We start from the raw sequence: 144179 nt of genomic DNA on the forward strand, positions 1-144179 counted from the left end.
ATCACACGGCAGAGAATTAGATACACGGCTCAGCAGACAGTATCACACAGGAGAGGATTAGATACACGGCTCAGCAGTCAGGGTCACACAGGATAGGAATAGATACACGGCTCAGCAGACAGTATCACACAGGAGAGGATTAGATACACGGCTCAGCAGACAGTATCACACAGGAGAGGATTAGATACACGGTTCAGCAGTCAGTATCACACAGGAGAGGATTAGATACACGGCTCAGCAGTCAGTATCACACAGGAGAGGATTAGATACACGGCTCAGCAGACAGTATCACACAGGAGAGGATTAGATACACGGTTCAGCAGTCAGTATCACACAGGATAGGATTACATACACGGCTCAGCAGACAGTATCACACAGGAGAGGATTAGATACACGGTTCAGCAGTCAGTATCACACAGGAGAGGATTAGATACACGGCTCAGCAGGCAGTATCACACAGGAGAGGATTAGATACACGGCTCAGCAGACAGTATCACACAGGAGAGGATTAGATACACGGTTCAGCAGTCAGTATCACACAGGAGAGGATTAGATACACGGCTCAGCAGGCAGTATCACAGGAGACAGTATTACAGATATGCCCACACTGGTGAAACTTCCAGCCCCCCCCCCAATTATACACTAGACTATGGGCTGTATATGTCACTGTCCTCCTCAGACAGCCATAAAAGCAAAGGTGTCAGATTACCGGAGATCACTGGGGCTGTGTGTGAGTGAGGAGGCGGAGACAGAGCAGGAGGACAGTGGAGCTGGAAGCACAGTGCAGAAAGTGGAGCTCAGCAGATAGCACTGGGCTACAGTAAAATGGCGCCCAGCCACACCTACAGCAGTGAATGGTGCAGCCCACAGGAGCGTGCCCAGTTCACTGCTAATGAGGCTGCATGGTGGGGTCGCGAGCCGACCGCAGTCTCCTATGTCCAGGGACGGCCATATTTGCAAACAAACCATAAATCCTAGTTAGTACAACGTTTGCTGAAACAACATGTTTTGTTACTTACTCTTTTTTTGCAAATTATATAAAATTGCAGCACCTTCCCTTTAACATCAGCTTACTGCTATAGAAACTGCTTAGTCATGGGGACGGGGAGATAGGAACCCAGGAGGGGAATTCCCAGTGAGAGAGGGGATAAATAGGACTGGTTGGGGTTCCAGAGGTTAGTCCCGGGAGGAGCTCAGCAGAGGAAGACTCAGGATAGAAGATGGAGAACGGTGAAGAGCTCGACCAGGGGACTGACAGAAGACAGTCAGGAGGGTGGCCCTGACACGACGTACTGCAGGACAGACGAGGCCCAGGGGGTACCAGTTGAACGACGACCTCGGCCAGGTGAAGCGCTGGCGGTAGATTGGTCTAGGACAGTCCCAACGAAAGATCCGCGAGGGACGTCATCACGACTAAAGGAAAGGTGAAAGGTACCCGGGCCTGGAAAGGGAGAGCTGTAAAGGAACTGCGGTGCATGGCTAAGGTCGTCAGGAGGACGGCCAATAAACCCAGATCTGTTACAACTGAATTCTGTCTCCGTCTCGTCTTTGCATCGTCCGGTCGTGGTAAGCAGTAGACCACGCCCCAGTCAGGCCCCTACCACAATAATGTCACGGGCGTGAAAGTCCGATCTCTCAAAACATTATTATTTTTTTTTTTTAGAACCCATAAGGTCAAAAAAAAAAAAACAATCAAAACACTGTATGGACTGCAAACGGGCTCCACTGATGGAAAAGTTACGGGACTCAGAAGACGGCGGCACAAGCCAAATGGATTTCTTTTTTTAAATAAAGTTTTTAATTATTATTTTTTTGTAGCCAATAAAATAATAATGAAAAAAAAAAGCCTGGCATCTTCATAATCGGACTGACTGAGGAAAAAATAGGGTGACAAAACGCCATAAACCAGACCATTAAAAACAATGGCGATATTGCAGTTTTTAGTTACTTTCATTGTTTTTTCCTGTTTTTTTTTTTTTTTCAGTAAAACGAACGTGTCTAAAATTACAAAAATAAGCCTCTATGTGGAATGTAAAAAGGAAAAAGTTATGGCTCTTGAATGGGGAGGAAACAAAAAATGGCGGAAAGAGGCAAAGTGGTCGTAGCACGATGGCAGCCTAGTATAAGGGGTACTTGGGACTATAGTGGCACCTCAGCTAGCTTTATCTATGGGGGGCTCTACTAGAGGGGCATTTGTGAGTGGCACCAGAGAGGACACCTAACGCTGTATACTGCAGGTACATAACCACTACAGCCTGCCCTGTTTATAGCTGCACCGAGCTCTGTCCTCTGCCATATTCCTGCCAGCTCTTCCCCGGAAAAAGGGCGCCGCCATCTTGGTTGCTATGGTGACCCCTGCCGCAGAAAACGAAAGTAATAGTAAAACCTCCTGCAAAGCTTCCGGTGTCGCCTCTCTAGGACGACAGAGGACGAAACCTGCGCACCATGAGGGTCTCTGTCCTGTCAGGTAATTATTATATCACCTATATACCCCCGTATAACCACCGCAGCTGTGTGCGGCCATGATGAGGGTGATAGTTGCAGGACACTCCATATGGGCGGCGGCCGAGGCCTCTACACATGGCTGCCACTACCCAGCTCTCCTCTACTTGCAGAAGTCATTTAACTAATAAAAAGAAACCAAAAAGCAATCTAGGGAGCACATACAACCCCCAGCAAGTCCTGTACGCTGGGATGTAGTCTGACCACAATAATGGACTACTCCTGCTGCTCCCAACAGCGATTGGCGGAAATATCGACTCTCATGCAATATATATATATATTTATTTATTATATTTTCTTTATGCATTTTAATGATATATTATTGCTTCATTTTATATTGTATATATTATAATTGTATTCAATTTATCACCGTATGGTTAATGTATTTAATATTTAATTTATTTATGTAATTGTATTCCATTTATATATTTTTTATTTAGTATTTTGTTTATAAAATATTTTGTATTTAATTTATATATTAAATTAGTATTTTATTTATATAACTTATTAATGTAATTTAATGTATTTAATTTATACATATATAATACATTTAATTTAGTATTTAATTGTTTATATAATGTAGTTAATATTTCATTCATATATTGTAATTTAATTTATATATTTAATGCATTTAATTTAGTATTTTATTTATTTTGTTTAATTTTCTGTATTTTTTTCACTGCCCGGCTTTCGAGAGCCATTATTTTCTTTTCTGTCAATGTCATTTTTTTGGTGCCATTTTTAGGTTTCTGAGGTGTTTTTTTTTTTTTTTTTTTTTAAATCACGTTTTATTACCGTACATATTTTAAAGTTCATGTCACACTAAGAGATATCGCTAGCAATATCGCTATAACTTGTGACATTATAGCGATATTGCTAGCGATATCGCTGTGTCTGATACTTACCTACGACCGGCTCCCCCGCTGGTTATTGCTGATCGCGCGAGAACGTTCAGGACCGTTTCTGCTGTGAGGACGAGTGACGAGCGTGGAGTCGGGCGGGAGGACGCATGATCGCCTGGTGTGACAGGTAAGTAGCGATCCCCGTCCCCAGCGATGTTGCTAGTGAGATCTGCCTGTGTGGCAGCTCACTAGCGACCACTTAGCGATGTACCAGCGATCCTGACCGCGTCATATCGCTGGTCGGGATCGCTGGTGCATCACTAAGTGTGACAGTACCTTAAGAGTTGAGCCAAAAATCAGTGTTCAAGGGGTTTTCCATTTTCAGAAACACCTTTCTTCCGGTTGTAATCACCTGACGTAATCTGTTCTTGTAATGCGAACCCTATGAGTCATTTATAACCACAGTTAAAGGGATTTACCATTTTGGGAAACCCAATCTCTGATGCAGTTTGTTTTAAACACAAACATACCGTTCTTTCCTCACCCTTCCGGGTCCAGCGCGGAGTCTCCGCCACTGCTCACAGTGTCTATTATTGTCTGCAGCGCTGATGTCACCTTGACAGCACTGCAGGCAATCAGTGAGCTCAAACAGCTCTACCCAAGTAGCACAATCTACATAAAGCCGCTGAACTCACTGATTGGCTGCAGTGCAACTCTGCTGACAATAACGGACATCGGGAGACTCGGCAATGGACTCGGGGAGGAGGAGTAAATCAGGTTGTTTTTGTTTTTTTTATCGAAACTTTAATAGGTGTGTGTGCTATATAAAATAATAAAATCTACTTTACTCATCCTCCCTGGATCCAGTGATGTCTCTCTGCAGCTACAAAATACAGCACAACTGACCACTCCAGCCAATCACCGGACTCTGCTGAAGAAGAACCTGCTTTGCCAAAAATGTATACCGTATTTTGCAGATTATAAGACGCGTCGGTTTATAAGACACCTCAAATTTTTGGAAGGAAAATAGGAAAACATTCTTTTTAATAAAATGGTGGTGCTTTTTATAATCCACTTTTACGGCAGCCTACCTGGGGGGCAGCGGCGGTGGAGTGGGGTCCCAGGTGGCAGGGTCACTGCTGCAGTAAACTGGCGGAGGCAGGAGATCCTGCGGGCTACAGGCTGGTAAGATGGGGTATTTGGCAGCAGCAGGAGTGGGGTGATGCTGCGGGCCCCCAAGCTGGTAGGATGGGGTTTTTGCCAGTGCAGGGGCTTGAACGACATTTTGTGAAAGCCCAGAGCCCCACAACTTCCATACTTTCTTCTGCGGTGGACTCCAGGAGAATGGGCGCCAAAGGTGACGCATGCTCTATTGAGTTCTTGGGAGACGAGATTACGGTGCCGAGATCTCAATCTGTGCATGCGCAGCCTTTGGTGGCCATTTTCCCGGGGTCCACCACATTGAAGAGTATGGAACGTGTGGGACTCCAGGATTTTCGGTGGAGCCCTCCCCACACCAAACACCCTGTTTTACCAGCCTGAGGCCTACAGCATCGCCCCACTCTTGCCTCCGCCGCTTCCAGAAGCTTCCGGCAGCAGCGACCCTGGGACCCGTTCTTCAGCTGCAATTCAGATTATAAGTCCTACCCCCATTTTCCCCCATAAGCGCGTCTTATAATACGGTATATTTATTTTTACTTAACTGCAGGCATTTCGAGATAAAAATATTTTTTTTGCAATTGAGTTTCATTAAAAGTTTTGCATCGTTAGGCCATTACTGGCACGTTCAACGTATAGGCATCTAATTCTCTGTACAGTACTGCTCTGTTGTACTGGCAATGTAGTGATATTGGGATAACTATTTGAGTCAGTAGCATTATATGGTGAAAATAGAAGACCTTGATGCTTTGCAGTTGGACACAGCACTCAAAAGGGAACTTGACCTCAATCGGTATACATGAAAGCAACGGTAGGAGTGCCGATAATTTATTAAGGTATTTGTGGACTAACCGAAAATATAAAAATTATCCCTTCCAGAGATATGCAAATACTCTACACAGAGTCAATGGTGCTATGTAAATAAGTAATAATATCGCCCCTTCAACGAGCCTTGTCACACGACTTAGGATAAAAGCCAAACCATAAACTCTGTTTGCAGACACGTGTTTTGGTGTGTGTGCCCTTCATCAGTGCAAAGCAGGAATTCTGATTTGGCTGGATGAGAGGTCTCTGACCGGTGGTCTATGGGGTAAAGTTGGAGAGCAAGCTCCTCGTGGAAATTTATATAGACGAGAATCTAGTACTACAGTAATGCTCTCTGCAAGCTGTGGGTAGAGCGAGATCGCATGGTTTGGTTATGATTAAGTCCTTCTCACACCCTGTAATTACTCGAGGCTCTTCTGGTATTTTGATAGATTGACTCCACCTCATTCTTTAATCTGTACCAGTAGAAGTCAGCTGTCCATCCAGTGGGAGATGAAATCTACAACCTCCTGTGGTCTCCCGGATTAGTGCCCAGATTAATTGTGACTGTTTTAGCACCTTGACATTATGCGAGAAAGCCAGCAACGCCTTTTACTAAATTTAATAATGAAGTCCCTCTCTAAACGAGAACAAGAATGGACCAGAGTCTGTATGTTTTGGGTGCATGCCCTGCACTTAATATTACGTTTCACAATAGGTAACTTGAGAAACCTTTCCAGGAAAAATAAGTCATTGTGGTTAATAAAAAGAAACAAAGACAGTCTGTTAGTGATGGCAAACCAAAGAGTTACCATACCTTGTCTATATACATTGCTCACAAAATGTTAGGGATATTTGGCTTTTGGGCAAAATTTATAGAAAACGTCACCATGATATTTTATCAGGAAAATAGGACTTTTAAGTAGAAGCATGCAATGGTGATTTCCTCAGCAAAATATATTGAAACAAAAAGCCAAGAACAGTGGTGCGTATACCCTCAAAAATGTCAATGTCTCAATAACTTGTGGCCTTGAGCATCATTTACAGCTTGTCAACGACGTCTCATGGTGTTCACAAGATGAGTTATTGTCTGCTGAGACACGGCGTCCCATTCTTCTTGAAGGGCGGCCACCAGGTCATTGAAGTTCTGGGGTATTATTTACTTTTAGAGCACCATTGATTCCATGGTGCGGTACATGAGAGAGGACTACATGCAAAACACACGTCACAATGAACAAATTAATAGTGACAGACTGGTACAGAGGGGTGAGGACTCTACCCTTGGGGGCTTACATTTTACAGGATACTGAGGAAGGAGACCGTAGATTCAAGGGTTGCAGCAGCTCTGGTGTTGGTGAGGTGGCAGCAAGGTCATTCCAGGCTGTAAGCTATTCCAAAGAGATGGGTTTTCATGTTCCACTTGAAATTTGCGAATGTAGAGGATAATTGGATGTGTTGTGTTGTGCCACAGAATTCTACAAGTTGGGGGATACTCAGAAGAAGTCTTGCTGGCGATTGGATGAGGAACATATGAGTGTGGAGGGGAGAAGGTGGCCTTGGGAGGACAGGAGTTTAGTAGTGGGAGATAACAGGAGATTAGTTCAGAGATATATGGGGCAGACAAATTATGGACAGCTTTGTAGGTCAGTGTTAAGCCCCCGTTACACACTGCGATATCGCTAGCAATATCGCTGTAAAGTCACCGATTTTGTGACGTTACAGCGATATTGCTACATGTGATACTTACCTCCGACCGGCTCCCCCGCTGGTTATCGCTGATTGCGCGAGAAGCTGCTGGATCATTTCTCGTTGCTCACTTCCTGCGGCGCTTCCTGCTGTGCCGACGAGCGACGCGTGGATGCGGGCGGGAGGACGCAGGATCGCCGCGTCTGACAGGTAAGTAGCGACCCCCGTCCCCTGCGATGTCGCTGGTGAGATCTGCCTCAGCGATCCTGACCGCGTCATATCGCTTGTCGGGATCGCTGGTGAGTCGCTAGGTGTAACGGTACCCTTAGTAGATTTAAGTGGATATGTTGGAAAATTAGGAGTCAATGAAGGGATTTGCAGAGGAGAGAAGTGGATTAGTAGGGCAGCAGAGTAGGGTATGTGCACACAGTACGGATTCTGCTGCGGATCCGCAGTGGATTTGGCCCTGCCGATCTGCAACAGAACTGCAAGTGATGTACAGTACCATTAAAGGCAGTGTAAATCAAAATCGGCAGAGCACATGCTGCGGATTTTTCTGCGCAGATGGGCTGCGGATTGAAAACTGCAGTATGTCACTTCTTTTGTGCGGATTTGCTGCAGTTTTCCTCCTGCTCCATTCTAGAAATCTGCAGGTGGAAACCTGCAGGGGAAAACCGCACAAAAACTGCAGTAAATCCGCAGGTAAAACGCAGGTCATTTTACCTGCGGATTTAGCAAAAACTGCAGGGAAAATTCCTCAGCAGATTCAACACCTTGTGCACATACCCTTAACCCCTTCTCTCCTGGAGCTTTTTTCTATTTTTTGTTTTTTGCTCCCCTTCTTTCCAGAGCCATAACTTTTTTATTTTTCCATCAATATGGCCATGTGAGGGCTTATTTTTTGCGGGATGAGTTGTACTTTTAAACGACACCATTGGTTTTACCATGTCGTGTACTTGAAAATGGGAAAAAAATTCCAAGTGTGGTGAAATTGCAAAAAAGTGCAATCCCACACTTGTTTTTGCTTGGCTTTTTTGCTAGGATCACTAGATGCTAAATCTAACCAGCCACTATGATTCTCCAGGTCATTACGAGTTCATAGACACCAAATATTTATATGTTCTCCTTTATCTAAGTGGTGAAAAAAATTTTCAAAGTTTGCTTAAAAAAAAAATAAAAAATTGCGCAATTTTCTGAGACCCGTAGCGTCTCCATTTTTTGCGATCTGGGGTCGGGTTAGGGATTATTTTTTGCATGCCGGGCTGACGTTTACCACTTTTGTGCAAATCCGTTCTTTTGATTGCCCGTTATTGCATTTTAATGCAATGTCGAGGCGACCAAAGAAACGTAATTCTGGTGTTTTGATTTGAATTTTTTTCTCGCTGCGCCGTTTAGCGATTGGGTTAATGCTTTTTTTTTTAATTGATAGGGCGATTCTGAACGTGGCGATACCTAATATGTGTATGTGGGATTTTTTTTGTTGTTTTATTTTGATTGGGGCGAAAGGGGGGTGATTTGAACTTTTAGGGTTTTTTTTATTTTTAAACATTTTTTTTTAACTTTTGGCATGCTTCAATAGCCTCCATAGGAGGCTAGAAGCATGCACAACCCGATCCGCTCTGCCACGTATGGGCGATGAGCAGATCGCCCATATGTAGCAGATTTACTGCTGTGCTTTGAGCGCCGACCACCTTTGACAGCGGGATTTAACTAGTTAATAGGCGCGGGCGGACGGCAATTCCGTTCGCACCTATTGCGGGCACATGTCAGCTGTTCATAACAGCTGACATGTCGCGGCTTTGAGGTGGGCTCACTGCCAGAACCCACCTCAAAGCGGAGATCTTTACGGTTGACGTACTATTCCGTCATCGGTAAGGAAGGGGATAAGGTTCGACTGGAGAGGTGCGAGAGTGTTTAGCAGGTAGGCCACAGAGGAGGATATTGAAGTAGTCGAGACTGGAGATTATGAGGGCATGCACTATTATTTTAGTAGATTGAGGGTTGAGGAAAGGACGAATTCTGGAAATATTTTTGTGTTGGAGGTGGCAAGAGATTGGCTGTGAGGTTTGAATGACAGGGCAGAGTCGAGGGTTACTTCGAGGCTGCATATTTCTGGTACAGGGGAAACCTTGATGTCATTTATTGTGATGGATCAGGTAGGGAGGGTGCGTGAGATGGAGGAATGATGATGAGTTCAGTTTTATCTACATTTTATTATTATTATTTATTGTTATAGCGCCATTTATTCCGTGGCGCTTTACATGTAAGGAGGGGTATACATAATAAAAACAAGTACAATAATGTTAAACAATAGAAGTCATAACTGGTACAGGAGGAGAGAGGACCCTGCCCGCGAAGGCTCACAATCTACCAGGGATGGGTGAGAATACAGTAGGCGAGGGTAGAGCTGGTCATGCAGCGGTTTGGTTGATCGGTGGTTACTGCAGATTATAGGCTTGTCGGAAGAGGTGGGTCTTCAGGCTCTTTTTGAAGGTTTCGATGGTAGGTGAGAGTCTGATATGTTGTGGTAGAGAGTTCCAGAGTAGGGGTGATGCGCGAGAGAAATCTTGAATGCGATTGTGGGAAGAGGAGATAAGAGGGGAGTAGAGAAGGAGATCTTGTGAGGATCGGAGGTTGCGTGTAGGAAAGTACGGGGAGACGAGGTCACAGATGTATGGAGGAGACAGGTTGTGGATGGCTTTGTATGTCATGGTTAGGGTTTTGTACTGAAGTCTCTGGGCAATGGGGAGCCAGTGAACGGATTGACAGAGGGGAGAATCATAGAATCGTAGAGTTGGAAGGGACCTCCTGGGCCATCTGGTCCATCCCCCTGCTCAAAGCAGGATTCGCTAAATCATCCCAGTCAGATGTCTGTCCAGCCTCTGTTTGAAGACATCCATTGAAGGAGAACTTACCACTTCTCGTGGCAGCTTGTTCCACTCATTGATCATTCTAACTGTCAAAAAGTTTTTTCTAATATCTAATCTGTGTCTCCTCCCATTCAGTTTCATCCCATTGCTTCTAGTCTTTCCTTGTGCAAATGAGAATAAAGTTGATCCTTCTACAATGTGACAGCCCTTTAGATATTTGTAGACAGCTATTAAGTCTCCTCTCAGTCTTCTCTTTTGCAAGCTAAATATTTCCAAATCCTGCAACCTTTCCTCATAAGACAGGGTTTGCAGACCGGTCACCATTCTGGTCGCTCTTTTCTGAACTTGCTCAGGTTGTTGATGTCTTTTTTAAAATGTGGTGCCCAAAACTGGACACAATATTCCAGATGAGGTCTGACCAAAGAGGAGTAGAGGGAAATAATGACTTCACGTGATCTAGACTGTATGCTTCTGTTAATACATCCTAGAATTGCATTTGCATTTTTTGCTGCTGCATCACACTGTTGACTCATATTCAGTCTGTGATCTATTAGTATACCCAAGTCTTTTTCACATGTGCTGTTGCTTAGCCCTATTCCTCCCATTCTGTATATGCTTTTTTCATTTTTATTGCCCAGATGTAGTACTTTGCATTTTTCCCTGTTAAAAACCATTCTGTTAGTTGCTGCCCACTTCTCCAGTTTATTTATATCTTTTTGAATCCTCTCTCTCTTCTCTAGTATTAGCTATCCCTCCTAGCTTTGTGTCATCAGCAAATTTAATCAGTTTACCCTCAATTCCTTCATCTAAATCGTTGATAAAGATGTTGAACAATACAGGGCCCAGGACAGAGCCCTGTGGTACCCCACTTGAGACATTCTTCCAACTGGATGTGCAGCCATTTACGACCACTCTTTGGGTCCGATCACTAAGCCAGTTATGAATCCACCTAACAGTTGCCTTGTCCATTCCATACTTAGTCATTTTTTCAATAAGGATTGCATGAGATACTTTGTCAAATGCTTTGCTGAAGTCAAGATATACTATATCTACAGCATTTCCTTGATCCACCCAATCAGTGATTCCGTCATAGAAGTAAATTAAGTTAGTCTGACATGACTTATTAGTTACAAACCCATGCTGACTCTGTTTAATCACTTCATTCTTATCCAGGTACTGACATACATGTTGCTTAATAATTTGCTCAAAGATCTTTCCTGGTATAGAAGTCAGACTCACCGGCCTATAGTTGCCTGGGTCCACCTTCTTCCCCTTTTTGAAGATAGGAACAACATTCGCTCTTCTCCAGTCTTCTGGGACTTCTCCTGTTCTCCAAAAATTTCTTCTGCTATCTCCTTCAGTACTCTGGGGTGTAATTCATCTGGACCTGGAGACTTGAATTCATTTAGGTTAGCTAAGTGTTTCCTCACTTTATTTCTGTTTATAGATATCCTGGATTCTTCTATTCCCTTAATAGGACAGAGAAGAACAGTTGATGTTACATTTCCTTTCTGAGAGAAGACAGATGCAAAATAGGAATTTAAAAGTTCGGCCTTCTCAACATCCTGTCTTACCATTTCATCATTTTCATCCTGTAAAAATCCTATAGCATCTTTGACTTTTCTTTTACTTTTGACATATCCCCAAAATCCTTTATTATTGCTTTTGACATCTCTTGCAAGCCTCAATTCATTGTCAGCTTTAGATAATCTGATTTGTGCCCTGCAGGTTCTGCAGACAGCATTATATTCTTCTTTAGATATGCCTCCCTCTTTCCATTTTATAAACATTTTTTTCTTCCTTTTTAGCATGTGCTTAAGTTCTGTGTTCATCCATCCTGGCTTCCTTAAATGCTTCCTATTCTTCCCTCTTTTCGGAATTGTTAACAGTTGTGCTTTGAGAATTTCATTTTTCAAGATTTCCCATCCTTCCTGGATATTTTTTTCTTTAAGGATATCCAGCCATTGGATCCCTCCAATTCTCTTTCTGAATCCCTTAAAATCTGCCATTCTGAAATCTAACCTTGACGTCTGAGTCTTCACAGGTCTTTCTCCTCTAGTTATCCAAAATTCTAAAATAGCATGGTCGCTACCTCCTAGGGTACCAGACACTTTTACCTCCTCAACCATTTCCTCCCTGTTTATAAGGATTAGATCCAAGGTAGCAGTTCCCCTTGTTTTCTCCCTTACCTTTTGGAAGATAAAGTTGTCAGCAAGAGAGGATAAGAATTTCCTTGACCTGTTAGTTTTGCCTGAGAGAGATTCCCAACAAATGTCTGGATAGTTGAAATCTCCCATGACAACTATGTCATATTTTTTGGAGAACTTGGCCATTTGATGCATAAAGAGTTCATCAATATCTTCAGCTTGCACAGGCGGCCTGTAGTAAATGCCTACAATGGTGTCCTTTCCATTGTTCTGTCCTTGTATTCTTACCCAAACAGTTTCCACAGAACTCCCGGTCTCTGAAGCTTCAATCTCTGTGCAGATATACGCGCTTCTAACATACAATGCGACACCTCCTCCTCGTTTATCAAGTCTGTTTCTTGCAAATAAGTTGTTTTCAAATAATTTTATTGGTTTTTTAGAAATAAACAGGGTAGGGAAAGGAAGGGAGTGGGGAATAAACAACCTTGTACAGGTACGGAAAAAAAATTTAAAAACTAGAGAACCCACAAATAGGCATAGAATAACATATATCGAATAACAACATAAAAGGAAAATAAAATCGACAATCCTTATTATGGGGTAACATTCTTGGAAGGAGATACAGCATCCCAGTACTAAAGTGCCCAGGTTTAAACTTCAAAATATAGTGCCTCTTGTTAAGTCTATTTGATATGAAATTTGTTGTTCCAGGTCTTCCATTTTTTTGAGTATTTGTGAATGTGATTGTTGTTAATCGCAAATCTGCGTTCTAAATCGCTGTGTTGGCCTATCTTGTCAAGTATGTCTGAAAACTTGGGAACCTCTGCTTTCTTCCACCATTGTGCTAACATGGTCTTGGTCACTAAGGGGATGTGTATGATAATGTTTCTTACCGAATCATCAAATTGTTCCATGTCTAATGAAAGAAGTTGTCACGCCTCCTGCCTGCCATACCTACCAGCGCGGTCCCGCTGCTCTTCTGCGCGCCTCCCGGCGCGCTCCTGCTCCATGTCGCGTCCCCGCTCCAGACATCCGGGCTCCCCGTCGTTGTTCCTGCGCCTGTCTATCCCCTTGGCGCTCGGACCTCTGGGAGCAGTGACGCAGTGGCTCCGCCCCCAACATGGCGGCGCCCACCGGCTATTTCAGCAAGGCGTCTTGTCAGGTAAGACGCCTGTTTATCTTCTGCGGTGACGCTGTTCCTGCTCTAGCGTTTCCGCCACCCTCAGGTCCCTGTGTCCTCTGTGCTATCCTTCCGCCCTGTCTGCGCTGCCTCCGGTAGCTCCTCTGCTCCGTGTCCTCCTGCCTAGCCCGGTGTCTCTGCCTTGTCCTTTGTGCCTCTCTGGTCTGTTACCCTTTGCTATCTGTCCGACCGCTCTGTGTGTTGTCCGTACCATGCCCACCTTCCTCTCTCGCCCGCAGTCAACAGTCTCCGTCTGCCTCTAGTGCCCCCGGTCCGGCTAGCCTCTATTTCCCTTAGTTCCTACTGTCCCTCCGTACATCTGGGCTCTGTATCTCCTCGCCACTGACTCTCTTATTCCTAGCCCTGGTCGTCCCTTTGGCTCCGGCTGTTACGGTTCCATCCCTCGTGGGCCTGCTCCTAACGCTCCCTGTATAGGGGGTGGTTCCACCTGGTCAGCTCGCCCCCGGGGGCTCTGGAGCCGTGACCCAGAGGGTCCACTTCCAGGTTCCTCCATCTTTTCCCACACCGTAACAGAAGTGCTCTTTCAGGTGTAATTGTGAAGTCCTTAGCAATGAGGTTAATGTGCTGTGTGACTTGAAGCCAGAGGTTTTTGATTTTTGAACAACCCCAGAAAATATGGTAGAGGTTCCCTTGGTGTCCACAATCTCTCCAGCACAAGGTAGATAGCTCTGTGTTAAAATGCGATAACCTCGTCGGGGTATAGTACCACCTATTTAACAATTTGAAATAACTCTCATGAAGACCCATTGATATGTTGGAATTGTAAGTGTTTTTGATGGCATCGTTCCAGTTCTCGAGACGGATATCAGCACCAAAATCGGACTCCCATCTCTTCATGTATATGTTTTTGTGGCTCGTTAGGTCTTTGACGACAGATCTATACAAATTACGCAGACTCCAGAGGTTTTTATTTTTAAGGTTGCACAACAGTGAAGTTAGCATTTCATAATTCAAAGTCTTCCCTTTTATGAATTTCCAAATTCTGTCTTTCAACATGGTGTAAAAGACTAGCTCAGATGACGGTATATTATATTTAACCCTGATCTCACTGAATTTCAGGAACTCCACTCCACTAAAAACATCCCCCACCCTTTTAATTCCAGATTTCCCCCAAACCTCCGGTATCGGGAGATCATCCATCAGTGTCAATGAAGAAAGAGGCAACTTTAAGATTTGCTCTGCTTTTTTGATATTTTTAGTCGGCTTAATGAGATCCCTCCAGGCTGAGATTATCGGCCGGAATATAGGATGAGATGAGTTCGCACTGGGCTTTTGCAGAAGGAAGTGAAAGAAAAGCTTTTGCAATGAACCTCTGTCAATAGCATCTCTCTCCAAGCCATACCAAGCTGGATGCGTCATGTTTTCAGTAAACCAGTGCCAGCTCTGTTTAATGAGCAAGGCCTGATAATAAGCGTATATGTTGGGCAGTCCTGCGCCCCCATGTTTTTTTTTTTTTTTGTACATCAAGTCTGCAGATATTCTTGCTTTTTTACCTTTCCAAATAAATAGTCGGATGAGCTCTTGAGCTTTATCAATGGTTTGGCACGGAAAGCTAACTGGTAAAGTCCTAAATATGTATAAAATTTTGGGAAGGATAAAAGTTTTGACTGCCAGAATCTTCCCAAAGATGGAAATCTCTAGCTGAGCCAAAAAGAATAGATCGCCTGTAATAGTCTTTATAATGCTGTCTAAATTGGCCCTAACTGTGGCCAATGGATTGATCCAGCTATCCTAGATAGACAATCTCTTTCTCCTCCCAAATGAACTGGGTTTGGGCCTTTACTTTGTTAATTTCAGATTGTTTCATGTTTAGAGTTATAAATTTTGATTTGTTTGGGTTTATCTTAAAATAAGATGCTCTAGAGAATTTTTCTAGTTCAACTGAAAGGGCTTTAATGGAGTTTGCAGGATCCAGTAGCGTGAGGAATAGATCATCTGCGAATAATCCAATTTTAAAATTTCGTGATGGCAGTTCAAAGCCTTTAATATCATTGTTTATTCTTATTTTTTCGGCTAGGGGCTCTATGGCAAGCACAAATAGAAGGGGGGACAGGGGGCACCCCTGTCTCGTGCCATTGGTAATGTCGAACGGGTCGGAGAGGAAATTGTTTGCATAAATCCTGGCACTGGGTCCCGAGTACAAGGCGAAGACTGTTGATAGAAACTTCTCGTCAAAGCCAAATCTAGCGAGAGTTGCTTTTAAGTAAAGCCAGTTTAGCCTATCAAACGCCTTCTCGGCGTCCAGTGCCAGAAAAGCAGTTTGGGTTCTCAGGTTGTTCGCTAAATTTATCAGATTCAACACCCTTCTAGTTCCGTCTGAGGCCTGGCGGCCCTCTGTAAAGCCTATTTGATCATCCGCCAACAGACCTGGAAGGATGTTTTTTAATCGGTTTGCAATGATCTTTGAGTAGATTTTAATATCGCTATTTATGAGCGATATTGGCCTATAGCTCTGTATCCTCTCGGGGTCCCCCCCCTCCTTTGGAATCATGATAATTGTTGCCTCTAACATCTCTTGCAAATAAGTTGTAACCTTCTAGTCTTGTATTCCAATCATGTGTATTGTCCCACCAAGTTTCAGTGATTCCAATGACATCATATTTCTTTTCCTGTGTTAGTAGTTCCAATTCTCCTTGTTTGTTGCCCATGCTTTGTGCATTAGTATAGAAACATTTTAGTTTGTGATTGGTTTCTCTTTCTCCAATATTTGTATTAATTAGATTCTTTTGTCTTTGTTCTTCCTTTCCACTTCTAATAGCAGAGTTCTCATTAGCATTTGTCAGGTGAAGCTGGGGAATAGCAGGGGGACAGGTGGATTAGTCGGGCAGCAGAGATTTATGCAGCGAAATGAAGAAGTAGGACATGACTGATAGACACTTTGGGATTCTGGAGAGCAGATAGGTGATGTCTGGGCCAGAGAGGTAGATCTGAGTGTCATCATCATATAGATGGTACTTAAAGCCCTGGGACTTGCAGTTGTTCCAGGCCAGTGTATATACGGAGTTGGGATCCCAAGACAGAGCCTTGAGGGATTCCCAACAGAGAGAGGATGGGTGAAGAGGTAGTGTGTGAATGGTAGATGCTAAATGTGCAGTTAGAGAGGTATGAGGAGATCCAGGAGAGTGCTGATGTATAACACTCTCCTTGACACCTCCAACATCGTTGGTGGCCATCGTTTCTACTCAGCATGAGTCATCAGTGAACAGCGCTGAGGCCTACTGGTCCTCTGTCCAGCGTAGATGTTATGTTCCCGTTATGACAGCTGTGCCTGGTGGTGTGTCACGTACTGGATCCTGTATCACTGCTGCATCCCTGGCCGAGTGCCGATGAAGCCAGAGTACGTATACCCGGCTCACTGCGCATTATTGGGGAGGCAGAAACTTGCAAAAAGTCAGTGATAACTCCGCTCTTGCAAATTATGGTAGTCATTCCTACACAGAGTAGGTAAGACTATCACTCACTAATTAGCTGTTATAAAATTATTTTGTCAAGTGCAGTAATAAATAAGATGGGTTTAATAGAAAGGGTAAAGAGATAACAATAAATCCATGGTGGCGGCTTGGGGGGCCTGGTTCCATTTAAAAGCCTGTTTTTCCCCAGAAGCTTCGTCCAGATGAGTAGACAGAATAGACATCAGTGTAACATGAGGACAGCTCGAGTCTGATTCTAGTAGGTTAAGTGACCCCATTGAATCAGAACTGGATAAATACGAGGAGCTGGTGTGCCTAGAAAGTTTTTTTTGGCACCAGACCTTTTTTTTGGTCTTGTATTGATGTGGTTCTAGTTGACAGACTCCTGGAGCTTCGCAGCATGCTGCAAGCTACATAAATATGTCCACTGCCATGTTAGGGTACAAAATAGGACATCAAACTTTGGCATCCAGACGCAGTGTAGTAGTCTTGTCCTAGTGCAAAGTCGTTTGGTCCAATCCATGAAGTCCCATTAGCGGAGCTGCTTTACGCTCGCTTTTTGTGGTGCTTGTGCCCGTACATCCCTATAAACCCTTGTAAGGTTAGATTGTTTTTATGTTTCAGTTCCAACTAGAAATTATCTTGCAATTCAGATACTTGGATCAGCCTCCACAGAAGGCAAGTTATTACAAGCAGCAGATAATTTTGCATTATTTCCTGTTTTTTTTTTTTTTCGTAGTCGCAAATCTCGCAAACAAGCCTTGTTCTCTATTCTGTATCATTGGAGATTTGTACAGAAATAGCTTTCTGTTCAACTGATATAAAGCTACATGCCAGAAAGAGAGATGATTAGCTAAATAAAAGTGTGAACATTGCACATTCTGCCTCCAAGTCTGAGTCTTCAGACTTTCTGATTTTCAGCTTTGACTCTGACTTAGCTGCATTGTCTCATAGAGTCTAGGGTAGTCTAAATCAACTTGCATGCTGCTGTTCTGTCATTTTGCAATGCTGTACACCACAGTTGTGTGGCTGCTCCATATTATTTTTTTTCTAAAAGCACTACAGGCTAGTTCTGACTGGTGCAGCAGCTCAGTTTCGCACCCTGCAGCTCTTCATCCCCTTTTTTATATTTATCTGGTGTTCCAACGGGTCGGACGACCATAATAAATCAGTTACAGGAATAGGGCCTCAGTCTATCCTCCTGGTTAAGAACTTACAGGCAGGTAGTTGCTAAATGTCAACAGAGCAGCTCCTTCTTTTCCACTCTGCTCTGTTGACGGGGCGCCACTGCCGATGTCATGCTGATTGTCAGTCGGCATGACGTCTGCAGTGACGCCTTGTCAGTAGAACAGAGCGCAAGAGAAGAAGCTGTTCTGTTGACAACCGGTGAGATGAAGCAGAGGAATCTTTGGCATAGGTCGTCCCCGTTCAGAAAGTTCTTAGCCCTATCCACAAAAATAGTAAATGTTCTGGATAATCCCTTTAATGGGGCATGTCTAAGCACTGTCTATGGTCTTCTGCCCAACTGTGGGCAAAGCATATAATTGGTACTGCGCCTTTTCAATGCTCAAGTGTGAAAAAACTACGGCACCTGAGATATTCACAGATGAAGATTACGTTCAGCAAGCAGAGGTGGGGGGGAAGAAGGTGAATAAGCCCCGCCCATCAGACCGGACCACAGTGATTTCCATACATCTCTACGAAGATAAAAAAGGTATTTAGGCATCAAAGGTGCGGGATTGGGGGGAATCAAAAGTCCTAATAGAATCCTTATGGGACGCACAATTGGGTGATATCTTTACATGATATCACAAAAATGGGTGACAGATTCCCTTTAAGACAGAAAGTTAAGACACACTGAAGAAACCATATATGGAGTGGAGTTGGCATTGACCTATCATAGACTGACACTGGCTATTCAGAAGATTGTGTGACACCCTTTTCCTGTGTGTTACAAGATTCTTTGTTTTAAGAATAAAGTCCAGTTGTGGGTCAACCTCTGATGAGAAAGGAGTATACATATCTGACTCTGTGTTCGGTGTGTCTCTTTTAAGGGCCTGTCACACTAAGCGATATCGCTAGCAATATCGCTATAACGTCACTGATTTTTGTGACGTAGCAGCGATATTGCTATCGATATCGCTATGTGTGATACTTACCTCCGACCGGCTCCCCCCGCTGATTATCGCAGATCGCGCGAGAACATCCTGGGCCGTTTCTCGTCGTCAGCTTCCTGTTGCACCGACGAGCGACGTGTGGACGCGGGCGGGAGGACATCAGGATCGCCTTGTCTGACAAGTAAGTAACGACCCCCGACTGCTGCTATGTCGCTGGTGAGATCTGCCTGTGTGGCAGCTCACTAGCGACCACTTAGCGATGCACCAGCGATCCTGACCGCGTCGTATCGCTGGTCGGGATCGCTGGTGCATCGCTAAGTGTGACAGTACCTTTATGCATGCACTCGGCTCATATTTATTTGGTCAGGGACAGGCAATCACTAAGATCTCACTTTAAGAGATCACCCCCACACTCCAAGTAGATAATTCTCAGCTGCATTCATGATATGATGATTGATTTCCCCTTCAGTCTTTTCACTGCAGGGCCAGCCTCAGTTGAAAAGACTTAGCTTGTGCTGTCAGGTAGTCAGTGGAACTGACTTTGCTCATTTGGGAGAACCATTGGCCACACTTTAATGCCTTGTTAAGGATAGGTCATCAATGTTATTTGTAAAAAATCTTCTGTAAAAGGGTTGCCTTCTGTGTACCACTCATTCAAAAAAAAATGGTCCATCTGCTGAATCCAGGGAAAGGTGGTGCTGTTTGCAGGAGGCTACACCTCTGACCTCCAAAGTGAAGGCTGTGGCTAACACTTGTACTATACTGTGCAAAAGATTCAGGCAAGTGTCTTAAAAAGTTCTGCAAAGAATGACTTCAAAAATAGTTACTAGTTTATTATCATCAATTAAAAAAATGCAAAGTGAACAAACAAAAGAGAAATATAAATCTAATCAATATTTGGCAACCGCCCTTTGCCTTCACCAGTTATTTTAGGTACTTGTCCTTGCACACAGTGTGAAGAGGTCAGCTTACGCTGAGTCTTCTTTTCTTTAGAGTGGACCCTCTGGGTCGTGGCACCCACCAACCTAGGGCGAGCTGACCTTGTGAGGAACCACCCCCTATACAGGGCGTGTCAGGGGCAAGACCAAGGGGGTGAGCCACCACGACTGCTGGCACCAGATGGCCGGCTCAAGTATACACTAGGTACGAGTGTCTGACGACAAGGACGAGCAGAAAGCTAGACAAGACAATACGTAAGTTCAAGGTATCTTCATTAAGACAACTTCAGGATAACATTCAGTGCAAAAACGTGAGAACAAGCAAACACGGCAAGGTGCGTGCGTGGGCACACCAAAGTCCGTAGCATGGTACGTACCAGGTGGCACGCCTGGGTACAAGCAAAGGCACAATGGCATCAGACTCCGGACAGCTAGCAACGATCGACATGATCAGGGCATTAGGCTGCGGACATCAGCTCTGGACATCAGGCCGCAGTCATCAGGCTTACTATCTCTGGCAGCGATCGGCAGGTTCCAGGCATCCGGCAGGCAAACCAGGGTTCATGCAAGGAGGCACGACAGATCTCCAGGCATGGTGCATGTTAGGGAACACGCCGAGGTCCAAGGCAGAATTCCAGGCAGAGTGCGTTCTAGGGTCACACCAGGGTCCAGGGCAAGGTGCAAGGCAGGTTGCGTGTGTAGGGGACACGCCAGGGTACAAAGCAAGGTGCAAGGCAAGGTGCGTGTGTAAGGGACACGCCAGGGTTCAAAGTTCAACAAACAAGACAGGGTGCGAGTGAAGAGACGCCAAGGCACAAGGTACAAGGCAGAGTCCTGCGCGTGCAGAGAGACACGCCAGGGTCAGGGTTCAAGGCAGAGTCCTGCGCGTGCAGAGAGACACGCCAGGGTCAGGGTTCAAGGCAGAGTCCTGCGCGTGCAGAGAGACACGTCAGGGTTCAAGGCAGAGTCCTGCGTGTGCAGAGAGACACGCCAGGGTTCAAGGCAGAGTCCTGCGCGTGCAGAGAGACACGCCAGGGTTCAAGGCAGAGTCCTGCGCGTGCAGAGAGACACGCCAGGGTCAGGGTTCAAGGCAGAGTCCTGCGCGTGCAGAGAGACACGCCAGGGTCAGGGTTCAAGGCAGAGTCCTGCGCGTGCAGAGAGACACGCCAGGGTCAGGGTTCAAGGCAGAGTCCTGCGCGTGCAGAGAGACACGCCAGGGTCAGGGTTCAAGGCAGAGTCCTGCGCGTGCAGAGAGACACGCCAGGGTCAGGGTTCAAGGCAGAGTCCTGCGCGTGCAGAGAGACACGCCAGGGTCAGGGTTCAAGGCAGAGTCCTGCGCGTGCAGAGAGACACGCCAGGGTCAGGGTTCAAGGCAGAGTCCTGCGAGTGCAGAGAGACACGCCAGGGTTCAAGGCAGAGTCCTGCGTGTGCAGAGGACACGCCAGGGACAGTACAGGCAAGGACCTGTACGTGCAAGAGGGCACGACAGGGTACATGGCAAGACCTGCGCGTACTTTTACAGAAGCACGGGGAGGTATGCCACTGGGCAGGCGAGGGCCTGCACGTGCTAAGAGAGGAGCAGGCAAACACAGTGCAGAGACAGCGTCAGTGCAAGGAAGCACAGAGAGCACGGCTGGGGCACTGGCTAGCTGGACGGGCTCCAGTACAAACAGGCGGGCAAGACTCCAGCGAACCCGACTGGGGCATAGCAGGTGACACAGCTGTCACTGACCGACGAGCACGGCTGAGGCACAAGCAGGCGGGCACGACTAGGGCGGGCACGGCTGAGGCGCAAGCAGGAGGCTAGGAAGGCCAGGCGCATGCAAAGGGCACACAAAGAAGCAAGGCAAAGCAAGAAACAATGCAAGGCTAGGCGAGAAACAAGGCAAGACAAGGTACGGAACACGGAGCGGAACATAGGCAGAAACACAGAGCCAAGTCGGAGCGAGAACAAAGCTAGCAGCGGAGCGTAGGCTGAAGCCCAGGGCCGGGTCAAGGGAGAACCTTGAGACTAGCGTGGAAATGTGCAAGAGAGCATGATAGGGCAGAGTCTAGCAGCGGAGCATAGGCCGAAGCCCAGAGCTGGGTCAAGGCAGAGCCTTGAGACTAGACATGGAAATGTGCAAGAGAGCACCAAAGGGCAGAGTACGGAAAACCAGGCAGAGACAAGAAACATGAGAAGCACTACAAGGCTCAGAATAGCAAAGACCAGACATGGCGAAACAGGCAAAGGCAGAGAACAGCGGAAGTACTATAAGGCAAAGCAAGGCAAGGACAAACATGGCACGAGAAAAGAGGCAGAGTACAAGCACAGAGCGTGCGCAGAGACGCACGACAGGGCAGAGTGCAGGGGCACAGAATACAGGGAGCGACTGAGCAGACCAAGCAGCCATGCAGGGAAGCAACACGATACTCAGGCCCCGACCATAGGAAGGGGCGGTGTGATATATCACCATAGCACCTGCAGTTCCGGGTCAGGATCAGAGAAGGACTTCCGGTTCAGAGCCTCCAGGATCATAGAGAGCGTTGCTAGATCAGACTGGGCTGAACCATAGAGAAGGTCACATGATCAGGGGTTCCAGGAATACATAGAGGATTGCAGAATCAGACAGTGCTGGAACATAGGAAAGGTCACATGATCAGGGGTTCCAGGAATACAGAGGATTGTAGAATCAGACAGTGCTGGAACATAGGAAAGGTCACATGATCAAGGGTTCCAGGAATACAGAGGATTGCAGAATCAGAGCAGAGACGGATGGTTACCTAGCAACGGCGTGCAGCCCGGAGGTAAGGCGTGCGTGCACACCGCTCCCGGCATCTTGCAGCATGAGACATAACGGGCATAAGATTTCAGTGCACACCGCTCCAGGAGTCATGCGGCACAGCAGACAAGGCGGACATGACAGGCATAACGGACAAGGCGGACATGACACACAGTTTTTGAAATTACTTGTTCGGGAAGTTGTTCCAAATGGCTTGGAAAACTTATCATAGATCTACTGTGTATGAGACTTGTGCAGATCTTTCTGTCTCTTGTGATCCCAGAGAGACTAGATGATACTGAAATCAGAGCACTGTGGGGCCTGATCATAATTTCCAGGGCACCTTTTTCTTCATTATGCCGAAGATCATTCTTAATTATATTGGTTTATTGCTTAGATGTTTTAGATAATTTTCTGTCTGCAGAATAAATTTAGAGCCAAACGGACACCTCCCTGATGAATTTACAAGATGAATGAAGTATCTGCCTGTATTTCTCAGCATTGAGGGTACCAAGAAATGGGCAACCTTTAGGACTGTAGATGCCGTGGTCTGCCAAGGAAACTTGGTGCAACAGATGGAACACACTTTGATTACTTGCCTTCAAATTAGGAACATGTCCAACAGTGCCATCAGCTCAGAACTGGCAGCAACTGGCAGGACCAACTCCACCAATCTACTGTTTGGAGTAGCCTGATAGAGGTGTTCTTCATGGAAAAGTTGTGGTCAAACCTTTGATATGGAAACAAGTCCAAGTGACTCAGCTATGCACGAAAACAGGAGCTTTGGTAGAGAAAAATGAAACCAGGAGCTCTGGACTGATAGCTGGAATGTGAAATATTTGGCTGTAACAGAAAGAAGTTTGTTGCTGAAGGACTAATGAGGATCTGCAGGAACAGTGAAGCACAGTGGAGGGTCCTTCAAGTCTGTGACTACATTTCAGCAAATGGAGTTGGGAAATTGGTCAAGATTAGTGGTGTCCTCAATGCTGAGAAATACAGTTAGATACTTATTCATCATGTAATACCATCAGATAGGCTCCAAATTTATTTTGAATTTGGTCAACAACCCTAAACATCCAGCAAATGTAATTAAGAGTGATATTCAGAGTAAATAAGAACAAGGGGCCTTAGAAGTGATGATACGGCCCAGAATAACACTGATCTCCGCATTACCTAGTCTTTCTGGGATTAAATGAAGAGACAGAAGGATCTGCACAAGCCTCATACACAGAAGATCTGGGATCAGTTCTCCAAGATGTTTGGCGCACCCTCCTTCCGAGTTCCTTCAAAAACTGTACAAGTACATAGAAGTATTGATGAAGGCAAAGGGCGGTCACCAAATATTGCCGGGATTTAGATTTCTCTTTTATTCGTTCACTTTGCATCTTGTTAATTGATAATCCGGCATGAATGAGTCAAACGCCATATGTTATAATTACTGTAAACTTTTAAGCTGGTTATATACTTTATAGCGGTCAGCAGCACACTTTTATTTTTTTGTCCGGCAGTCATGTCTACCAACTCCCACGTCTATTTTTACATATTGCTGTACTTAATGGGTATGTGTTCTGGATACAGAGAGACCATTTATCTTCCCTCGGAGCAAAAAGATCAGGAATGTAGAAATCCAAATACCCAACTTTTTTCTCCCTTGACACCCTGTATTGTCAACTTGACTTTTTCGTGTTTTTTTTTTTTTTTTTTGACAGCTTGTCAAAAAATCACGTACAGACAATGTTTTTTACGGAAACATTGGAAAATCATGATAAACCTTTGATTACATCAGTGATGCTACGTATCTACAGCTCATACAGTCAAATAATCTGTATACGTTCTTCAGCTTCAAAGAAAATCATTGATACCCTTATTTTTAGATGACAAAAAAGTGCCCCATTTGTACAGACTGTCCTGGAATATCTGGATGGTTGTCAACCCAGCTTGGGTGCCCCTGACATTGGTGATTTGTCTAATGTGTATGGCCAGCTTTGGATTGTAGATGGCAGACCTGTTGTCAATCTTGTCCCCTATTTTTTTCTTTGTATTTTGCAGTGTTTGTGGCAACATGGATGCATTCAATCTTTGGAATTAAAATAGACGTTTATCCATCGTCGCCTCTTGTAAACGATACAGTTATCCTGAAAGTGACCGAAATAAGTGACACATTCCTGTTATTAAGTTGGTACAAAGGGCAGAACACAAATTCGGACCAACAGATCATATGGCTCAATACAAATAAGGAGAGAAGAAACGGAAGCCAGATCTTTAAGGAAGCCGACATTTTTCCTAATGGCTCATTGCAGATCAAAAATGCACAGAAAGACCATAGTGGTTTTTACACAGTGAGCGTGCAAACAACCACTGGTCTGTCAGATAAGACCACGTCCTTGACGATAAATGGTAAGTGGACTTTATCGTGTATCCAAACTTGATGTGTAATGCAGATCCACAGCACTCTGGTGGACAGTCCTTGATGCTTAGAGGGAATGTGTCACACATTTTTATTTATTTTTAATGTTTTGAATTTCTGTTGAAAAGTTTATTTCTAAGTGTAAAAATTCAAAGAGTGTAAATTTCTTTAATATATATTTTTTTTACCAACTAAGAGAACGACACTTACTGCAAATATGGCAGCCCCAGGACATAGGAGACTAGGGTCGGACACCGACCGCAATCTCCTATTCTGCGGCCGCATGAGAAGGGTACTGGGCACGCACCCTGGGCTTCTACTTGGAGCTAAGTGCCATTTTATTGTAGCCATGCACAGATGACTGAGCTATAATTTCCCTCTTCCACCTATACTCACTGTGATCTGAGCGGTGCCGTCATGTCATTGTGGCCCACAGTAATTACCGGAACGCACTGTTTGTCTGCGGCGGCGATGTCCTCTAGTGACGTGTGCTCGCCGCTGGATGAAGTTTTCACTGCAGCACTTGTACCTAAACTTGTGTTGACTGGTATTTACTGTGATCTGAGCGCAGCAGCTACAATGTTATGACTGCTCCGCTGCTCTATTTTTCATATTTTAGGCTGGTTTCACACTTGCGTTTTTTAGCGCTGCGCTATCGTGCGCATGCGCATTGCTCTCCTATCTTTAACATGGTGGGCGCATGGTATAGCACTTGTACGCGTTCATGTGCTGCATTTTTTCGAGGTGTGCGCCCAGGCGAGCCAGACGTAACATGTTGCGCCCAACTGCTGCCAAAAAATGCATGCGCACGTTAGCGCACGGAATGAGCAAAAAAGCAACATTACAGTCTATGGCATCGCACGCGTGTGCTAGGACATGCGCACGCATGCGTTTAAAATCGCATGCGTTTTTAGAGTTAACATGGCGACAAACTGGTTAAATTGCATGTGCAAAAAAACAGCAAACGCATGCAAAGCGCTTAATGCGTTTTTTGCATGCGTTTGGAATGCGCACGAGGCGCAGTGCAAAAAACGCTAGTGTGAAAGTAGCCTTATACCATTAAAAATGCTGAAAATATTTTTGGGATGATGATACATTCCCTTTCAAATATGTATAATATGATCAGAGGCTTATATTGTCAATTTCTCCCAACATTTCAATCCATATAAAGATCTTTCAAATAAAGTAAAAGTAGAATAAGTGACCTAAAAGGCGTTCTAGAAGCAATTTCTAAAGAAATCAGATCAAGTCCATGTCCTTATTAAAGCTAACAGGTGTACCGTTGCTGTCATGAAATTATATGGTGGAAGAAAAGATGCCAATGTACTTGGTGCATCCTCTACAATGAGGAACTTTACCCCATAAGCCTTATATAATTGTTGACTAAACACACACACATACACAAAGTTCGAGATGACCAAACGTTAATGTGTTCTCTATGAGGACACAACATGGTGACCTGCTCTACCCTCTCCTACTGTATCCTCACCCATCCCTGTAGACTGTGAGCCCTCGCGGGCAGGGTCCCCTCTCCTTACGTACTTGTGTGTCCCTTGTCTTATACATGTTTATTATACTTGTCTATATTTCCCCTTTTCACATGTAAAGCGCCATGGAATAAATGGCGCTATATAAATGCATAATAATAATAATAATGAGGAGAGCGGCATCTCTGCTTGATTGAATTCCAACCCTTGATCCTTTGTTTTTCACTTGACATCATTTTTCTAGAAAGAGTGAGGAGGAGCCCCCATGTGCGTTACATACAGGTCCCACCAATAGCTCCCATCCCACATCTATCCCGAAAGCGGGAAACCATTTATTGCTGCTGTTATCATTGGAGATTATGTGATTTTCTTAACCATTTAACCTGTTATCCCAGTTTTCCACACCCTGCCAACCTCTCCATCAGACCATCAGCCACCCAGTTGTCTTATTGTGACCTCCACAGGTTGTATTCTTTTTCCTGTGGCCATTTTCGTAAGAAACATTCTCGTACCACTCGCAAAGAATCAAATCCTTTCTTATAACATCTGACTGACTTTCTCTGCTGCCCACCTTGCACACGAGTATAACCATTTATAGCATCTTTTAGACAGCCTTGACTCCTCACATATAGAAAAAAGTATAAATCTCCTTACACTGAACCTCGCAATGAATCCTTTATCTTTTTTTGAGCACCAATTCTGTAAAGGGCTCAAATACTGCGCCTCTAGAGATGATCAAAAAGATCAGCAGGACCCTGATCCAACGACCACTTCAATAGTCTATGGCCACTAACCAGAGCCCAGCGAAGCTTCTCATCCTAGCTGCTGGTCACACATCTGATTTGTAGGTCCGGTGTGACAACTTTGTATCAGCAGGATGCACACATGGCTCCGCACCGGACCTAAAATTAGTAGAGATGCCAGCAGGTGGAGGAGGAAGTTCGCAGGGTTTTGGTTGGCGACTATGAGGGTTCTACAAATATTTGCTCAACATTGGGCGCCATTTATATACTAGCTTATTATTGCCACATAGAAAAAAAATGTGTAGACCCGCTTTCCACCACAATACCTAACAAACTTTTGGATAAATTGGTTGCGGAAAGGGTTAGGAAAGAATCTAACTTGGGGCTAAGCCATGATGAGAATCGTTAGGGATTATGCATACTTCACACTTTGCCCTTTCAAGTATTTATGGACTTTCCCAGCCGCTTCCCTAGTAGTATTCCTCAGCAATGGCCGATACTCAAACAAGCTGGAGTTTTCGAATAGTGTCATGGTACAGTCCTGAGCAAAGATCAGGTGGAGGTCAGTAAGCAGGGTTCAGATGTAGATCAAGATGGGAAGGAGAACAAAAGCCGGGAAATCAAGCCTTGCAAAACTAGTGAGCAGAAACAAACACACCATAGAAGATTATGAACCAAATAGAACTTTTTTCTCAGACCTTAAATGGTTGTGAAGTGAAGTAAAGCACAAGATGAATGAAGATAGGCTAGAGTTAGACCCTTATCTTACACCGGCCCTCTGAACATGCGTGTGACATGCAGCCAGAGCCAGGAGAGAGCAGCAGCTAAAAGAAGAACTTCCGTTACGCTTCACGCAAGCGAAATATTTTGTTTTACAATTCCAGTTTGTTTTCTTGAACACTTTACCATTCCTTGCATGAGTGGCAATTTGGTACAAAACTCCCAAAAGGATGTCATACCGGATCGTTGCCCTACAGAATACGGCACTCTCGGCATTAAAAAGCGAATGTGAAATATTCTGTTGCTAACATTTTATAGAGTTTTTTTGCAAGCTTTGTGTAGTCTGTGTGATACTTTTACTAATGTGTTTATTCACATCTTTTTACAGAGAAAGTAGAAACTACTCCGGGTGAGTGTCTTTCCACTTACGGGGTAATCACAGACCATATAGGTGTCTGTCTAGATCCATACTTTAGTTGCTCATGTTTTTTGCATTTGCACATCTTTATTTGCTTGTGCCATATAGTATCACATCATTTAGAGCACCCACGCTATTAACACTTTTCATGGCTCTCACAGGGGTGTACCGATCCCTTTGCAAAGATCTAGTGGGTACGGGAAGCCACACTAAATGCTTTTTGGCACAGTGTGTTTTCCCCAGAAGGAACAAAACTGCCTTTCTGGTGCCCCTATAGGTATCCACCCTGTAAGTGAACATTGAACATATTAAAGAGCCTTGAAAAATGCTATATCAACTGGAACAGATATATACACCCTTCAGTGGGCTAGAAAAATACAACCTCTTTTTCACTTGTGTGGTTTGTACAAGATGCTCTTATAGGGCCCATTCATCATAAAGTTTTGAAAAACTGGCTTTGATGCTCAATAGGAGCTCAGCTTTCATTTTATTGGATGAAACAAATGCTTCCCTGCCAGTTGGGCGGCAGACTTTGTGGAGGGCACCAGTGTTGAATGATTGTAGCTAACATGCCGTAATACACCCAAGCTCTGTTCCTCTGGTTTACTTCTGGACCCTCTCATTCCAGCAAGAAGCATGCATTGTGTGGTTTGGAAGTGATGTAATATGGATAATGCAAAAAAAAAAAAATATAGACCACCAAATCTTTGGACACCAATTGTGATTGCAAACGTCCAGGAGGCGATTATGAAAAGTTGGAGAAAATCAACGTGACGATTATCCCAGCAGACAGGTCAGCGGAACAATGTGTTGCATTGTACTTATGTTAGGCGTCGGATTCCTGTAGCTACACAACAGGAGTCCAGAGCCTCACATACTGCTTTGCAGCAAGTCACTCCTGAGGCAAAGTCCCGCTGCCACTCCACTGAGCATGCTCATGAGGCGATCTCCCATTGGAGCTCGGGAGTCACGTGCTCAGGTCCTTCCCCTGATCTGGTTGGTCCATGTCAGAGATCTGGAAGGTCCCGGCAGCGCACGGCTATAAAAGGACCGCATGGCCGTTCGGCCATGCGCTAGTATAGACATTACTTGCTAGATGTGTGAATGGTGATGGATGTATGATTCTGGTGACTGACTCATTTAAGACACCTTCCCTCTGAGATTACGCATGTGGATAGGGAATTAGTTCAGCAGTCAGCGCTAGTCAGTGGCAAGCCTTAGGGCACTGTGCACACCGCGCCTCTACACTAGCGTCCGATTGTGCTACTCCTCAGGGCACTATCGTCTCGCGGCAGTGCCCTACGCCACGCTGCAGTTGCAGCTCTCTTTGGCGCCCGCAGTAGCGACGCTGCACACACAGTAGGTCTAGATGGACGCAGTTCCTTCTGCCTTTGGTCCTGCACCTGTGACCTGATACCGTGTGTGCATTTATCTGAGCCCTGTAACGCTAACAGGCTCAGCCTGGCATCTCTGTGATTAAACAGTGATTGCTCTGCGCACCTGGGTGACGTTTAACCCCATGCGCATTATACCGCCATATAGCACGTCTGCCATTACTCAGCAGCAGTTATAACACCCTCTGCACGGTGGACCCCGAGTGGCGAACGCACTTTATTATTTATTTTATTTAGTGCGTTCCTCCGTTCCTAACAACTTAAGTCTTGACACCTGAAGCCACCGATTCTCATTTGTGCAAGAGTTAAAAAAGTGAGATAAACTGACGCATTGGCTACATTTACTGGATTTAGAGAGTCATGTGGTCCTGTTCCAATGCATCATGTCAATTTAAGCAAGGCTGCATGTAAGCGGATCGTTGGAATTTGCTTGCACACAGAATAATCCCACGCATGGCACCAACATTCATCTCATGATTTAAAAAAAAAATAGGATTTGATGCATGGATTATGACTCCATATGGGAATTTTTCTAGCAAGATAACCAGTCACATACTTGAATATTGTTTCTATCAGCATAGATTCTCACTATAGCCAACACCCACCTATCCCAGGATGTCATGTGCACACCCTTCTATAAATTCTAAAAACCTTCTACCAGCCCCAGTCATCTTAATGTGGCCTCCATATTCTCTGGTTTCTCCAATGTCGCAATTTTCCTAATGCAAGTTCTCCTATGCAACATCAAATTCTTTCTAGGTCCCTCTCACTTTCTGTCCTTTTAGACTTGATTCCAGTTAGAATACAAGTATTCACGTTATCTTGGATAAAGTAGAGCATATTTTTTCAATATTTGGTTCGGATTACGATCGCCGGCGAATATTGCTTTTGCAATATTCAACGAACATAGCTGAACTCCATTGGAGTCAATGGGAATACAAATGAGCAAATACGTTTGGAAACGATCGTCAAACGTAAACTTGGCACGTATAGGGTACCAGTATGGCATGAATATGGCAAATTCGGATTCGGCGATTGTTTCCGAACATATTCGCTCATCTCTAATCTTGAACAATTGCTGTTTATACACACAGCTTAACCCAAGACACTAAAACAGGAATCCAATAATGTGTAGATTTTCTTAAACCGATGCTCCCAATATGGTAGACCAATTCTACTTCTAGCTGAGTGGTACTGCAATGGGATCAAATGTTACCCCATACGATGCTAGCCCACTATGGCTGCAAAGGAAACATGTATACCATTGACTAGAGTTGAGCAGCGAATATGTTCAGAAACAATTGCCAAATCTAAATTTGCCATCTTCATTCCATATCGGTACCCTATTTGTGCCGAATTTATGTTTGCTGATCGGTTCTGAACATATTCGGTCATTTTCTACTCCCATTGACTCCAGTGATGTTTAGCTGTGTTCGACACATATTGCAGAAACAGTATTCACCGCCGATCGTAATCCGAACCGAATTTTGAAAAATTCACTTACCGTATATACTCGTGTATAAGTTGAACCATGTATAAGCCGACCCCCTTAATTTTGCCACAAAAAACTGGGAAAACTTATTGACTCGCGTATAAGCCTAGGGTGGAAAATGCAGCAGCTACTGGTAAATTTCAAAAATAAAAATAGATACCAATAAAAGTAAAATTAATTGAGATATCAGTAGGTTAAATGTTTTTGGATATCCATATTGAATCAGGAGCCCCATATAATGCTCCATACAGTTCATGATGGGCCCCATAAGATACTCCATACAAAATACACCCCATATAATGCTGCACAAAGGTTAATAATGCCCCCATAAGATGCTCCATAGAATAATATGCCCCATATAATGCTCCATAAAGGTTATGGCCCCATAATATGCTCCATAGATTATGCCCCCATAAGATGCTCCATAAATTATGCCCCAATAAGATGCTCCATAGATTATGCCCTCATATGCTGCTCCATAGAATATGCCCCCATATGCTGCTCCATAGATTATGCCCCCATATGCTGCTCCATAGATTATGCCCCCATATGCTGCCCCATAGAATATGCCGACATATGCTGCCCCATAGATTATGCCCCCATATGCTGCCCCATAGATTATGCCCCCATATGCTGCCCCATACAATATGCCCCCATATGCTGCCCCATAGAATATGCCCCCATATTCTGCTCCATATAATATGCCCCCATATTCTGCTCCATAGAATATGCCCCCATATGCTGCCCCATAGAATATGCCCCCATATTCTGCTCCATATATATGCCCCCCATATTCTGCTCCATAGAATTTGCCCCCCATATGTTTCTCCATAGAATATCCCCCGTATGCTGCCCCATAGGATATGCCCCCATATGCTGCTCCGTAGAAGTAGAATATGCCCCCATATGCTGCTCCATAGAATATGCCCCCATATGCTGCCTCTTAGAATATGCCCCCATATGCTGACCCATAGAATATGCCCCCATATGCTGCTCCATAGAATATGCCCCCATTTGCTGCTCCATAGAATGTCCCCATATGCTGCTCCATAGACTGTGCCCCCATATGCTGCTCCATAGAATATGCCCCCATATGCCACTGCTGAAAAAAAAAAAAAATGCCATACTCGCCTCTCCTGCTCAGGACCAGTCACCTGAGATATTCACCTGTCCAGGGTCCATCGCTGCTCACCGCTGTCTGCAGCTTCCTGTGTCAGTGACTGTTCAGCCAGCAGAGGGCGCAGCGCGCACTAACCACGTCACCGCACCCACTGCTGCCTAAACGTCACTTACACAGGACGCAGCAGACAGCGGTGAGCAGTGATGGACCCCGGACAGGTGAATATCGCTATACTTACCCCCTGGCGCAGTCTCTGCAGCTCCGCTTCTCCACGGTCTCCCTTCCTGCCTTCAGCGGTCATGTGATACCGCTCATTGCACCCCGCTCCCCCTCCCCCGCCGACCCCCAGGTATATGACTCGTGTATAAGCTGAGAGGGGGACTTCCAGCCCAAAAAAATGGGCTGAAAATCTCGGCTTGTACACGAGTATATACGGTAACTTTACCCATGACCTCTTTCAATAGCGTATTCTTATGTGGAAGAGATTACCGTAAATGAGGACATTTTCTGCATCTCTGATGGCCCCTCAGAGACTCCTATGCCATATTTTAGACAACCTTAACTGTATCTCTAATCTTCCTTCCACTTTGAGGCTCAGTCAATCTCAAGTTGGCTTTCTAGAGATATCTGTCATCAAAGATCCAAATGGAAATTTTAGGTAAAATTCTCCGACCGCAATAACATGTTTATATCAATTGTAAATTGGAGTCGTGAATCTGAGGCTTAATCAGGAACTGAGTTTCCTGACCCTGAATGAGTTTGCATTAGCAATGGATGACATGCAAAAAATCCAGGCCTGTGCTTATCAACAGTGTAACATATCAACGTTCCATGTCCTAGCTGTGCAAATGATAAGTGAAGTAGAGAAGGGTGTAGTATCGTATTGTAATTAGCTACTGGATATGATCATTAGACTCAATACAATACACCATGGACGGTTGAACTCCATTCCATATAACTTGATGTGTTTCCTTACAAATCAGTAGTGCTGACATAACGTTGACACCAGTTACACGAACAACCACTACATGATCAGTACATGGATTTTTGTAGGAATAGAAATACTAGAGGCACTGTGTAAACTGTTAAAGCGGTTGTCTAGTACTTTTATATTGATTGCCTATTCTTAGGATTGGTCGTCAATATCAGATTGGTGGAGGAGCTACACACTGCTCCCCATGATAAGCTGGTGTCATTGGTGACCAGATGTTGTCAGATGAAGAGCTGCACAGCACATCTCCGTCAACTGTAAAATTTCTTCCAAATTGTGTTGATTCTGCTGAAAGCTTGACTTTGCAACGTGGACATCTTCCTGCACAGTTAACTGATCACGAGCTTGGGAATTCCTAGGGTGACTTGTCCTACATTGATTGTCATTTTCACTGAAAACCATATGTTGAGCAAGAGGTTATGACCGACCGTCAACAGACCTATCCGTGTTGATCCTTTATCTGTGGCGTTATCTGATCTGTAGAAGCAAGAAAACTAATCCCCAGAAAATGTCCAAAACTGAAATAACAAAATAAAATTCATGCCCAGAATATTGAACCTGTAGTGTTGCAGACGATATTCCTAAACATAAGATGGCCACAACATTGCATAATCGCTGGCAAAGTTATTATTGTGTGCAAACCACAGAAGGGAAACGTTTCTGTTTTTCATGGCCTACCTTAAATAAAAAAGTGTAGAAATTTAGAGATTGCATCTAGCTTGTCTAATGATCAGCTTCTCTACTTTGACATTATTTTTTTAGATACTTCTGAGAAAGATCCAGGTCAAAAGGGTGAGACAAACTGACGTTATCAGTCCGTGATGACTTCTTAAGCGATCACTGTTTTTTTAACAAACCTTGCTTATTAGAATATCAATTTAGCTGCTATGAAAATTATAATGCACTTTTTTCAACCAAAATTATTATTTTTTTTTTGCTGAATACTGCTTTAAAATTTAGGCTGCTTGCTGTCTACCTTCCTTGCAACTTTATGTCCACTGCCTGTTATCAAGTCTAATCCATCTGAAGTTACAGACAAGCAAGATGGCTTACAGGAAGAGAGGGCATGTCATTTACAAGCCTGTTCTCTCTGCCATCTCTTACATGGTGTTTAATGCCTTTCAAATGCCTGAGCTTCAGGACTCTCCAGCATTTTCTTATTTTCATTTGCCTGCCCACTTATAAAATAATATCAGCTTGTGTCCCCTTCGCTACTCAACCTTTTTTTGCAATGCCTGCTAGCTCACTCTCTTCATCCTAGGCTTGTCTGCAAGATTTGCTATCTCTCTCCTCTTGCCTCCTAGTTTCTTAATAGCGCAAAAGCAGAAAATAACAGTGCATTGTAGGAACTAAGGAAAGTGACGTTAGAGCACATGCTGGCAAGTCCTAGTAGATCTGGCATAAAATAGCAAGATGGCACTTGCCTCCTTGTTTGTCATAGAACATTAGCAGTGAAAATTTAAGCAGTGCATTGTGGGAAACACATGAAAGGAAGGTAATACACACACACAAACCATCACCTCTAGTAGATCCAGCGGCTGAGAAAAGCATGAAAGAGGTCTCCTTGTTTATTATAGCACATTAGCAGTGAAAATTTAATCTGTGCTTTGTGGGAACTAAGGGTACCGTTACACTTATAGATGCACCAGCGATCCCAACAACGATACGACCTTGTCAGGATCGCTGGTGGGCTGCCAAACAGGCAGCTTCACCAGCGATCAGCACCATCGAGGACGCTGGTATCTAAGGTAAATATCGGGTTACTAAGCAGCGCGCGTCAGTTACCCGACGTGTAGCTTAGAAACCTGCGTGCTGGCGCCGGGAGCTGTGAGCACGCAGGTTTCTAAGGTGCACATCGGGTAACTTAGTGACACGCGCCGCTTAGTAACACGATATTTACCTTAGATACCAGCTCCTAGTGCCTGCTTAGAGCGCTGAGAGCGTCGCTGATCGTTGGCTCCCGCTGCCATATGCAGCAATGCTTGCAGGCCAGAGGGAGAGCAACGATCAAAAAGTGGCCCAGGACTATCCTGAACGATCAGCGATACCCGGCAGGGGACCCGGTCGCTGATGTGTGTCACACACAGCGATATCGCTGGTGAGATCGCTGTGGCATCACTAAATCAGCTATCTCGCTGTGTGTGACGGGACCTTAAAGCAAGGAAAGTCAACGCTAGGTTCCTCTATTCATTTACACACTCAACGCTCCATGATGGAAACGTACGTCTTGGTGCATGTCAAGGTGTGTGAAATGGGCTCAGAAGCTGAGCCTTTTAGAAACTGCAAATTCAGGCTGTGTTACGGCTTGTGCACACGTTGGAGATTTGGTGCGTTTTTGCCATACAAATTTGCTAGCAAAACCTAAAGCAATCCTGAATTAGAAAGCTGAAGTGTCATGCACACCATAGAATCATAGAATCGTAGAGTTGAAAGGGACCTCCTGGGCCATCTGGTCCAACCCCCTGCTCAAAGCAGGATTCGCTAAATCATCCCAGTCAGATGTCTGTCCAGCCTCTGTTTGAAGACTTCCATTGAAGGAGAACTCACCACTTCTCGTGGCAGCCTGTTCCACTCATTGATCACTCTAACTGTCAAAAAGTTTTTTCTAATATCCATAAGGATATGTGCCCACGTTGCGGATTTGCCTGGGGAAATTTCTGCGCAGATTCTGCATCTCTATGCAGAAAACGCATTTTTTGTGCGGATTTGATGCAGATTGACATGCGGATTTGTCTGCGGATTTGTTAGCTCAATAAAGATGTACTACTGTAAAAAAAAAATAATAATTGCATTTTTCATGTCCTACCTGATGTGTTTCAGTCAAGATTGGCTCTATTTTTGATTCTCCACCCACACACTCTTCCTCCTTCTGATTTATTAGCATTTTAAAAATCTGCATTTTTTCAGCCGAAGCCGCATGAAATCCGCTTCAAATCCTCAGACATTTTTACACCTGCGGGTTTGTTGCGGATTTAAGTACCTCAGTGGAAGTCAAGCCTCAGTGGAAGTCAATGGGGAAAAACGCTGCAGATCCGCAAAAAGAATTGACATGCTGCGGAAAATAAAAATCGGGACGGAATTTTCCGCAGCCTGTGCACTCCAATTCTGGATTCGCATTGATTAATCTTGCTTGAGCAATCATTTGCGGATTTGGTGCAATTCCACGCAGAAAAACCGCTGCGGATCCCCAACAAATCTGCAACGTGTGCACATAGCCTGTTTTTGACTTGCAGATTTGGTGCAGCAAATAATCTGATCCATGTCAGTTCTCTGTTAGTTTTTGCCATCATTTTTCACCATCGACCTCACTCAAATCAGTCAAAAAACGCATCAGAAAGGCTGGTTTCACACTTGCGTTTTTTTGCGCTGAGTTTTTGCACACACATGCGCATGCGTTTTTTTCCCCTATACTTAACATGGGTGCGCATAGTCATGCGTTTGTGCGTTTGTATGCGCATGCGTTTTTTTGTAGTGTGCGCCCGGGCGCACAAAATGCATCCTGTTGCATTTTTTGTGCGTCCGACCTGTCTCAAAAAAAGCATGCACACGCAATGCACACGAAATTCACCCAAAACCTATTAAAGTCTATGTGAGCGATGACGTGCGCATGGTCATGCGCACGTCAGCGCAAAAAAAAGCATGCGGTTTTTTTGCAAAAACCATGCGCAGAAAAACAAGAAAACGCATTACAAAATGCATGATGCGTTTTTATGCGCGTTTGCACTGCGCACGCAGCGCAATAAAAAGCAAGTGTGAAAGTAGCCAAACTCGCGTTTTTGCAGCTACTTCTTTCCTGCCAAGAGATGCAGAAATTTCTGCATCCATTTACTCAACGTGTGCACACAGCCTTATCCAGCTGGTAACAGCCTCTAACACCTGAGATCGGAGCTGGCGTCCTGCATTCCTAATAACCCCATGAAATGCCACTGTCAGTTACTATTTAAGCTGCTAGATCCCCACTTGGGCATCTGTAAAGGGCACACCCTGCAATTGTGCAATAGTTTTTTTGTGTTTTGCTTTTAAGGATTTCATTGGGCAGTATAATTATTCCGCTCATTACGATCATGGCAATATCAAACATAGTTTAGTTTTTTTTTTTTTTTTTTACTTGAAAAGAAAATTTGAAAATATTTTGTATAAAAAAAAGAATTTGGTTTGTGTCGCCATTTTCAGAGATGCTTAACTTTTTTTTACTTTTCTGTAAATAGTGTTGTGTGAGGCCTTTTTTAATGCTTGGCAAGCTGATGTTTTTAGTGATTCCATTTTGGGGTATATACTACGTTTTCGTTGCCTTTTATTGCAGATTTTAAGGGGGCAGCGACGACCAACAGAAAACAAAAAAAAATTCTGGACTTTTATGGACGCCCTAATGCCAAGTATAGTAGATGGTGACTGTGTAAACAGCCAGCATATGCCTGGCATGATGCGAGCTTAGCTACTGAGCCCACATGGACCAGACATAGTATAAGTCTGAAAGGGGTTACACATTAATTGGCTAGTTTAGAAAAGCTGTCTAAGTTTTGGACAGCGTGTACCAAATTTATCAGTGTGTCATACTGCTCAAGTAAATTTGGCCTAAATTTGTACTGGTTAGGCCTGTTTCAAACTTCAGTTTTTTTACGTCAGTCAAAATCCGTCGTTTTGCAAAAAAAAACAGATCCGCCATTTTTTTTTTTTTGGCGGATCCGTTTTTTTTCCCATTGACTTGCATTGTGGCAGATTTTGATGGATGGTCATCCGTTGCATCCGTTTTTTAACGGATCCGTCAAAATTTTGACGTCCGCTGTCTTGAGTGGACGGACAATGAAACGTTTTTTGTGTGCATCAAAAAAGAGGATAGCAGTGGATCCGTCGCTGTCCACCATGCGTTATAATGGACGCCTATGGGCAACCGTTAATTGACGGGATCCGCCAATGGATCCGCCTTTTTATACTGAGCATGCCCAAAACAATTTCCTGAATTTTAACCCCGAATTCCGTTCTGGCAGGGAAAAAACTCTCTCTCTCTGTCTCTCTCTTTCCTCCTTTTTCCAGAGTCATGTCACTTTAAATTTCAAGAAAAATCTGCTAACAGCGGATCCGTCAAAAAACGGATCCTGTGTCATCCGTTTGTGGCAAAACAGAAACGGATCCGTTTTTTCACACTCTGGCGGATTTGGACTACCATCGAAAAACTGAAATGTGAAACAGGCCTTAGTCATACGTTTATATCATTTGTTAGTTGACTTACTTTGGTACTCAAAGATACATGAAAATTGTGGTGTTACTTTAGTGCACAAGACTATGGTTTAGAGCATACCGTTTTCTCCATTCTCTTATTAGAATATGCCCTTTTCTCCACTTACTTCCTGCTAGACCCTGCCCATTTCTCCTCTCACTTACTACTAGACCCTGTCCTTCTCTGCACTCATTTCCTTTAAGACCCTGCCCTTTATTCCACTTGCTTTCCACTAGAACCTTCGCTCTTCTCCCCTCACATCCTGATAGATTTTGCCCTTTTCTCTACTCGCGTCCCACTCGACCCTTCACTTTCTTTCCGCTAGACCTTGCCCTTTCTCCACTTTCTTCCCGCAAGACCCTGCCCTTTTTCCCCTCTCGCTTCCCACTAGACTCTGCCCTTGTCTCCACTTACTTCCCGCTAGACTGTACCCTTTTCTCCACTTGCTTTCCACTAGACGTTGGCCCTTTCTCCACTTGTTTCCCGTTAGGACATTCTTCTTGTGGAACATGTTAAAAAAGGGGTCTTAAAACACCTATAGATGGTGCAAGGCATGAAAGGCAGTTTAGCTAGATTTCTGGGTTTTTAAATCAAACCCAGTGTTTTAGAAATGACTTTGTTCATTTGGCCCTAAATCCAAACTTCTTATCGCAAAAGGCATAAAGACAATTTTTGCACTATTTTATATTGCCTTTTTTGTAAGTTTAATTTGATCCAGCTCTTCTTTCTCCTCTTAGATCCTAACGAAGGATTGACTGCCGGTCAAATAGTAGGCATAGTCATCGGTTCGATAGCAGGCGCAGTTTTGGTTTTGGGTGGAGGAGTATATTTATACAAGAAGCACAGCAACTCAGGTAAGTAGAAGAACTGTGAGTAAAGTTAAAATACGAGCAAGGGAAATTCATTATTAGTCCCACTGGAAAATGCATAAAGTGTGACAAGTCTTTGGCCGAGCAGAAAAACCACATTCTCTACAGACCTATATGGAGAACTAAGAGGACCTCTTGAATAGGGTATATCGATGTGACTGAGGAAGGTGCAACCACTTGAGACCTTGCATTACATGGTCCACTATTGAATTTGACCAACATTAATTAATACTGCCTGTTCAGTGGGTCTGATCCAGGTAAAGGGAGTAGCCTTTTACTGGGGTTTCCACTGCTAGACCAAGGATGATCTAGCTAGCTCGTTATTGGTTGGTCTGCATCCTGATTAATGTGATTGCGAATGTATCTTTGGTCTAAAAGGGAACTTGTCACTCATTTCATTCTGCCAATTCCAGAGCCTGGTGGCACAACTGTAGCCAGTTATTTCTCTGTCTGAAACACTCCAACACTCGCGTATCTTCCCTACCCAATCTATCTATTATTGTAAACGGCATCACGCTCTCTTCCGCACCTGAAATCCGCTGCCTCGGAGAAACTCTCGACTCTGCCTTGACCTTCAAGCCACACGTCCAATCTCTTGCCACCTCCTGTCGCCTCCAAATCAAAAATATTTCCAGAATCCGTCCCTTCCTCAGCCCTCAATCTACTAAAACTCTTGTGCATGCCCTCATCATCTCCCGCCTTGATTACTGCAACACCCTCTGTGGCCTCCCCGTCAACTCTCTTGCACCACTCCAATCTGTCCTCAACTCTGCTGCACGACTAATCCACGTCTCTCCTCACTACTCCCGTTTCTCCCCTCTGCAAATCCCTCCACTGGCTCTCAATTCCCCAACGAGTCCAGTTCAAACTACTAACACTGACCTACAAAGGCATCCACAACCTGTCACCTCCCTATATCTCTGAACTAATCTCCCAATATCTTCCCTCACGTATTCTTCGATCCTTCCAAGACCTCCTGCTCTCCTCCATACTTATTCGTTCCTCACACAACTGCCTCCAAGATTTCTCCAGAATATCCCACATCCTCTGAAATTCCATGCCACAACATGTTCGATTATCCACCACCCTCGGATCCTTCAGACGGAACCTGAAAACCCATCTCTTCAGGAAAGCTTACAGCCTGTAATAACCATTCTGCCGACTCACCACCACCAGAGCTGCTGCACCCCCTTCTGTCTCTTCTCCATTATCCTGTAGAATGTAATTCCGCAAGGACAGGGTCCTCTCCCCTTTGTACCAGTCGGTCATCGTAAATTTGTTTACTGTAAATGATATATATATAACTCTGCAACCCCTTCTCATGTACAGCACCATGGAATTAATGGCGCCATATAAATAGATAATAATAATAACAACATTATAGAGAAAACATAGCCTGAGGAGCCGTCCTGGAACGATGGGTAAAGCTCTGGCCAGTCTGGGGCCGCACTGGCTTGTTTCTCCCTGCTCTGCTCTGGTTGATTGACAGGTGTCACCCTTAAACACAAATGTGAGAGATCTGCCAATAAACTGGAGGGGAGCTGGGAGAATCTGGCCGGGTGGCGGCATCAGAGTAGTCACGTCTACTCTTATGGTTTCCAGGCCGGCTCTTCAAACTGTTTTCTCTGAGACGCCAGAAGGTTTCAGCTAAAAACATACCCAACTGCATTTGTGCCACCAGGTTCCGTTGCATGTGGAATGGCAAGCATGAATTGAATTATTGGTTCCCTTTTGGTGCACATAGCCAAAACTCTGCCTTACCCACTGCTGGACAAACTAATACCCCTATTAAGAGGGCGATCGGAATTTAGACTTGCACCTACCCAATCTGGCTGGCCTTTATGGTTCTTTTAAAGAGATAATTTTGTTAATGCATTGAAATCAAAGATGTCATGCATGTACATGATAGCAACTATAACCCTACACAAAAAATCTCTGTGCTGAGATTGCGATTTTGCTATAGTGCCTCTCATTGAGAAAGGGCTCTTGCCATCTTCAAGATCCTATCCCAATATGTAATAGGTGTAATAATTTTATTATTATTATCAAATACCTTCAATTGGAAATGTAGTATAGTTTTTCTGATTAGCTATCTCGCTTAACAATTGTGCAGGTAGTAAGAGTTATATTTTATTGGTTTCAAGACTCCAATTAATTATTGATCAATCTCTATACAGTCATGTTAAAGATTGGGCACCCCTATTAATGTTAACCTTTTTTCTTTATAACAATTTTGGTTTTTGCAACAGCTATTTCAGTTTCATATATCTAATAACTGATGGACTCAGTTATATTTCTGGATTCAAATGAGGTTTATTGTACTAACAGAAAATGTGCAATCTGCATTTAAACAAAATTTGACCAGTGCAAAAGTATGGGCACCTCAGCATAAAAGTGACATTAATATTTCGTAGATCCTCCTTTTGCAAAAATAACAGCCTTTAGTCGCTTCCTGTAGCTATTAATGAGTTCCTGGATCCTGGATGAAGGTATTTGTGACCATTCCTGTTTACAAAACAATTCCAGTTCAGTTAAATTTGATGGTCGCCGAGCATGGACAGCCCGCTTCAAATCACCCCACAGATATTCAATGATATTCAGGTCTGGGGACTGGGATGGCCATTCCAGAACATTGTAATTGTTCCTCTGCATGAATGCCTGAGTAGATTTGGAGCGGTGTTTTGGATCATTGTCTTGCTGAAATATCCATCCCCTGCGTAACTTCAACTTCGTCACTGATTCTTGCACATTATTGTCAAGAATCTGCTGATACTGAGTTGAATCCATGCGACCCTCAACTTTAACAAGATTCCCGGTGCCGGCATTGGCCACACAGCCCCAAAGCATGATGGAACCTCCACCAAATTTTACTGTGGGTAGCAAGTGTTTTTCTTGGAATGCTGTGTTTTTTAGCCTCCATGCATAACGCATTTTTGTATGACCAAACAACTCAATCTTTGTTTCATCAGTCCACAGGACCTTCTTCCAAAATGTAACTGGCTTGTCAAAATGTGCTTTTGCATACCTCAGGCGACTCTGTTTGTGGCGTGCTTGCAGAAACGGCTTCTTTCGCATCACTCTCCCATACAGCTTCTCCTTGTGCAAAGTGCACTGTATTGTTGACCGATGCACAGTGACACCATCTGCAGCAAGATGATGCTGCAGGTCTTTGGAGGTGGTCTGTGGATTGTCCTTGACTGTTCTCACCATTCTTCTTCTCCGCCTTTCTGATATTTTTCTTGGCCTGCCACTTCTGGGCTTAACAAGAACTGTACCTGTGTTCTTCCATTTCCTTACTATGTTCCTCACAGTGGAAACTGACAGGTTAAATCTCTGAGACAACTTTTTGTATCCTTCCCCTGAAAAGCTATGTTGAATAATCTTTATTTTCACATCATTTGAGAGTTGTTTTGAGGAGCCCATGATGCCACTCTTCATAGGAGAATCAAATAGGAGAACTACTTGCAAGTGGCCACTTTAAATACCTCTTCTCATGATTTGATACACCTGGCTATGAAGTTCAAAGCTCAATGAGGTTACAAAACCAATTTAGTGCTTCAGGAAGTCAGTAAAAAGTAGTTAGGAGTGTTCAAATCAAGAAAATGATAAGGGTGCCCTGTCAAATTTTGTTTAAATGCAGATTGCACATTTTCTGTTAGTACAATAAACCTCATTTGAATCCAGAAATATAACTGAGTCCATCAGTTATTAGATATATGAAACTGAAATAGCTGTTGCAAAAACCAAAATTGTTAGAAAGAAAAAAGGTTAACATTAATAGGGGTGCCCAAACTTTATCATATGACTGTATATAAAACTGAATGTATGTGTGTTTCACCAACCAATCAAGAAGCATCTTTCATTACACCAGAGCTGTGTAAAAGAAGATGAGCTGTGATTGGTTGCTATGAGCAACAGTTTACCTTGCAACCAATCACTAAGCAACTTTCATTTCACCAGAGCTGTTTAAAAGAAGCTGATCTGTGATTGGTTGCTATGAGCAACAGTTTTCCCTCTCCAGAAAACACCTCAGCAGACACTGACATGGTGGGAGAAAGCTAGCATTCCCGGAAATATAAGTTCCCAGCCATTGTCTGCCCCCCCCAGAAAGGAGCAGAGAGCACATGACATTTATGAATCACCCCTTCCGTGCCCATATACACATCACACATCCTCCAACCTATAGGCACATCTTCCCTCTTAAAGGGATCATTGGTATGGAAGTCAGGGCAAATCCATCCAGCGCTCTGATACTGACTCCAGGCCTCTCTTAGGCTGTGTGCCCACGATGCGATTTTTAAGCGTTTTTGCTGCGATTTTTGGCGCAAAAACGTTTAAAAAACTCGTACAGAACGCCCCCCATGCATTCCTATGGCATTCCACACATGCTGTGCTAATGCTGCGCTTTTTTCCTCGGCGGAATCGCATCGCGGAAAAAAATGCAGCATGCTCATTCTTTTTGCGGAATTGCCGCGATTCCGCACCCATAGGAATACATGAGAATCGCTTACTTGCCGCATGTCGCTATGCACACCATGCGCAAAGTTAAGCGTGTCATGTTCGGATGGTACCCACGGTGTGGAGGAGAGGAGACTGTCCTCCAGTCCCTGGGTACCATATCCCTGTAAAAAAAAGAATAAAAAATCGGGGTATATTTACCTTCCGGCGTCACGCGCAGCCTTCCCGGGCCTCAGCGTTCCCAGTAATGCCTTGCGGCAAGGACCTGTGATGACGTAGTCTCGCGTTACTCTAACGGTCTCGTGAGATCACTATAGCAACGCGAGACCAACGTCATCACGGGTCTCGCAAGGCATCGCTGGGAACGGGAGCGTCGCTGAGGCTGCGCGGGATGTCGGAAGGTAATATACCCCGATTTTTTTAATTTTTTTATCATTTTTAACATTCTATCTTTTACTATTGATGCCGCATAGGCAGCCTCAATAGTAAAAAGCTGGTCACACTTGCCAAACACTATGTTTGACGAGTGTGACCAACCTGTCAATCACTTTCCAAGCGATGCTTCAAATCACTTGGAAAGTGCTTGAATTTCGCACGCGAAAATTGCGGCAAAAACGCGAACATAATCGCGGAATAAAACGCACGTTTTCTGGGAAGGAGTCCGGTTTTGAGTGTCCGGTTTAAAACGCTACGTGGGCACATAGCCTTAAAGAAATCTCCGGTATGGAAGTTAAGGCAAATCCCTCAGCACTCTGATTCTGACCCCAGGCTTCTATTAAAGGGATCATTGGTATGGAATTTAGGGTAATTTCACTCAGCGTTCTGGTTCTGACCCCAAGCTCTCTTAAAAGGATCCCCGGTATGGAAGTCAGGGCATTTGCCTTCAAGTGCTCTGGTACTGACCACAGGCTCTCTTAAAGGGATCTCCTGTATGGAAGTTAGGGCAAATCTCTCAGCGCTCTGAATCTGACCCCAGGATTCTACTAAAGGGATCATTGGTATGCAAGTCAGGGCAAATCCACTCAGCCTCTCTTAAAGGGATCCCCCGTATGGAAGTTAGGGCAATTCCATTCAGAACTCTGGTTCTGACCCCAGGCCCCTCTTAAAGGGATCCTCCTCAGTATGGAAGTGAGGGAAAATCCACTCTGCGCTTTGATACTGACCCCAATCCTCTCTTAGGCCGGTTTCACATTAGCGCTTTTTCAGCGCGCGCACGGCCGGGGGTAGCTCCGCCCCCGAGCCGGCTCTCTGCCCGGCGTGCCCGCCCCTTCCTTGTAGCTCCGCCTCCTAGCGGACAGCGGCGCCTGCGATCGGCGCACCCTATCTTTAGCATAGGGTGCGCCGATCGTGCGCAGGCCGTGCGCTAGTTGCGCTTTGACCTGCGCTGCGCAATTTTGACGGTGCGCCGTGCGCGCCAAAATCGAACTTTTCGGATTTTGGCGCGCACGGCGCACCGTCAAAATTGCGCAGCGCAGGTCAAAGCGCAACTAGCGCACGATCTGCGCACCCTATGCTAAAGATAGGGTGCGCCGATCGCAGGCGCCGCTGTCCGCTAGGAGGCGGCGCTACAGGCAAGGGGCGGGCACGCCGGGCAGAGAGCCGGATCGGGGGCGGAGCTACCCCCGGCCGTGCGCGCGCTGAAAATGCGCTAATGTGAAACCAGCCTTAAAGGGATCTCCGGTATGGAAGTTAGGGTAAATCCCTCAGCGCTCTGATTCTCACCCCAGGCTTCTATTAAAGGGATCATTAGTATGGAAGTTAAGGCAATTCCACTCAGCACTCTGGTTCTGACCCCAGGCTGATGGGATGATGTGGGATATTAGGGGTAGTAGTCCAGTGGCTCTGGCTGACGGGACGATGTGGAATATTAGAGGTAGTAGTCCGGTGGTTCTGGCTGACGGGATGATGTGGGATATTAGGGGTAGTAGTCCAGTAGCTCTGGCTGATGGAATAATGTGGGATATCATAGTGAATGTGGCTATGTGGAGTGGGCGGGGCTCTACACTCAGCTTTATATATATATACACTCACTGGCCACTTTATTAGGTACACCTGTCCAACTGTGTGTTAAGACTTAATTTCTAATCAGCCAATCACATGGCGGCAACTCAGTGCATTTAGGCATGTAGACATGGTCAAGACAATCTCCTGCAGTTCAAACCGAGCATCAGTATGGGGAAGAAAGGTGATTTGAGTGCCTTTGAACGTGGCATGATTGTTGGTGCCAGAAGGGCTGGTCTGAGTATTTCAGAAACTGCTGATCTACTGGGATTTTCACGCACAACCATCTCTAGGGTTTACAGAGAATGGTCCGAAAAAGAAAAAAAATCCAGTGAGCGGCAGTTCTGTGGCCGGAAATGCCTTGTTGATGCCAGAGGTCAGAGGAGAATGGGCATACTGGTTCGAGCTGATAGAAAGGCAACAGTGACTCAAATTGCCACCCGTTACAACCAAGGTAGGCAGAAGAGCATCTCTGAACGCACAGTGCGTCGAACTTTGAGGCAGATGGGCTACAGCAGCAGAAGACCACACTGGGTACCACTCCTCTCAGCTAAGAACAGGCATCTGATGGCTACTTTCAGCAGGATAATGCGCCATGTCATAAAGCTCGAATCATCTCAGATTGGTTTCTTGAACATGACAATGAGTTCACTGTACTCAAATGGCCTCCTCAGTCACCAGATCTCAATCCAATAGAGCATCTTTGGGATGTGGTGGAACGGGAGATTCGCATCAGGGATGTGCAGCCGACAAATCTGCGCCAACTGTGTGATGCCATCATGTCAATATGGTCCAAAATCTCTGAGGAATGCTTCCAGCACCTTGTTGAATCTCTGCCACGAAGAATTGAGGCAGTTCTGAAGGCAAAAGGGGGTCCAACCCGTTACTAGCATGGTGTACCTAATAAAGTGGCCAGTGAGTGTATATATACAGTGCCTACAAGTAGTATTCAACCCCCTGCAGATTTAGCAGGTTTGATAAGATGCAAATAAGTTAGAGCCTTCAAACTTCACACAAGAACTGGATTTATTAACAGATGAATAAATCTTACAAACCAAAAAGTTATGTTGCTCAGTTAAATTTTAATACATTTTAAACATACAAGTGTGGGTCAATTATTATTCAACCCCTAGGTTTAATATTTTGTGGAATAACCCTTGTTTGCAATTACAGCTAATAATCGTCTTTTATAAGACCTGATCAGGCCGGCACAGGTCTCTGGAGTTATCTTGGCCCACTCCTCCATGCAGATACTCTCCAAGTTATCTAGGTTCTTTGGGTGTCTCATGTGGACTTTAATCTTGAGCGCCTTCCACAAGTTTTCAATTGGGTTAAGGTCAGGAGACTGACTAGGCCACTCCAACACCTTGATTTTTTGCCTCTTGAACCAGGCCTTGGTTTTCTTGGCTGTGTGCTTTGGGTCGTTGTCTTGTTGGAAGATGAAATGACGACCCATCTTAAGATCCTTGATGGAGGAGCGGAGGTTCTTGGCCAAAATCTCCAGGTAGGCCGTGCTATCCATCTTCCCATGGATGCGGGCCAGATGGCCAGGCCCCTTGGCTGAGAAACAGCCCCACAGCATGATGCTGCCACCACCATGCTTGACTGTAGGGATGGTATTCTTGGGGTCGTATGCAGTGCCATGCAGTCTCCAAACGTCACGTGTGTGGTTGGCACCAAAGATCTCGATCTTGGTCTCATCAGACCAGAGAACCTTGAACCAGTCTGTCTGAGAGTCCTCCAAGTGATCATGAGCAAACTGTAGACGAGCCTTGACATGACGCTTTGAAAGTAAAGGTACCTTACGGGCTCGTCTGGAACGGAGACCATTGCGGTGGAGTACGTTACTTATGGTATTGACTGAAACCAATGTCCCCACTGCCATGAGATCTTCCCGGAGCTCCTTCCTTGTTGTCCTTGGGTTAGCCTTGACTCTTCGGACAAGCCTGGCCTCGGCACGGGAGGAAACTTTCAAAGGCTGTCCAGGCCGTGGAAGGCTAACAGTAGTTCCATAAGCCTTCCACTTCCGGATGATGCTCCCAACAGTGGAGACAGGTAGGCCCAACTCCTTGGAAAGGGTTTTGTACCCCTTGCCAGCCTTGTGACCCTCCACGATCTTGTCTCTGATGGCCTTGGAATGCTCCTTTGTCTTTCCCATGTTGACCATGTATGAGTGCTGTTCACAAGTTTGGGGAGGGTCTTAAATAGTCAGAAAAGGCTGGAAAAAGAGATAATTAATCCAAACATGTGAAGCTCATTGTTCTTTGTGCCTGAAATACTTCTTAATACTTTAGGGGAACCAAACAGAATTCTGGTGGTTTGAGGGGTTGAATAATAAATGACCCTCTGAATAAACTTTTCACAATTTAAAAAAAAATTAAACAAAGAAATAACATTCTTTTTTGCTGCAGTGCATTTCACACTTTCAGGCTGATCTACAGTCCAAATGTCACAATGCCAAGTTAATTCCGAATGTGTAAACCTGCTAAATCTGCAGGGGGTTGAATACTACTTGTAGGCACTGTATATATATATATATATATATATATATATATATATATTCATTATAATTTGTTATAACTAACCATAGTTAGTTACTATGCCCAGGCAGCGCCAAGCTCTTCAGCTAGTCAGTTATAAATATAAACAGTGTCTTGTGAAAGTATTCGGCTCCCTGGAACTTTTCAACCTTTTCCCACATATGCTTGACACATATGTAAATTTTTGGTGAAGAATCAACAAGTGGAACACAATTGTGAAGTTGAACGAAATTTATTGGTTATTTTAAATTTTTGTGGAACGGCAAAAGATGAAAAGTGGGGCGTGCAATATTATTCAGCCCCTTTACTTTCAGTGCAGCAAACTCACTCCAGAAGTTCATTGTGGATCTCTGAATGATCCAGTGTGGTCCTAAATGACTAATGATGATAAATATAATCCACCTGTGTGTAATCAAGTCTCCGTATAAATGCACCTGCTCTGTGATAGTCTCAGGGTTCTGTTTGAAGCACAGAGAGCATCATGAAGACCAAGGAACACAACAGGCAGGTCCGTGATACTGTTGTGGAGAAGTTTAAAGCCGGATTTGGATACAAAATCATTTCCAAAACTTTAAACATCCCAAGGAGCACTGTGCAAGCAATCATATTGAAATGGAAGGAGTATCAAACCACTGCAAATCTACGAAGACCCGGTCGTCCCTCTAAACTTTCATCTCAAACAAGGAGAAGACTGATCAGAGATGCAGCCAAGAGGCCCATGATCACTCTGGATGAACTGCAGCGATCTACAGCTGAGGTGGGACAGTCTGTCCATAGGACAACAATCAGTCGTACACTGCACAAATCTGGCCTTTATGGAAGAGTGGCAAGAAGAAAGCCATTTCTCAAAGATATCCATAAAAAGTGTTGTTTAAAGTTTGCAACAAGCCACCTGGGAGACACGCCAAATATGTGGAAGAAGGTGCTCTGGTCAGATGAAACCAAAATCGAACTTTTTGGCAACAATGCCAAACCATATGTTTGGTGTAAAGGCAACACAGCTCATCATCCTGAACACACCATCCCCACTGTCAAACATGGTGGTGGCAGCATCATGGTTTGGGCCTGCTTCAGCAGGGACAGGGAAGATGGTTAAAATTGATGGGATGATGGATGGAGCCAAATACAGGACCATTCTTGAAGAAAACTTGTTGGAGCCTGCAATGGTTCACAAATAAACATATCCAGGTGTTAAAATGGCCAAGTCAAAGTCCAGACCTGAATTCAATCGAGAATCTGTGGAAAGAGCTGAAAACTGCTGTTCACAAACGGTCTCCAGCCAACCTCACTGAGCTCGAGCTGATTGCCAAGGAAGAATGGGCAAGACTTTCAGTCTATCGATGTACAAAACTGATAGAGACATACCCCAAGCGACTTGCAGCTGTAATCGCAGCAAAAGGTGGTGTAACAAAGTATTAAGATAAAGGGGCCGAATAATATTGCACGCCACACTTTTCAGTTTTTGAATTTCCACAAAAATTTAAAATAACCAATAAATTTTGTTCAACTTCACAATTGTGTCCCACTTGTTCTTGATTCTTCACCAAAAATTTACATTTGGTGTATTTATGTTTGAAGTATGATATGTGGGAAAAGGTTGAAAAGTTCCAGGGAGCCAAATACTTTCGCAAGGCACTGTATATCATTACTTCCATGGAGTTCGCAGAAGGTCATTGAAGTTTAAATGTCCAAACAGGTAACCCACCTAACAAAGGAATGTAACTGACCAGTGATTTATTAGTAAAGGTCATTTGTTGTTAGTAATTGACCAGTTTAAGGAGGTTTCTCCCTGCAACTCCAATGAAAATCAAACTTTTTAATTGAGATACATTGAATGCTACAGGATATGAAAGATGACCAAACTCTTGGGAGTGAGTGACATACAGGACACACAGAGATTGGAGTTGTGACCTACAGAGATGCAGAGTTTGATAGATTTCTACCTTAATAATGGAATGTATGTAATGCTTGTTTTTAATTCGCATGTATTTTTTGTTTATACTGTTTATTTAATATAATTTATTAAGTACCGTATATACACATGTATAAGCCGACCCGTATATAAGCCGACCCCCCTAATTTTGCCACAAAAAGCTGGGAAAGCTTATTGACTCGAGTATAAGCCTAGGGTGGAAAATGCAGCAGCTACTGGTAAATTTCAAAAATAAAAATAGATACTAATAAAAGTAAAATTAATTGAGACATCAGTAGGCTAAATGTTTTTGAATATCCATATTGAATCAGGAGCCCTATATAATGCTCCATTCAGTTCATCATGGGCCCCATAAGATGCTCCATACAAAATACACCCCATATAATGCTGCACAAAGGTTAATAATGGCCCCATAAGATGCTCCATACAAAATACACCCCATATAATGCTGAACACAAAGGTTATTGATGGCCCCATAATATGCTCCATACAAAATACACCCCATATCATGCTGAACAAAGGTTAATGATGGCCCCATAAGATGCTATATATATATATATATATAGACTGTAAGCTTGCGAACAGGGCCCTCTTTCCTCTTGCTATTTGTTATAATCTACTGTATGTGATTATTGTTATGCTGTAATGTCTATTGTCTGTACAAATCCCCTCTGAAATGTAAAGTGCTACGGAATACAGATTCTGGACCGTGAAGAAGGCGGGTTCTACCGCTGAAACGCGTAGTCCTATCTGCACGACTTTCCTGTGTTATTGCTGTTTTGAACTGCTTGGACCATTGCAGTTTAATGGATTTATGAATAAAAAGAAAAAAATTTTTAACAGCATCCTGGATTGCTCACGTTATTGCTGGACTTTGCTTTGTCGTTGTTCATATATATATATATATATATATATATATATTGTAGGGATTCGACTCGCTTAGGTGCAGCGGGAGACAAATATGCGACAGGTTCTTCCCAAAGTTCATGAGGTTTATTTGCATCATAAACCCACAAGGCAGCACATTACCAAAATAGCCTCTAGTTTAGGCCAAAGAACACAAATGTCCGTGGTTGGAGACTCGGACCGAGAGTCTCAGCACATGTTGGGAGGTGTAGTCCTCCCCATATACAACTTTCTGTAGTGTCCCACCTGAACACATGGAAGTCTGTCCACACTCAGACAGACTCTCTCACACTCCCTCACATGTGCCAAACACCTCAATTACATAGCCCTGTAACCACACCCACAGGTGATCACATGGCTATGACATCACACACACAGGCTTCCCTGACACAGTGTAACAGAAATATCAGCAGTACCTCTGCTGATCAATACACCCTGGAGCCTGCATCCCAAGGCCACCCACCTTGAGACCCATAATGGCCATTTAGGACCCTGCTCCTGTTACCACACTGAATGTGCCTGTACACCCGTCCTGGGTCACCCACACAGCGCCCCCTAGCTGACATAGTGGTCACTACACCACATACCTCCCCCCTCTGTTCAAACTTGTGGGGTTGAACACATGACATCACCCAGGGATCTTGAGACCTGCCACCCATGTCACCTTGCCCTATAAGTCGAGAGGACCATCTCCGTCTGTTTCGGTAGTCATACTGCCTCATGTTTACGTTAGGCCTCCCCCGCCCCCAGCGGTCAGTATCTCGGCCTTGGGCTTTGGCCTTCCCATCAACGTCCATCAGTGTGACCAGATACTCTTTAGTCTCCACCTGTCTGCAGTGCGCTCCGTCAACCGACCTTTCTCTCACTGGCCGGCTCTCCCAGTTCGCACGGTCATGAGTCCCACGTCCAGCTGGGCCAACTGGCTGGTCTGAGTCTGACCCTCTGTCGCTATGTCCACCACCGAGTCTCGTGCCTATGTTACTAAGATTAGAACGGCCACTTGCGGACTCTCGACGTTCTTGCCTTCGACTACCTGTCCTTTCATTCCTTGGAGGATCCCTTCAGGTCCTTACACCTTGGGTTGGAGGTGGACGCCACCTGACGTTCTCTATCTGCTCATTCATCTGCAGTCGATCCTGTCTTAGCTGCTCAATCTCCTTCAGGTACGCTACCCGATATTCCAGGAGCATGCGAAGCTTCCCAATGCTTTCCACCGAACCAACCACAATGACAGGAACCATGTCATCTTCAACAGCGACTTGGATTTCACCAGTAGGTGGGATCCTCACTCTCTTCACACTGGATCGATTCACCATCTCCTGCATCACCTTTCCAAGTCTGCCAACCACTTTCCCTACCAGATTTCTGGGTACCGGAATTATGTCTTCCACAAAGCCCAGCCGACTTTGAGCTTCCCTTGCAAGCTCCAGACGTCGTGCGGCTTTCCTATTACTCTCCACGAGCATCTGTTTCGTGTGGAGACATTGTAGGTGCATCTCCTTCAGGACAGCCACCCTTCTCTCTGTGTCTTCCGTTTCTGCCAGTATCACCAACTGGTCTGTTTCTGGTGCCCAGCTCACACTATAGGCCTTTACTGCCTTTTTAAAGGTCTCATGCACACCTTCGCTGGCACACGCTTCTCGCACGTCTTCGGGTACCTCCATCACGCACTTGAAGGCCATGGACTTGCTCTCATCCTGGACAGATGGCTCTGGGTTCCCCACAGACACTTCCCTCAAGGTATCTGCCAAGACCGGGTGACTGTCTTGTGCAGCTCTTGGCTCACCATCTTCCTGAGATTTACAGTCCTCAGGACCCTTTTCCGAGATGGGCTTTGGCAGTTCTGCCTTGCTATCAGTCGGGCTCGGCTGCTGTACGTCTTCACCCATCCACTTCTTCTCACGTAGAAGACCTTTTACTACTCCACTGAGTTCTTGCAGAACTTTATCTCGCTCCTCTGCCAGGTAGCGACGCTCATCCTCTCTCCGGAGAATCTCCTGTTGATGCTTCTCTTGGGCCTCTCTGAGCACCTCCATATCCTTCACTATAGCTTTGTTCATAGTTTGACACGCTGACAGGTGCCCTCTGAGCTCAGAGACTTCCTTCTCCAGCTCATCCACTCTGTGCTCAGCTGCTTGCCTTAGGACTCTATCCCGTTCGACATGTTCTGTTACAGTCTCCTTTATCAGCTGTATCTCACGATCCTGCTCTCTTTTGTCCATCACGTGTCTCACCACTACCTCTTTAATTATATCGTTAAAGGGTACCACTGGGTCAGTCACCCCAGTCGAGTGAACCCTCCAGTTACCGTCCAGCACCAATGTGTCTAGTCCAGTCGTCTCATCTCCCAGCCCACCATCTGTCTTATCATGAGACGTCAGGTCCGTCAGTTGGGCAGATGTACTTCTTCCTCTGGTCAGTTCTACCTCTGACCTGTCCATGTCAGGAGCCGTCACTGTCTCAGTGTCTGCTTGCCGCACAGTCGAAGAATCTCCATCGTCTGACCAAACGTCATCAAACAAAACAAAGTCCCGGCGCCTCTCAAAGGTATGCACTAAGTTTGGTGGCATACTACCACCTTGGCACTCCCCCTTTGTCATCTCAATCAGGACTCTGTCCACTTTATAATTCACAACGACCCCGTGGACGCAGCGAACTCTGACGTTTTTCTCGGTCAGAGCTAAAACGAGTGGAGTTCCTGTCAGAGTCACCTGACTCTTTGAGTCCAGCCGACCAGGGACTCCTTCCTGATGCAGCATCACGGTACACACCTGCGGCCCATCGTCACTATCCGGAAAGGATATCCCACATTCTGACCAAGTCATACACACACACTGCGGTACTCCAGACATACCCACTGAGTCATCTAGTGCTGTCATTTCTTCAAACTTGGCCCTTTTCTGGACCACTACCCCACTTTGGGTTGCCGCCCCCTCCAGGGACTCCACCCCTTTTTGGGTTACCGTGCCAATTTGGGACTCCACCCCCTTTTGTGCTACTACCCCGATTTGGGTCACCGCCCCCTTTTGGGACTCCACCCCCTTTCGGGCTACCACCCCGATTTGGGCCACCGCCCCCTTTTGGGACTCCACCCCTTTTCGGGATCTCCCCATGTCTGTCCTGCAGAACTTCTTAGGCCACAGTTCACACAGTACAGTTTATGCCTTTTTCTGGTACTGGCCCTTTAAGCACGACACCACACCACTTCCTTCTGGCACTGCCTCAGCTCCTGCCGTCGCTCACAAGCAGCTGCTGGTGTCTCTGCAGCTCCTGCTGCGCCGTCTTCGTGGATGCGCCGATCCACCGGAAGCCGCTTGTAACCTTCAAAAATAAAAAAAACACAAAAGCGCGCCCATAGGGCCTTACCAGTGCAGGTATAATGGGTATAACGACATAATACAGGGTACTCACCCTTAATAGTTGTGTAAAGCCACAACTACTGTGTCCGCTTAGACATATGTAATAAAGCTGCAGCAGGATGGTGTAGACAGACAGCGTCTGCTACCAATGCTCAAAGAGGAAAAACACCAGGTCCCAGCGCTGCGAGACCTTCGTGACCGCTCTGAGCCACAGCAATCTGCCTTGCAAAAAAACCTTCGTGACTGCTCTGAGCCACAGCAATCTGCCTTCAGGTTTTGCAGAGGAAAAGAAAAAAAAAACACATGCACAGTCTCTCACATGTCCTGTCCGTGTGCTGTTCAGGACGTACCGTCTCCGCCTGAGACCGTCCAACACACAGGCGCACACCGGGTGCTATTCAGGGAGCAGCCCTCCTCCCAGGGTTTCCCAACACACCGGTCTCACCAGGTCCAGGGGCTCAGCGGGTGCTCTTCAGGACATCCGTCTCCGCCTGAGACTGCCCAACACACGCCTCACCAGGTCCAAGGTCATATCACGTGTTCCAGGGATCCGATTCCTCTCCCAGAACCTCCCAACACTGACCCTCCAGGACCTTGCTCACTGACCCCTCCAGGAACACAGTCTCTCACTGACCCTGGTCAGTGCAACACAGACTCCTGTCTGTTACCTGTGTCGGCCACACAGGTTCTCGGATACCTCTTCTCCTCAGAGGTATCCCACAAATATTAACACAGTCACTTTCTCTGACCTCGGTCAGTATTACTCACGGTTGTCAGACAGTCTGCTCTCCTGGCCCAGAATCGCCAGCACTGCCACACGTGCTTCTGGGAATCGGTGCCCGCATTCTCCACCAATTGTAGGGATTCGACTCGCTTAGGTGCAGCGGGAGACAAATATGCGACAGGTTTTTCCCAAAGTTCATGAGGTTTATTTGCATCATAAACCCACAAGGCAGCACATTACCAAAATAGCCTCTAGCTTTGGCCAAGAACACAAATGTCAGTGGTTGGAGACTCGGACCGAGAGTCTCAGCACATGCTGGGAGGTGTAGTCCTCCCCATATACAACTTTCTGTAGTGTCCCACCTGAACACATGGAAGTCTGTCCACACTCAGACAGACTCTCTCACACTCCCTCACATGTGCCAAACACCTCAATTACATAGCCCTGTAACCACACCCACAGGTGATCACCACACACACAGGCTTCCCTGACACAGTGTAACAGAAATATCAGCAGTACCTCTGCTGATCAATACACCCTGGTGCCTGCATCCCAAGGCCACCCACCTTGAGACCCATAATAGGCCATTTAGGACCCTGTTCCTGTTACCACACTGAAGGTGCCTGTACACCCGTCCTGGGACACCCGCACAGCGCCCCCTAGCTGACATAGTGGTCACTACACCACTATATATGTATGTGTATATATATATATATATATATATATATATATATATATAAATAATCATCTTATCATGTCTGTCTGTAACCGAAATTGCGGGTCGTGACCAAACGGCGGCAGGCACAGCTTACCGTTACAAACAGCTGCGCCTGTCGCTGATTGGTTGCGGCCTAGCGGCCGTGACCAATCAGCGACAGGCGCAGTCGAGCGCAGCGCTCAATCGGGCGCAGGCCTTAATCTGTAAAAAATAGAATTAAAATGAAAAAAGGTTATTCTCGCCTTCCGACGGCCTCTGATCTTTCCATGCGCCCGGCCTCGCGGTCCCAGTAATGCCTTGCACTTAAGACCGGAGATGACGTCACTCTCGCGAGAGCGTGACGACATCAGCTGTGTTACGCACAATGCATTACTGGGATCGCGAGGCCGGGCGCATGGAGTGGAGATCGCGGGCCGTCGGAAGGTGAGTATTTAACTATTTTTTTTGTTAACAGACCACGCATACCAGGAAAGGGGGATGAGGGAGACCACGCATACCAGAAATGGGGGGGGGGGGAGACCACGCATACAAGCAATGGGGGGGAGAGAGACCATGCATACCAGCAATGGGGGGGAGGGAGACCATGCATACAGCAATGGGGGGAGGGGGACTATGCATACCAGCAATGGGGGGGAGGGGGACCATGCATACCAGCAATGGGGGGAGGGGGACCATGCATACCAGCAATAGGGGGAGGGAAGACCATGCATACCAGCAATGGGGGGGGACCATGTATACCACGAAAGGGGGGTGAGGGGACCATGCTTACCAGGATTGGGGGTGAGGGGACCATGCATATCAGGATTGGGGGGTGAGAGGACCATGTGTGGCGCCCCTGAGGCTCAGTCGCCACAGAGGTACTGCACCTTCTCCTAAGGTGTGGGCCCCACCGTCTGGGTAAGTTGGGAACTCCTTACCACACTCCAACACTCGCACCCCACACAACAGGGTAGTTCTGCACAACCACATTGCGGCTCAGTGCTTAGAGAGTAGCAGAGCACCTCTGGTGGTTCCCTGCTTGGAACACTGGATGTGTTGGGAGGTGGGTGGAGTTTAGATCCATATAAAAGGTTGGGAAGGTTTAGAATTACAAGTCAGTCTCAGATCAGTCTGAGAGAGTTGAGGTCAGTCTGACGGGAGGTCAGTCGGGAGTAGGGCAGTCAGTCAGGAGAGCCTGAGGACGGGTCTGAGGAGGAGCTCCCTGGGAAAGGGAAGCGAAGGAGAAAGACGTAGAACTGTAACCTAAGCATCCATAGGAAGGAGAGACAAGTACGGAACGAAGGAGTAGAGAACAGAGAGGAGATGTGGGTTGGAAGAGGAACCCTGCCTATAGATTCTCAGCGCAAGGCCGGGGCCCGGTCCCCGAGGTTGTATGGACACTTATGGTTCTGCAGCAGACACCGGTGGAGTAGTTGGCTGTAAATGCATTACGCCCATCTAAGACTTGAGGCACAACAGCAACACAGATAGAGAGCCGGGAGTGAGACGTCCCCAAAGCAGGCTACAGCTGTCTGCCGTGCAAGTAGAGTTCTAGGAACATCTCTTAGGAGGCATTCCAGGGTTACTAAGTACTGGAGTGCTTCACACCACAAGGCGCATTGGCGGAGTCGTTCAGGAAGGTACATGTTGGCGGAGTGTTGGAGAGGAGAGCCCCGACTTGCCCGGGAGGTTGATTGAGTCTTTGCCCCGGAGGACATGGCACGGAGGCAGGCACCAGTGTGTACCACGAACTGTGAGTAAAGCTTTGAAACTGCAAGCTCTGGTGTCCTCCATTCATTTGTGCGCTAACACCTTCAGCACCGCTACATCTGGGTACTAGCACCCATACCATCCTGCGCCTCTCCTCATCCATAGCACCTACACTGCCCTGGGACTACAGCTCCACCTGTGGGGAGCTACGCCATCTTTGCTGCACCACACCATCAGTCCCAGCGGATCTGCATGCAGCGTCGGCTTAACACCTCCCTTGCCGAACACCACAGGTAGCGTCACGAACTATTCCATTAACTACAAAAACAACATTGATTGGGGCGCCCAGGGCCACGGACCGGGTCACCGCCGCTGTGACGCGTCCCCCTGACACCGGCCCGGCACCGAGTACCCCACGGCCCTGGGAGGGCGACCCACATGCATATCAGGATTGGGGGGTGCATTATTGCATTATTATTAAAACTTCATAAACTACATACATATTCTAGAATACCCGATGCATTAGAATCGGGCCACCATCTAGTATAGAATAATATGCCCCATATGCTGCTCCATAAAGGTTATGGCCCCATAAGATATTCCATAGATTATGCCCCATATGCAGCCCCCATAAGATGCTCCATAGATTATGCTCCATAAAATGCCCCATAGATTATGCCCCCATAAGATGCTCCATAGACTATGCCCCTATAAGATGCTCCATAAGTGCTTCATAGTTTATGCCCCCATAAGATGCTCCATAGATTTTGCCCCCATATGCAGCCCCCGTAAGATGCTCCAGAAGATGCTTCATAGTTTATGCCCCCATAAGATGCTCCATAGATTTTGCCCCCATATGCAGCCCCCATAAGGTGCTCCATATGCTGCCCCCATAAGTTGCTCCATAGATTATGCCCCCATATGCAGCCCCCATAAGATGCTCCATATGCTGCCCCCATAAGATGCTCCATAGATTATGCCCCCATATGCTGCCCCCATAAGGTGCTCCATAGAATGTGACCCCATAAGATGCTCCGTAGATTTTGCCCCCATATGCAGCCCCCATAAGGTGCTCCATAAGATGCTCCATAGATTTTGCCCACATATGCAACCCCCATAAGATGCTCCATAGATTATGCCCCCATATGCTGCCCCTATAAGATGCAACATAGATTATGCCCCATATGCTGCCGCCACTTCTGCTGCTGCAAAAAATTACATACCTCTCGTCGCTGGGGGCCAGGTGCTGGGTCCTGAGCAGGCAGAGACACCGGCGCTATGGGGGACAGGTGCCGGTGTTGCGATGGCTCAGAACCCGGCACCTGAGATATTCACCTGTCCCCAGGCCATCGCTGCTGTCTGCTGCGTCATCTGTCTGTGACGTTCAGGAAGCAGAGGGCGCGGCGCACGCTAACCACGTCACCGCGTCCTCTGCTGGCTAAATGTCACTGACACAGGACGCAGCAGACAGTAGCAAGCAGCGTTGTAATGGGGACAGGTGAATATTGGATATACTTACCCCCGTCCTGGCGCGGTCTCTGCAGCCCGGCTTCTCCCACGGTCTCCCTTCCTTCAGCGGTCACGTGGTACTGCTCATTAAACTCATGAATATGCGCATATTCATGAGTTTAATGAGCGGTACCACGTGACCGCTGAAGGAAGGAAGGGAGACCGTGGGAGAAGCGAGGGGGCTGCAGAGACTGCGCCAGAAGGTGGTAAGTATGATCTCTGACATCGCCCTCCCCTTCCGACCCCAGGTATGTGACTAGTGTATAAGCCGAGAGGGGGACTTTCAGCCCAAAAAAATGGGCTGAAAATCTCGGCTTATACATGAGTATATACGGTAAATCCAATTTAGTTTATTCAATTCTCGTGTGAGCATTTTCTAATTCATTACAATCCTTTGAATCCGTTACAATACAGCATTGCAGTAGCTTAGATATTCTTGATTACAACCACGCATAGTGACAATTAGTTGTTAGTCTTAGTAACCATGGATACCTAAGCTACTGCAATGCCCTGCACATGGAATAAGCAACATAGCTAATCTGAAGAACTATACTACAGTTATTTTCCCAGAGGAGCATTGCACGGCGAATAAGTCTCCTTACCTTGACAAGCCACAGCTGGCATGTCACTCTCCGCAAGGAGAAACCTTACTTCTTAGACCCTAGTCCAGAGCCTCTCACCTTGCCAAATCAGATCTCATACTTTGCACTGACGAGAGCCAACAGCTCGAAACACCGTGTCTGCAAATTGAGATTCTGATTTGGCTTGTATCCTAAGTCATACTACAAGACTCGTTAAAGGGTTGATTGTGACTTGTAGGATCGCTACTACCAATAGGTGGCGCTGTAGAGTAAAAGTCCTCTTTCTTTCTGAAGAGGCAATTTGCATATACTACAGTTCTAATTCAAGGTATTTGCTAATATTATTATGATTACACATTATAAGGGTACAAAAGAGGTTTAAACAGCTTCATGCTTTTATCTTACTTTTATACTGTGATGACTTTTATCCTATTGTTTTTATTATTATTTTTTGTATCCACAGTCTCTCATGAGCCTTAAAAGCCTTGCTTTCTATTTTATTACCAGGAAAATGATTGGGTTACTTTTGAGAGTCAGAGGTGGAAATCCTACCCAGAGGATTAATATCAAAGAAGCTTATTGGATCTTTCAGCTCTACAAGACCTAAATCAAGGTCACGCTGCATCAAAAACTCCACTATGTTTGCATGATTCACCTCTGACTGGCAGATTTACTAATGCTCAGGGCGCTTCTTGGGGGGGATTGTAGGCTTGTCTGCACAGCCTGAACCATAATTGCATGCACTATTATGAAGACCATAATGTTACACTTTGGACCATTGTCTCCATATATTACGGGGATTTATTTTAATTTTTTTTTTTTACAAATTGTCTGCTTTTCTCTCTACTTTCTTTCACCTGCTCGGGTGAATGTATGCATGAAATTTTGGAATAATTTCAAATTGCAAAGTTCAGGGACCTATAGAGTAAACATCACTGGCATGGTATCTGATCAGCCTCACTACCGGAGATTCCTATGTAATGGGTCACAAGGTGATCACTTTAAAATAAATAAATAAAAGGGTTGAAAGGACCAATATAACAGAACTTCCGCGCCCAACGTGCCAAAAAAATAAGACTTCGCATAAGATCTGTTTACTTCAGGTGGGGCCCAAAAACATGGGTAGTCCACCAAGTAGTTAAAAAGGTGGCCGTCTTTTAAAATTATGACCCATAGCTAAAATGTCAGTGCTTTAGTTATGATTGATGCAGGTCGCTCACCGATCCTGTGCCAAACCTTGCACTCGCTGTGCAGTGCAATGTTGGCTGCGGTTGCCTTCAGGCTCCTTCATTTTTGGATCATTGACCGTCCCAGAGGTTGGATCTCTGTCAATCTTAAAATGATTTCACATCATGGTCAAATCGTAACTTATTTTTTCTTTTTTACAAGATGGGAATACCTTCATTAGTAAAGCAATAAAGAGGTAGTGTAATTGTTTATTTTGAGCGGAGAACCCCTAACCCCTTTAAGTGCCACAGTGCTGTATGTTGGTCCACAACCAGTGGAAGGAATCAATAAGGTGTGAGCTGTTATTACTTTTTCAGTATCTTTTTCTACTGATAGAACTATTCTAAGGCCTCATTCAGATGGCTACAACGTGGCTGTATTTTTTGGTCATATTATGTCAGCATGACTTGGAGACCCCCGAAGTGCAAGTGAGCCAAACTTTGATCACCATGACACTTTATGAAAGAAAACATTTGGACGCATTTCCGCCATCTGAATGAGGCCTTACTTGAGTAAGTCATCCAAATTGAGAGGTGCAATGACCACATATGCAGGTTAAGTCGAGTTTGGCGTCCAAAATTCACAGTCCTAGTTGTATCAGGGGAGGGGTTTGACCTGAACTTACCTGCATTATTTTTGACTATGATGCAGTAGATTTTGGGTCAGGAGATTTGCCGCTGGTCCAGTTATCGCGGCAAGTAGTCGGACCTTGAATTTTGGACGACCGAATCTTTCCCTAGGCTGGGTTCACATTTTCTCGTTTTCACAAGATTCCAAAAAAGACCTCAGAGATGTGTAAAGCTGTCATAATCTTTCCCCCCATGTAGGATATGTTCTTGTTTTTTAAAACCTTACTTAAAATATATCTTCTTAGAAGTGGCTCCGAAGACTAACAGAAAAAAAAAATTACATTAAAATGTCAAATTAGCTGTTTAGTGGCAGTTCTAGCATTATTAAAAAAAATAAAAATATTCTAACCGGGCAAGTTATCGCCTATGCGTACGATGGGTGATAACATGCTGATCAGTAGGATTCCAACCTCACTGATCTTAAGAAGAGGCTTAGAACTACCTGATTAGGACTGAGTGGAGTTCGCGCATTTGCACCACTGCTTTCCTCATTGTCTATGGGAGTACAGAAAATAGCTAAGTACAAGGTGACCACCTCTCACTTTCAACAGGACATTAGGTAGCCAGGTTCCTGAAATCGGTGAAAGTCCCAGCGGTAGACTGCTCATGACTTAGACCGGTTCTTGGAATAGGGGAAAGTCCTAGCGGTAGACTGCTCATGACTTAGACCGGTTCTTGGAATAGGGGAAAGTCCTAGCGGTAGACTGCTCATGACTTAGACCGGTTCTTGGAATAGGGGAAAGTCCTAGCGGTAGACTGCTCATGACTTAGACCGGTTCTTGGAATAGGGGAAAGTCCTAGCGGTAGACTGCTCATGACTTAGACCGGTTCTTGGAATAGGGGAAAGTCCTAGCGGTAGACTGCTCATGACTTAGACCGGTTCTTGCAATAGGGGAAAGTCCCAGCGGTAGACTGCTCATAACCTAGACCGGTTCTTGGAATAGGGGAAAGTCCCAGCGATAGACTGCTCATGACCTAGACCGGTTCTTGCAATAGGGGAAATTCGTAGCGGTAGACTGCTATTGATTTACATAGCCTGGTTCTTGAAATTGGTGAAAGTCCCAGCGGTAGACTGACATTGATCATTACGTAGCTCTGTTCTTGGAATAGGTGAAAGCCCCAGTGGTAGACTATCTTTCATGACCTAGACCGGTTCTTGGAATAGGGGAAAGTTATCACCTATTGCCCATTTGCACAAACTACACTGTTAATCAAATATTTTATATATATTTTTTCTAATTTCAATTATTCTTAGTGTAAAAAAAAGGCTTAATGCACACGAGTATATTATTTATCCAATTTGAACCCATGCATGCATTATATGACACGAAGATACAGATTTTTTAGATCTAAAGGAAAAATAATGATGCCATGTTTTGGACATGATATAGAGAATAAGTATATTTTTGGAGGCATCCTAGGGGTGGCACATGAAAGGGGTTATCCGGTGAAACTTGATGGGTGACAACTTGTTGCTTATTGGTTGTCTGACAGCTGGGATCTGCAGCAATCAGAAGACGGGGCACTTTTATCCCTTTTTAGAATGGTGCACATGTGCGGCCTGCTCTCTATTTATTCCTTATAGAGCTGCTGAGCGCTGCACTCGCCTTTTTTCCAGCAGTCCCATATAGAACAAAAGGAGCGTAATGGGGATAAAAATGATCTGTTCTGCTGATATATGTAGGTCCCAGCACTCGGACCCCCACTTAAAAGAAAGTTATCACCTTTTTTTTTTTTTTGAATAATGTGGACCCAGCCTTACTGCCAATAGCCTGGGAAGGCGAGAGCGGTCAGGGACCTGACAATTTGGATGTTGGTAACTGCATAATCTCTTACTTGGATCTTTCATCTTTGTGGTGATGGACTACTGATATCTATCCAATGTTCACGCTGTGCACCTTAGTAAATCTGCCTGAAGCATAATCATTTCATATTATAATATGACTAAGAAGCCAAGGTTGTTCCATATAACTATGCCAATAACACAGCGGAGAATGATTCTACCATGTGTGTATTATATATATCTATAGCTTATATTTTGCTGCACTTTTTTTATAATGTTGTAATTTATTTTAGTAATTTTGCAATCATTTTATACCATAAGCTTTACATGCATGATCTGTTAAGGATATTTATACCTTTAGGGACTTTTTTTCTAACATAAAAGCATGTATTTTGCGTTTAAAGTCATTTTTACAATGTGGTTCTATAAAAAAGAAAAATATTTATTTACAGGTTTTTATTTGTTTCCCTGGACATGGCATGAGTTAACCCAAGAATATGTCAGTGAGCTTGTTCTGAGTTTGTAACTTATTTATCTATCTTTCTTTTTATTTTTTACCTTCCCTCAGTTGATTTTGTTCAACTGGTATCATCCAAGAAGAGCCCAGAACTTGACCAATAAATGAGGTTTAAATCTCTGGTTAGAACAAGCTCACTGACTGATTCTTAGTTAACTCATGCAGTAGTGAAAAACATGGCTATAGAAGGCAAATGATGCAACATTTTTAATGAAACCTAATTGTAAAAATGCTGTTCACCCCCAAATACATGGTATAGATGAAGTGAAATAATCACCACTTCTCCGTCTGTGACCATGTATATGTATTTATGTTCTAGCCCGTGACCCGGTGATATGAACCTCTGGTTAAAAAAACAGTAAGTAGTGATTTGTATATGACTATTTAGAGTTCAGTACCGTTACATATACCGCTGCTGTTATGGGCGACGGTGTAAAGTTACAAGAATATGAATGTCTCTCAAAGGGGATATCCGGGACTTTTCTGAAATAGAAAAAGTGTACTTAAGCACTAACAGGCAGGTAGTTGTAAGTTACCTGCCTGTTGTGCACAGTGCCGTTCTTCCCCTAAACAGAGCGGTCACGTACCGCTCCTGCCAGCGATTCTTCTGACGGCACGTCGATAGAGCGGTGTCTTCTTTTCTGTCCAACTCTTTTGACATAATGCGACTTCTGATCTCCTTCTGATTGACAGCTGGCTCCCCCAGTTAGGCAGCGGGAATCTGTCAATCAGAATGATGTTGGAAGCCCTGCCCTGTCAATTGAGCGGAGCCGGAAATAATTCACTGCTCTGTCGACGTGATGTCAGCAAAAGCAGCTGAATCGCCGGTCTGTGACTATTCTGTGCTGGGGAAGAATGGCACCAAGCACAACAGGCAGGTAAGTAGTAACATTTTCTGTTTTTCAGAAAGTCTCCGTTTTCCCCTTTTAACAATGGACGTAGAAAAAAAAACCTATAATTCTGCCTCCTTTGGAATCAACTAGGGACCCAAGTGTCGGACCCTAACAAATCCAGTCTATATTTTTTTAAGGATTCAGTCTGTTACCAGATTTTACAATATAAACTCCATATGTTATTTAATGGGGTTCTTAAACTTCATGAAGCTGGTGTACTTGCTTCGAAAACCCATCAGAAAATGCCTCAATAATATGGTTATTAATATAATCTATGAGTCCAGCTATAGAGTGAGAGCGCTCATGAGTCCAAGTGTATACAATCTCTGACCACCCAGCCTTTCTTACAGCTGCAGATTGTAGTGATCAGAGTGAGATTGCAGCAGCAGCTGAGAGGAGGGAACGTTGAGGAGCTTTCAATAAGGAGGTGGGTGGCTCCACAAAGTATTGTACAGCCATTCTAGATTTCAAAATAGGTACACCAGCCTCATCAGGACTAAGAGATCTATTTTAATGTATAGAGTTTGTATTGTGTAATTTGGTGAATGATCCGCTATAATATTCACCCATCAGCCATTACATTAGAATCACATGGCGATTCTGTGCTGGATGGCTGCACAGCCCCAAACTCAACTAGCCGCAATCCTTTGTGGCTCCGGACATCGTTCATCATGGCCATCAATTACTTTTTCTGCAATTAGTAACCGTTCTTTGAGATCGGACCAGATGGCTAATCTTCAATTCCCACAAGCATCAGAGAGCCTTGGACCCATGAGACCCTGCTTGCTGTTCTCTCATTCAGCTGTTTTGGACCACTTTTTGGGTGGTTCTACATACCAGAAACCTCTTACTTGCCGTAAACAAGTCACATCCCACAAGATGTGCTGTATACCGCTAACACTCCACAAGATGTGCCATATTCCGAGAACACCCTACAAGAGCTATCATATCCTGAGAACATTCCACAAGAGCTGTCATATCCTGGGAACCCTGCGCAAGATGTGCCATATGCCAGGAACACACCACAACATGTGCCGTATCCTAGGAACACCCCACAAGATAAGCCGTATCCTGACATGCACCCCACAAGATGGGCCATATCCCGATACGCACCCCACAAGATGGGCCGTATCCCGACACGCACCCCACAAGATGGGCTGTATCCCCACACGCACCCCACAAGATGGGCCGTATCCCCACACGCACCTCACAAGATGGGCCGTATCCCCACACGCACCCCACAAGATGGGCCGTATCCCCACACGCACCCCACAAGATGGACCGTATCCCCACACACACCCCACAAGATGGGCCGTATCCCCACACGCACCCCACAAGATGGGCCGTATCCCGACACGCACCCCACAAGATGGGCCGTATCCCGGGAACACGCCAAAAGAGCTGCCATTTTGTTGGTGCTCTAACATTGTCATATATCCTGTCAACTTAGTTGTTTGGGTCATGACACTTAAAGGGAATCTGTCACCCGTTTTTTGGACTACGAGCTGCTGGCCTTGACATCAGGGGCTTGTCTACAGCATTCTGTAATGCTGTAGATAAGCCCCCGATGTAACCTGAAAGATAAGAAAAACACGTTAGATTATACTCACCGGAAGGGGCGGTCCGGTTCGATGGGTGTCACGGTCCGGTGCCACCCATCTTCATACGATGCCGTCCTCTTCTTCCCTTCCTGTAGTGGCTCCGGCGCACTGCTCTGCCCTGTTGAGGGCAGAGCAGAATACTGCAGTGCGCAGGCGCCAGACCTCTCCCAATGCCTGCGCACTGCAGGACTCTCCTCTGCCCTCAACAGGGCAGAGCAGTTCGCCTGCGCAAGAGCCACGACAGGAAGGGAAGAAGAGGAAGGCATCGTATGAAGATGCGAGGCACCGGACTATGACACCCATCGGACCGGACCGTCCCCTCCGGTGAGTATAATCTAACGTGTTTTTCTTATCTTTCAGGTTACATCGGGGGCTTATCTACAGCATTACAGAATGCTATAGATAAGCCCCTGATGCCAATGCCAGCAGGTCATAGCCCAAAAAAGGGTGACAGATTCCCTCTAACTATTTTTCATGCGTTCCAAACGTGGACTCCAAGAACTGACTGCTCACTTACTGCCTGATACATCCCACTGCTTTACAATTGCCATTGTTACGAGAAAATGAGCGCTGTTCACTTCTTCTGTCTTTCAATGTTATGATTTCTTATGTTTCCATTTTTTTATTATCTTAGTAACGAGGTGTAGATTTATTGTCTCCCATACATTGGTTTCCAGAATTCCCCTGGCATAGTGGCAGATAACCTCCGTGCTTCCCAATACAAGGGTTGATTCCTGTGTTAGATTTGTTATAGAAACCTGGTGATCATTTGTCATTCACATAAATCATGCTCACATTATAGGATTAAGGTAAGCTGGAAGCAAATAGGACTGCAATTTAATGAATATATTAGCTAACAACCAGTATGGCTCGCTTGCAATATAGGGAATTTTTCATGCTGCTTTTTTACATTTCCTCCTAAGGATAAATCCAGAAGGCATTCCACTAAATTTGCACCAAATCAAGTGAAAGTTGTGGCAGAAATGCTCTGAATTTACTACAAGTGTCATCCATTGCATTTCAAAGGGTAAAATTTGCAGCATCCTTCAAATTTCAAGGCAGATTTTATAACATCTCTGTAGTCCTGTGCGCACATACCCTAATTATTACCATACTGATGCTGCATTAAGGAGCAGCACAATTAATAGCCATATTTTGGGAATTTCTTTGTAATAAAATGGCCTAAATCTACACTTTCAAAGAATTTTACAGCATTTTATTAAATGATTTTAATCATTAAACATTTGTTTTGGAAATTGCAGGAACTAGGAAGATCACGTGAAGACATATGGATATCCAGTTACCTGTGCAGTACCCTTGTTAGAAACCATGTTCAACCATATATCCTCAACTTTCACATGTCCTATTGTACAGATCAGCATGTTTCATTTTATCCTTGTGTTTTTTTTATATTGCTTTTCTAATTGAAAAAAAAAAAAATAAATCAAGCAATGTAACAGTGTTGGCATGTTCTTACACATGCATGTCCCCTCATTCAACGTTACCCTTCACTTTTGTGGACGACTGCCTTCATGCAGCAAAGGCATGGTGTGATGGGGTGTATTTTACCAAGCTGCGACATCATGGTGTGTTGTTATATGGAGAGGCGCTGTATTATTTCCATAAAATGTTATTCTACAGGTTGTATAATCAATCATTTTCTTAACATTTTTAAAGGGCTCTCAGTAACTGTGTTTAAAGTAATATTGTTTCTAGCTTCGAAAACAGCCCTTATCATTTATAGGTTTCATGTGTTCCCTTTTGCAGCGCTAGAAGCAGGTCCATGATAATGAAAATCAGTCTCCTTCCCCCTCTGGCACCTCTCATAACAGTCCCTTGCTTCCCTGTAGAAGTCTGCTTAGTTAAACCTCAACACCGTTACAGGCGCTCATCTCCATTCATGGCAAGCAGGCAGAATTTGTTCTGTTAACTGCTTTGCGACAGACCGAGAATCATTATACAGTGACTGAGCTGTGGGTAGCGGGACTGAGCATGTGTGACCAGTAGTGTTCAGCTCATTAGGTTCCTTCACTTTGAACACGGTGCCATATTATGTAATTAAATGTAACTAGAGATGGAAGAATTGATTCACAGGACTCTGGTCAGTCGGTCAGATCAGTAATCTGTGACCATTGGATAAAAGCCCAGAGAATCTCCTTACTTCTCCATTCCCGAATCGTCTTTAGATAAGTTGGGGCTGACACAATACCATCATTGCCGCTTGGACCCCAGTGATTAGACCTCTACCTCTCAAACGTTTTTCTATCAGAAGGCTTTTATCCAATTTTCAAACTTCATTGTAATCCTCTTAAAAACGCAGTAAAAAATATGGAATTGCTTTTTTTATTATTTTGTTTAGTTTTCCACCACTTCATTTTTTTTAAAGTTATTTTTTATGTGCATCAAAATAGCCCTTCTGAACAATACAAATCATTTCACGAATCGCAAGCCTTTATAGAACTACGTCAGGGTGCAACAAAAAACTTTTTAGCTCTCAGAATGCAGAAATTTAGAAAAAAAGCTCTAGTTTGGCAAAGGCCAAGGGACTTCCAGCTGAAGGAATTTGAGTTCACCTGCCAATTTATAGAAATGTTTATAAGCACCGCCTTGTCTTTTTCAAGCCATTTTAGTGTGGGGATTTTCTTGCTAGCTTTTGTTTTTAGGTTGTTTACACTATGTCTGATTCATGTGTCTTTTTCTTCCTTATTTCACTCCTGCAATAGAAAATGAGAAGGAAAAATTGAACCCTGTGACATTACAAGAAAACACTTGTTAAACTTGTTTTATTTTCAATCACTCATGACTGCATTACAATGAGAATGGATCCGCTCTTCAAGGACAGGAAACCTACAGGATAAAAAGGCGGCATCTCTCCCATGCATCAGTTGGTTTCCTGTCCTTGATGAGAGAACCTTTCGACGGGATCAGCAGTGCCTGAAGAAAAGACGTTTCTAGGCATGGTTGGTCAGCTCAGGCAGTAGTCCCTGCTCTGTTTTGACTGGTGCAGGTGTCCTGGAAGTGCCACGGTGGGTTCAAGGAGCCTTTACCTGTGCACGGGCACAAGCTGCAGCACCACGCTGTGTGGTCGGCAAACTTTTGCACATATGCGGCGCAGGGAACCCACCAGGTGGCACACCCTGATGACATACGCATCGGAGACACTTGTAATCCTTGACATTTAGGGATTGGGCCGGAAAAGGCACCTGGATGGGCGGGCTGTATTTGGCAGGTCTCGCATTTAAATGCGGTTAAACCTCCTGTAGAGTGGATCTCTTTGTTTTGGCTGTCCCTCCAGGGAAGCGGCAACAGAACTCCAGGAGCAGGTGGAAAATCAGCAACATAGTGGGCAGCGATGGTCACTCTAAAGGAAAGCGTTGTACTACAAGCGACAGCAGAATCAGTCAACAAAGCTGTGGCTTCAGTAAGGTGGATGAATCCTTAGCCTCCATAGGGGATTAATCAGCTGATATGATTCCTCCTCCAAATATAGTACCCTTGATTGCTTTCAAGCGGTAAGTGGTCTTCGTGAAAGTTAATTTTTTAATGGGGTTCCTTTCTTATCATTTTATTATCAGGTTAAGAAATGTGCCACAAAATTTAAACACAGGTAATGTTCACTATTTAAAGTAGGGTTGCCAAATTCCTAGCAGAAAAGGCTTTGTGTGACGTATCCCCCTAACTTTGCCTCTGAGTTAAGGTCTGTCATTAGGGCAGAAGTCAAATGTTCCGGAAATCATTGTCCCAAGGGAAAGAAGGGAAAATTAGGAGGAGAAAGAGGTCTCGGAATTTATACCCTGAGTTGGACTCTTCCGGCAAATCAGAAGATGTTTTCAGGATCCTCCTCTTTTCGTCATTGGATGATGGTAAAGGGGGCGTCGCAGTTTTCCTTTAGAGGATACCGACAAGTTAGTGAAGGTGGTTAGACTCACTATGGGTATGGTTGACCCAAAACCCACAAAATTAGTGCAAGATATCATGTTTCGTGGCCTAGAACAAAGGAAGCGTCAATCTTTTTTTATGTACAAAAGGATTCAAGCACTTGTCAAGAAAGAATGGAGGAAACCAGAAAAGAGAGGTTCCTTTCCCTCTTCATGATTCTAGATTATGATCTAGATGATTTGGAGAGCAGTCACTGTTTTCAAAGACAGCTTGCTACACACTGACGCAGGAAGTAATTGCTCCTGCAGTGAAAGTTCGCACCACTGCTGCGTGAGAAAGTTCACCGGAGTTCATAAGCTGATCAGCTCCGGTGATCTCACATAATGTGTTTCTTATTTTTATTTGAATATGTATTTAATTATTTTACATGTTTTTTGCACAGGTGCCAGCTGCCGAGAGACTACTTCTCCCATCAGCGGCTACTGCTATCACTTTTACCTGTGACAGCAGATGTAGCCTGATGGGAGGAGTAGTCTCTCATCAGCTGCCACTTGCTGATCTGCGGTAAGTTTACTGTGGGTCACAGTATCTTTGCTGGGTCACACCGACATCTGTTAGCGTGACGCCATAGCTCTCTAACGGTGGTAACAATCTACTGGCGGTAACATTACCGCTGATCAGAACCACCGCACTTGTGTTTCCCATGCTGTCACACTGCATGGGAAACACCGGCGTTTGTGCTGTGTATGCGTTTGTTTTTGCCTCCCATTGACTTCAATGGCGTTCGGCTATATTCAGCGAATAAATTGGCGAATATTGCAAATTCGGCGTTCGTGATCCGAATCGAATATTGAAATATTTGCTCATCTCTAATAGCGACTCCCCATCCGCTGTTACTACCCTCATATCGTTGTCAAGATGAAGATCTGTCATTTTTCTTAGGACATACAATTGCTATTTCATTGGCCGCAACTATATATATAGAATCCAGGATTACACTGCTCTTCATCACTTCCCCTTAGAGAACGCGGAGGTGAAATGCACGTTGGACGTGGAAGCAACAGGTTTTTAGTTGGTTTCCCCCCCCTCTTTATTGTTAGCTGTTATGATTTTTGTTTGATATATCATCAGCATGTATCAGTTCTCTAATTAGTGTGAGAACCTGCTTCCTTTTTATATATGCTTTTATCTTTTTCTGCTTACTGCAGTGTTATTACTGATCATGAGTCATAAATATTGAGGCTGGTACCTTTTTAGAGGTACATGATGATTTTGGGAGGGACCAAACCCACTCCAGACCCTCCTATGCATCATTGATGAAGTTCACATCTTTTTTAGTAATTTCTTATCCCTTTTTCTAAATGTTTGTAATTATGATTGTCATTGAATAAATTATATGTATATTAAAATTTACGAAATTGTGTCTCCTTCCTTAATGCTATAAAGGGTCATTAATGTAATGAAAACTTGTATCCCGATATTATTGTACCCCAATATGCTGCCTTTCTAAATTATATTTAGCAAAAAAAACCTAGACCTCATATAGCTACATCATTGGACTAATAAAAACGTTCTTCAAAGGGGGAATACAAAAATGGATGGATTTTGGAAGGTGGGGAGAAAACAAAATAATTGAATCATAGAAGGTGGGGATAAAAAAATGGATGAATTTTGGAAGTTTGCGACATAGAACAATAAATGGATCTTTAAGATAAAGGATAAAGAATGGATTGTTCTCGGAAGGCGGAGATGAAGAAATAAGTGGATCTTAGGGATAAAAAGTAGATGGTTCTTGGAGTATAGGGATATAAAAAAAGGTAATGTTCTTTGAAGGATGCAAAAAATCGGGTAAGGTGGGTGTGAAAAAACAAAAATAGCCGCATCGTAAAGCTGTCACCCAAATTCAAGAGACCCTTCTCTGGGCACTACAGCACCTGCTGCCTTAAGTTTTCAGGGCATCTAGAATTCACCTTTATCTAAAGAGAGTTTAACATTGTCTTATATCAGTCTAATAACTTTCAATCTGCTTGACCTGAAGTTTCCTGACTAGTGTGCGCCCATTACAGGGTGCACCTTTCACACTATTTCAATATAATTGAACTGCAGTTAATTGTTATAGGACATAAACATATTACTACACCAACATTTCTCAATCCATTATCAGAACAATTGAAAAGAAGCATGAAACCACCAAAGAACACTTAAGGATATGAAACTTCTCTATAAAGGGATAAAAAAAAACCCCCATCTTATTGTAAATTATTAAAAAGACAGATATAAAACCAGTATCATAATAGATTAGCAAGAATGGCGAAAAACCAATAAAAGAAACAAAGGGGTGGGTACATTTGGGTAGTATAGCGTATTATACATTGTACAGTCCATTTGAAATCAGTTAAATGGAAATAAGCACTGTGCCAGAAAAAAAACGTGTCCATATGGCAAATCAGAAATGGTGGTAAGTAAAGTGTGAATAAGTCACAGTGACAATCCTGTATAGCACAAACCCATCTAGCAACAAATCGATCACAAATATAGGACTAAAAGTAAAGGTAACATTACATGCATCGTTTGAAACCAAGGACCCACCACCCCCGACGCGTGTTTTGCAATGAAATGCTTCGTCCAAGTGTAATGGGTAGCTGGGAAGGTATTTAAGATGTCAGTGGCCAATGACAGATGAATAATAGGTAATAATTAAAGATTCACCAGTGTGTAGCATGGGAGTTGTTTCCGGGTGTCATGGTGTCCATGACACCATCACATGATGTGATCACATGGACCAATAGTATTAGGGGGCGATTACAAATCTCATAGTGTGCGTGATAATAATATCACATAAGGTCAAATGAGCTGGTAATGCTATGGGGCAGCAACCTATCCTCCATTTTATAATAGGCGGTCACTTAAATCAATAGTATTATGGGACAGTCCATACAAATTATCAGATTATCATCAGATTGCTGTACAAATTGCTTTATTTTCTTCTAAAATGTTATCTATATAGTATTGAAATATGTGGGAAAATAATGCGTTGTTGATCCATATTCATTCATCACTGAAAACGCTCATTAGGGATGGAAGAACGGATGTGATTATGGAGTATGAACAGCAGATACCCCCTACCCTCAAGTAGACAGAGCAGAGAATTATTGCGAAAAGCAGCTCCGACTTTGGAGAGTCCATGGTTCCTCATTGATAAAAATGTCTGCCACAGTCTTCTAAATTCCTGTAGGAACTGGAAGGTCTTCAAATTAGCATTTTGCGTGCATACTAAGGTATCTATTATGTGTGAGTTGACTTAAGAATACTTCATTGTATAAATCCTCTGAAAAATGAAGAGGACATATCGGAGACTGTCCGTTTTGCAAAAAAAAGAGTATATCCTTAAGTCTCCCGATACCTTGTAATTCTGTAAATATGATGTACAGAGGGGAAAAAAAAAGTATTTAATCAGCCACCAATTGTGCTAGTTCCCCACTTAAAAAGATGAGCGAGGCCTGTAATTGACATCATAGGTAGACCACAACTATGAGAGTGAAAATGAGAAAACAAATCCAGAAAATCTCCTTGTCTGATTTGGCAAGATTTATTTTGCAAATTATGGTGGAAAATAAGTATTTGGTCATTAACAAAAGATCATCTCAATATTTTGTTATATATCCTTTGTTGGCAATGACAGGTCAAACGTTTTTTGTAAGTCTTCACAAGGTTGGCACACACTGTTGGTGGTATGTTGGCCCATTCCTCCATGCAAATTTCCTCTAGAGCAGTCATGTTTTGGGCCTGTCACTGGGCAACAAGGAATTTCAAATCTCTCCAAAAGTTTTCAATGGGGTTGAGTTCTAGAGACTGGCTAGGCCACTCCAGGACCTTCATACGCTTCATACGAAGCCACTCCTTCATTGCCCTGGCGGTGTGCTTGGGATCATTATGCTGAAAGACCCATCCACGCTTCATCTTTAATGCCCTTGCTGATGGAAGGAGGTTTGCACTCAAAATCTCACGATACATGGCTCCATTCCTTCTTTCATGTACATGGATCAGTTGTCCTGGTCCCTTTGCAGAGAAACAGCCTCAAAGCATGCTGTTGCAACCCCCATGCTTCACAGTAGGTATGATGTTCTTTGGCTGCAAATCTGCATTCTGTCTCCTCCAAACATGGCAAGTTTTTTTTCTACCAAACAGTTCTACTTTGGTTTCATCAGACCATATGACATTCTACCAATACTCTTCTGGATAATTCAAATGCTCTCTAGCAAACTTCAGACAGGCCCAGACATGTACTGGCTTAAGCAGGGGGACACATCTGGCACTGCAGGATATGAATCCCTGGAGGCAAAGTGTGTTACTGATGGTATCCTTTGTTACGGTTGTCCTAGCTCTATGCAGGTCATTCACTAGGTCCCCTTTGTGGTTCTGGGATTTTTGCTCACCATTCTTGTGATCATTTTGACCCCATGGGGTGCCATTACTACAGGTAATGAGTGGAGGACTGAGGAGCCTCTTAACGAAGAAGTTACAGGTCTGTGAGAGCCAGAAATCTTGCATGTTTTAGGTGACCAAATACTTATTTCCACCATAATTTGCAAAATAGATCTTGCCAAATCAGACAAGGTGATTTTCTGCATTTGTTTTCTCTTTTTGACTCTCATAGTTGTGGTCTACTTATGATTTCAATTACAGGTCTCTCTTATCTTTTTAAGTGGGAGAACTTGCACAATTGGTGGCTGACTACTTTTTTACACACTGTAAATCTGAAAAATAAATCACTTCATAACTTGACCCCCATAATTTTCTTTTAATTCTTCAAAATAGCCATAGGAGGGCTTTTTTGTGAAACGCCACCATTTTGGGCTTGATATAGAAGGATTAATGTTTTTTTACCTCTTTGTTCTAGAATTTGTTCTTATATTGTTGTAGCCTTATAGTCTCGGATTCAAGGATTTTATACTTATTTCATATGCAGTGTCATCAAGAGTCTGCAGGAACATGTTTTGTGTATATGGTAAATAAAGGTCATCATAACCTGGGTAACAGGGGAGGCTACATGAGTTACATTGCTGAAATTGTATAAAATTCTGCCTCTTGTGTCAATAAACTAGAAAAGTGACTTGCTCACAACCCGTGTGCATTCTTTTCTCCGAGCGCTTGTGATTTGAGGGTGTAATCTCATGGGTGATCCGACATATCTGACTTTGAGTCAGAATGAAAACAGCTACAACAGGCATCATAGAATGTATTGAATAACTTTCTTTATAAAGAGGTCATCTGATCTTATTAAATGGGTAAAATTGCAAAGTACTTGTTACAGGGACACTTTATTATTTGCTAAATGGACAAGGGGTCAAATACGGACTTCTCCCTTTGATTCATTGTCTATTGCACTGTTGGATATGGCCGAGCATTGTCCCACAGAGAATGAGTAGAGAAAAAATATGCATGCTTGACCTCCGCTGCATTCATATCTCCAGAGCCTTGTTTTCAAGATCAGTGCGGATACCAGCAAACAGATTCCGTGATCAATAAGTGATCTACCTTATTGATAGACGGTAACTTACATCCATATTAAATGTGAGACCGGTCCCTTAACCCCTTTCTGAAATCTGGCGTGCTATCCTGTCCATGTGCCCTGGGCCTGTATGCCCATGGACAGGATAGTACGTCGTTGCGATAATCCGCTCTCACGAAGGGAGCACAGCTGATCACGGCTGGATGTCAGCTGATTCTCACAGCCGACACCCGGCACTAAGTGCCAGGAGCGATCATGATTTAACCCCCGGCACACTGCGATCAATCATCACAGCGTTCCTGGAGCAGGCAGAGGGACTGTCAGCTATCACAGCTCTGCCTTTGGAATGGAGACCCCGTTGCATGACGCGGAGTCCCGATCACTCCCATGGTAACCCGATGTCGTCATGACGACATCCGGGTTATCAGAGCAGAGAGACTTCCTGTCATGCACCGTGCATGTCAGGAAGTCCTTCACTTTAGTACATAAAAGCTGCAATGCTGACAGCTTCATGCAGATCTGCATGTGATAGAAGCGATCAGCCTGCACAAAGTGAGTGTCGCATAGTGGGACACAGTGTAAAAATAAAAATGAAATATAAAAAATTTTAAATAGTAAAAATATTTAAAAAATAAATATTCCATCAATAAATAAATATTTGAATAAAAAAATCTAAACAATAAAAGTACACATATTTAAGTATCGCCGCGTCCGTAACGACCCGACCTATAAAACTCTCCCACTAGTTAACCCCTTTAGTGAACACCATTACAAAAAAAACCAAGGCAAAAAACAATGCTTTATCATCATACCATCAAACAAATAAAATAAAAAAAATGTATTTCAATTTTCCCATTAGGGTTAGGCTTAGGGCTAAAGTTAGGGTTGGAGCTAAAGATAGGGTTAGGGTTGGGGCTAAACTTAGAGTTAGTGTTACGGTTGGGTTTAGTATTACGGTTGGGGTTAGGGTTGGGATTAGGGTTAGGTTTGTGGTTAAGGCTATGGTTCGGGTTGGGATTAGGGTTAGGGGTGTGTTAGGTCTAGGGTTGGAGTTAGAATTGGGGGTATTTCTACTGTTTAGGCACATCAGGGGGCTCTCCAAACGCGACATGGCATCCAATCTCAATTCCAGCCAATTTTGCATAGAAAAGTAAAACGGCGCCCCTTCCAAGCTCTGCCATGAGCCCAAACAGTGGTTTACCTGCATATATGGGGTATCAGCGTACTCAGGACAAATTGTACGACCACTTTTGGGGTCCAATTTCTCCTGTTACCCTTGGTAAAATAAAACAAATTGGATCTGAAGTACATTTTTTGTGAAAAAAAGTTAAATGCTCATTTTTTTAATCATTCCAAAAAATTCCTGTGAAGCACCTGAAGGGTTAATAAACTGCTTGAATGTGGTTTTGAGCACCTTGATGGGTGCAGTTTTTAGAATAGTATCACTTTTTGGCATTTTCTATCATATAGACCCAGTAGCGTAGCTAGAGGGGTGGCAGGGGGGCGGTTGCCCAGGCCCCACGCTCTGAGGGGACCCACCCGGATTTACACTGTAACTGTATCTGCCGCTGAGCAGGGAGAATCGATCATCTCCCTGCTCTGCTATGTTCTCTTCTCTGCAACAGGACCTGTGATGAGGTCACAGAAGGGAAGGAGTCGAGGTCACATGATCAGGGGCCTCTCAGTGTATGAAGGACTCTGCTGTGCTGGTTGTCATGGTGCTAGATGAAGGGAAGTTTCTGTGTGGGGTCAGGAGAAGTTTACAGGGTGGAGCACTTTAAAATTTGCACGTGACGTTCCACCGGAAGTGACACGCTGGAAGCTGACCGGAAATGAGGTAATTTCGGTAGGAGATTGTGACAGAACCATGGAGGTATCTCATGGAATGCTTCAGATCCATCACCATCTCCTCCAACAGCGCAGACAGCGGGATTGCCTTGGACTCGGGAATGTCGGCCATATGAGCGGATCATGATATGTCCTGCACCGGGAGGCTCAGGTGGGCACTACAATGGGATCCGGGCTGCTATAGTATCTTTATAGAATCTTTCTTTCTCTGCTTCTTTCTCTCCCTCTGTTCTTTCGCTCTCTTTATTTCTCTCTCTGTTCTTTCTTTCCCCTCTTCCTTTCTCTCTCTGGTCTTAGAATTATCACCAAAAAGTTCTAACTTCGTCTCATCAGACCAGAGAATCTTATTTCTCATATTCTGGGAGTTCTTCATGTGTTTTTTTTTTTAGCAAATTCTTTGCGGGCTTTTATATGTCTGGCACTGAGGAGAGGCTTCCGTCGGACCACTCTGCCATAAACGCCCGACTGGTGGATGGCTGCAGTTGACTTTGTGGAACTTTCTCCCATCTCCCTACTGCATCTGTGGAGCTCAGCCACAGTGATCTTGGGGTTCTTCTTTTCCTCTCTCACCAAGGCTCTTGTCCCACGATTGCTCAGTTTGGCTGGATGGCCAGGTCTAGGAAGACTTCTGGTGGTCCCAAACTTCTTCCATTTAAGGATTATGGAGTCCACTGGGCTCTTAGGAACCTTGAGTACTGCAGAAATTCTTTTGTAACCTTGGCTAGATCTGTGCCTTACCACAATTCTGTCTCTGAGCTCCTTGGCCAGTTCCTTTGACCTCATGATTCTCATTTGGTTTGACATGCACTGTGAGCTGTGAGGTCTTATATAGATAGGTGTGTGCCTTTCCAAATCAAATCCTATCAGTTTAATTAAACACAGCTGGACTCCAATGAAGGAGTAGAACTATCTCAATGAGGATCACAAGGAAATGGACAACATGTGACTTAAATATGAGTGCATGAGCAAAGGGTCCGAATACTTATGACCATGTGATATTTCAGTTTTTCTTTTTTAATAAATTTGCAAAAATGTCTACATTTCTGTTTTTTTTCAGTCAAGATGAGGTGCAGAGTGTACATTAATGAGAAAAAAAATGAACTTACTTGAATTTAATAAATGGATGCAATGAAACAAAGAGTGAAAAATTTAAAGGGGGCTGAATACTTTCCGTACCCACTGTTGAAACCAGGACAATAGGCCTGTCATTTTTGAAGAGTTATGTGAGTAGTCTATAGGTACTGTTACACTTTGCAACGCACCAGTGATCCCTACAACGATACGACCTGGTCACTAGTGAGCTGTCAAACAGACAGATATACTCACTGACGCAGCAGCGATCCAAATAACGACATCGGCGGTCGTTGGTATCTTGTCACACAGCGGCTATTCAAACGACTCCCGCCTGCATCCATGTGTTCTGCGTTGCCAGTGAGGTCGCTCGTTGGCGTCAAACACTACGATGCATGCTGGCCAGCGGGACACCAGTGATCATAAAATGGCCAAGACCATTCGAGCACGATCAGCGAGATTGTATTGGGGGCCCGGTCGCCGCTATGTGTAACATGTAGTGAGATCGCTAGCGAGATCGCTGTTGCGTCACAAAATTGGTGACGCTTCAGCGATCTCGCTAGCGATCTCGCTATGTAAGAAAGGGCCTTAAAAGCAGTGATGTGAGGAATGACATTAGCTAAAAGAAAGATGGAGATTTATAGGATTATAAGGAGGTTTGTCGCAATACTCATAAATGTTGTCATGTAACATTGCATGCTTTATTCTAAAATGTAAGTGCCCTTTTCCTATCCATGTATAAAAAGCTCCTCGCCAGATAGCCTACCATTGTTGTACATGTCTGGACCCCTGCACGTGTCTGCGTGCTTCAGCTCGCTGTCATTTGTATCTGCTCTGTTGCGCAACTCTAATAAACTCTAATAAACCTCAGTCTCTGCTTCAAAGAAGGATTGTCTACAGTGTATTCTCCAATCTTTCAGCTCTCAGTAAGGACTTCTCTGCAGACTTTGCAAATGTCGATAAAAATAACTGCTTAATAATAATGGTTTTCATATAAAAAACAAATGCGATCTAAAAGAAAACAAGCCAGCATACATTTATATCAATGGAAATATAAAATAGGTTGTAAATTAAGAAAAAAAATACAAACCTCTTTGGTATCTCTGCTATCATACTGAACAGGGCTGGTTTTAGGCAAACTGGGGAACTAGGCAACGTTTAAAACGAGGGCCCCAAATGCTAACTTATTACACATCACATAGAAGCTTTTCAATTGTATTTACATGCGCTGAGTTCATGCCGCTAAATTAGTGTGATCGACAATAATCAAGTCGTTCAACACTTGTTTCCCGGCCTCTTTCCACCGTCTGAGAAAGAATGATGGGGACAGAACAATCACTAATGGATCAATCTGTCCCCATACAGTATCATGTTATCAGCAGCACATCTACAGTTTACACCCCATAGTCCTCCATATAATATAATGTGCCCCATAGTCCTCCATATAGTATAAATACACTCCTCAGTCCTCCATATAGCATAATACACACCCCATAGTCCTCCATATAATATAATACACTCCTCATAGTCCTCCATATAGTATATTACACTCCTCATAGTCTTCCATATATTAAAATACTCAGTCCTCCATATAATATAATACACTCCTCATAGTCCTCCATATATTAAAATACACTGCTCAGTCCTCCATATAGTATAATATTCTCCTCACAGTGCTCCATATAGTATAATACACCACCAGTCATCCATGTAGTACAATTCACTTCCCATAGTATAATGCACCCCATAGTTCTTCACATAGTATTATGCATTCCCCATCGTCCTCGATACAGTATAATGCAGCCCACATATAGTATAATGCAGCCACCCCATAGAGCATAATGCAACCACCCCACAGAGTATAATGCAGCCCCACCATACAATATAATTTATTTTCAGAAAATGAAAAATGGTCAAAATAATAAAAAAAATGCAGTGCTTGCAGACCTCAAATAATGCTAAGAAAGCAAGTCTATAATCATTTAGAAACAACAATACTAATGTTTTAACTCAGGAAGAGTTCAGAAATCAATATTTTGTGGATTTTTAATCACAGCTTTCATGTGTCTTGGCATGCTTTCCACCAGTCTTTCACACTGCTTTTGGGAGACCTTATGCCACTCATGGTACAAAAATTTAAGCACACGTAAACCATGCAAAAGCCTTCATCTCCTGTAATAAAAATAAAATAAAAAAGAAACAATATACCATACCGGTCCGTCGTTGCGTCCCACGCAGTAATCCATATCTGGGGTATATACATTTTTGAACCTGGACAATGCTAAGATGCGACCGCCCCAGCTAAAAAACACTGATGAATGAGGAAATGCTGAAAGCGCAGCTTCAGTGACTAGCGGTGACATAATTGAAGCTGTTCTCACAGTCGAGCTGAACTGCTGTGACCTCAGGACCGTGGGAAAATGTCAGTGATGAATTTATGGCAGTTCAAGCTCAGTGTCTTCACAGCAGATCACCATTAAAAATTCTTACGGTGATCTGCTGTGAAGACACCTAGTTTGAACTGCGGCAACCTTTTCACTGGCATTTTCCCACGGTCAAGAGGTCATCACACTTCAGGCTGTGAGGGAGCGCAGACTCAGTGACGTCAGCACTAGTTACCGAAGCTCTGCCCCCAGCATCTCTTCATTCACCAGCGGTTTTTCAGCCGAGGCAGTCGCATCTTAGCACCGTCCAGGCTGAAAAATGTATATCCCCCAGATATGGATTATGACGTGGGACGCAAAGGCGGACAGGTATGGTATATTGTTGCTTTTTATTTTACTTTTATTGCAGGAGATCGAGGGCTTCGCATGGATAAGGTGAGGTTGTAAGTGTGGTTTAATTAAAAATAATAAAGGAGTCTGTGTCTTTATTTCAATTAAAGGATTTTTTACTGGGTGTGTTAGGCACTGGAATTCTTCCCCTGCACAGGAGAGATCCCAAGCCTTGTCCTCTCCTGCGGTCTCCCATTCAGTCTCGACTGCAGTGGATGCTGCTCAGCAGAGATGTTGGTCTCAGCTTCTTGCTCCGACTCGGGCTGTGCGCTTTGTTACCGCTGCCTCTCCAGGTCCAGCTATGGTAACTTGCAATAGACAGCAGCGAGCAGTTGTTCCTGAGGCTAAGTCCAGGATTCACTCTATTGAGCATGCTCGTGAGGTGGCAACCTCTCATTGGTGGTCGGCCATCAGCTGCTCAGGTCCTGTGCCGGCTCCGAATTGGTCCGCTAGCAAGGTCCTGTCTGATTGGTGGGAACTCCAACTTGCACTTAGCATCTGTACCGGGCATCCTCAGGCTCAAAAGCCACCGTATGTCAGAGCAGGTTCAATCACCAGCATAGTGGGGGGTGAGTTATAGGGACCCCACTAGCTTCAATTCCGCTATGCTCCTGTGAAGTCTAACAGGGCATAGCTTAGAGTGCTCTTAGTTTCGGCACTGCTCTATGGAGTAACAGAGTCAGGCGCTTTGCACTCTGTTCACACCAAGTGACATTTAACTCAGCATGTTTACGGTGCTTACTCGCGGCTACGCTACGCCATTATTCTCTAGCTGCAGTTTCTCCATCCCCGCACGGTGGACCCCGGGTTGCGATCGCTACTTCTCATAATTTACATTTTGTGTGATCCGCAAACCCCAACAGTATTTTAGTGCCAGGGTCTGGCTAGCAATGGCGGACGAGCAGAGTTTACAGTGGTACATCCAGCAGCTGGAGGGCAGGTTGTATGCTCTTGAGCGCACGACTGCAGCAATGTATGTTACAGCAGTAGTGGCTCATGCAGCTAGTGAAACTGCATCTCGTGTGTCCGCTGCCTCCCCTGTTCCATCTCTCTCACATCTCTCCCTGCCTGATAAGTCCACGGGTGACAGTAAGGTCTGTAGGGGATTGGTGAATCAGTGTGCTATACATTTGGAGCTGCTGGCATCACGTTTCCCATCTGAACGCGCTAAGGTGGGATTTGTGGTCTCTTTGTTAGCGGACAGGGTGTTGGAGTGGGCTATGCTGCTGTGGGAGCTCAATGACCAGGTGGTGCAAAATGTCTCACGTTTTCTGAATGCTCTGAAGCAGGTCTTTTTAGAGCCTCATGTCACCCATGACACCACGCTCCAACTTTTGGCTTTAACCCAGGGGTCCTCTATGGTCAGCCATTTCGCCATCGCTTCCAGACTCTAGCTTCAGAGTTAGAGTGGCCGGATAAAGTCCTCATCCCTGTCTTCTGGAGGGGACTGGCTGATCATGTAAAGGATGCCCTGGCCACTAGGGATATTCCGTCCACACTGGAGGAATTAATTTCTGTCTCCACCCGTATCGACCATCGGCATTCTGAGCGAAGGTTGGAGTGAGCCCAGGGTAGGCAGAGGATTCGGCTGGCTCCAAATTTCGCCAAACATCTGGACTCTGTGGCCCAGGTTTTGTAACCACAGGAGGCCTTGGAGTTTTCTCAAGCGGAATCCAAGTCTCATTCCGCTCTTGCACCCCCGATCTGCCATGTTTGTAGGTAGCCTGGTCACTATGCCAACAAGTGTCTCCAGCAGCAGGGAAATGATCGTGTCTAGTTGCTATAGGAGGAGGCTCACTAGACACGGCGGCGCTGTCCTCCAAGTTGACATTTAGGGCAACACTGTCATATAGCTCGACCACCCATGCTACGGAAGTTTGTGTGGACTCCGGGGCTGAGGGTAGTTTTATGTCCTCTGCCTTCGCCCAATGGCACACAATACCGCTGGTGATGCTCACCAAGCTAGTTACCATCCAGGTGGTCAATGGGTCCACTTTGCCTTCACAAACCACACATCAAACCATTACTCTCTCTCTGGCCATGTCTCCAGAACATCAGGAGATAATCTTGTTAGTCATTCTGGAGGGTATTGACGAGGTATTGTTAGGGATACCTTGGTTACTTCATCATTCCCCTCATATTGACTGGTCCACAGAGAGCATATTGGGATGGAGTGGGTCATGTGAGGGAAGGTGTCTGAGGCCTCAGGTTCAGGTTGCAACATCTGAGGTCACCACAGATCTAACCCCTCTCCATAAACATTTCTGGCAATATGTGGACGTGTTCTCCAAGAGGGCAGCAGAGACCCCTCTGCCTCATCGCCCTTATGACTGTCCTATAGACCTCTTGCCAGGCACAGAACCGCCCCAGGGAGGAGTTTACTCTCTATCTCTCCTGGAGACTGAGGCTATGTCTCAATATATTAAAGAGAATCTGGCGAGAGGATTTATTAGGAAGTCAGTGTCTCCTGCTGGGACTGGATCCTTCATTGTTCAGAAGAAGAACGGGGAACTACGTCCATGTATAGATTGCAAGGGTTTGAATGCAATTACCATCAAAAACAAATACCCTCTACCTCTCATATTGGAGGTCTTTGACAGGCTGTGAGGAGCTACGGCATTTACTAAACTAGATCTGCGTGGCACATACAACTTGATACGAATTCATGAGGGGGATGAATGGAAGACCGCATTTAACACGCGGTCCGGCTACTATGAGTATCTGGTGATGCTGTTCAGCCTTTGTAATGCTCCTGCCGTTTTACAAGACTTTGTTAACGTCATCTTTCGGGAGTTGTTATCCACTTCAGTGATTGTCTATCTGGACGATAATCTGATCTTCTCTCAAGATATTCATACCCATTGTAAGGATGTCTGCAAGGTCTTCGAACTCCTGCGTGCCAATTCCCTGTATGACAAATTGGAAAAGTGTGTGTTTGAGCAGGATTCTTTGCCTTTCATAGGCTATATTATCTCGGCCAAAGGTTTGGCCATGGATCCTGCCAAACTGGAGTCCGTGATGAACTGGCAGGAACCACATTCCCTTAAAGCGGTGCCGCGCTTTATGGGGTTCATCAACTATTATCACCAGTTCATCCCTCACTTTTCGACCTTAGTGGTTCCACTGTTATCCCTCACCAAAAACGGAGCTAATCCTAAGGTTTGGTCGGAGGAGGTCTCCAAGGCGTTTTCCTCTGTGAAATCGCATTTCGCTAGGGCTCCGATGTTACATCACCCCGATGTGGATAAGCCCTTCATATTGTAAGTGGATGCCTTTTCCATCGGTACTGGAGCTGTTCTGTATCAGAAGGATGCTCAAGGTCATACACATCGGTGTTTTTTCTTTTCTAAGACCTTCACACCGGCAGAGAGAAACTATTCCATCGGGGACAGGGAGTTACTGGCCATGAAGTTGACCTTCTCAGAGTGGAGACATCTCCTAAAAGGGGCTCGATTCCCTTTCCAAGTAATCACCGACCACAAAAACCTGCTGTATCTGCAGACGGCTCATCGGTTGAACTCTCGCCAGGCCAGATGGTCCTTATTCTTCTCCCGATTTAATTTCACCCTTCATTTCCTCTCTGGGGAGAAGAATCTCTGTGCCATTCCATTGTCTAATCTGAGGAGGGGGACGAGCCTCGGCTCATTGTCCCGTTGGAGAGTCTGGGAATAGTTGCCCCGCTTTCATTTGAGTCGGTGCCACTGGGCAAGACTCTGGTACCACCAAATCTGCAACCGGAGGTCCTCACTAGGGCTCACACGTCTAGGTTGGGTGGACATTTTGGGATTAAAAGGACGTCTGAGCTTCTGGCGAGGTCATATTGGTGGCCGCGAATGGCGTTCGACATTAAGGACTACGCCCAGGCATATGTCTCCTGCGCCATGAATCGGGCTTCCCGGCAGAGGCATGCGGGCTTGTTACACCCCCTGCTGGTGGCAGATAGGCCCTGAGAGATGGTCAGGATGGACTTCATTGTGGACTTGCCCAAGTCCCGTAACAATACAGTCATCTGGGTAGTCACCGACCATTTCTCCAAGATGGTACATTTAGTTCCTCTTCCGAGGGTACCGTCGGCAAGGGCTTTGGCGGTGCTTTTTGTTAAGCATGACTTCTGTCTACATGACATGCCTGACAAGATAGTCAGTGACCTGGGTCCCCAGTTCGCTTCTCTTTTCTGGAGAGAGCTCTGTCGCCTGCTCAGTATTGAGCTTAATCTCTCTTCAGCTGCCATCCCGAGATGAACGGGTTGGTGGAGAGGGCCAATCAGACTCTGGTCACATACTTACAGCACTTCGTCTCTGCCAGGCAAGATGACTGGGCATCCTTGTTTCCATGGGCAGAGTTTGCCCTTAACAACGCCATTGCCGATTCTACAGGGCAGACTACATTTTTCCTTAATTACGGTCAGCATCCTCATGTTCCTTTCCCCATGCCCGTCTCATCTTCCGACTCTAGGGTGGTAGACTGGGCTGTGGAGGCTCGTGACATCTGGGACCGCACACAGGATGCCATCAAGGCCTCTAAGGAGAGAATGAGGGTCTCTGCTCACGTGCATCGGCGTCCTGCTTCTGTCTTTGCGCCCATCGACTTGGTGTGACTCAGCTCGTAATATCAGGCTGTGCGTATAGTCCACTAAGTTTGCACCCCGCTATCTAGGTCCCTTCAAAGTCCTCAAGCAGGTAAATCCTGTATTATATCACCTGTCCCTTACACCACGCCTGAATTTTGCTGACACCTTTCACGTCTCCCTCTTGAAACCCATTCACATATCCCGGTTTTCTGGGTCTTCTGCCATGACTTCGGGTACGTCTTCAGACGAATTTGAGGTGAACGCGATTGTCGATTCCAAGGTGGTGCGTGGCAAAAAATTTTTTTGGGTCAATTGGAAAGGTCATGGGCCGGAGGTTAGGACCTTGGAGCCAGTTGAGCACATCTGTTCCCCCCCAGCTTATTGCAGCCTTCGAGCGTGAGGAGGCTTGCGGAGGGAGGTGATGTTAGGTGCTGGGATTCTTCCCCTGCACAGGAGGGTATGGTATATTGTTGCTTTTTATTTTATTTTTATTGCAGGAGATCGAGGGCTTCACATGGATAAGGTGAGGTTGTAAGTGTGGTTTAATTAAAAATAATAAAGGAGTCTGTGTCTTTATTTCAATTAAAGTATTTTTTACTTGGTGTGTTAGGCGCCGGAATTCTTCTCCTGCACAGGAGAGATCCCAAGCCTTGTCCTCTCCTGCGGTCTCCCATTCAGTCTCGACCATAGTGGATGCTGCTCAGCAGAGACGTCAGTCTTGGCATGTTGCTCAGACTCAGGCTGTGTGCTTTGTTACTGTTGCCTCTCCAGGTCAAGCTATGGTAACTTGCAATAGACAGCGGCGAGCAGTCGCTCCTGATGCTAAGTCCAGTATTCGCTCTACTGAGCATGCTCGTGAGGTGGCGGCCTCTCATTGGTGGTCAGTCGTTAGCTGCTCAGGTATTGTGCTGGCTCCGGATTGGTCCACTAGCAAGGTCCTGTTTGATTGGCACTGTCTATAAAAGGATCTTTGGCACGCCCGTCGGTGTGCTAAGATCATGTGTATTTGCTGTGTGTGTAGGGAGATACATTACCACCCTGTGTGCATGTGTGCTGCTAAAAGCACTGCGAGTGCGTTTCTCGACAGGCAGTGTAGGGTGGGAACTCCCGCTTGAACTTAGTATCTGCACCGGGCATCCTCAGGCGTGGGCTCAAAAGCCACCATGTGTCAGAGCAGATTCAATCACCCGCAGGATGGGAGGTGAGTTATGGGGACCCCACTAACATCCATTCCACTTTGCTCCTGTGACGTCTATCAGGGCATAGCTTAGAGTGCTCCTAGCTTCCGCACTGCTCTGTGGAGTAACAGAGTCAGACGCTTTGCAATCTGTTCACACCGAGTGACATTTAACTCGGTGTGTTCACGTGTTTACTCGTGGCTATGCTCTGCCATTGTTTCTCCATCACGGCACGGTGGACCTTGGGTTGCGATCGCACCTTCTCATAATTTACATTTGGTGCGATCCACAAACCCTAACAGGGTGTCTGTGTTTTCTTTATTTTCTTAATTTGACTATGGGATTAGTAATAGGGGCATCTTAATGACGCCTCTCCATTACTAACCTTGGGGCTTGATGTCACCTGAAAGGTGACATGAGCCCCCCCCAACTATTACCTCACTTGCAACTGCTAAAGGGCGAGTGAGATGAGCAAGGCTAAGTGCCAGAATTGGCGCATCTTAGAGATGTGCCTTTTCTGGGGCGGCGGAGAGCTGATGTTTTTAGCCGGAGCGGTGGGGAATATCCATGGCCCCTTCCTAGGCTACATCAGCCCCCAGGCATCGGCTTTCCCTCTCTGCTGGTTGGAAAGTTGCTCGGGAGCCCACGCCATTTTTTCCCCCATATAATGTTTTATTAATTATATACAGGTCCAGTAATTTTCACGCACATTGTACTAATTGTATTTGTCACACACATGTATTTATCTACCTATTCTGTATGTATTTACTGTATGTAAACCATCTCTTCTATCCTGTCGGCTCCTGCTGTGATTTTACTCTACCGTGGTTGCTTTATTACTGGCTTTTCATCTATCTATGTATCTACCTATCTATGTATCTATCTAATATAAATACATGTATATGTGTGTGTGTCACTGACATATACTATACATATATACACAGTATATATACTCTCTCTCTCTTTATATATATATATACATATATATATATATATATATATATATATATATATATATATATATATATATATATACTGTATATACACTACCATTCAAAAGTTTGGGGTCACCCAGACAATTTAGTGTTTTCCAGGAAAACTCATACTTTTATTAATCAGATGAGTTGCCAAATGAATTTAAAATCTAGTCCAGACATTGACAAGGTTCGAAAAAAAGATTTTTATTTGAAATAATAATTTTCTCCTTCAAACTTTGCTTTCGTCAAAGATTGCTCCCTTTGTAGCAATTACAGCATTGCAGACCTTTAGCATTCTAGCAGTTAATTTGCTGAAGTAATCTGGAGAAATTTCACCCCATGGTTCCAGAAGCCCCTCCCACAAATTGGCTTTGCTTGATGGGCACTTTTGCGTACCATATGGTCAAGCTGCTCCCACAACAGCTCAAAGGGGTTGAGATCTGGTGACTGCGCTGGCCACTCCATTATAGATAGAATACCAGCTGCCTGCCTCTTCCCTAGATGCTTTGGGTCATTGTCCTGTTGTAGGATGAAATTGGCTCCAATCAAGTGCTGTCCACAGGGTATGGCATGGCGTTGCAAAATGGAGTGATAGCCTTCCTTATTCAAAATCCCTTGTACCCTGTACAAATCTCCCATTTTACCAGCACCAAAGCAACCCCAGACCATCACACTACCTCTACCATGCTTGACAGATGCGTGAGGCACTCTTCCAGCATCTTTTCAGTTGTTCTGCATCTCACAAATGTTCTTCTGTGTGATCCAAACACCTGAACTTAGATTCGTCTGTCCATAATACTTTTTTCCAATCTTCCTCTGTCCAATATCTGTGTTCTTTTGCCCATATTAATCTTTTACTTTTATTAGCCAGCCTCAGATATAGCTTTTTCTTTGCCACTCTGCCCTGAAGGCCTGAATCCCGGAGTCACCTCTTCACTGTAGGCATTGACACTGGCGTTTTGCTTGTACTATTTAATGAAGCTGCCAGTTGAGGACCTGTGAGGCGTTGATTTCTCAAACTGCAGACTAATGTACTTGTCTTCTTGCTCAGTTGTGCAGCAGGGCCTCCCACTTCTTTTTCTACTCTGGTTAGAGCCTGTTTGTGCTCTCCTCTGAAGGGAGTAGTATACACCGTTGTAGGAAATCTTCAGTTTCTTGACAAATTCTCGCATGGAATAGCCTTCATTTCTAAGAACAAGAATAGACTGTCGAGTTTCACATGAAAATTCTTTTTTTCTTGCCATTTTAAGAATTTAAATTAACCAACAAATGTAACGCTCCAGATTCTCAACTAGCTCAAAGGAAGGTCAGGTTTATAGCTTCTCTAATCAGCCAAGCTGTTTTCAGCTGTGCTAACATACTTGCACAAGGGTTTTCAAGGGTATTCTAACCATCCATTAGCCTTCTTACACAGTTAGCAAGCACAAAGCACCATAAGAACACTGGAGTGATGGTTATTGGAAATGGGCCTCTATACACCTATTAAGATATTACATTACAAACCAGACGTTTGCAGCTAGAATAATCATTTACCACATTAACAATGTATAGAGTGTATTTCTGAATCATTTAAAGTCCAATTTCAGCTGAGAAAAAAATCGCAGATGAGATGTAACTCATTGAACCACATTGATCAGAGTGCAATCCTATTTTTTTATCGGATTGTACTCGTCTGTATTTCTCGCAAATGAGTGTGAGCCCTTAGCCGCTGACCATGTCCGTGCAGTAATTGGGCTCAATTCATATTTTGCTACTTGATGTTATTTATTTGATGTGTGATCTGGATCAAAAACTTATATATAGATCATTTTTTGTTACATTTATCATGATATTATGTAGTGATACTAAGATCGTATAATACTGTGTAACACATTTTTTTCAGCAGGAACAATACCTTTTGAGGTAACAATGTTTCATAGCAGTCCATCCATCCACTGGATCATTTCATTTACCGGTGATATGTAATAAAGGTTTATTTTTCACTTGGTTTAGAATAATCATTGGGATATTTAATTGTCTGTCGGGCTGATGAAAAGGCATTTTCAGTTCTCTGATTTTGTGATCTCTTTTCTGGCTTATTCTTCTAACTTTATTTTATTCATTCTTTTATCTGGTAGATTTTCTTTGTGACAGTTCATCCACATAAAATCGGAAGAGTCCTCCTAAGAAATGTTGTAGGGCTCATACTCACTTGCGAGAGAATTGCATGATTCTCGTGCGAGTCTCTCGCATGAAAACCTGGCACTGCCGCCCGCACTCGGACTGGAGCGTGTGGCTACATGTATTTCTATGCAGCCGCACGCTCCTGTCCCAGTGCCAGTGGCAGTGCCAGGTTTTCATGTGAGAGACTCGCACGAGAATCATGCAATTCTCTTGCAAGTGAGTATGAGCCCTTACTCGGTAAACAGCAATTACTATTTATGTCCGACGACATTTCCTCTGTGTTATCTAATGTAATCACACAAGAAGACAAGTCACTGCCTGCCACAAGATCAGCGCACTCTTCTTCTGCTGTGACCATTTCCATTAACTGATTGATTACACGCTGTTTCATGTCTACTCATTCCATGATGTTCTCACTGTCATGTGTAGTACATTACTTACTATAGTGATGATATTAGTGGAAAGGACACTTCCTCCCACAAGATCAGCAAACTCTTCTCTGGCTGCTGTGAACATTCCCAATATCTGATTAATTAGAGGCTTTTTTATGTCCATTCCATCACTCCAATCCTTACCACTATAGTTCCCTTCTCACTACAGCATGAATAAACAGGTCACTTCCTCCCTCCTAGGTCAGCTCATTCACCTCCTGCTGCTGTGACCATTTTCATTATCTGACTGATTACATGATCTTTCATCTCTATCCATTCCATGATGTTATGACTGCCACGTGCACTACTCTACTTATTATGATATTAGTGGAAAGGTCATGTGGCGCCCCTGAGGCTCAGTCGCCACAGAGGTACTGCACCTCCTCCTGAGGTGTGGTGCCCCACCATCCAGGTAAGGTGGACGCACCTGACCACGCTCCAACACCTGCACCCCACACCACAAAGTAGTGTAGCAAAGCACCTTCGGCGGCTCCCTGCTTGGAGTATAGCAAAGCACCCCTTGGTGGCTCCCTGCTTGGAACACGAAAAGTGCTGGGAGGTGGGTGGAGTGTAGTTTGCACCAAAAGAGCGGGAAGAGTTGAGTCAGGCAGTCAGTCTTTCATTCAGTCAGTGAGTGAAGATGTAGAAGGACAGAGTGTGAGACAGAGAAGATCCCCGGGAGAGGGATGGAAGAAGGAACTGCTGCAGCAGGCCACAGTGATCTGGGTCTGCTGGCACAGGAAAGAGACAGAGAAAGGAAGCTTGATTCTCCATTGGGAAGAAGGATTAGCACGGAACGTGAAGAGAATAAGAGAACAAGGATTAGGGTTAGAAGAGAACCCTTTTCAAGTTCTAAGCGCAAGACCGGGGTCCAGTCCCCGAGGTTGTACGGATACTAATGGTCCTGCAGCAGACACCGGAGGACTAGAAGTAGTGACCACTTTATTCCCACACAAGACTTGGGGGCACAACAGCAACATATTAGTGAGCCAGGACTTAATAGCAAGGAGTCCCCGAAGCAGGCTACAGCTGCCTGCTGTACAAGTAGAGTTCATAGGAACATCTGACAGTAGGAACTCCAGTGTAACTCAGTACTAGGGGTACTTCATTCATAGGCGCTATAAGAGGAGACGTTCAGAAAAGGCACATATGTTGGGGGAGTGTTGGAAGGGAGTATTCCATCTGGCCTGGAGGTTGCCTGAGTCCCTAACCCGGAGGACACGGCACGGAAGCGGGCACCTGTTTGCACAACAGACTGTGAGTAAAGCTTTGGAACTACATGCCCTGGTGTCCTCCACTTATTCCTGCGCCAACCTGCCCAGCACTGCTACATCCCTTGCGCCTGACACTACACCATCTAAGCGTCACCTCACCTACACTGCTCTGGGACTACAGCCCTGCCTGTGGAGGGCTATAACATCACTGCTGCACCACACCATCTGTCCCAGAGGATCTGTCTGCAGCGTCGGCTTACATCTCTATTGCCGAATACCACAGGTGGCGTCACGAATCACTTATAAACTTTCACTACCACAAGCCCACTGAACATTCTCCTTTTTACAATGGGCGCCCAGGGCCACGGGACGGGTCCCAGCTGCCGTGACATCTCCCATTGAAGCTCATCGGGCCCGTTACCGAGTACCCCACAGCCCTGGGTGTGAGGGCGTCCCAGTCACTTCCTCCTACAAGACCATCACACTATTCTTTTTTCCTACTGCTGCGATCATTCCCATAATCTGATTGGTTAGAAACTTTTTTAATGTTCATTCCATTACTTCAACCCCACCACATCTAGTTCTCTTCTCATTGAAATATGAATGAACAGGTCACTTCCTCCCTCAAGATCAGCTCACTCACCTCCTGTTCCTGTGACCATTTCCATTATCTGATTGACTACATGTTCTTTCACCTCTACCGATTCCATGATGTTCTCACTGCATGTGCACTCCTCTGCTTGATATAATAATGATATTAGTGTACAGGTCACTTCCTCCCTCAAGATAAGCTCATTTACCTCCTGTTGCTGGAACCAATCCGTTTATCTGATGGTTAGAACTGAAGGGCTTTTTTGTAATTTCTCCACTCTATTATCCTAACCCCAACATGTTTAGTTCCTCCCTCATGCCATATGAGTGAACAGGTCACTGCTTCCCACAAGGTCAACATACTCGTGATCATTTCAGCAGTAATGCGCCATTTGCTTGAAAACTGCAAATCTCAACTTTACGTGATAATACGTCTTTGATGGTATACAAGGATGTGTAGTTTCACAACAGGCAATAGGGAAGGTTCTAAAACATTCTCTTGTCTTCAAGACTCTTCATCTTACGAGGCTGCATTGGCAGTAGATGTGGATGAAGGGCACAAACAAGCTTCTTTAATGTTATTCAGTTTACGAGCGTGAGAGTATTTTTAGTGTATTGTTTTTATTTCATTAAGTTACTATTAAAATATGCAAATAATTTATTTGGGCAAAAACTGTGTCTACTCCCTGCCATAAGGAAAGATATCACAACACTGTCATATGAATCGGTATATTCCAGGGATCCTGCAGGAACTGTCCTGGTGGAAGAAAAAATATAACACCATGAAATCCCTAAAAATAACTAATGTCGGGAATTTTCTAATGATTCTATAATATAGAAGATTACATGATACAAACCAGTCACCTAATACTCCATTTTCTATTATACCTATCATGAGGTCAAAAGTGACAATTGTTGTTTTCACTCTATATCCGCTCATCCCTCGAGTATTCTACTTTTTTGTTTTTTTTTTGTAAATCCGTTATATGGTACCAGCAATATAGGACTTTTTATGTAGTGCAAATATGGTCTTTACTAAGAGTCAGGATCCTCTGGGGCGTGTCTTTAGACCGCTCTGCCTAATTATCCAAAGAGCACCTCCTGATTGGTAAAGATTATAAAAAGTAACATTAAATAAAAAAGCCCCTATCTCTGGGTCCATACGGCCTATTTCCAAAAAACCTAAAAATTGAATACTCAGGAGAACAGAGGAAATCAAATAAGAGACGTCCAATTCTGTACTTGTAACCAGTCCTCTTTAAATACCATAAAATTCTTTACAACTCTGCTTGCTGTGAAAGAATGACAACATACTTTTTGATATGGGAAAAATATACAGTGGGGCAAAAAAGTATTTAGTCAGTCAGCAATAGTGCAAGTTCCACCACTTAAAAAGATGAGAGGCGTCTGTAATTTACATCATAGGTAGACCTCAACTATGGGAGACAAACCGAGAAAAAAAAATCCAGAAAATCACATTGTCTGTTTTTTTTTCATTTTATTTGCATATTATGGTGGAAAATAAGTATTTGGTCAGAAACAAAATTTCATCTCAATACTTTGTGATATATCCTTTGTTGGCAATGACAGAGGTCAAATGTTTTCTGTAAGTCTTCACAAGGTTGCCACACACTGTTGTTGGTATGTTGGCCCATTCCTCCATGCAGATCTCCTCTAGAGCAGTGATGTTTTTGGCTATTCGCTTGGCAACACGGACTTTCAACTCCCTCCAAAGGTTTTCTATAGGGTTGAGATCTGGAGACTGGCTAGGCCACTCCAGGACCTTGAAATGCTTCTTACGAAGCCACTCCTTCGTTGCCCTGGCGGTGTGCTTTGGATCATTGTCATGTTGAAAGACCCAGCCACGTTTCATCATCAATGCCCTTGCTGATGGAAGGAGGTTTGCACTCAAAATCTCACGATACATGGCCCCATTCATTCTTTCATGTACCCGGATCAGTCGTCCTGGCCCCTTTGCAGAGAAACAGCCCCAAAGCATGATGTTTCCACCACCATGCTTTACAGTAGGTATGGTGTTTGATGGATGCAACTCAGTATTCTTTTTCCTCCAAACACGACAAGTTGTGTTTCTACCAAACAGTTCCAGTTTGGTTTCATCAGACCATAGGACATTCTCCAAAAACTCCTCTGGATCATCCAAATGCTCTCTAGCAAACTTCAGACGGGCCCGGACATGTACAGGCTTCAGCAGTGGGACACGTCTGTCACTGCAGGATCTGAGTCCATGGTGGCGTAGTGTGTTACTTATGGTAGGCCTTGTTACATTGGTCCCAGCTCTCTGCAGTTCATTCACTAGGTCCCCCCGCGTGGTTCTGGGATTTTTGCTCACTGTTCTTGTGATCATTCTGACCCCACGGAGTGGGATTTTGCGTGGAGCACCAGATCGAGGGAGATTATCAGTGGTCTTGTATGTCTTCCATTTTCTAATTATTGCTCCCACAGTTGATTTCTTCACTCCAAGCTGGTTGGCTATTGCAGATTCAGTCTTCCCAGCCTGGTGCAGGGCTACAATTTTGTTTCTGATGTCCTTTGACAGCTCTTTGGTCTTCACCATAGTGGAGTTTGGAGTCAGACTGTTTGAGGGTGTGCACAGGTGTCTTTTTATACTGATAACAAGTTTAAACAGGTGCCATTACTACAGGTAATGAGTGGAGGAAAGAGGAGACTCTTAAAGAAGAAGTTACAGATCTGTGAGAGCCAGAAATCTTGATTGCTTGTTTCTGACCAAATACTTATTTTCCACCATAATATGCAAATAAAATGAAAAAAAACCAGACAATGTGATTTTCTGGATTTTTTTTTCCTCAGTTTGTCTCCCATAGTTGAGGTCTACCTATGATGTAAATTACAGACGCCTCTCATCTTTTTAAGTGGTGGAACTTGCACTATTGCAGACTGACTAAATACTTTTTTGCCCCACTGTATATCTTTCTGCTGTGATAGCCAGTAATATTAAAATTTGAAACATTTGAGGGTACTCAGTGGTTTTAATGGCTAACTGAAAAGATGGTAACAAATTGAAAGCTTTTGAGACTACTCAGGTCCATTCATCATCAGGCATTTTTCATGTGGTAAGTTGCCAGCCCCAGCTAATGGCGGGGTGTTTTTATTTTTTTACTGATGATGCTGTATGGCGGCTCATATTTTGCGGGACAAAATTACGTTTTCAGCGGTACCATCTTTTTGGTCATGTGTTATTGCACTTTTGTTTGGCGGTATGATGATAAAACATTGTTTTTTGCCTTGTTTTTTATTTATTTTTTTACGGTGTTCACTCAAGGGATTAACTAGTGAGACAGTTTTATAGGGCAGGTCGTTACGGACGTGGCAATACTAAATATGTGTACTTTTAGTGTTTTTTTAATTTACATAAATAAGTGTATTTATTGGGGAAATATATATATATATATATATATTTATTTAGGATTTAAAAAAAAATATTTTTACACATTAAAATATATATATATTTTTTACTTTTTTACATTGTCCTAGGGTGGGACATTGCTATACAATTCAGATCGCTGATCTGACACTTTGCACAGCACAGTGTCAGACAAGCAATCTGACAGGTTGTGTAGGAGGCTTGCCGGTGAATGCTCTCAGCAGGCACTGACAAGCCACCTCCTGGAAGGACCCGGAAGGACCCCTTGGCCATCTTGGATCCGGGGACCTGCAGTAAAGCACGCAGGGAGACCCTCTCCCTGTGCGATGCTTCCCTATGCCACCGGAAAGCAGCAATCATGTTTGATCGCAGTGTGTCGGGGGTTAAAGTGTCGAGAGTGGTCCGTGACCACTCCTGGCACTTAGTGCCGGGTGTCAGCTGTGAGAAAGCTGACGTCCGTCCGCGATCGGCAGCGCCCCCTGTGTGCGTGGCTTATCGCAAAGACATACTATCCCGTCAATGATCTGAATGTCATGGGTTTCATGGATGGGATAGTATGTCTAAGGTCAGAAAGGGGTTAAAACATGCTTGAAAATGAGAGTCTTATATGTATGGTGCGATTTAATTTTACTAGCATTACATTTATTGAACAATAATTGTGCCATTAGATCAAAGTGCTACTATATTAAGACTTTATGTGCTGTATAATTAGTTTTTTTGTCTATACTCATAAAGGTGCTGTGGCTTATTAGTCATTATATGAATATATTGCAGCACTGAGGTTTTGTCCCTTTGTAACATACTTGAAAATGAGATAACTATATCTATGATGTTTTTTATTAGCATAAGATGAAAACTGAACTATAAACATGCTATAATATTGTTGTATATTTATTTTTCTGCTTATATTTTTTTTATAAAAAAAGCTCTGTGACTTAGTAGCGCCGAGGTTTTGTTCCTTTGTAACGTGTATTTGGATCTTTTTGCCTTTACCTAAGAGAGTGGGGCAAGTCATGGATGTGATTAGCAAGGTTGTACACTTGTTTTATGATTACCAATTGATGTTTAAATGCATATGTAGGATCGTGTGCCGACTGGGGTGTGGTCCCTTACGGTTGCGAAAAAGACTGGAGTCAGAAGCAGATAGAAGTTCAATCAGGTCCTCTTTATTGGTTGTCTTCTCCAACATCCACAGCAGTATGACAGCTCCTGCACACTAGCCTGGGTACCTGTCACCTCCTCCTTCTCCTTCCTGATGCGACGGCCCTCTAGGTTCTTTCACTGTGGCTGCCTTAGGCCCACAGCCACAGCGCTACCCCTGTTCGAGCCTGTCCGTCCGCTGCGACACTTACTACCTCTTTGGTGTCAAGCCGTCCGGTACCCCAGGCGTCCTCTGTCCTGCAGCTATCATGTCAAGGCCACCACCCCGACTGTCTCAACCTAACCCTGGGACTCTCCCTCCTTTTATTCCTTTTCCTTGGAATTTCCTTCTCAGTCCCTGTAGCTCTGCCCACCATAACTTTGCATTTCCTAGCTTCAGCTGCTGTTAAGTCCTTTGCTCACTGTCCTGTGTCTCCCTCTAGTGGCCAAAACTCAGAACTACACCATCTCTAGCTGATTCTATCTGCTTTCCCCACATATGTCTACAAGTCATAATAAAGCATTGTACACAGCACATTTTACATTTACCTTTCTTCCATCAACCAGGTCCACATATCAGTCCATCCCCCTACATACTTCCTTCCTTTGACTATTGTCGCCCCCAACAATCCTGTTTTTGTGGCCGGTTGCCGAGCAGAGCCTGGAGCACTTTAGCTCTACACGGGGTGCTCGGCAGGGCCAGGAGCGATTAAACTCCGAGTAGCTAATGGCTACTTGCAGGCGCTTGCGCCTATATGACAATTCTCAATTCATTGGTGTAGGACCACCTGGACTCCTCGACGGGTACTCTCCCCCAGATATCTTTCACTTCAAATGCCCATCTTTAATTGGAATAGGACCACCCGGACTCCTCAACGGGTGCTCTCCTCCACTTTTCCACGCTTCCAGAACTGTGTTTAGTTCTAGGGGTGAAATGACCGAAGCTGTCATGGAGCCTACTAGGTCACCATTTTCCCCCTCCTTCTTTTTGGGTATTTCCCACCGAGGACCTGACCTGTGGACCGCTGTCTGTTCCAAACCACAAACCGTCATATACCTTCTTTTACATTTTTATCATGGCAGGCATTTTCCTACATATTCGCATCTTGGACCTGTCTGAACATTTTTATCCGTATAACCATATGTTAACGGTTTTACCACTTTTACTATTTGCAACATTTAAACTGTTCAGCATATCCGCTAAATATTTTTCCAACATTTCTACATTTATAACCTCAAATATTTATTAAACATTATTAACCATTACTAAACTTTCCAAACATTGGGGCGCCCCCTTCCTTTGTGGGAAGCACCCCCATCCATCCCTGCCACCTCAGGACACAGGGTTTCTTACCCTGAGGGGAAGCGGAACAGTCCCCAGCCTGTGCAACCAGTCCCACAATCGGATGGTTCAGTGGTGCTCCGGACCTCCCCCTGCTGACCGACCATGGTCGCCGACCGCAGGGAACTCCGCCGCCACGGAGCTCCCAGGATGACTGCCAGATCCAGGGTCAGGAGTGTCCACCTTCCCCGTAGTAGTTCTGCTACGCAACAGGCGCCCCACAAACAATTTTCCTCATGTCCCGTAGACCATCATGGACTCTCCAGATGAGCATTGCAGGGTTCCTGACCCTGGAGGGGACGTGAGGCAGTCCAAGAAGGTGCCAACGTGCAATAGAAGGGCAAGAAGGGGCCACGGAGAGTTCCGCGGCGCGTTTCCCGTGCCGTATCCCTACAGGAGACCTGGGCCCTGGCTCGGGTCGAGGATGACTCTGCAGCCGCTGAGCCCCCAAACTGAGGGGAAGAATCAGGGGCAGTGGCGTCCTCAGCTGCCTCTGCACGGGGACCGACATCTTCTCCGGAGGGCACGGTGGTTTTAGTGGACGCCGGGCTGGAGCTCGGGTGCTCAGTGACGTGTACCTTGGGCCCTGTGTCCCCGCAGTGGGGCAGCGTTGGGGCTGTGTGGTCCACCACAGGCTGGGGTAGAGATGCACTCCCTTTGATGTCGCGGCTCAACTCCATCCGGCCGTCAGCTCCTGCAGGTACTGCTGCATGCGGGAGACCGGGATCTCCATCGGATCCACTGTCTTGCCGTCACTTCCGGTGCCGCTGCCTGGGGTGCGCTGGGGTTCTTCTCCCTGCCGTCCAGCAGGAACAGCCTCCAGGCACGTTGGTTCCGCGGGGAGCGTGAGCGGTAGTTCCTCCGGCTGAAGAGCGGGTTCCGCTTCCCGCGCGGACTGAGGAGAGTGTGGGCGCATCTCTGCTGGGTGTTCTGGCTCCGGGGCTGCAGGCTCAGATGTCGGGGACTCCATCTGCGGCAGGTCTTCAGGATGGGTGAGAGCTTGCTGCTTTTGTAACTGCTCCCAGCTCCACAGGTCCGGCTGTCGGGGACTCCACCACCCGCAGTAGTCCTTCAACGTGGAAGTGTGCCCAGCTTTCCTGTAGCGGCACCCAGCTTTCCCAGCTGTGTCACTCCTATTCCAAAGTGGGGCTCACGCCGGCCTCTCCACCCATTTTCCAGCGTTCAGAGGGAAGGGGCGCTTGTCACTCAATGTACACCGCTCCCCCAGGTGCGGGCCCGACTTAGCTGTCCCTGACTGTCCAGTGTGACGCCAAACTCCTCCATCCCAACGGTCGCCATTTCTGTGAGTTTGCAAAGTCACTTTCTGGGTCAACTCCGGCAATCCCAATCACAGTCCACAAATCACAATCTTCAACCTGCTGAGCTCGGGTCCTTTTCTTCTATCTTTCGGCGTGGTCTCACCGCCTGAGTTGGGCAGTGATGATCATAATAAAGCATTGTACACAGCACATTTTACATTTGCCTTTCTTCCATCAGACAGGTCCACATATCAGTCCATTCAGTGCCTTCTCTATCTATATTTATGCACTGCACTTTATGTGATGAATAATTCCTGTATCCCTGCCTGCACTTTATGCATGTTAATTATAATGTAAATACATGCGCTTACAATGATGATTAATGTGAATGATTATAATTATGTATACCCTTTATATACCTGGCACTTTCACATGTTCACTGCTTGAGAAAGGTTCCTGTTGCTTGGACCAAAACGTCGCCTTTTGGGCTTATTAAATAGCTCTTTTTTTTTTTTTTACTACAAACGGTGTGCTGCCTCCAATTTCTCTGGATTTTAGATAGCAGGAACAGCACACCGATTTTTCAAGCTTGAAAAAGGTTCGCCACTTGAACCGAAACGTTGCACTTATGGGCTAAATAAACAGCTCTCATTTAACTCTGAAAAATCGGTGTGCTGTTACTGATTTCTGGATTTTATGCATCATAAAGGTTTGGTACATGCCTTTGGGAGCTTTGCACCTGGACTCTCTTTTGTATTTTTCTATCAATATTCACTTATATTTGTTTTTTGTATGGGTAAACATTATATGTGAACATGGTATGTAATGGTATTATGATATTCAATGGAGTATGTAAAAGAAGAGGTTGGAAACAGAAATGACATCACTTTTTTTTAAATTAAATAATATATCTTTATTTAGTTTACAAAAACGCATACAAGTCCGCGTGAAAAAAACGCATGAAAATCCGCATCAAAACCGCGTAGATTTTCAACTGCGTTTTCTGCCAAGAGAGGAAGAATCCGTGCAGAAAATTCCACTGGCAAATCCGCAATGTGCGTACATAGCCTAAATGCTCTCTCTTAAACTCCAGCTACGCTGACTAATATTGAAATAAAATGGCAAATTTTCTTACTTTTTGATTAAGTATTTACCCCCCGATATTTTTTTTAAAGCAAAACATTATATGGATGATTTGTCTTTATATATTACTATATGTAAATCCTGCTGTGTTGGAGATGCTGTAGGGCAGATATGGCCACTTACCTCTTACGGACGATCTCCTTTCAGAGGAATCTGAGAGATGAGAACAGCACCGCGGCCAAGAGGAGAATGCTGGAGGAAATCGCCGATGAGTTAGAAGCTAGAAAAGGAATACTTAGCTTCTGTTAATCAAATTCTTTCAAAATACAGTCCTACTTATATTTAGACTTCATAGTTTCCCTACTATATAAACTAGATTAAATAATAAAAGTTTTGTTCCAGGCAGCCAATCACATGCTTGTCTTCACGTTAAAGGAATTGTCTAATACCCATAACCCTTGTCTGCTAATCTGTTAGGACACTTGAGCTTCATATATACAACGCTCTGAATTATCTACATAGCCAAAGTAAAAAATAAAGAAAAAAAAGTGTTTGCTTGAAGCCACCAATAGAGGGAGCCCAAGAGCTTGCTGCATACTGTTCTATTACTTAGTTCTATTATATTTAAGCTCCCCCTAGTGGTGGCTGGAGGAAACTAGAATATTAATTTTTAACTCAGCAGAGGATTTAGATCTTGGTGTGAGCAAAGGGATTGTCTCACATCCACAACCCCTATCGAGATGGTTTATTAGGATACATTAATTTTAAAGATACATAGATCTTCTACATAACCAGAGTGAAATGAGAAAAAGAAGTGTTTGACTGAAGCTACCAGTAGTGGGAGCAAAGGAGCATTTTCTTATTGCTGTCTATTATATTCAAGCTCCCCCTAGTGGTGGCTGTAGGAAATCTGAGGTTTTTTTTTGTATTTATGCAGGGTATTTGGAGCATGGTATTAGGACGTATTAAAGGTGAAGTCCACCACATGGACAACCGATTCTCAACTACAAACACCTTTTACTTGCCCCCCTCCAGTGATGTCAGTACCTGGACTCCCAAAGCTTGCGTAGCATTATATCATGTGAACACTCCAGCCAATCAACGGCCACTAATTGGCAGCTTCCCTCTCACTTCTTCTGGATGAAACTGACATCTGGAGGAAATGATAGAGCGGTAGCGGCACTTTTTACAGAAGGATGTGAGAATGAAGCAGTCCATTAGTGTTCGATGTTTGGCTGAAGGGTTCACAAGACATAACAACATGACACGAGCCCTGTGAGACCATATGCCAACATTAATGGAATTACAGTGAGATGAGTATAAAATGTTTTTATTCTACATGGGGGAATATAGTTATCGAGAAGGGGTTGCCCGAGTAGTGGACAATTCCTTTCCATTGAGAATGCTTAGTCTGCTGCAATAGATCCAATATATCTGTCATGGATGTTGATAAGTTGTATATACTCACTGATCAATAAGATGGTGGCCGTCTCCATGTTCTTTTCAGTTATCGCTTGAACTGTATAGTAATTTACATAAGTCATTTTGAAGTTTGGAATCTTTAAGGAACCATTTGCTATTGTATCGGCACCATCTTGGGCAATAGCGATGGTTCCTTTTAGCTTATTTGGTGATGTTCCAAGATTCACTACTCCAGCAATAAATTTGCTCAGATCAACTTGTTTGGATTGGTACCAGCTAATAGTTTGCACAGTAGAGCCCATTGATCCCTCAATAGATAATATAACGTCTGCACCGAGTACGGGTGGACTTGGATCCGATACTATTTTTATTACTTGCTCTGTTGGAGTCAACCAAAGACAAAGAAAACCTAAAAAAAGAATCCAATTTCAGTATATTCTGGGGATGGTCTCATTGATGTACAAAATGTTTTACTTTTTTTAATTTGATATCAAAATAGTAAAAATAATTTTGCATTGTGCATTCATATTACTGTATGTATAGTTTATTTCAGTTTACATGTGATTAATGAAATGTCTTCAGATTATTCCTTACCTAGTAGAAGAAATCCTCTGAAGATTGGGGATGACATGTTGAAGGATGTCCTTACTTTATAGGTTTCAAAAATATTGACCTGTGTTCAAAAATAAAAAGTCAGTACAAAAATGGGAACAATTCTTTAATTATGTCTCATGTCACTATGCCATACTATAAAAAAATATATCTCTGTCATTTTGAGTCTTAAAGTGGACCTGTCACTTGGTCAAAAAAGTCCAGTTTTCTCTTATTTAATTCACGCAGCTTCTCTGAGTATTCTAGGTTTTTTTTTAAAGAAATTTTCCATATGGCTCCAGAGATATGGACCTTTTTATTCAATGCATATTTTTATGGTCTTTTTTTGACGCTTGTAAACGTCAGTTATCACAGGCAAGCCGTGAGAAGGGGGAGTCAAGAGGTCTGGGGTCAAATACCAAGAAAGTTCGTCATAAACAGAGGAGCAAGAGAAAGGAGTAAACAGGTCAAAGACCGAGGTCAGAATTGCAGATAGCAGATCGTGACAAAGGGGCTAGGCAAATGGATGGTCAAAAGCAAGGTTCAAGGTCAGGCAGCAAAAGATCAGAATTACAGAGGACAGGAGAATAAGGTACACACACCACTGAGCTATGACTGGCAATGATCTAACCACTGTCAGCCAGGCAATAGGTCAGAATGGGAGAAATACAGCAGGCCTGACCTAAATGGGCGAGCACCTAAGCTGTCACTCACAATCCGGTCACCTTATCATTCTCGTACCACTGATTGGGTGACTCCTCTGTCATTCACAAAACTGACAGTCCAGCATGCCTGTGAATTTTATAGGGTGGCTGAGCTATCACTCACTGCATCCCTACCTAGGACCTTATGAATGGCAGGGCCATGACACTTGTAATGGGGTGTGGCTCACAGAGCAATTACGCAGAGCAGCCTAAAGACACGCCCCAGAGGATCCTGTGAACCACGCCTCCTTGATAAAGACCATAACAATTAACATTAGATCAAAAATCTCTGAAATCGTGTGACAGATTAAAAAGATAATTGAATACTCAAGGGAGCAGCCGGAATAAAATAAGAGCAAAAACAGCAACAAGTCCTTTATAACCCCTTAAACGGCTTATATTTGTACAATATATATGATACAGTATATAGTATTTCTATATAATATTATTTATTTTATTTTTTTATTGCATTACAGCATATAAAAAAAATATATAAAAGGAGTATCTCATTATATACCAATTCACAGAATTTACACTTATATAGATGTTCCTTTATTTAATACTCATTAGAACCTAGGTTGGCTTGGGTCCACTAATATATGAGACAACCCACATCAATAGCACTATGGTGCAAAAAAATAAACCATAGTTAAATTAAAAAATAAGTATCAGAAAATCTAGTGAATCCTAATTTCCAGTTAGTTACAATCCTAGCTGGTCACGGAGGTTGACATGTTAATTAATCACAAATGGCACCCCTGCTCAATGTTGACTTGCCCTAGTATTCCCTCTTGAACCCTATATGAAAAATTAGCTGAGATAGTCTAGTAATTAAATGCACTGGGGAAAATGGAGCATAACCTAGATGGTAAGTCCATGAGTGCTATATACAGAGTCGGACTGGCCCACAGAACAGTAGAATCCCCCGGTGCAGGAGTGAGCCACTTACTTCCCAACGTGAGCAGTGTTTGGCCCAATAGATTTACACTATGTACAGATAAAAGCAGTATTTGATCATTCATTCAATAAGGTACTTAGTTTATTTTATAGAAGCAGAGGAAAATTTGTGAATTAGGGTAATGTAATATATGCATGTAGCTGAACAGTGTGTCCACATTACTGGGGGCCCTTGCTACTCCAGTCCAACACTGACTATATAGAATGGTCTACATTTAGTTCCTTAGTCAATAATTCCTGATACAAATGCTTACATGCCCTTATATTTGCCATCAGGCATAGATATATTAAGGTTATACTGATGTATAGAAAATTGTGTAGCATATATATCACAAAACAGCACCGATAGTGTCCTGTGAGCGCTTCAATAGCATTGATTTTTATGCTATCAAGCGTAATAATACCAAAAAAAGTCAGCAAAATTAATTTTATTAAACCCTATCTCATCAGATTGCTAAGAATGAATATTCAGCCTAATCCATAAATTGAAAAAATAAATGCATAAAGTATGCCGAACCCAATAAGGTTTGTAAGAAAGCGTGGTAAAATAAATGTACAAAGTATGCTTAACTAGGCACATTTCCCCTAAAGTAGGTTCTTCAGGAGTTCACACTGGGTAAGTTCGTTATACATTCATCTATTGATAGCAAGTGTATAACATAACTCAATACTTAGCTTACAGAAGTGACCTCCTTAGTGAGATGCTTCAGTTGGATATGGTGTCCAGATAGGCGGGAGTGCTGCTAGATAACAGCTCATAACATAATTCCCACCATGCTGAAATTTTGAGGAGTTTTGGAAGTTTGTAGTCTTTTGATTTGGACAGTGCCAAGTTTGGAGAAGTTTCTGCCAGGTTCCACTTTAAGGCAATTACAGCTCTGTTTCTTTTCCAAAAACTCTCTTAAAACCTCAGTGTGCACATAACTTCAGGAGAGAAAAAGAGGATTTCCCATGGAAATGAGTAGCATGAGTTTTCCAAGCAGTTTTTGAGGACGATTTTGTAGAAGATCTACTTCAAATCAGGCATTGGCTGTATGATTTCAGCCAGAATTGTTTGACTAGGAAACGTTCCTTAAAGTCGTCTAGGACATGTACCAGCAGTCAGGTTTCCTTTAAAACATGAAGGATCAGACTAATAATTCCATCTTATAAAATGATATGTTAGGGTATGCCATCACTTCATGATCGTTGGGAACCTTCTGAACCCAAGAATAAAGATGCCACAGTTTTGATTTCCTCTGAGCCCCATAAAGCCCTGTTTATGCTCTAAATTGATGGTGCTCCCAAGTATTAAATCCTTGTAGATTAAAAGGTGATGGCATACTGCCTAGTATACCATTTTCAGCAATGAAATCATCCTGATTTGAGCCATCAAAAGGCTCAAGCTACAGCTTGAACTAATCCTAAAGAAGACAAAGAATTCGGTCTTGGCACTGAAGCTTATGAAACAATGACCAATCTCCATATATAACGCTATATCAACCTTGCCCATCAGATGTTAACTCGTAAATTGACTATTTTTGGTTCATTATGATAATTTTTCCCCAGAACGGTGTGATAGTACCACACATAACCATAAAAAAGACTCACCAAGATGACAAGGTTCGTGTGAAGCTGGAAGCCTTTGCAATATCTATGAAAATTATTCCACAGGCAAATATATACCCGGAAAGATCAGTATTGAAGGCTGAACCTGAGAAATAAGCAGGGCGTAATCTAGGATACCTATCATCCACTGTTCAGATTCCTGAATATAAATATGTAGTAATTATAGTCGATGAGTCTCATCATTAATGCTAAAAGCAAAATATTTTTATTCATATGTGAAAGGGTTTGCCCGGGACATTTATCTAATTTGGCAGGGATTGTAATGTGGAATCTTGACAGCACATAATGGAGTCACTGGTAAGATTTGGCTTTTATACAGTCTTTGCACTCATGTAACCACTCCATATGCAATTTGCAAGCAATTCTTCAATTGTGTTCTGCTCGCCCAGGCTCATCAACTTTACATCAGTATGGCAGTGCTTCAGCTTATACATATGAAAGAAAGAGGCGTGGAAGCAATGTTCAACCCTATTGCTTCTGGGGTTTGGAAGATGTCCATTAAGAAGCATGTGGTGCAGGTAGTTAACCGCCATTTAATGTTGGAACCAGACCTGCCCACCGTGTCAATACCCAGCCTCGTTATTTTGCTGCAAAGGCAATGCTGCCCCTCAAAACATTAAACTAGTGTTCCAAGAAATAAATATTCTGTCTCTAGCTGTAATTGTTCCTTTTGTCAATGGTGGAGTGAACCTTGAAGTCAAATGAAATTTCCAGGAGCAACCCAGGTTCTCCAAAACGTCAGGTTACAAGGTATAGGTGGCTTCCTTGGAGAAATAATTACAGTTAGTTTTCCTTCACCGAGGTTGAACCCATGCCATTAGTTGCCTAAAAGCAATAGAATCAACAAATTGGTGCAGAGGCAGCTGCAGCAGAAGCAACTTGGCCAGATGAGAGGTTGCTTGGCCCGAAAGCTGACGACATATTGCATATTATTGTCTCTTGGCTACACAATCCGAAAGAGATAACTGAAGATGGAATGGAGGAAAAGTGGTTGGTGTATGACAAGCAGTAGATGATGATGACTGGGTTATACTAATGGATGACAATGAGTAGGGTAGTCTTTTTCACATTGTTGGTCAGTTTAATTTTTCCACATGAGAAGATGATATTGCTTAATGAGCTGATTAGAGGATCTTATTTCCACCATTTAGGCCAGAACTACCATAGTTTAGAAATGATTCATACGTCATTTTTTGTTTACGAGTTCAATCTGCGTTTTTCATAGTTTGAACTCGTACCTATATTCTATGGAGCAGCTCACATGTCCATGTATTTTTTCAGAATGCAGCTGCCCAGAAATGGAGCATCTGTTAGATGCTGCAAATGGATGTAGCTACCGGATGTTATTTTTTGGCTGGGGGGCCAATATCCATGGCCCCTTGCCAGCCTGAAAATATGAGCCCCTAACTGCCTGCTTTAGCTTGGCTGGTTGTCAAAACTGGGGGAGACTCCTCAACTTTTTTTAATTATTTATTTAAATATTAAAAAAAAAATAGGATGGCCCTCTATTCTTGATAACCAGACATGATAAAGCTGACAGCTGAGGGTTGCAGCCCACATCTGTCAGTTTTGCCGTGCTTGTTATCAAAAATAGAACAGATCTCACATCATTTTCTTCTAAAATGTATTTATTTACAGCACAGTCGCTGGCTGAGGAATAAAGATGAGCAAACCTTTGAAGGTTTGGTTCAATTCGACAAACGTTTCAAAAAATTCAGGGGGAGGGGGGCAAAAAGCTACCAAAAAACTCAAATTAGGGGCAGACACCAAGAAAAGTGACATCAATCGGCCCAGAGTTCAACTAGTATAATTGAACAGCATGGATGCATAGGACAGAGCCTGGGACATGGCTTGGACCACCATTTCTAGCTTAAACATTGATCAGGAACAGGTGTATGAGTGACACGTGTAGGCCTGGTCCTCTGACAGCCCTTCCAAATTCAGGCAACACACATGAAGGAGACGGAACTTGGAGTCCAAACATTTCCAAAAATAAGGGGCAGACACCAGGAAAAGTGGCATCAATTGACCCACACTAGAAATTTGACAATGGCGCAGCAGCAGTAAACCATCCTGCTTTTATGCTCAGCCACACTCAGGTAGCACAAATATCAGCTTCGTAGACTACTATTGTTAGAAACATTTAAGGGTAGTAACACAGGTAGCTGACTGAAAATAAATGCAGACCTGCTGGTCTTGGAGGCCTACTGCTACATGCAACACACATGAAGGTGGCCCAACTTAGAGTCCAAACATTTCAAAAAAAATATTGTCACACACCACTAAAAGTGAAATAAATTTCTCCCGAGTTGAAAAAGTATAATGGGGCTCTGATACCTCTTCCACTACAGGCAATCCACCAGATGGAGACCCAACTTGGAGTTTCCACATTTCAAAAAATTGTTTGTAACATCAGCAGCAGTAGCAACAGCAAGCACAGAAGCCACGACAAAGGTGCCATAGACTGTAAAACTTCACCATCACATAGTCTTCCCAGTCTATGACTGGGGTGCAAAAGTCATTGGAGATCCATGACTGTTCACCTTGATGAAAGTTAGGCGGTCTACACTTTCAACGGAAAGCTGGATGCATTTATCCATCAAGACACCACCAGCAGTGCTAAAGACACATTCTGGGAGAACGCTGGCTGCTGGGCATGACAAAACCTACAAGGTGTGATAAGCGAGTTCAGGCCACTCTTCCACTTTTGAAGACCAAAATGCATAAGGTTCCAAATTCCCCCTGATGGCATTGATATTGAGATCGATATACTCCTGCACCATCCTATCCAGACATTCATAACATGTCAGACTTGTACTCTGTTCTGCTGGTGCACGGGCTGATTAAAAAATGTGTGAAACAACTCACAGAAATAGCTTCTGCCAGTTACACTGCTTCTGCTGTCAATGGTTTTACGTTGACGACTCAATGTTCCCGAGGTTGTAAGTCTATAACTGCGATGCACACTGTGTGCCTCACTGCTGTCTTGGGGAAAACCACTCTTAAGATTGTCTACAAGAGTGTTTCTTTACTCCAGCATGCATGTGTTACTTTCCAGAGGGGTAAGCATCTGGCAAAATTTCTTTTGTACTGTGGATCTAACAGAGTGTCAACCCAGTATTCAACAATATTTGTAATAGTAACAATATGGGCATCATGTTGCAGATAGTGCAGCAAGAGTGCGCTCATGTGTCAGGTGCTTCCATGAGGTCCAAGTCCATGATGTGTTGGTAGCAGGGTAACACTCAAGCTTGTTTCCTCTGTCCCCTCTCACCAACCACAGACAACAGAGAGGGGATCAATATCCTCTTCATCTCCTGACTGTTGCGCACCCATTACCTCTTCCTCCTTGTCCTCTTTCATTTGTTCCTCGGCTCCTGCACCTTAAGTAACAGTTTGTTTTGTAGCAGGAGCCCCCTTTGATCGATGTAATCCACCTTCCCATGGCACCCACCTGTGTGACAACAGTCCGGAACTTAGAGATATTGTCATCCCTTCCGCATCGTCTTCTGCTTCCATCTCTTCCTCTGGGACCAATACCTCCTCCCATAGACTATTCAAAGTGTGTTCCAGCTTGTAGATCATCGGAATAGTGATGCTGATGATGGCATTGTCAGTGCTAAAGATCTTAGTAGCCATTTTGAAACTGTGCAGAACGATGCAGGGGTTCATTCATCTGTGCCCAATCCGCAAGCGTGATTTGCACCACTTCTGTACTGCATTGACCCAGGCTATGCAAAAGGACACACAGCATCAGGGCTTGTCACTTCTGGCACAGCTGCTGCAGCATGTGCGCATTGGAATTCCACCGTGTCGGCACATAGCATATAAAACGGTTAACCGGTAGGCCGAGAGTCCACTGTAGTGATGCAAGTCGATGACCTGCAGGGTGCAAAAGGCAAAAATGAGTGCACAACAACCATGCATTCTGCCTGCAGCAGGGCATCCAGGCTGGGAAAGTGGTAAAGAAATTTCTGTACCACTAGGTTGAGGACGTGTGTGAGGTTGCCAACACATAGGATCGCAACCAAGTTTGCATCGCTATTGCACATGGTCATCACTGGCTCCAGGATCAGTGGAGACAGCCATTGCTCAAACTAGGCCATGATAGCTGTCCACAACTGGTGAGCTATGTGACAGCGATCTCCAAGGCATATTATTTTAAACTCTGCCAGATTGCGGTGAGCCCTGGCTGCACCGTTCCTAGGTGGCGGGATTCTCTCTACACTGCTGAACGCGTGTCTCATTAAGGGAGAAGTTGAGGGTGCAGGTGGAGGTGCTATAGGAGGTGGAGCAGGCAGAAGCAGTAGAGGAAGTGTTAGGTATAGAGGTTTGTCCCGAAAGTCTTGGGTATTCCAACACTTGTGGAGTGGCTCCTTGCCCAGTAAGGGAGATGTTACGCCCCTGGCCATGTTTGCTCTTCCAGTTGTTAGTGGGGAAATGCACCATGGCAGACATAGATTTTCTCAAGGTACAGGTGATGTCAGCAACATGCTGATGTAGCACAGGCACAGCTGTCTAAGAGAAGTAATGAACTGGGGAACTGGTACTGGGGACTGCGACGGCGTTTGGAAACCATCTGTATCCACCAGACGGAAAGGCAGCATTTTCATGGTGGAGTTCAAACTCCTAGCTTTGGCATACGTAGGAGGAAACATTCTTTTATGTGCTCACAACTGCACTACCGAGGGCTGGCTGTGGTGATGAGAGAGGGTGGTGTTGGGTGAACACAACAAACTGCTGGAGTTGGGCTGAGGATGTAGTGCTTGCAGTGGTTGCACCACTTGTCTGTGTTGCAAACCGCGACGTAACTTCCTTGACTTCCTCCTCCACTTCCTCTGCTGAGTTACTCAGCTGTGCACCTCTGGGTTCACATCAAGTGGGATCTACAACCTCAACATCATCCTCTCTGTCCTAGCACTCCTTGCCCTGACAGTCACCCTCCTCCTTTTCCTGCCCCGACAGCACTGCTCGATGTCCTCTTGTGAGGCCAACAACCGACTTCGGTGTGCGATAGAAGCGTATGACGTCACTGCCATATGCCTCGACACATGTATGTTGACGCCATTGGTTACACTTTACTTATTTACTTGCTGCATGGTATATGCTCATTTTGTTTTGTTTTAGTTTTTTTAAGATGCACTAAAGCTGCAACATTCATTGACTTGTGATAAAAAGGCAAATAATTCACTTTCAGGTCATCTGGATAAGTTGCAATGAAGACATCACTATATTATGTGCTATGGGAAAAGACACCTTCTGATAAACAATACCGAATTAATAACCTTTTAAAATTGATTTGTAACCGCCTATCAATAAGAAAAGAAAAGTTAATTGATAGTAAAGGTTTTAATACAAAAAAAAATATATATATATATATACTGTATATATATATATATATATCTTGGTGTAGCAATTTTGGTACTGACTTATACAATAAAGTAATACATTATGGTAGTTGTGAAGTTGTGCTTCGTGATAAATGATAAGAAATATAAAGGATAAAAACTATGACAACATTGTTGTCTTTTTTTTTTTTACCCTCAACTTTTTTTTTTCAAAGTTAATAATTTGTACAAAACTGTACTAAATAAAATGCAAACTTTTAAGCAACTGTGCGATCAGGAAAATAAAAAGTTATGGCTCTTGGAATGAAGCGGAGCAAAAAATTTAAAAAATTGGTCAAAAAGTAAGCATTTTTTTGCTCTAATTATGTATTCACACTGCTGACCTGAGTATTTTTTTTTAAATAATCCATCATACAATTTCAGAAAGTTGTGCTAGCTTTTATGGCCTTTATTAAAGGATATATCTGGGACGTGTACAAAGAAAAAGTGTCTAAGCACTTGCTGTTGCTGGGGATTCAGCTTCTTGCTGTCAACTTAGCAGCACTTCCTCTTCCGGGCAGCTCAGCCGACAGGGTGGGACTGCTGACATCATGCTGATTGACAATGAGCTCCCACAGCAGGGATCCGGCTGTTAATCAGCATGATGTCAAAAGAACTGCCTTGTCAAAATAGAAGAGCGGAAATGAAACCGCTGCTCTGTCTATGTGACATCAATGGAAGTCACTGAATTTCCAGCAGGAGTAGTCAATGACCTGTCCGAGCCGGCGGAGAATGGAGTCAGGCGCAACAGGCAGGTAAGTCGCAACTACCTGCCTGTTAGTGCTTAAGCACTTTGTTTTTTTCTTTGCAAAGTCCCGGTGATACCCTTTAAGATGAAGTGGCTCACAGGATCCTCCGGGACGTGTCTTTAGCCTGCTCTATATTATCCTGTGAGCCACACCCAATTGTTAAGACTAGAGATGAGCGAATATTTCAGTATTCGGTTTGGATTACATGTGCCGAATTTGCAATATTCACCGAATAATTAGTAAAATATTCGCTGAACATAGCTGAATGCCATTCACGTCAATGGGAGGCGAAAACAAATGCATGCACAACATCTTATGATGGCCCCAAATGCTGTCAAAACACATGAAATGAGGGACAGAAACAGGAAAGTGGCCTCAATTCACCCACAGTACAGATTTTAGCATGGCACTGCAGCAATCAGCCAGGCATGAGGTATCAGGGTCTGGGACAGCATTTACAGCTTTCACAGTAAAAATGAGGTGGGTGAGGGATCGGTATAGGGCCCCTTTTCCGGGAGCCCTGTTACCACATGCAACACCTCTACCTGCTTTCCTGCTGAGACACACTCAGGTGGCACAAATATCAAATTTCTAGACTACCATTGTCAGAAAAATTTAAGGATCGTAACACGGGTAGTTGAGTCCAAGGGGGTGAAGGCATGATGGTCTCAGAGGCCTACTACTACAGGCAACACACATGAAGGAGATTCAACCAGGATTCTACACATTTCCAAAAATGTATTCGCAGACAACAACAAAGTGACATCAATTTCACCACAGTAAAAACAGTAAAATAGGGACCGACAAATCTTCTACTACAGCCAACCTAGCAGATGGACACCCAACCAGGATTGTTCACATTTCCAAAAATTAGTGGCAGACACACCAACAAAGTGGCATCAATTTCACCACAGCAGAAATATTATAATAGGGACCGATAGGTCTTCCACTACACCCAACTCAGCAGAAGGACAGTTGGACACCCAACCAGGAGTGCTCACATGTCAAACAATTAGTGGCACACATCACCAAAGTGGCATCAATTTCACCAGAGTAAAAATAGTATAACGGGGAGTGACATCTCTTCCACTACAGCCAACCCAGCAGATGTACACCCAACCACGAGTGCACACATTTCCAAAAATTAGTTGGAGACACCAACAAAGTGGCATCAATTTCAAGAGAGTAGAAATCGTATAATAGGGACCGATGCATCTTCCACTACAGCTAACCCAGCAAATGGACACCCAACCAAGAGTGTGCCCATTTCCAAAAATTAGTGGCAGACACCAATAAAGTTGTCAAGATCACAGGGCAGGTTTTGACCTGCACGTCAGGGGTTACTGTCTGGAGCCCAGTGCAGGCTTTGACCTGCACGCCTGGGGTTAATTATTGTGGCCTCTCTTTGGTTCAGGGAGAGTTTCTTAAACCCCTGGGAAACTCCAATTCCCGTCAGTTATACTTTTGCCTTTGGCCGAATGTGTTGGCCCCTGTGTGCCTGTGCCTGTTCGTTATCTTATAGCTTGCTTATCTGGTTCTGACCCGGTTCTGTTCCCCATTGTGAGTTTGCCTGTTGATTCTGTACTGCGCTACCCTCTCTGTGTATGACTCATTGCCTGTGATCTGACTACTCTCTGCTCGCTCCTCTTGTACTTTGCAGCTATCTCTGTGTATGACTCATGGCCTACGCCCTGACTATCCTCCCTGTCTTTGCCCCTTGGTAACTTGGTCCTGCAGTTACCCTGCTAGGAGTTTTCCTGCAGCTCCTAGCTCTCTGAGGTTTAGGCCACGACCCCAGCAGTCACGTGCTTCAGGTCCTGCTGTTCTGAAGTACGCACCTTCTCTACTGCTGCCCGCTCCACAGGTATTTCTGAGCACAGTTTGCTTTACTCAGGACACGCGCACTGGCTCAGTGAGCAAGTTCAGTGCAGTGTTCCTGACATTATAAAAGAGAAAAAAAAAAAAAAAAGCCAGCTCACCTGAAGGCATGTGTAGTGGATAGCCCGGACCACGTGCAGTCTTCACGCAGTAACCAAGGAAAAAGAAAAAAGGTCCAGCTTTGCAAATTCAAGTCCAATTTATTGTTATAAACAAGTCCAAAACAGAGCAAAAAATGGTGTGTTCACATGAGTAACAAGTAGTAGATTACGCGTTTCGAACAATAGCTTGTTCTTTCTCAAAACTACTTCCCTTGGGTGTTACTGCAATATATACTCTTTACACCCAGTAAATTACAAACACATGCTGTGAAGGGAGAAAAAAAAAAAAAAGGGGGAGAGGGAAACATGTGTGAGATATAAAAAATAACATTAAAAAGAAAAACACATTTTTTGTGAAAAGAGGGGGGAGCCAAAAAAGAAAACAAAAAAGAAAAATGAATAAAAACAAACAATTTTTTTAAAAGTTTTTTTGTGCATATATATAAATACAATTATAATAACATCAATAATGAAACATAATTTCTCTTCTCGCATTCAATCCATTTGGAAAGCATGTATTTAGATAGAAAATCCAATATGCTTCGCGTGTTAGAAGACGTTTTTTCAGATCTCCACCTCTTATATGTGGTGTTATTCTCTCAATGCCCATGACACGAAAAAATTCAGTACTTCTTTGATGTTCATTAATGAAGTGTCTGGATGCAGATGAGATGGAGCGATTAATACTGGAAGGAGATAAGATGTCAGTTATATGTTCAGATATGCGAGTCTTGAGCATGCGAGATGTGCAGCCCACATATCTCAAGTTGCATTTGGAGCAAGCAATCACATATACTACATTTTTACTATTGCAATTGATATATTGTTTTATTTTATGTTCATTACACTTAGTACCATCAAAAAAGGAATGAACATTATTAGAATGTGCACATGGATGTACCGCAGCGGTAAAAACCGCAGCAGTGTAGCCATGTCCGAGATCCAGTTTTAGAGCTAAAAAAGCTAGGAGACACTATGTCTTATAAGGTGTTGGCTTTTTTAGAAACCACTCTGCAGCCGTTAGATAAAATGCTAGACAAAACCTCATCTTCAAACAGAATAGGTAGATGTTTCAAGAAGAGTGCTTTAATGGTGTTAAACTGAGAACTATATTGGATAGAGCAAACCATCTTATCTGGATTTTTATCATTATTATATGCCTTTGGCAATAACAAATCATGTCTTTTTTTCTTTTGTACAATTTTCTTTGCTCTATCAAGACACCAATTAGAGTAACCCCTCTTGCTCAGCTTGTTGCAGCATGACTCAATTTCTCCTTTCAGGGCATTGTCATCACTGCAATTTCTAGTGCTAGTAAGCTCCCCCACTGGTATAGATTTAATAGTGTGCCCGGGATGGCTACTAGATGCATGTAAGATGGTGTTACCAGAAAGTGGCTTGCAGAATGTAGCAGTGCTGATGACAGCACCTGCAATACCTTTTAGTTTAAGATCCAGAAACAAAACGTAATCTACTACTCATGTGAACACACCATTTTTTGCTCTGTTTTGGACTTGTTTTTAACAATAAATTGGACTTGAATTTGCAAAGCTGGACCTTTTTTCTTTTTCCTGACATTATAACTGACCATTGAACTTTTTTTTCTCTCCTCACTTCTGCAGCATGGACCCAATGTGTGCTTTATCTGAGCAGGTGAAATGCTTGACTCAGTCGCTGCAGAAGCTAAGTTTGGAACACCAAGCTCTGGCCCAGTCCCAACGGCAGGTTGCGGACTCGGTTCAGGGGGTGCTTTCCGCAGGCTTTCAGCAGGTAGGGAATAGAGATGTCATTTTAATCCCACCCGAATCCCCGGTTAAATTGCCAGATACGTTTGCTGGTAACAAAAATGAATTTAGAGCATTTAAGGAGGGCTGTAAGCTCATTTTCTCCTTGAGACCCCGCTGCTCTGGGGATGAGAAACAGAGGGTGGGGGTGGTTATGCCCTGCTTAGGGGGTCCCCACAAGCCTGGGCATTTTCATTTTCCTCTTCTGCCCCTGAGAGAATGTCTGTGGATGCGTTTTTTGAGGCTTTAGGGCTTATTTACGATGAGCCTGATAGGGTGCGTTTGCCTGAGGACAAGGTGTTGAGTGTCTGTCAGAGGAAGCACTCGGCCGAGTGGTTCTGTTCTGAATTCAGACGTTGAGCAGCCGAGATCTCTTGGAATGATGCCGCCCTTCAGGGGCTGTTCTCTAGAGGCCTGTGTGAATGTCTGAAAGATGCCCTGGCACGCCATCCTTCACCTGACTCCCTGGAGGATGCCATGACCCAAGCGGTTCGCATGGATCACAGACTGCGGGCAAGAGGTGTTATGTAACTTGAAACACCATTATTCTCCAGTGCAGGTGAGACCTGGACTCTTCCTGTGGCTATGGAGGTGAGCGCTGTCACCTGTAAGGAGAAGGAAAGAAGACGCCGCCGGGAAAAGCACTTGTGCTTCTATTGTGGGGAATCTGGATATTGGAAGAAGGACTGCCCCTACTGTCTGTCATTCTCCAAGATGGCGGGAAACGACTAGGTCTGGGTAGTAGTCGAGGGGGCTACCCAGACCTTCAGGTACAATTTTCCTCACGTGCCAAAATGGTGCTGCAGGTGGAACTGGAACTTGGTAATGGTCCGGTTCAGACTACTGCTTTTGTTGACTGTGGTTCTGCTGTGAACCTGATTAATACCCAAATTATGACTCTTAATAAGATAGGGACAGTCAGGCTTCAGGATCCTGTTAAACTTGTGGCAATTGACTCGTCCCCTTACCCAGGACGGTATCTGTTTCAGGTCTGAACTTTTTTCTCTAAAAGTGGGTCCCACTCATGTGGAAAAATTAAGCTGTCTTGTGTTAGATAACTTGCCTGCAGGACTGGTACTTGGGATGCCTTGGCTTCAACGCCATAATCCTACCATTGATTGGGTTACAGGGGAGATCACTCAATGGGGATGCAAGGATAAATGTTGTAACCTGGGACATCTTGTTAACTCTGTTAAATCCTTATCTGTGTCGTCTGTCGGTCTGGAAGGTATTCCGGAGTACCTGAAGGATTTCGAAGACGTTTTTTCCGAAAGTGAGGCTGAGGTGCTGCCACCACATAGACCCTACGATTGTGCCATTGAGTTAGTTCCCGGAGCCAAGTTACCTAAGGCTCGATTGTTCAAATTGCCCCGGCCTGATCACCAAGCCATGATGGAGTACATAGTTGAGAGTCTCTGCAAAGGGCATATCAGGCCTTCTGTGTCACCTGTGGCAGCAGGATTCTTCTTTGTGAAGAAGAAAGATGGTAGTTTGCGGCCGTGTCTCGACTTTCGGGAACTTAACAAGATAACGGTTAGGAACACTTACCCGCTTCCCCTAATTCCAGATTTATGTAACCAGTTAGCGGGGGCCCAATGGTTCTCCAAGTTAGATCTCCGGGGGGCCTACAATCTGATAAGGATTCGGGAAGGGGACGAGTGGAAAACTGCGTTCCTCACATCAGAAGGACTCTTTGAAAACCTGGTAATGCCGTTTGGGTTAACTAATGCACCCACTATTTTCCAGAATTTCATCAATGTTGTGTTTTCTGACCTGATAGGCCGTTTTGTCATCATTTATTTGGATGACATTTTGGTGTATTCCCCGGACAGTCAATCTCACTTGCAACATCTACAGACAGTTCCCCAGAGACTCAGGGAGAACCGATTGTTTGCTAAATTGGAAAAATGTTTGTTTTTCGTACAGGAACTGTCTTTTTTGGGGCTGATTGTGTCCTGTGAGGGGTTTCGTATGGATCCTAAGTAGGTGCTGGCGATCGCTGACTGGGTTCAGCCTCGAGATCTCAAGGGGCTCCAGCGCTTCTTAGGATTTGCAAACTATTACCGGAGATTCATTAAAGGTTTCTCACAAGTGGTTAAACCACTCACGGATCATTCCCAGAAGGGGACCGATGTAAAAAATTTGTCTGTACTCGCTAAGGAGTCCTTCTCAGCTATTAAGAAATGTTTCATGACCGCCCTGGTGTTGGTGCAACCAGACCCGTCCAAACCATTCATTGTGGAGGTGGATGCTTCTAAAGTGGGGGTGGGGGCTGTGCTGTCCCAAGGTCCGGCCACCCTTACTAATCTCAAACCCTGTGACTTCTTCTCCGAGAAGTTCTCATCAGCTGAGAGAAACTATGATGTAGGCAATAGAGAACTTCTTGCGGTCAAGCTGGCATTTGAGGAATGGAGGCACTTTTTGGAAGGGGCGGCTCACCCTATCACTGTTATCACGGATCACAAAAATTTGGCATACCTTGAATCTGATAAGAGACTTACTCCTAGATAAGCCCGTTGGTCACTTTTTTTTTTCACGATTTCAATTCTCCATTACTTTTTGACCGGGATCCAAAAATGTTAAAGCGGATGCCCTGTCCAGAAGTTTTGACAACGTGTCTCCCCCCTGAGCCGCCGTCCTCCATTCTTCCCCCAGGGGTGGTAGTGGCGGGGGTCTCATCTGAGTTGGAACAATAAATTTTAAGGGCTCAGGCCCTAGCTCCTGCAACCAGGCCAGGGGATAAATTGTTTGTTCCAGATTTATTGCGGCCTAGACTTCTGCAAGAGTTTCATGAGTCTAGGCTGAGTACACATCCTGGCATCATGGCCACTAGAGAGGCAGTAGCCAGGGGTTTTTGCTGGCCTTCACTGAGGTCTGATGTCAAGAAATTTATTTCTGCTTGTGGTGTGTGTGCCCATTCCAAAAGCTCGCATAACCAGCCGGCTGGGGTACTCATACCTTTACCGGTTCCTGATAGGCCATGGACTCATCTCTCCATGGACTTTATTACCGGCCTTCCACCTTCCAGGGGCAATACCGTGATCTGGGTGGTGGTGGATAGGTTTTCAAAACAGGCCCATTTCATTTCCTTGGCAGCATTACCCTCAGCAGAAACATTGTCAAGGTTGTTTGTGCAGCATGTGGTCCGATTGCATGGGGTAGCCCTGAATGTAGTGTCTGACAGAGATGTGCAGTTTGTGGCCAAATTTTGGAGGGCATTCTGTATGAAATTAGGCATCTCACTCTCCTTCTCGTCGGCATATCACTCGAAGAGTAATGGTCAGACGGAATGCACCAATCAATCCCGGAAACAAATTCTCAGGTGTCTGACCTCCGCCAGACAGGAGGATTGGTGTGATGCGTTACTGTTGGCGGAATTCGCTTTTAACAACTGAGTTAGTCAGTCCACCAACATGTCCCCATTCCTGATTAATTATGGGTTTAATCCGCATTTTGGGGAGTTTTCACGGGTGGATTCTGGTTGTCCAGGGGTAGAGGGGTCCATTCAACGGTTAAAAAACCTCTGGGCTGAAGTCCAGCGTAATATCTCTCGGGCCCAGGGGAGGTACAAATATTTTGCTGACAAAAAGAGAGCCTCGGGAGACATGTTTCAGGTGGGAAAGAAGGTTTGGCTTTCCACACGTAACATCAACTTAAAGGTATCATCAGCTAAACTGGGACCAAAGTTCATTGGTCCATACAAGATTATGGAGATAGTCAACCCAGAGTCATATAGGTTGCGTCTCCCCGCCTCCTTAAAAATATCCAATGTGTTCCATAAATCTCTGTTGAAACCCATAGGGTCTGTCAAGGAGGACTCTGAGTCTGTTGTTCCTCCAGTGTTGCTGCGGGACAAAGTTACCAAGGGGCATAGACAGGGAGGATAGTCAGGGCGTAGCCAATGAGTCATACACAGAGATAGCTGCAAAGTACAAGAGGGGCGAGCAGAGAGTAGTCAGATCACAGGCAATGAGTCATACACATGTAGGGTCAGTGGGCCGAGCTGGGGGTTGGTCCCTCTTCTTACCGCGCAGAGACGAAACAGAGACAAGATGGAGGCAGATTCTGGGTGCAACAGGTCCAAGTTTATTTCACTTGCCGTCCGTCTGACGGCCTCAGAGCACACCGCACTTTCTTTACCTCACGGCCCTCTGTTTTCAGGGCCGCTTCTCACACACCGTACTCTGAACTGGGGACGCAAAGAGAGGCCACAATAATTAATCCCAGGTGTGCAGGTCAAAGCCTGCACTGGGCTCCAGACATTAACCCCTGACATGCAGGTCAAAACCTGCCCTGGGATCATGACAGTACCCCCCCTCTCAACGGGGGCCTCTGGACCCTCAGGCTTCCCTGGGTATAGCTCTTGGAAAGCCCGAACCAGGCGATCTGCATGTACAGAGTGAGCAGGGACCCATGAGCGATCCTCTGGTCCATATCCCTTCCAGTGGACCAGGTACTACAAGGAGCGGTGCACCCGCCGAGAGTCCACAATATGTCCGACCTCATACTTCAATTGACCACTGCTAGGAGTTTTCCTGCAGCTCCTAGCGCTCTGAGATTTAGGCCACACCCCCAGCAGTCACGTGCTTCAGGTCCTGCTGTTCTGAAGTACACACCTTCTCTGCTGCTGCCCGCTCCTCAGGTATCTCTGAGCACAGTTTGCTTTACTCAGGACACGCGCACTGGCTCAGTGAGCAAGTTCAGTGCGGTGTTCCTGACAAAAGTGGCATCAATTTCAGCACCTACCCCATTTAGACCTTGAACACCTAGTCTTATACCCCTTCCACCATGACCTCGCTTTTTCCCCAGTCATGTTGCTCACATAGTGTGCTATGAGCACAGTATTAGAAATTAAAAATTAGATTTTTTTACTCTGCACCACCTCTGCACAGCTGAATTTCAGTGACACCTAAATGAGAAGGTGAAATATGGCATACTGAATCGAGTTAATCACAGAAAAAATAAAAATTCTGTGTGGATGGGCCTGTATGACAAAGAAGATATGCTCCAAACAATTTAAAACTGAGATCTCCCCTATTGTATGACTTTAGTAACAGAAGAATTATTTTGGGCCTGTCGATAAGGCCTGTATAAGATTGAGTGGATGCTCCAAACAATTTTAAAGTGACATATCCCCTACTGTATGACGTTAGTAACAGAAGAATTTTTTTGGGTCTGTCGATAAGGCCTGTATAAAATTGAGTGGATGCTCCAAACAATTAAAAAATGACATGTCCCCTACTGTATGATGTTAGTAACAGAAGATTTTTTTAGGGCATGTTGATAGGTCCTGTATAAGATTGAGTGGATGCTTCAAACAATTTAAAAGTGACATGTCCGCTAATGTATGACGTTAGTAACAGAAGAATTTTTTTGGGCGGGAATGGGAGCGTACAAAAGGATAAATAAAAGGACAGCTATGGGAAGTACGAGATCCAGGATCCAGCCTACAACTATTATTCATCTACCCAGCACCAATTGCCAGAGAGCGTTTGATGCTCGTCAGAAGATAGATGTAACAGATGTGTGTTTCAAGCTAGGTATAAAAGATGCCCGTGAGAAATTGGATGCCACCGATGCACATAATCTAGAAGATAGCCTCCAAACAATTTAAAAGTCACATGTCCCCTGCTGTATGATGTTAGTAACAGAAGAAATTTTTGGGGCCTGTCGATAAGACCTGCAAAAGATTGAGTGGATGCTCCAAACATTTTAAAAGTGACATGTCCCCTACTGTATGATCTTAGTAGCAGAAGAATTTTGGGGGCCTGACAAGGCCCGTATAAGATTGAATAGATGCTCCAAACAATTTCAGAGTCGCATGTCTCCTACTGTATGACATTAGTAACAGAAGAATTGTTGTGGGCCTGTCAATAAGGCCTGTATAAGATTGAGTGGATGCTCCAAACAATGTAAAAGTCACATGTCCCCTACTGGATGTTCCAAACAATTTAAAAGTGACATGTCCAGGACTGTATGACGTTCGTAACAGAATTTTTTTTTTTTTGGTGGGAATGGAAACATATAACATGATCAAAAACAGGGCAGCTATGGGAAGTACAAGGTACAAGATCCAGGATCCAGCCTACAACTATTACTCATCTACCCAACACCAATTACCAGAGAGCGTTTGATGCTCGTCAGAAGATAGGTGTAACAGATGCGTGTCTCATGCTAGGTATAAAAGATGCCTGTGAGAAATTGGATGCCAAAGATGCACATAATATAGAAGATAGCCTCCAAACAATTTCAAACCCAGATCTGGCCTGCTGTATCACGTTTGTAAAAAAATAAAATAGATTAATTTTAATGTGCAACATCTCTGCACACAGAACAATTTCAACACCACTAAATGAAAAGGTTGGATATAGCGGCCTATATCAAGTTTATCAACAGAAAAAAACAGAATTTTTTTTAATGTGTGTTAGGTCTGCAGACAGATTCATATCACCGCCACAACATGACAATGTGGAATACGGTGTGCTGTATCACATTCAGCAACAGAAAAAATTATAATTTTATTTTATGCGCGTTAGGCTGGTTTCACATTCGCGCATTTTACATGCAGCGCACGGCGCCGCTAAGCCCCGCCTCCTGCCCGCTCCATGCCCACCCCATCCAGTCATCGCCTCCTACTATCGCACACGACTGCATGCGATCTGCGCACCCTATCTTTAGCATAGGGTGCACAGACCGTGCGCTGGCCGTGCGCTAGTAGGATTTTGGTGTGCGCTGCGCACTTTTGAAGGTGCGCCGATGTGCGCCGAACACACTATGTTGCATTTTGGTGGGCTCGGCGCACCTTCAAAAGTGCGCAGCGCATGCCAAAATCCTACTAGCGCACGGCCAGCACACGGTCTGCACACCCTATGCTAAAGATAGGGTGCGCAGATCGCATGCAGCCGTGTGCGATAGTAGGAGGCGATGACCGGATGGGGTGGGCATGGAGCGGGCAAGGGGCGGGGCTTAGCGGCACCGTGCGCTGCATGTAAAATGCGCGAATGTGAAACCAGCCTTAGATCTGCAGACAGGTTCATATCACTGCCACAACATGACAACATGGGATACAGCAGGCTGTTTCACATTTAGTAACAGAAAAAATTCTACTTTTTTTAATTTGCCTTAGGTCTGTAGACAGTTTCATATCACCACAGCAATAAATGACAAGGTGAGATACAGCAGGCTTTTTCACATTTAGCTATTCAAAAAAATATTATTTAGGCTATGTGCCCATGCTAGCGTTTTTAAACGCTCAGGAAAAGGATCCCCTTTCCCAGAAAACGGCGGAAAAAGACGCGCGTTTCTTGCGCGTTTTTGACGCGTTTTTTGACATGCGATTTCTGGGAACATTGGGAAGGGCTAAAAACGCTCAGCTATGCGGAAAATAATGAGCATGCTGCGTTTTTAGCCGCTAAACGATTCCTGAGCGGTTAAAAATGCATGCATTGGCACAAAAAGCCAAAAAGGCATGCAAATGAATTAGAAGCATCTTGTAAGCATTTCTGCAGCGTCTGAGCCGGCACAAACGCTGCGGAAACGCTTACAAAATGGCAACGTGGGCACACAGCCTTAGAATGCAGTACTTGAGCATGGAGCACAATAGAAGCAGGGCACAACACACTTGAAGGACATATGCCCTGCTGGCTTTGTCTGTGAGCCTCAGTAATGTTAACGATTTTTACCGATTTTATAAAATTTTGCTTGGGTTTCCGATTACGAATCCGAATGTGCCATATTCGTGCTGAATTTATGTTTGGCGATCGTTTTCTGAACAAATTCGCTCATAATTAGTTAAGACTATAAAAATAAAAAAATTTGTATATGACTCCCCCACCCTTTTTTTAACCCATTAGTGACCGAGCCAATTTTAACCTTAATGACCAAGCTAAATTTTAAAATTCTGACCACTGTCAGTTTATGAGATTATAGCTCTGGAACGCTTCAATATATCCCACTTATTCTGAGACTGTTTTTTCATGACATACTGTACTTCATGATAGTGGTAAAATTTCTTTGATATGATTTGCATTTATTTATGAAAAAAATTGAAAATTTTGCAATTTTCAAACTTTTAATTCTTGTGCCCTTAAATCAGAGGGTTATATCACACAAAATAGTTAATAAATAACATTTCCCACATGTCTACTTTACATCAGCACAATTTTTGAAACATTATTTTTTTTGTTAGGAAGTTAGGTTAAGGTTAAGAAAGGTTAAAAGTTGACCATCGTTTTCTCATTTTTACAACAAAATTTAAATCCATTTTTTTAGGGACTACCTCACATTTGAAGTGACTTTGAGGGGTCTATATGACAGAAAATACCCAATAGTGACACCATTCTAAAAACTGCACCCCTCAAGGTGCTCAAACTGTACTCAAGAAGTTTATTAACTCTTCAGCTGCTTCACGAGAACTGAAGCAATGTGGAAGGAAAAAATGAAAATTGTACTTTTTTCACCAAAAATTTATTTTAGACCCCAATCTTTCTTTTTTCACAAGGGCACCAGGAAAAAATGGATCCCACAATTTGTTGTGCAATTTCTCCTGAGTACGACAATACCCCATATGTGGGAAAATCCACTGTTTGGGTGTACAACAGGGAAGGAAGGGAGCACAGTTTGACTTTTTGAATGCAAAATTGCCTGGAATCGAGAGCAGATGCCATTTTGCTTTTGAAGAGCCCCTGATTTTCCTAAACTGTGGAAACCCCTTAGTGACCCCATTTTGCAAACCAAACCCCTCTGGTATTTTATGCAGGGGTATAGTGAGCATTTTGAACCCACAGGTGCGACACAGAATTTGATAACATTAGGTCGTCATATTGAATATGTCATCATTACTGTTGAGAGCAAGTGCTCACATTTTCTCCAATAGTTTGAAAATTTTTAAAACTATGACTATTGGCAACTCATTGCCATATGAGGTATAAAACTCAGGCAATGATAAGACCAGTGAAGTTTAATCAGTACCAGTTGATGGAAATGGGTAACTGTCAATGTTGGACCGCCCTTTCTAGAGGAGCCTCCTTCAATTATCTACATAAGCCAATGTGTAAGAAAAAGTTGATCAAAGTAGCAGGACCATGCAGACTGGTAAGGAGCCATGTGTATAGTTCTAGGACAAACTTTAATTAGACAGATGGGAATTTGACAATAAAGATTATCCAATATTTAATAATTGCAACTTATTTTAACAATCATAATAACCCTTATAGTTAGTAAACAGTCAGCTATCCAGCATTGCGGTCATAGCATCAACGCAACGCTCTCCAGCCGATGATCTGGTCCGTGCGGTAATTCGTCCCACTTTGCTTTTCGCTGCAGTTTCATGGTGGTTTGAACTGGATGATAACTTGTTACAAATGTATAGAGTTTCTTATTACATTTATCATAATATTATTGACTGATAATAAGATTGCATAAGAATACATAATAATTTTGTGTCCAGCAGGATAACAATTGAGGTAATAATGTTCATAGCAGTCCACTGAATCATTTCTTTTGCCCGTGGTTTTTTTTTTTTTAAATTTGATTTAGAATAATCATTTGTGTATTTTATTATCTATTGGGCTGATGACAAGGCATTTTTACTCTTCTGAATTTTGTGAGTTTTTTTCTTGCAGAATCCCTCACACAATACACATTAGATGGCTGTCGGCCAACATCCTCCGGTAGACTGGAGCACTCGGCTGATAGCGGCTGGAGAACAAAGGGATTGTTTGCTGGAAATCCGACATGCTGGATCTTTCTCTCCTCCAACATCATCTGTTAGAGTACAGTTGGGAAGACACTAGCTATCAGCTGTTCCCGTGTATGAGTGTCCATATTCCTATAGCTTTACTTCATTGTAGTCTGGCGTGATGTGCTTTAGAATTGAAAAAGACTAGAAAATAAAAGTTTTTCCTGAGAACTCAGTCTGGAATATTTCCCCCGATTAACCAATAAAATTGCACTCACTGGGCCACAAAATCAACACACTCTTCTTCTTCTGCTGTGACCATTCTTGTTATTTTATTGACTAAATGCTGCTTTTTTCCTACACATTCTAGATTGCTGACCTTGCCATGTGCAATCCTATGCTTTCTTTAATAATCAGGTCACTGTCTCTCACAAGATCAGGACACTCATCCTTTGCTGCTGTGACTATTCCCACTATCTGATTCATTGCACACTGTTTTATCTCTATCCATCCCATGATGCTCATGATCCATCCCATGCCATGTGCAGTCCTCTTCTTACTATAAGAATAATTTTGTCAGACAGGTCACTTTCTCCCTAAAGGTCAACACACTCTTCGACTGCTGCTGTAACCATTCCCATTACTTGACTGGATAGAGCCATTTTTGTCCATTCCGTTACTCTAACCCCACCACTTTAGTTTTCTTCTCACTAGAATATGAATGAACAAGCCGCTTTCTCCCACAAAATCAGCTCAGTCATCTTCTGCTGCTGTTACCATTCACATTATTTGATTGGTTAGAGGCTTTTTGTCTATTTCATGATTTTAACCCTTCCGTGAGTCCTTTTGGTCTCATTTGCATATATGTGAACAGGCCATTATCTCCCACAAGGTCAACTCACTTGTGATCATTCAAACAGCGGTCTGTCGTTAACAGGGTACAAATGATGGAAAATTATTAGTCATCTTTTATAGCATGCTTGTAGTTTCACTGAATGTGATGTGAATGGGGCCTTAAAAGCACAAAACTAAGGGACTGTGTAGTAACTAGTAATATTGGTGTTGGCCCAATGGGACTCACCATCTTATTTTTTTATTTGACAGTGAGGGCGTATACAAATAGGATTTGTTCTTGCTATTAGGTTTATCGGTCTTTTACTTCCCTATATTATTATTATTATTATTATTATTATTATTATTTCAGTTGGAGTTAATTTATTCGGGCAAGGATTGTAATTATGGAGGAAAGACATCACAAAACTGTCATATGAATCACTATGTTCTGGAGATCCTGCAGGAGATTTCCTGGTGGGAGAAAAAATATAATTTATTACAATGTATCCCAGCATAACACCTAATATCAGAAACTTTCTACTGCTGTCACTGAGCTGAGTGTCATTATGTCCAACTGCGTTGTACACTAACCAGTTGCGTTCTACTAGGGTAAACAGTTGCATAACACTAGCCAGTTGCGTTCCACTAGCATAACCAGTATCGAACACTAACCAGTTGCGTTCCACTAGCGTAACCAGTTGCGCAAAACTAATCAGTTGCGAAACAGTAGCATAACCAGTTGCGTAACACTAACCAGTTGCGTTCCACTTGCGTAACCAGTTGCGTAACGCTAACTAGTTGCGTTCCATTAGAGTAACCAGTTGCGTTCCATTTGCTTAACCAGTTGTGTAACACTAACCATTTGTGTTCCACCAGCGTAACCAGTTGCGTAACATTAACCAGTTGTGTTCTACTAGCATAACCAGTTGCGTAACACTAACCAGTCATCTACTACTGAGTTATCCTCCAATGTGCTGTATAACTAAATACTTTAACATCCACAAGTTCTCAGCTTTGTTTTTTTTTAGATTCAAAGGCTGAAGACCATCCTGATCATGTCCTTCTCACACCTGAGAGTTTGCTACTTTGCATCATTGTGGGTCACTAATTTCCAACCTGTGTGTGGCACATCATAATTTCTACACACGCTTAAATTCTATATACTGGAGAAGCAATGTCTGATTTATCATTACAGTGGAGTCCTATCTGCTTGGTGCAAAATTCTCTTTTTGTCGCCCTCCCATCCTATTTTATCAGGTTGTCTATGTGTCTTCTAAAGCAAATCGGACTGAAATGCTCTAGCTATTTTAGAAGCAGCAGGTACGTTATCAATAAGCCTTGCTGAGTCTGAGATGCTGAAGGGCAGATATGGCCACTTACCTTTTACTGACGATTTCCTTTCAGAGGGCTCTCAGTGATGAGAACAGCACTGCGGCCAAGAGCAGGATAGTAGAGGAAATTACGGTTGTGCTAGAACCTAGAAAAAGAATAATTAACTTCTAGTAGTTAAATTCCCTCAAAAAAGGCCCCTTCTGATGTTTTATCCACATAATTGCCAGACTATAAAAAGTAGATTACAACAATAAAAGTTTTGCTCCAAGAAGCCAATGACATACTTGTCTTCATGTTTGTCATACCCACAACCCCTGTCTATATGCCCTATTATGACACATAAACTTTATAAATACAAGGCTCCAAATCCTTACATAGCCAGAGTAAAATGAAAAAAAAATATGCTTGATTAAAGTCACCAGTAGAGGGAGCCCAGGAGCTTTCTGCATACTGCACATTACTTAATTATATCAAGTGGTGAAAGCTCTCAGGCTCCACCTAGTGGTGGTTTTAATTTTTAACGATATGCAGAGAATTCATAATTAGATATAAAATTTATATTAAGGAGTTAAATAGCTGAGAGTCACTTGGAGAATATTTTCAATACTTCATTAAGAGAAATAAAAAAAGTTTCTTTGTTCCCGCTGGCATCAAGGTTTCCATTTATATTGAGAGAGTTTATCAACAGTGATGTTCTAAAGCAATAAATCAAACATATCCATCAGGAAAACCTAGAGTTATATATACTCACTGTATACTGCAGTGGTGGCTGTCGCCACTTCTGTATCTACTACTGCTTGAACTGTGTACAAATTTGCAGCAGATGCTTGGAATGGTAAAAACAATAAGATGTTATCAGCTTCCCCGATCTGGGCTCCGGTGTTAGTGATTACAGATGTTAGAGCAGTTTCTGGAGCAGTTTTCACTTTTCCAACAACAAGTTTATTTGGATCTACTTTGTCAGATTGGTACCAGGCAATAAATGTAAGTTTAGTTATGTCAGATATTCCTTCCACTGTTAATGTTAGATTTTGACCGACGACGACTGGATCTTTATCCTTTTTTATTGTTAATGTTAGTGCCTGCTCTGTTGGGGTCACCCAAAGACATAGTAAACCTGAATAAAAAAGAAGCAATCTTAGTCTAACATGCTGACAGTCACATTGATATAAAACATGTTTCACTTGTTTTAATCTATTATCAAAATAGTAGAGAAAATTTTGGATTCATAATAACAGCTAAAATCATCGATAATCACATAATGTCTTCCGTTTCTTAAGGCATATGAGCAGCGTATACTCCCCCTTCCCTCAAGTACCCAAAGCAGAGAACCACTGCAAAAAAGCGACTTCAGCTCTGGAGCGTCCATGTATTCCACTCATTACAACAACTATTATCTCAGAAAGTCATTATTTTTATGTCATGCATTCACATTACCATAAATATAGTTTATAAGTTCACATATAAGGGTTCTTTTACACTTACCGTGTTTTTGCGGGCGGTATTTGCGGCACAAATAGATTTCCATGGGGCCGCAAAAACGGCCTGCAAAAATACATCGGAGCACCGTGAGCCGTATGGCCGTGAGGGCCGTATATACGGCCGTGTAAAAATATCAAGCTTGCTCGATATTTTTCACGACTCACGGACACGGCCTCCATTTAAATCAATTGTACCGAAAAAACAACAGTACCTTGTTTTTGCAGTTCACCGTATTTGCGGATCGCCGTTTTTTTCCCTCCAATCCGAGAAGGTATTTTGTGGCCCGTTTTTTTGCAGGACACCGCAAAACTCACGGCAAAAATGGCCCGTAAAAAACCCGGCAAGTGTAAAAGAACCCTAATTGAGGGAATATCTTCACATTATTCCTTACCTAGCAGTACAAATCCTCGGAAGATTAGAGATGACATACTGGAGACCGTCCTTACGTTTTAGGTTTCAGAAATACTGATCTGTATGCAAAAAAATGAAAAAAAAATGAGAACAAAAATAAAGTTCATGTCTTCATGCCATATTGTAAAAGTTTTATGAAATTGAAAAATATATCAATGTCATTTTGACAATTGACCCAATTAATATTTTTTTAACCAAATTTTTGACAATTTTTTTTACCGTTCCATCACTAAATTCCAATTATTATTTTTTTTTTTATTTATTTTCCTGGAGTTGTATTTTTAACATTATTATCTTATTCATAACTATTTTTTAGGTAATATAATAAAGAATATTTATTTTTTTTCAAATTTTTTGGTGGGAAGAAGGAAGCTGAGGGGGGTGGAGAAAAAAAGCAATTTTGCCATTGAAATATGGTATTTCTTTTGACAAGATTCTGTAATATCATTATGGTAATATCAAAAGTATTTTTTTTTCTTGAGTTGTGTCTTTAACAGCACTACTTTGGGGTTCATAGAATGTATAAAAGTATTTTTTTTTTTAAATAATATATTGAATAATATTTTTTGGGTGGAGTAATTAAAATAAAAATAATACTGCCTGCTTTTACCTTTGTTTTGACATAATAATTGCCTAGCATGGCAGATCTTGGGACCGACCATTGCTAGGCCATGATAACCCAGCAGCACCCACGGTTTGGGGGAGCACCAATGGTTTATAGAAGGATCTCTCTTTAAGCATAACCACTTAGGTTCCACAACCAGAATAATCAATTTAATATGGTCGATTAAAATCCATTTACCGATATTTTGTAGACATTTCCTATGTGTCTCCATGGGTTACAGACTACAAAATGACGCCGGTGTAGTCTGATCCTGCAATTGTGTGTTAGTCCATTCCCTTTGTCCTTTTAACAAGTAGCAGAAGAAGGAAAGTAATCCATAATCGCAGGATCAGACTAATATTCCCAAGGGTATGGCATCACTTTATGATCACTTGGGTTTAACCTCTCGACCCCTGATGCACCTAAAAATAAAGGACTCACCTCTGCTTCTTTGGCACTGTTGCCACAAAACAAAACAATGATTGGAAACAGTTGCCCCTTCATCCTCAGGATCGGTGGCAAGACCCTTACTAATTATGAAGTGATGGCTTCCTATGCATTATAAGTTTTCGGAACCCAAAAGGCTCTTTATATACTTTGCAGTACTTTGAATACACTCAGTGTCGGACTGGCATGACAAGGCCCCACCAATAACATCAACTCCAGGTTCCCACTTTTCAGCTACATGCAAGTATGACTTTATCTTCTTTCACAAATTTCTATAGCAATAAACTGGGTCGATTGTTAAATGAAAAAGGTGCTGCCTTTGAATGTATATGGTGAATCAATTTTATTGTACTACCCATATAGAAGCCGTTTGCCAATTCCTGCACAGTGGCCCACCGGAGGATTCTCCTGTTGTCCTGTTGGCCAGTCCGAATCTGTTACCTCCAGTGCATATCACTACATAAATCAAAAAATCATCCCTGTGTGCCAACAAAAGGCTCATCCCTGAGCCAAAGAAATACAAGGCATCTACAAATGTCTTGAAATAAAGACTAAAGAAAAATATACATTTCTATCCGGACAATTGCATAAGAGGTGAGCTGGATAATTAGCCATTTCTTTTGTGCATCATGATAACGCGTTTCGTTAATGTCAAGGGCAGATTTACATGTCGTCCTATGGATAATGCATCATGATATAATTATGAGTGATGATTGACAACCTCATTTACAGCAGTTATATTAATATCAGAGCTAATAATTCCATGAAACATATCTTATAGGCTCAAAATCACCAGAACGTTGATACATGATAATGAAGAAGACTCACCGAGATGACTACGTCCTTCTGGAGCTGGAAGCTTCTGCAATATTGTTGGACGTGTTCCCACAGGCAAATATATACCCAGAAAAGATCAGTATTGGAGGTTGTACTTTGTGACAAACAGGGTGTAATTAACCATCCACTCTTCACATTCCTGAATTACAATACGTAGTAATTATATCAGGCGAGTCTTACAAAGATAAAGGCGAGATTTCTTTAATCAAATCTTTAACCCAAAATTAAACTTCCGGTCTATTTTCGCCCTTATGGCCTCATTCAGACATCAGCTTTTCATGGATAGTACTCGTCCCGATTACGATTTATGGTACTGTTCACACATACATGTTTTTTCTTTGAGACTGTGTATTTATACTTGATCTGAGTCAGAGGTCAAAATCATCCATACATTTATTTTTTTTAAGGAAGTCACTGATTGTAAAAACCCTGATGAAAAATAGTTTGTTTTTTACATATGAAAATAACACTGACATTGCAATGACGTCTATGGCATTCATCTATTCATTAACACATGCTTGTAGCAAAAAATCAATCATTTTTCTCCTAAGAAAAACTTTGTAAAAGTTTTTTTTTCTGCAGAACAAGTTGTAGTTTTTATTGCCACTGTATCAGGGAACGTATAATTACAGTAATTATAATCAACATTCATTTTTTAATGAACAGATGTAAAAAAAACAAAACAAATTCCACCATTGTTCATTGAGTTTCATTTCATTCCCATGACTATTCTGCATAAATTAAATGTTTTCTTTATTTCAATTGTTGGTTTGATACTGTTGATAGAACTTTTTCATATCGCCACACAGAACTGTTATTTTCCTCAGTTAAAAGTGCCCCTCTCTCTTCTAGGCTATGTTCACACCTTGCGTTTTTGCTGTGATTTTTTATTTTGCTGCATTTTTGATGCAAATCAAAAGCTGCTTTTTACAGTACCAGGAAGAGCTGTGGGATTTCAAAAATCTCATGCACATGCTTCATTTTTTTTACTGAGTGATTTCCTCACTTTTACTGATAGATATGTGTGACAATAAATGATTCCCTACCAACTCAGTGCCCTACCAATGTGTTAAAGCAAACAGTGCCCTACCAAATCAATGCCCTACCAATGTGTAAAAATAAACAGTGCCCTGCCAACTCAGTGCCCTGCCAATGTGTTAAAGTAAACAGTGCCCTACTAACTCAATGTATTACCCATGTGTGAAAGTAAACAGAGTCCTACCAACTCAGTGCCCTACCAATTGTGAGTGTAACTCAATGCCTTACCAATACAGTGGGGAAAAAAAGTATTTAGTCAGTCAGCAATAGTGCAAGTTCCACCACTTAAAAAGATGAGAGGCGTCTGTAATTTACATCATAGGTAGACCTCAACTATGGGAGACAAACTGAGAAAAAAAAATCCAGAAAATCACATTGTCTGTTTTTTTTTCATTTTATTTGCATATTATGGTGGAAAATAAGTATTTGGTCAGAAACAAAATTTCATCTCAATACTTTGTGATATATCCTTTGTTGGCAATGACAGAGGTCAAACGTTTTCTGTAAGTCTTCACAAGGTTGCCACACACTGTTGTTGGTATGTTGGCCCATTCCTCCATGCAGATCTCCTCTAGAGCAGTGATGTTTTTGGCTTTTCGCTTGGCAACACGGACTTTCAACTCCCTCCAAAGGTTTTCTATAGGGTTGAGATCTGGAGACTGGCTAGGCCACTCCAGGACCTTGAAATGCTTCTTACGAAGCCACTCCTTTGTTGCCCTGGCGGTGTGCTTTGGATCATTGTCATGTTGAAAGACCCAGCCACGTTTCATCTTCAATGCCCTTGCTGATGGAAGGAGGTTTGCACTCAAAATCTCACGATACATGGCCCCATTCATTCTTTCATGTACCCGGATCAGTCGTCCTGGCCCCTTTGCAGAGAAACAGCCCCAAAGCATGATGTTTCCACCACCATGCTTTACAGTAGGTATGGTGTTTGATGGATGCAACTCAGTATTCTTTTTCCTCCAAACACGACAAGTTGTGTTTCTACCAAACAGTTCCAGTTTGGTTTCATCAGACCATAGGACATTCTCCCAAAACTCCTCTGGATCAACCAAATGCTCTCTAGCAAACTTCAGACGGGCCCGGACATGTACAGGCTTAAGCAGTGGGACACGTCTGGCACTGCAGGATCTGAGTCCATGGTGGCGTAGTGTGTTACTTATGGTAGGCCTTGTTACATTGGTCCCAGCTCTCTGCAGTTCATTCACTAGGTCCCCCCACGTGGTTCTGGGATTTTTGCTCACCGTTCTTGTGATCATTCTGACCCCACGGGGTGGGATTTTGCGTGGAGCACCAGATCGACGGAGATTATCAGTGGTCTTGTATGTCTTCCATTTTCTAATTATTGCTCCCACAGTTGATTTCTTCACTCCAAGCTGGTTGGCTATTGCAGATTCAGTCTTCCCAGCCTGGTGCAGGGCTACAATTTTGTTTCTGGTGTCCTTTGACAGCTCTTTGGTCTTCACCATAGTGGAGTTTGGAGTCAGACTGTTTGAGGGTGTGCACAGGTGTCTTTTTATACTGATAACAAGTTTAAACAGGTGCCATTACTACAGGTAATGAGTGGAGGAAAGAGGAGACTCTTAAAGAAGAAGTTACAGGTCTGTGAGAGCCAGAAATCTTGATTGCTTGTTTCTGACCAAATACTTATTTTCCACCATAATATGCAAATAAAATGAAAAAAAAACAGGCAATGTGATTTTCTGGATTTTTTTTTCTCAGTTTGTCTCCCATAGTTGAGGTCTACCTATGATGTAAATTACAGACGCCTCTCATCTTTTTAAGTGGTGGAACTTGCACTATTGCTGACTGACTAAATACTTTTTTTCCCCACTGTATGTAGGTAAACAATGCCTTACCAGCTCAACATTACCCGATGTTATTACATTTGCAATTAAGTACTTTTTTATGAAGTTATATAGCCTTCACTGCTGCACTTCATCCATAAATCCAGCTTTTTTGTTCAGAATAGTCACTATTTTTTAAACAAACTTTTGGCCCTAAATAATTTGAGCAAATTGCCCTAATTTCCCAAAATGTTTTATGGTTTTTACATACTGTACATGTTGTATTGGTGGACTAACACCTTGTTTTGATTATGCTTGTATAGTAGTAGCAAAGCTGAATTTTGGGATCCTGAAAATGCAGAAAAAACACAGCAAATGAAGTAGCAAGAATGGCTGAAAAACCTGCATTTTGTCTGTAGATTTTTTAGCGACAAGAGATCAGGTTGGGCTGCAGAAAAAAATGCAGCAAAATGCAACATGTGAACACAGCCTTATTGCTTGTTTAGATGTCCAAGTTTGGAAAAAACTTGGATCCCAGCTGCAAATTGCTTGGGCTCCGGGATGCACCATCATGTCCTAAAGTGGTGATAACACTGCAATTATGATGCAACGGGTAATCAATTTGTCGAAAAAGTCAGTCATTTCCCAAATTGGGATTTAATGACAAAGTATCTCACACCATCCTTATTGAAAAAATGTATGGAATGGACAAGGCAACTGTTAGGTGGATTCATAACTGGCTTAGTGATTGGATCCAAAGAGTGGCCGTAAAGGGCTGCACATCGAGTTGGAAGAATGTCTCAAGTGGGGTACCACAGGGTTCTTTCCTGGGCCCTGTATTGTTCAACATCTTTATCAGTGCTTTAGATGAAGGAATTGAGGGTACACTGGTTAAATTTGCTGATGACACAAAGCTAAGAGGTATAGCTAAGGCCTCTTCACACTTCAGTTTTTTGTGTCAGTTAAAATCCGCCGTTCCTAACTGATGTGAACGGATGCCACCGGATCCGTTTTTTGACGTATCCGCCGAATGAAGAATTTTAAAGGAACTGCTGGCCGGGAAGGAGAGAGAGAGAGAATTTTTTTTTCCACCGCCAGAAAGGATTTCAGGGTTAAATTTCCAGCTGACTTCCTTTCTCCGGGCATGCGCACTGTAAAATGCGGATCCTACAGCAAAAAAACGTTGCAGGGTCCATCCAGGCATGCCGGCCGATGCAAACATTTTGGCGGATCCGCACAACAACGGATCCAACAGATGGCCATCCATCAAGATCCGCCGGTAATGCAACTCAATGGGGAAAAAAATGGATCCGCCAAAAAAATGGCGGATCCGTTTTTTTCAAAAACTGGCGGATTGTGACTGATGGTCAAAAACGGAAGTGTGAAACAGGCCTAATACTAGAGAAGAGAGACAGAGGATTCAAAAAGATATAAATAAACTGGAGCAGTGGGCAGCAACTAACAGAATGGATTTTTAACATGTACAAATGCAAAGAATTACATCTGGGCAATAAAAATGAAAAAGCATATACAGAATGAAAGGAATAGGGCTAAGCAACAGCACATTTGAAAAAGACTTGGGTATACTAATAGATCATAAACTGAACATGAGTCAACAGTGTGATGCAGCAGCAAAAAGGAAAATGCAATTCTAGGATGCATTAACGGAAGCATACAGTCTAGATCACGTGAAGTCATTAATGCCCTCTACTTATCTCTGGTCAGACAGCATCTGGAATACTGTGCCCAGTTTTGGGCACCACATTTTAAAAAAGACATCAACAAACTGGAGCAAGTTCAGAGAAGAGCGACCAGAATGGTGACCGGTTCCCAAACCATGTCCTATGAAGAACGGTTACAGGATTTGGGAATGTTTAGCTTGCAAATATCTCAAGGGCTGTCACATTGTAGAAGGATAATCTTTATTCTCATTTGCACAAGGAAAGACTAGAAGCAATGGGATGAAACTGAATGGGAGGAGACACAGATTAGAAAAAACTTTTGGACTTTTGGACAGAGTGATCAATGAGTGGAACAGGCTGCCATGAGAGGTGGTGAGTTCTCCTTCCATAGAAGTCTTCAAATAGAGGCTGGACAGACATCTGTCTGGGATGATTTAGTGTATTCTGCTTTGATCAGGGGGTTGGACCAGATGACCCAGATGGTCCTTTCCAACTCTACCATTCTATGATTCTATGGCAAGTCAATAGTAATCTTGCTCTTTAGTTACCATCATTAGTAAAGATGAGAAAATCTGCATATATTCTGAAGATTTTTCAAATTTACAGTAAACTTCAATTTACGCTAAATTTAATTGATGAAACTCAAATATGTGATATTGTGCTCCAAGATCTCTCCAATGCATAATATACGGTAGATGAAAAAACTGCTCTGGTATTAGGTAGTATCTTCAGCATCTCCTGCATCAATTACTAATTTATAAATTATTTGTTTCATAATGTTAGATTTTTGACCATCATCAGTAATGTGTTAGTGGTGGGTATGTCAAAGTTGGAAAAAAAATCAGATTTTTGACACTTGAACGAAGAAAGTTACAGTATATGTCCGTGTGACCACGATTCTAGGTTGGTAAATCTGCAATCTCCAGGAGTGTAAAGAGCACATGGCCAATATGATCTGGCAATACTTGAATCTAGAGTTGGGCAGATAGATTGAAATTCAACTCATCAGCTTGACCAAATTTTCCCCAAAAGTTAGATTTGTGATGAATAAATTATGACACCAAAAAGCCAATAATTGCACAGAATGAAGAGAAAGAGATACTTCTGCAATATGTGAAGTGGAGCTAGGAAATTTAAATTTATTTTTGCAATCCTCATGATTTAAATCTCAAACTGTTCGAATTTGCTTGGAAAAGAAAATTTCAAGGAATTTGGACTCTAAGTCAACTCTCCGTGGATTTATATGTTCATCTATACCGGCATCCCATTTCAATTCCTGGTCCTGATGGATTTTTAATTGGTAGATATTTTTTCTATTTCCAGAAGGCTGCTGGCAATTTTTAGAATAGAGGATGAGGGTATAAAAATAAAATAAATACAATTGTGAGACAGCTGTTGGAAAGGGATGCATTAAACATTGGGACTATGAGCTGGTGGACACAACCGCATCCCTTGGGATAGATCATCTTTCAGCCTGGTGTCAGACCGACGGTGGTTGATGATGTCTTAGAGTTCCGATAGGTGACTGGTGATGTTTGCTGCCCCAAGATTAAGGTTCTCGGACACCAAGATACTATACAATACACTTTATTGATCCTGTGGGAAATTTCAGATGTATCTGGTTGTAGTCTGAAGAAGTTGCATTTGTCATCATTGTCGACTAGAAGAAAATCAAATGAAATAAAAACTTTTTCCTTTTCCTTTATTAATGGGGTGTAGTGACAGGGACAGGTAAACTTTGAGAATTTTTATTTATTTTTTTCACCATTTTTCTCACTACAATTCAGCAAAATTGCGCACACTAAATTCTTGCACATCGAATCACAAAAAATATGAATTCTGGAGAATACGAATTTTTGTAAAATTCAAGGTGATTTCAACTTGTTTTAACATACTCACTTGGATCTATCATTCAGACGACCACACATGCTGACATTGAAGTTAATGAACTGGTAGAGATCCTCATTACAATACATCCTGCAGTCCCAATGACTTGGGTCATTCCATGTTATTATCTCGCCTGTTTTTGTGATATATTGGTAACTGGGACAAATACATCCACCTCATTCACGAGAACTGGTGGGACAGAAGGTACCAGTCGGACACTACTGATTGAAATTGATATGGACTTAAATAAATTAATGATAATATGTGTTAGGCGTCAGGTTCCTGCTGCTGCACAGCGGGAATCCTGAGCCTTGCATCCAGTGGTCTCCCATTCTCCACCGACTGCTCAGGAGCCTGCACAGCAATCTCGGCATCCCAGATGCTCTGCTCAGACCAGCTCTGTAGGACTGGTTGTTGCTGCCACCTCTGGGTCAGCAATAGCAGCGCAGGCTGTCCTGCAGCAAGCCACTCCAGAGGCTAAGTCCTCTCGTCCCGCTACTGGGCATGCTCACGAGACGATCTCCCATTGGAGATCGGGAGTCACGTGCTCAGGTCCTTCTCCTGATCTGATTGGTCCATCTCAGAGATCTGGAAGGTCCCGGCAGTGCACGGCTATAAAAGGCCCGCATGGCCGCTCGGCCATGCGCTAGTATAGACTGTTCTTGCTAGATGTGTGAATGGTGATGGATGTATGATTCTGGTGACTGACTTATTAAGATTCCCCTCCCTCTGATATTACGCATGTGGATAGGGAACTATAGAAAGAGTCAGCGCCAGTCAGTGGCAAACCTTATTCCACTGTGCACACCGCACCTCTACACTAGCGTCCGGTGGTGTCACGTCTATCACGACACTATCGCATAGCGGCTGTGTCTGCCGCCGCGTTGCATTCAGCAGCATTTACCGGCGTCCGCAGTAGCGGCGCCGCATGCATGGTAGCTATAGACGGACACCGTCCCCTGTCTTGGACCCTTGACCTGTGACCTGATACCGTTCATGCAATTTAGCTGAGACCTGTGAGTCTAACAGGCTCGGTGTTTATGTTTATGTTACAGTGCCTCTGTGAGTTAGCAGTCCGTTCTGTGCACATCGGGTGACGTTGAACGTGTGCACATTATACCGCCATATAGCATGTCTGCCAATGTCTAGCAGCGGTTTTATCACCTACTGCACGATGGACCCCGGGCGGCGAATGCACTTTCTATTATTCAACATTTAGTGCATTCCGCCGTCCCTAACAAATATGTACTTAATAGTATCAGGATAAGGAAGTGATAGCACATACTTTAATGAAAATATTCCCTTGCCAATTCCTGCAGAATGTAATGCAAATTTTAGGGGTAATTTATTCACACTTTCATACTTTTGTAGGTTTAGTTGGATCATCTGTCTATCTTTCTACGGTATCTATCTGATATCTAAATGGGCTTGGATTGGCCAACCGGGGAAACCTATGGGGGCTTCCAGTCCCAGTGGGCAACTAAACTAGGGCATATGAATCACAGGTGCACATGGTGTAAACAAAACCTGCCTGGGGAGGGTGGTATTATTATTTTTTTTAACCTTTTACCAGCCCTCTGCTATTTAGCCTGCAACCATCTTGGAAAATATCCGCAATCTGGAGAATACAGATTTTTTTAAAACTCAAGTAGAATTCAATTCCATTTAAATAAATTCGCCCATCTCTAATGATAAGAACTTCATGAATTTTTAAGCATTTGTTAACAAATACATCAACTTATCAAAAGGTTCTAATTTTAGTCAGTAACCATAGAAATATCATACTAACGAATCTAAAAGGACTGAAACTGTAAACTTTGTACTAGTCTCCAAACTTTTGGCCATGAATGTACATTCGTACTAGTGCTGTTGTATGGACACATAACCAGTACAGTTATTACCTTCTGTATTATTAGTTGCATTCACTGTATACTTAATTGGATTCAATTGTTTTGTCTTATTATCTATTAAGATACTATGATTAAGCTAATTAATAAAGGATTATAGATTATAATTATTAGAGATTATAGTCGTTTTACTGGGTGATTTTAGATAGTCAATTAGCCCCAATAAACTTTACATAATATGTTTGATTTTTTTATTAGCCTGTCTACACAGGTCATACGCACAAAAGAAGAGGCATAGTCAGCTCACCTGTACCTGGTTTGGTCGTACTGGTGCTTACTAGGCAGTGGATAAGCAGAAGGGAAAAATCAGAGCCACAGTCCAACATTTGTTAAAACCTGAAAATTACTTTTTCAAATTAAAAACATGTAATCAGTAATAGTCTACATACAGGAGAAGTAAATATCGCTTAAGAGTTTCAGGCACAACTGGCCCTTAATCATGGCAGGCCGACTGATACTGGTGGGAATAAAATGAATGAAGAATCATTAATACAATCATTATTTCACTGTATGGTATCATGTTATTAGCAGTACATCACTTGGTTATACAACAATGAATTTTAATGCCTGCATAAAAGACCCATACACCCAACGAACAAACTATTTTCTTGCTGACGTGATGATATGTGACGTCAACTGGAATCACAGTTTGAGCTGAGCTTCAGCTAATCTACAGTGAGTTGCATAAGTATTCACCCTCCCCTTGGCATATTTTGAGCTTTGCTACCCCACAACCTGGAATTTCAATGCGTTTTTTGAGGGTTTGCATCAGTTCACGTAAAGAACATGCCTACAACTGTGAACATTTGGTTTTCTTTTTTTTTGCGAAGCAAAGAACAAATAGGACAAACTAACTGAAAACTTCAGTGTGCATAACTGTTCAACCCTCTAAAGTCAGTACTCTGTAGAGCCTTTTTTGAGGCAATTACAGCTGCAAGTCACTTTGGATAAGTCTCTATGACCTTTCCACGTCTTGCCACGGGGATGTTTGATCATTCCTCAAGGCAAAACTGCTCCATTTCCTTCATGGTAGATGGTTTCCTTTGGTGAACAGCGATCTTCCAGTCTGACCACAGATTCTCCATTGGATTAAGGTCTGTACTTTGACTAGGCCACGCCAAAACATTTACATGTTTCCCCTTAAACCACTAGAGTGTTGTATTAGCAGTATGCTTTGGGTCCTTGTCTTATTCTTATTAAAAGGTGAACCTCCATCCCAGTCTAAAATCACTGACAGACTGAAACAGGTTTTTCTGAAGAATATACCTGTATTTTTCACCATCCATCTTCCCCTCAACTCGGATTATTTTCCCTGTTCATGCTGCTGAAAAACATCTCCATACCATGATTCAGCCACCACCATGTTTCACTGTGGGCATAGTGTTCTTGGGGTCAGGAGATGTGTTGGTTTGGCACCAGACATAGCCTTTACCGTGGCCAAAAAGTTTAAATTCAGTCTCATCTCACCAAAGCAACTTCCTCCATACATTTGGGAGTCTCCCACATGTCTTTTAGCAAACTCAAAAGGAGCCTTACAATTTTTGTGTGTAAGTAAAGCTATTTTCTGCCTATCCTTCAATAAAGTCCACCTCAATGGAGTGTACAGCTTACTGTGGTTGTATGGATAGATACTCCAGCCTCTATTTGGGAACTCTTCAGTTGCTTCAGGATTACCTTTGGACTCTGTGCTTCCTCTCTGATTATTGCCCTTCTTTTCTGGGCAGAGAGTTTTGGTGGGTGGCCCTCTGTTGGCAGGGCTGTTGCGGTACCATGCTCTTTCCATTTGATGATAATAGATTTGATAGTGCTCTGGGGAACTCCAAGCAAGTGACTTATAAAGCTAATTGCTTGCACCATAAATTTGAAGGTGATTCATTGCAAACGGTGTGAATACATTTGCACATTTCAATTTTTAGTTATTTGATCATATAACTGTAATTTATGTCTATATTTTTCTCACTTCCCTAACTTAGACTCTTTAGTGCTGATGTATCACACACAAATTGGATTACAAAAATATTTAAACACAGGTTGTAATGTAACAAAATAGGTGAAAAGCTGACGGTGTTAATACTTTTGCAAGCCACTGTATTTTAAAACCACGTACAAAAGCAGTTAATCCGGAATAGAAAAAGATGTTACTAGAGTCAATGGAGTCAAGTGTGAATCTCCTTGACAGTTTCTCTCTTTCCAGCTCAATAGCTGAGTACTAGTGTTGGTGCAAGTCAATCTTCAGACCCTGGTTCACTGAAACAGTCAGTGATCTATGGCTGTTGGCTGGAAGTCCTGTCAAACTGCTTCTTATCTAACAGCATCTGTTGCTTCTCTTTGGATTTAATATCATCCGGCTAGGCCAGATAATCAAAAGAAAAGCTGCAGATGCCATGAGATAAAAGTTGTTTTTTGGGGCTCCTATTCAGTGGACACAGATTACTGAAGTGACCGATGCACCTGATCTTGCGAATTGATTTGAACCAACTCTACTGGACAAGTCTACTTCAATTTGTGTACAGAGAAATGTAATATTCCTCACTACGATACCCAGAATGAGAACCAATCCGAATAGCGAAATCCACAAGTAGTGACCTTTGTTCTCTTGGCTTCAATTTGGGTCAAGTTTTTTAATTGGCCTTGAAGACATTGGTGCATTAAAGGACAAGTGATCAACCATACAGGCAATAAGAAGAAGTCAATGACCAGGGAGGGTAATTTATGTCCAATGTGTTTTCGTTATTTTTCTCTCCATCGTCCCAGTGTAAGGAAGTGGACTGACCTATGGACCTGTCTGCAGCAGGAAGGTAAATGTAAAATGTGCCGTAAAAGTGCTTGACGAGGACTGCTGTATATGTGTGTGGGTAGACAGCTAGAGACAGTAGAAGATGGTAAAATACTGGGTTTGGCCTCTAGGGGGAGACCAAGAACAGCAGGAAAGGGAGACGGTGCAGTACTGAAGTTTGGCCACAAGATGGAAGCAGGGAGCAGTGAGGAAAGGGCTTAACAACAGCTTAAGGCTACGAAACCGCAGAGTCATGGTGGCAGAGTTATAGGAGCTCTAGAGGGGAATTCCCAGGGAGGGGAGTATAAGAAGGCAGAGAGAGTTCCAGAAGGTAGCCAGTCCAGGAGGAGGAGCTCAGGAGACGAGGAGACAGAAGGGAGAGACGGACAGAAGAGGAAGCTCTGGAAGGGACTGAGGAGAAAGATGGTCGGGGGGTGGCCCTGATAGGAGAGCCGTAGGACAGAGAAAGCCCGGGGGTACCAGACGGACGGACTCGGACAGGGGAAGCGCTGTGGCCGTGGGCCTAATGGCAGCCACAGTGAAAGAACCGCGAGAGATGTCACTGTAAGAAGAAAGAGAAGAAGGTGAAAGGTACCCAGGCCTGTGCGTGGAAGTTGTCGTGCAGCTGCTGTGTGGTGCCGCGGTCATCGAGAGGTCGGCCAATAAAGAGGACCTGTTGAACGCACATCAGTCTCTGTCTCAGGTCTATTCGCGGTGGCGAAAAAGGGACCACCCCCCAGTCGGCACACGTACCTACACCAGAACCGTAACTTTTATAGTTTTTCTGTCCACATACACATATGAGGTCTTGTTTATTGCAGGACTTTTGAATGATACCATTTACTTTAACATATAATGGACTGGAGAACAGGAAAAAACATTCCAATTAGGGAGAAATTGTGGAACAAAACATAACTGTGATATTGTTTTTTGGGGAACTGCTTATACAGTGTACATTTTGTGTTACAAATGACCTCAAAATATGATTCTCATCATCATTATGATAACGGCGATACCAATCATGTCAAGTTTTCTTTATTATTTTAGTGGTGAAAAATAAATCAGGAGTTTATTTAAAAAATTGGGTGGGATTATGTCTCCATTTTCCGAGATACATAGCGTTTACATTTTTCTTTTGATGATAATGCTGTGTGATGGCTTATCTTTTGAGTGGCGAGACAATATTTTTATTAGTACCATTTTGGGATAGATATGATATTCAGGTCGCTTGTTGCAGTATTTTTTGTCATATTGCAGCAACCAGAGAAACATTATTATTATGTTTTGATAGATCGGAGTGAACGTGGCGATACCAGTGATGCACATTTTCTTTTTTTTATTATCTTTACTTTTAATGGGGGAAAAGTGGGTAGTTTGAGCTTTTCTGTTATTTTATTTTATTCAAATTTTTCAATCTTTTTTTAAATTTTCACTGTACTTGTTAGTCCTCGTATGGGGACTTTAACCTGCGATCGTCTGATTGTTTGTGCTAT

General features: G+C 43.7%; 1 protein-coding gene and 1 long non-coding RNA gene across 9 annotated transcripts; one reads left to right on the plus strand and one right to left on the minus strand.

Annotated features, from left to right (window-relative positions):
• Window positions 1-2313: 2313 nt before the first annotated feature.
• LOC141085426 (cell adhesion molecule CEACAM19-like) lies at window positions 2314-68004 on the plus strand. 8 transcript variants are annotated; one of them, XR_012231301.1, is made up of 9 exons: window positions 2314-2467; window positions 24487-24834; window positions 28183-28203; window positions 33972-34001; window positions 39165-39281; window positions 60222-63577; window positions 64190-64228; window positions 67288-67391; window positions 67627-68004. XR_012231301.1 is itself a non-coding variant. In XM_073570785.1 (7 exons), exons 1-6 carry the CDS (start codon window positions 2446-2448, stop codon window positions 64207-64209), a joined length of 558 nt encoding a protein of 185 aa, XP_073426886.1. In that variant the 5' UTR covers window positions 2314-2445; the 3' UTR covers window positions 64210-64228; window positions 67627-68004. The 8 variants fall into 8 exon arrangements, 3 of the variants coding, with proteins under 3 accessions (XP_073426886.1, XP_073426887.1, XP_073426888.1); XR_012231302.1 differs by lacking the exon at window positions 67288-67391; XR_012231300.1 differs by lacking the exon at window positions 60222-63577.
• A 25170-nt stretch (window positions 68005-93174) lies between these two features.
• Window positions 93175-106192, minus strand: LOC141085428 (uncharacterized). Its single transcript, XR_012231306.1, has 5 exons — window positions 106064-106192; window positions 102816-102894; window positions 102268-102630; window positions 100983-101079; window positions 93175-93329 (listed from the first exon to the last, which is right to left on the minus strand). It is a non-coding gene; the product is annotated as an uncharacterized lncRNA (long non-coding RNA).
• Window positions 106193-144179: the final 37987 nt, after the last annotated feature.

The sequence above is a fragment of the Dendrobates tinctorius genome, unplaced genomic scaffold (assembly GCF_039654945.1).
Source record: "Dendrobates tinctorius isolate UK_male_01 unplaced genomic scaffold, ASM3965494v1 ptg000028l, whole genome shotgun sequence".
Taxonomy (NCBI): Eukaryota; Metazoa; Chordata; class Amphibia; order Anura; family Dendrobatidae; genus Dendrobates; species Dendrobates tinctorius.

Coding starts and splice junctions, on each gene's coding strand:
- LOC141085426 (XM_073570785.1), top strand. CDS start 2,446: ATGAGGGTCTCTGTCCTGTCAG. Junction 24,835..28,182: donor CACGTCCTTGACGATAAATG/GTAAGTGGACTT, acceptor ATCTTTTTACAG/AGAAAGTAGAAACTACTCCG. Junction 34,002..39,164: donor GAAAGATCCAGGTCAAAAGG/GTGAGACAAACT, acceptor TTCTCCTCTTAG/ATCCTAACGAAGGATTGACT.